A 144,179-nucleotide genomic window follows, 5' to 3' on the forward strand; every position below is an offset into this window, starting at 1 on the left:
TCCCAGCATTACCCTTTGAGTTATCTACTGCTCAAAGGGTGTTCACAAAGTGTCTAGCTGTAGTGATAGCTCATTGCAAACTGGATGACACTTTTTTTTCCTTATTTAGATGACTTACTTATCTTTGCAGAGTCTTTCCTCAGAGGTTAAGAATCCTTGACATGGGTTTCTTGTCTTTTGACCAGTCTTGGATTCCAGATAAACATTCAGAAATCCTCTTTATCCCCCTCACTCAAGACTGTCTTTCTAGGATGCCTTATAGACACTCTGCAGCAACGGGCCTTTATGGTACAGGAAAGGTGGATTTTTATCTGGAAATTTTCCTAAACTTCTCAGCTCAGTCTCAGACTTTAGCCACAGAATTTCTCAGGATCTTGGGGTTCATGACATCTATAATTCTCATGGTTCCTCTTACCAGTCTGCATGTGAGAAAGATCCAGTGATAGCTAAAAAACACATGAACACAGCATTTACATCCTCTAGCATTTCAAATTCCTTGGCTTTGTAAAAAGGATCTACACTGGTGGAGACTACAAATACAGGTCCCTCTCTTTCTCACCTATCACTAAGTCAATCTGTAGCTACAGACACCTCAGATTTTGCATGGGGACGTTTTGGTGGGGGTAAAGGATTCTTCAGACTGGCCAAAGCTCATAAATGTAAAAGAGATGTTTGTCATGATCCATACCTTAAAATCTCTTCATCATCTACCATCCCTATGATCTCTCCAAAGTGATTACTTACAACACCACAGTAATGTGGTACATCAACAAGCAAGGGAGCACAAGGTCATACCCTGTATTCAGGCTGGCTGTGATTGTATGAGAGGTAGCTCTTCAGCACTCATTCAACCCTCAAGTATCTTATATTCCATCAGATCAAAACATAGTGGCAGACAAGCTGGGCAGGACCAGGACAGGCACTCTTGAATAGAAATTGAACAAAGGGGGATTTTTCAGGTAATGGTCCGGTTGTTTAGACCATCTCAAGTAGATCTGTTTGGCTCCTTTCAAAACAGACAACTCAACATATGCTTTTTCATTCCTGCTGGTAGAAACTACAAAGACAAGCAAATACAGGTCTCCCCCCTTGGAAAAGCAGAAATTCTCATTGGCCCCATAATTCAAGAATGTCTTTCTAGGATGTCTTATAGACACTCTGCACACCATCCACCAATTCCACTGATAGCCAAGCTAATTCTGAAGATTCAGGACTGTCCAAAAATAATAGTAATGACTCCGTTTTAGGCCCAGCAACAATGATTCTCCCTTCTCATGGAAATATTCAAGAGCAATTATCACAGGCTTCCTCACAAACTGGACCTACTCACACAATCTCAAACATCTTCAACTAACTGTTTCAATGATTTAGCTCAAATCCCTTTTAGAGACCTCTTTTCAGAGGACTTGTAACAGGTACTAAAGGAGCAAGAAAACCTGCTGCTAGAAAATCTTATATTGGCAAGTAGAAGAGATTTTCTTGTTGGTGCCTAGCCAGTAACCAGGACCCTATCAGGCATTATGTGCCACTGGTGCTCAAATATTTATGTGAATCACTATCCTCAATCCTTTTGTACTCCTTTCTCATGGTGCATCTTGTGGCCATTCCAACATATCTGCCTATGGATCCTCCACTTTCTTCAATGTTTTTAGTAAAACAGTTTCTGAAAGGAGTGTTACACCTGAGACTACCACACCACTCTTTCTTGGGATCTTAATTTTGTGTTGGAAAAGATATCTATATATCCATTTGAACCTATATCTCAAATGGACACAGGTAAATGTCTCATCTCCCAGGCCTCTGCTTGTTAATGTTTTATCTCCCAAGCACCTGTTTGCATTTATCAAGGATATCAGACCTTGTCAGAGATTTCGGATGCATGGTTAGGCTTAAAAAGTTCCTTGTGGTTGTTAACCTAGTAAACACCTATGAACCTGCACATCAAGCAGATTTAAGGTTCATTACCTGGAAAACTTGTTTTCTCATTGCTCTGACATCTGCAAAAAGAGTATCTGAGTTGTAAGCTGTCATACCCTATCTGGTCTTCTATAGCGATAGGGTGTCATTAAGAAAAAAATCCTTCATTCATGCCCAAAGTTGCTTGTGAGTTTAGTCAGTGTTCTATCCTGACCCTCAGAATAAGGGAGAGAGGATTATACATACTCTGGACAAGCATAGGCAGCTCAGTTACTATCTTGAAAAAAATACAAGTCCTTTAGAAAAGCGGGTCAGCTTTTAATTTCTTATGTTGGAACTAAGAAGTGACAACCCATGTCAAAACAGATTATTCCCAGATGGTTGTCCTCAGCTGTTACCTTCTTTTTTTTTATACCCACCATGGTAAACAAGTTCCAGGCAGTATCAATACCATACCTTTACAAGGCACTATAAACTGGATTGTTTTTGCAGGACTGGCTTTGCTAGGACCATTTTCCAGTGGCTCCTGGATCTATAGCCTTACTCCTTCATAGATTCATAGGTTCATAGGATGTTATTAGACTAGTGGCCCTATAGCATTTACAAGCCTAGCCATTTTATTCCCAAGTATCACCATTTGTTCTTTTTTGGTAGTTCACAGAACAAATTTATGAGCACAGCAGGTCTGTGTTCAACACCAGCTACCTCTGTCCATGAGGGACATGGGTGCCACCATAGGGTTGAATTTGCAGTCTCCCATCCAATTATCTAGGTTGTGTTTGAATAGATTCAGTGAGGAGCTCTGTTTTATGTAAACAGGAAGTCTATTTCAGAGAAGCGGCATTCCCTGGGAGATATAGCTGTCTCTCCAGCATGTTCTGTTAACGTCACATGCTACATTGAGATCCCTTAGAGCAAGTAACCCTTGTGCCATTTGACTTGTGGATGTGCAGCATTTCCATTAGTGCAGGGTTGGAGATTGCCCTATAGGCCAGGCAAAAGTCACCTCTCAGCAGCCTATAATTTGATGAAAGAGGGAAATTAAGTAAAGTGATAGGGCTTTCAGCCTGTTCATGTAGGTCATGGTTTGGAGTCCCTGTATTTTCTTAGTGAGAAACCTCTGAGGTCTCTTCAGCTGCTGCATATGTCTGGTGAGGTGCATGCAAAAGGGTGCATTATACTCTATTACTGGTCTGATGAGGGTTGAGTACAGTAGAATTATAACATCCCTTGACCTGGTTGCTATGCCCTTGCTTATGAGGTGTGCTATGTATAATGATTTCCTTACCACTGTGAAAACTTGGTGGTCAAAGTTCATGTTGCTGTTGACCTGTGTTTCCAAGTCTTACACCATTGGGTTGGAACTCAGAGGGGTTCTGTCAATGTTGTAATTTATACAGAATTCTGTTTTGCCAAAGGAAATAATAACATTTTTTTTGGCATTTAGTTTTAGACCATGGCTTTGGCACCAATCATTTGTGCTAGCCCTTCTTGTAATACATTGACATCACTGGAAGACTCAGTGACTGCTCCCAGTTTGCAATCATCAGCAAACTTGGTGAGCCGAAGGCTGTCTGCTTTGGCCTGAACTTCTGAGAAATAGATGCCAAACAGTAAGGGGCCCAGCACAGACCCCTGTGATACTCCACTGGTGACAGGTCTACTGGTAGAGGTGGAGTCACCAATTCTGACAGAGTGTGTTTTGTCAGTGAGCCAATTGGCTACCCATCTAGTAAAGTAAGGGTTAATCCCTATCTGGGAGAATTTCCCAATGATGCCAGAGTGGGGAATTGTGTTGAAAACCTTGGCAAGGTCAAAAGTGTGCACTGTCTTACCTTTGTCCATGGCTTTGTTGACATTCTCAAAGAAGTCCAGCAGGTTTAATAAACATGACCTACCCTTAAAAAAGACAAACTGGGTTGGGTCCAGCTTTTGGAGGTAGTCTATGTCCTTTTTGATAAGGTCCATGATAATTCTTTCCATGGCCTTGCAGATGAGGCTGGTTAGACTTATGGGTCTGTAGTTCCCAGGGTCAGTTGATGCCCCCCCCCCCCTTTGTGCAGGAGGATTACTGTTGCTGTTTGCCATTCTGCAGAAACATAGCCAGTTTTCTCAAGCTATGATTAAAGAGAATGCCAAACGGGTCCACTAGGTCTTGTTTTAGATTGTTTAGTAAACAACTTGGGATATTATCTGGTCCTACTGAGGCCGTGTTTTGGCCTTGGCAAATGCAGAGATGAACTGTTCTCTAGAGATACTAGGCAGAGGGCTGGTGTCAGATATGCTTTGGGATATGGTAGGTGGGGATAGGGGGTGAAGTTTGCACTGAATCTGTCAACTAGCAGGTTGATGATATCTTCTGGTGTAGTATGAGTGATCCCATCTACAACAAGTTTGGCACATAGCTGGGTATTCCCTTTTAGACTTTAGATGTAGTTAAAGAATGCCTTATGATTATCCTTGGTTTAGGGATGCAATTTTTCATAATTTTCTTTAGAAGACTTTCCAAGATTTCTGATTTTCTTGTTTAGGCTTAGGGGGGAACTCTTCCTGTGCAGAGTGATAACCCTCTTGGTTTTGGACAACAGTTTCTTCCTCTTTTTATAAAACCTGTTTATACTTGAAGTCCACCACAGTCGCTTGTTTTTATGGGATTACTTGGTTTTGATCCGGTCAGGTACAGCAGAGTTTATGCATACACTTCTGCACAGTGATCACTGATGTCTGTGATTGCAGGTGGGTATGAAGCTTTCTATACCATTGCTTAGTAGGCTGTAGTTAGCTTCGGTAAAGTTTTTTTAGAATTTTTGTTCCTGTGAAGGTGTCTGTTTCAGTAGTTATTTCAAACAAGACTAATTTGTGGTCTGACCTAACCCGAGAGGGCATCGCGCATGGGGAAGTACAGTGACTCCCCCCCCAGTGTTGGTGATTACTATGTCTAGAACATTAGATCCCCTAGTGGGGGTGTAGACTATCTTTTCCAGAGTATTTATGTTAACAAAGTCCAGGAACCTCTGGATGAACATGCTTTTGCTTGTGTATGGCCCCCAGTCTAAGGAAGGATAGTTGAAATCTCTCATAACTAAGATGTTGGGCTGTATGACATGGAATTCCAGTAAATCGAGTGAGGCGGTGTGCTTATCCTGGTTCATGGTGGGGGATCTATAGCTAGCAATGATGTGGTATGGTACTTTCCCAATAGTTAATTGGACATGGAGTAGTTCGAGAGAGTCATGCTGTTTGACCAGTACTGAAGTGTATTTCATTTTAATGAAGATGGATACACCTTCAACTTTGGTTCCTTCATTCTCATTTTGAGGTCTGAATGTGAGGAAGGTATTGTAGCCTCACACAGCTGGGGTGCTTTCAGTGACCCTGAGCCATGTCTCAGTAACTGCAGGGACATTAGCATCCTCTAAGTTGAGGAGTGCTTCCAGGGAGTGTAGTTTCATGTTTAAACTCCTAACATTAAGCAGCATGACCCTGAGTTTGCTCAATTAGATTTTGTTACATTGGAAAATTTCTTGTTTTGACATTGCTTAAAAAAGGCACTATGGAGGAGGCAAGGGTCCTTTGCCAGTATCCTAAAGCCTAGGGGAGACAGGTGCAGACCATCTCTAGCAAAGCAGCAAGATCTGTCTATCATATCCTTCCAGACTGAAAGATACTGGATCCCCCCTGGATGGACACCCGAAGCTGAGCCAGTTGTTGAAGTCAATCATTTTTTGTTTATATTGTGGCATCATCCTAGATGAGTGTAGAATACCGCTTAGGGCTAGGGACATACCTGTCTGGGACACATAATCAGAGTTCCATCATGTCTCTCTTCATATATTCCAGAGAGGTATGTCTGAAGTCATTCAGTCCAATATGGACTATGACAGAGTCATAACGGTACTTGTTGTTTAGTGACTTGAATTCATGTGCGATTTGTTTGATCCTGGCACCTGATAGGCAGCTGACCATGACCTTCTCCTTGTCCAGTCTGGTGAGTTGTACATTTGTGTGTCTCACTATAGCATCATCTCTGATCAAGGCATTTGATGTGTTTTGCCTTAGGAGGAGCTTATTTGTTGAGAAACAGGTGTGTGTGTTGATATGTGTAGTGGTTATTTTTTGCTTAGTGGTGAGTGTGGCTGGTGTGCATTTAGGAAGTCTCTGTTCTTTTGGTAGACTTTTAGTGGGTAACTCCGCATATCTGAGTTTTTGTGTTATGACCTTATTTTGCATACGAGATGAAGAGTGAGTTTTGACAACCTGTTTGATGTCTAATTTGTTTTTACATGGCAGAATTGACTCCAATTCCATAGTGTATTTGCATCTCTCACATAGTTTGCTTTAGGAGTAAATGGTTGTCAGTGTAGATGAGGCATTTGCTACATTGCCTCAAGATGCCCATATCGATCAAGCTGGCATGAGAAATTATGGGAAACTGCCCATCCATTGTGGCAGGATTTTTCTGAATGTGGTAGTTGGGAAGGAAGTAGGCTAGCTTGACTTAGTTACAAACAGCAAAAATGTAGCAGTAATTCAATTAAATACAGTTAACAAAGTGCAGTGCTGGCTTAAAATGCACTTCTTTTTCTTTTTTTTTTTTTCAATGGATGCATTGGATTTCAGTGCAGATGCACTCCAGACTTTGGGCTAAAGTCTCCAAACATTGAAGAGATTTGGTAATCTGAACACAAATGTGAGTCTTATATGCAGACAAATTTAAACAGTTTTGACACAACTAACAATAGGAAAGCCCCAAAATGAGCATTTCTCCAGCAGTCCCCAACACAGATGAGTCCTGAGCTACACACTTCTGGCACAAGGGTGCAGGGAGGCTCTCTTAATGTAAGATGGCTGGTTTAAGAGCACAGTGATATCAAAAATTCTAGATTAAGCCAGTCTGAATCTAGTCTACCTTATGTAAGGCAAATAACACAATTTCTAGATGAGAAGGAGTAAGGAAAAGTCACTGAAAGGTCAAAGTGAGAGTGTTTAGTAGTAGACTATCAGATGACCTGCAGTGGTGCCACCCTCTGCACAAACTGGCAGCTCTTCAAGCAGCTGTGAACAATGGGACACTATGGATAGCATTTCCTATAGAAGATTTTAAACCAGAGAGGTTTGCTTATATGCAAGCATGGGAACCCTCAGGTCAATCAGATAAAAACACAATAAGCTATTGACCAGTAGTTCCCAGCTTGGATGAGTTGAATTTAGCTGTGAAGACCAAAAAAGTATAGAATGCATGGTAACAATTCACCACAATCCATTGTCAAACATTATATACCATTTCCTTATGTTTCCCTATGACAAAACATTAAATGCTACAGTCTAATAAAATATTTAGAACAACCCCCTCCATTCCCCAATATATATATATATATATATATATATATATATATATATATATATATATATAGTTATTATTGAGAAATGGTTTGGTGGTTATTTCTTGTTTGCTTGGTTTGCTCAGCATAAGTATGTTACTTTGTAACTTTTATGTAAGAATATGGAAAACAGCAATAGTTACTCCTACTCCAAAACTATCCGATCTAACTACTGCTTTGCTATACCATCCTATCTCAATACTTCCCACTATAGGTAAAATACTAGAAGAGGATATCTACAATCAAATTACTGCTTATTTACATCAATACCATCTTTTATCCAGGAAGCAACTATTTGGATGCAGCACCATAACAACTCTGTACTGCCTCACAGATGACATCTTATACAATGTAGGAAAAGGCAACATAAGAGGAGTTATATTTATTGACCTCTAAAAAGCATTTGATATAATTAACCATAACATACTGTTTGACAAATTAATTGAAACCAGCATTAGTAATGATGCAAAACCTTGGTTTGTAGACATCCTCACCAGTAGAGCTTTTAAGGTGAAAGTAAGCACTACCACCTCTGAAACAGCTCATCTTATGAAAGTAATCCCCCAGGGCTCCACTTTAGCCCCACTGCTATTTTCCATATTTATGAACAACTTCATATCTGATCATCCTCAGATATCTCTAATTCTTTTTGCAGATGACATGGACATATTCACGTCAAACAATTCCTACTCTAGTCTACAAACTGTGCTGCAAGATGACCTCCAAACCCTTAACCAGTTGCTAATAGGTCAAAAATGTATACTCAATTCCTCAAAAACAAAATCAATGCTATTTGGAACCAACACAAATAGCCAAAGCACCCAGCTTTCTTAATATTAAAGATGTTATAATACCAACTTTAGAAACTACCACATCCTTAATATAACTTGGCATTTGGCTAGACCAATCTCTTAACTTTCAAGTACACATTTAAAATACGTTCAGAATTATCAACACACTACTCTTCTGGGCAAATGAGATGTTGCCTCTTCTGTCTAAGCCAGCCAAAGCTGCCATATACAAAGGTTTACTCTTATCTCAACTCAAATATAAACTTCTCATTACAGCTGCAGCCTCAAAGAAAAATGCCACCACCTTACAAACCACCTCCTATAAAATTTGCCTTTCAAAACGTGATTAACAAGAATTGCTACATATTTGAAGAAGTACAAACATTAAAATGTTATCTCCTTCTAAATCCAAAGTTTGTTTATAGGGAAGTTAAGAACTTAAAACAAAGGTTGTGCTATAAAGATCTTAGAATGAGAGAGAAAACAGTGCCGAGGGGCACCTTCCTGTATCATACCTGTACTTGTGTGCTTATAAACAGAAATTCCTTCCTTCTTCATCCTGTTACAAAAACTGAATATAGATTTAATAGTTATGCAGACTGTAGCACCACTAATGTTGTGTATATTGCTACCTGTATGAATGTGACCCATTCCATATAGATAGGATACTTAAGGATTACTAGATATGTTGGCTGTAAAAATATTAGTGAAGACAATTGCTTTGGTGAAGCATATAATAGTGTATGATGAAGCACATTACTTTAAATATGCAGATTTACAAGTGGTTGCGAACTGTGATAAAGGTGAGGATTTGATAAGCAGAACTGTAGCACTAGCAGTAACATGTATGAATATTTTAAGGTCTTATCAGCTACAAGGGTTAAATGAAATGTCTAATTTAAAACCATTTTTAAAAATGTGACCACTGAAATAATGATGTTAAGTTGTCTATCTCACCTTCATTCTTGCTGGTTGGGATTGGAGCCGATCCTCGGCTCTGACTCAGCCATCTTCAATAGCTCGAGAGCTGTTTACTGGCTCGAGGCTACCCCATATCCCATGATGCCTGCCACTAGTTACCCAGATCTCGTTTGCCGCTTCAGACTGCAAGGTTGTCTTACTGGCTCAGGCTTGTATACTTTATTGTATTTTTCAATTTTTCTAGAAATTTTCCTTTATAGTGTACCTAATTTCTTAGTCGTACCATTCCCCTAGCTATATTCCCTAAATAGCATCTATCCCTCCTGTTTTCTTCTTGAAAACTCATTTTACTTAGAGAGCCCCCCCCCCCCCTTCCTTTTGTGGCAGCCGTTTAATTTAGAGGCTAACCCATTTTTGTCCTTTTTCTGGTTTAAAAAAACAAATAAATAAATAAATAAATAAATAAATAATAGAACGTTTTTAGGTAGTGTCTGTAGTAGTAGATTTTACTTAGTTTCAGTGTGTGTTAGCTGTATAGTTTATAGTGTTTAATTAGTTATACCTGCTAACTTGTTTTTTGCTTGTGTGTGTGTGTGTGTGTGTGTGTGTGTGTGTGTGTGTGTGTGTGTGTGTGTGTGTGTGTGTGTGTGTGTGTGTGTGTTTAACCTTAGTGTGTGTGTGTGTGTGTGTGGCAACATGTCCAAGGATACTAAAGTGTCCGGATTCAAGAAGTGTGACTCATGCTGTCAGAAGATGTCTCTGACAGATGGTCACACTTCTTGTGTCTACTGTCTGGGCGCGGTGCACCTGCAGGACTCTTGTTCAGTCTGTCATGCTTTCAGCCCAAGGGTCCTGCAGGAGCGCAAAAATAAGCTAATCCTTCGAGGTTTGCTTAAGCCACAGGATTCACCGGATAAGGCTCAGCCTGCAAAATCCTCCAAGCCACCCAAGTCTTCGGCTCCTAGTTCTGAGCTGTCATTGGGTGAAGCAGCACCATCCGCCTTGGCTCCAGCCGGAGCTGATGTGCCTCCCTCACAGTTGGCTCCAACATGAACTTCGGAGCCGTCCATGAGTCTAAAGAGATCTAGGTCTCCCTCCTTGGAGTCGATATGCTTGGCTCCACGGTCACGTCTACTCCAATCAGAGTGCAGTCATAAGTCCTCTCACTCCTCTCGGTCCTCCAGACTTTCAGATCATGATTTGGAGAGAGTGGTCAGCAGGTTGCTGAAATCGCAGGCCATAGCAAAAATGTTGTCCAGCCCCCCCTCATGAAGTGTTGGCTCCATCCACTTCTGCAGATATTCCTCCTCCAACTCCTCCCTTGAGTTCGGAGTCGGAGTTAGTTGGGGTTCGAGTCGTGGAACCGTCGGCTCCGATACCTTCTCCTTCAGTTCCGTCATCGGCTCCGATCCCATCCTTGGTCCCATCCTAGGAGGGATCTGGGTGCCGGGACTCCCTCATTGGCTCCAAGGGGGTGAGTGGCATCAGACCCTTGTCCGACCCCACTCTCCCCCTCGGAGTTTCAGCGCAGGTGAGCCCAGCTCCTACATCGGCTTCGGAGCTGTCCCCCTCGGTGCGAAGAGGGATTACAATTTCTTCGGAACCAGAGTCTTCTTTGCATCCGGGCAGGGACGCCTTCGAGGTCATGAGGAGTGTACTGGCCCCTGAGCCAGTCCCATGATCAACCCCATCAGCTCCTCCCCCTATGGTGCCTGCGTCTGCCTCTGCCCCTCCTCCTGACCCCAAGCGTGGGGAACCAGAACTCCAGGGCACCCCTTTGGGTATTTCTTCCTCTTCCAAGGCCTCCCCTGATCACTCAGAGGAGCCACTTCATAAGAGGAAGTGCAAGAGGAAGCACGTTGACTCCCCTGAGTCTGTCACACCAGATACCAACTTAGAGGATTCGGAAGGGTCCCCGAGATCCCCCTCTGAAGATGTCTCCTTTTCAGACATCCTTGAAATCCTTAAGCAGAGGGGGAACTGGATTACCATAGCCCCTTCCGAGGATGAGTCGGTATTTCTGGAGACGTTTGGTTCCTGACCCTACACCTCCTGGGTGTCTCTGCCTTTCGACCCACTTATGTCTGTGGTGGCTCGGAAGGCATGGTCAGCTCCAGATAGAGTGGAACCAACCCCCAGGAGACCTTCCAAATTTATAACTGCACCTCAGGACAAACAGTTTTTAACTAAGGGCGTACCTGTTGATGCCATGGTGATAGCAGCAGCCACAAAGAAGGAGTTGGCAGAAACTTTGTCATCTGTCCATCCTCCTAACAAGGAGTCTAGGATTATGGACAGATATGGGAAGTGAATGTTTGCTTCAGTGACCTTCCCTATGAGGTCTCTGATTTATTTGTGCCATTTCAACCGCCTTCAGAGGGATCTCCTTAAAGAGCTTGGAGATACCCTCCAAGATCCATCAGCTGAGAGGGCTCAAGCTAAGGTGGCCTCCCAGCTGGCGACTCTGAATTCAGTTGTTAACTCCTCTATGAGGCTCATTTCTTATGCAGCCAATGGTGCGAGTAGAGCTGCAGGCACAGGCATTGCCCTTAGGATGCACGCATGGATGCGGCTATGTAATTTTGTGGAACCCTTCAGAACGTCTTTCACCAATACCCCCTTTGATGGCTCCGCTCTCTTTGGATCACAGGTGAAGGACACACTAACCAGGTGTGAACAGGATGGCAAAACTCTCTCTCTGCCATGGGAGTCCATTTTTCCATTCCTTCCACACCATACCCCAAGGGTCAGAAGAGTGGAAAAATGTGGTTCCGCAAATCCCAGGGAGCCTTGCCTGACACATGTGGTGAGTTCCCCTCCAGGGGCAGAGGAGGGAATGATAACAGACGCCGCCCTCATGGCAGAGGGGGTCCGCAAGAACCAGGGCAGCAGAGAATCCTTCTCTGAGAAGCCCTTTCAGCATCCCTGAAGGGTTGCCTGGCTGCCCACCTCTGGAGGCAGTCGGGGGAAGACTTTCACTGTACCCCAAAGCCTGGCAGAATCTTACTCAAGACAAATGGGTACAGTCAATCATATCCGGAGGTTACAGAATTCCTTTTGCTCAACCCCCATTACCGTCAAACAAGTCCCTTCCAGATGTTCCAAATTTCAAAGCTGCTACAAAAAAGGGTCATCCAGGAAGTCGCAGCAGACCAGATCATATCTGGAACTTACTCAAGGTTCTTTTTGGTACCAAAAAAAAAAAAAAACAGGGGACTGAAGACCCATTCTGGATCTCAGCAGACTAAACAGGTCTGTACAAAGAACAAAGTTTCGGATGGTCATGCTACAGTCCATTCTACCCTTCCTGGGTCAGGACAATTGGATGTGCTCTATAGATCTTCAGGATGCGTACTACCACATCAAAATGCACAGGCACTCCAGAAGATTCCTTCGCTTCCGGCTGGGGGCCAGTCATTATCAGTTCAGAGCTCTGCCCTTTGGTCTCACCACAGCCCCCAGGGTGTTCACCAAATGCATGGCAGTGGTTACAGCTCACCTGAGACGTCAGGGATTCCAGGTGTTTCCATATCTAGACGACTGGCTCATCACTGCTTCCACCAGGCATCACCTCCTGCAAGCCAGGGATTACACTACCAGGCATCACCTCCTGCAAGCCAGGGATTACACTATCAAAACTTGCTCCAGGCTAGGTATCACAATAAATTTTGAAAAATCTGCATTGTTGCCTTGTCAGCATATCACTTATATAGGCGCAAATCTAAATACCAGGAACATGTTTGCGAACCTTCCACCAGACAGGGTATCACTAATTTGCCAGCAAGTACAGATTTTATTAACATGCAAAATGATTCAAGTCAGGTTCTTCCTCTGAACACTGGGTTCCATGGCATCAGCAATTCTTCTTGTCCCCCTGGCCCGCTTTCACATGAGAATCCTCCAGTGGCTTCTATTCACACAGTGGTCCTTCCAACAGCTTCCCTTGTCTCACAAGATTATGATCACAGAAGCATGCAAGAAGCACCTCGCTTGGTGGATGGTCTCCCCATCACTGTGCCAGGGCAGGCCATTTGTGCTATCCCCTCCAGTCACCACAGTGACCACGGACGCCTCCCTGATTGGGTGTGGGGGGGCATTATCAGGGCAGGACAGTCCAAGGCACCTGGCAGCCTCACGAGTACCATTTGCATATAAATGTCTTGGAAATGAGAGGCATGCTTTTAGCGTTGCAAGCCCTTCAGGACTCTCTCCCTCCCAGGACCATTGCAGTTCAAACGGACAACATGTCAGTGGTGTGGTATATCAACAAGCAGGGCGGAACCAAGTCCTATCCTCTATGTCGAGAAGCACTCAGAGTCTGGCAGTGGGCGATCTTTTCCCAATGTTTTCTGATCACAATGCACATCCCTGGGAGTTCCAACATCATCACAGACGGGCTCAGCAGAGCCATTCTCATGCCTCATGAGTGGTCTCCGAATCAGGTAATTGCTGAACAAATCTTTTGCAAATGGGGGCAGCCTTGCTGTGACCTGTTTGCCACACCTTTCAACAGCAAGTACAGCAATTTCTTCTCCCTTCTTCCACTTCCCGGCCACTCCCCCAGAGACGCTATAGTCCACGATTGGCCTCAGGGACTTCTTTACGTTTTCCCTCCATTTCCCTTGATACTCAAACTCATACAGAGAGCAACTGCATTGGGTTGCAAAATGATCCTCATTGCTCCTTACTGGCCTCAACAGATATGGTTCCCATTCCTGCATCATAACCTTCTCGAGCAGCCTTGGATTCTGGATCCTATTCCAGATCTGCTGATTCCTCAATCGGGCAGACTGCATCGATCCCTCCAAACACTCCAGCTCACAACTTGGTTGCTCCACTTCCAACCTTAGCCAGGCTTCCTAATATTTCCTCCTCTGTGCAGGAAATTATCTCATCGCACAAATCCACAACTAGGAAATCTTATGCTAGCAAGTGGAAACGTTTTTCTTGCTGGTCAGAGTCCACGAGATTTTGGAATTTTTAGTGGAACTCTTTCTTTCTGGTTTTGCTTCTGCTACAATCAGGGTTCAGTTAGCTGCCATTTCGAATTTTCACATTGGGTTGTCTTCTAATAACATCATGTCTCATAAGCTATGTAAAGCCTTCCTCAAAGGAACTATTCTGCTTAGGCCCCCAGTGAGGGATCCCCCACCTCCGTGGGATCTAAATTTGGTGCTAGCTTCCCTAATCTTGCCACTTTTTGAACCTGCAGCACCTTGCTCCATTAAGTTTTTATCCTGGAAGACTCTCTTTCTGGTAGCCATTACTTCTGCCAGACGTGTTTCGGAGCTTCATGCATTCGTCCTCCATACTTAGTTTTTCATAAGAATAGGGTCTCTCTAAGGACCAATCCTTCCTTCCTTCCTAAGGTCTGTTCACAAATTAATTTAAATCAGTCCATAGACCTTCCTGTGTTCTTTTCTAATCACACCAATAAGGCAGAATATAAATTGCACCAGCTGGATGTTCACAGACAGCTGCATTTTTATTTGCATAGGACAAAGGACCAACTCTTCCTTTCCTATGCTGAGGGCAGACAGGGCCTTTCAGTCTCAAAGGTAACATTATCTAGGTGGTTGTCTCATGTTATTTCATTCATTTACCAGCTGAGAAACAAAGAATTATCTATCAAACCTAAAGGCCACTCTACTAGGGCAATGGCCACCTCGGTGGCCTTCCAATCTAGGTTGCCCATGAAATCTATCTGTGCAGCTGCTACATGGCCTAACCCACATACCTTCATTTCTCATTACAAACTAGACATTGCTTCCAGAAACAGAGCTGATTTTGGTTCCACTGTTCTGAAGAGTCTGTTCCATTGAGCCACCCAGGATAGTAGGTGCTAGGGACGCTGTCCCAACCAGCAAGAATGAAGGCGAGATAGACAACTTAACATAAAGAAGTTATGTACCTACCATAACGTTCCATGTTAGTTGTCTTCTTCTCGCCTTCTTTCTTGCGTCCCACCCTCCATCCCCCTATCCTAGTGGATCGAGAGGAGCTTTCTTGTTCAGATTTCATTGGCTAAACCTTCTCTGGTTGTCCTTTTTCTGCTTCGATAGCTTCACAGTTATGCCCAAGGGGATACTGGGGCAGAATTCTTCCTTAGTTATGTCTGGAATAGCTTTTTCAAACGAGATCTGGGTAACTATCGCCAGGCATCATGGGATATGGGGTAGCCTTGAAGCAAAAAAAGCTCTTCTCTATTGAAGAGATGAGTTGAGTCGAGCCGAGAGGATCGCCCAAATCCCCAACCAGCAAGAAAGAAGGTGAGAAGAAGACAACTAACATGGAACGTTATGGTAGGTACATAACTTCTTTTTTTTATTCTTTTAAATTAGGATGTTTATATTTGACTATTACTGATTTGTTTGCCTTTAAGAGATGATTATGTTAATTAGGATTATATCACTGAATGAGGTTATTTAAATGGTTTTGTTATTTTACTGCAAGTTTTAAATCTGATAAATCATGTTGTGTAAAATCTGTTGAGCTAATTGTTCTGAAGTTTATATATTAAATCTGTGAAGTTTTTGGTATATTATTGTTCTGACTCAGATTTTCACCTTGCTTGAGCTGTGGGTGGATATGTCTTAGATAATTGTTTGCGATGTGTTCACATGTTATGAGAACTGTAGTGGATACACCGGAAGTTACATCATCTTTATTCACAAGCTATAAATTCTTCAAATAACAGATTACATTCTTTGTGTTGCAAACGATCATTTGATGCTTGAATTTACGAATACTCGAATTTTGACTGGGCCCAGTGATTCACTAATAACTCCCATTAATGATTCCTTTGATCTGAAAGTTAAAATTCCTGAGCAAAAAATACATACTTTTAAAAAGCTTCAATGGCAGCAGTTAATCTTTGAGGTACATATATAAGAAGGTAAAGATCATACCTCAAGATTTAAGAATCTTTAAAAATGCCTACCTATAGGGATGCATACCCTGAACTTCTTAAGACTTGGCAGGCACATAATTTAAAAAGTATCCAAGTAAAAAGAAAAGAAAAAGCGAACTGACCACGGCTGTTTAAAACAATAAAAGACTTATTGAAAGTAAGCGCTTTCATGATAGATAGCAAATCGTTTCATCAGACTCTAGTAAAACTACACAAACTCTGAAATTTAAAATACTGCATATCTAATCAGGAAGCTGCTCATCAATGACATCGTTAATTAAGCTCTATTGACTAAGTACAGATGCATACAATATGTTCAAGTATAAATTGTACATCACATTAAAAAACTAAACAAAACAAGATATCAATATAGAGTGTATAATACAATAAATAACTAAGCATTTATTTATACATACTTCAGTTATCAAACTTTAGCGACTCCTTTATATAACGATAAATAATTGAATATATATATATTTCTTAAAAATATAATGTTTATACAGTTGGTACTTATTACGTTTGGATAACTTAATAACATTCCATCAATGCCTCAAGGGCCTTGCTTTTAAAAATGGTTTAAGTGATACTGCACTATTAAGACTTGGAAATCTATCTGCCTTTAATAGTAATATCCATTTTTGTTCGACTCTTCCACTCTATTGTTGATGTCTCCCCCACGGATATTGGATTCAACTAATTCAAGTGCCATAAAATTAAAAACATGTTCTGAGCCATTAGACTGAACATGGTGAGCTAGAGCACTAGTTTCTTTTAATTTTGCTATGTCTCTAATATGTTCCTGTATGCGTTCTTTGAGCATCCTGGTGGTTTTCCCTACATAAAACGCATAACACTTTTTGCAGAAGCAGAAATACACTAAAAACTGGGTCCTGCAATCTGCATAGAAATCAATGTTGATATTAAAGCCAGAAACTGGGTGATGGAAAGAAGATTTACTATATAAAAAGTTACATGCTGTGCATCTCCTACATGGAAATGTACCAGTTCTTTGTGATAGCTGCCCCTTCCCATAGCTGTTAAAAGATGTCTTATAACAAAGTTGTCTTTTTAACGATTTCTTGTTCTTAAAAGAGAAGCTAGGTTTGTTATCTATAAGTCCCTCTAATTCGTCGATAGATCTCAAAATATTCCAGTTTTTCTCAAAGATCTCACAAAACCTCTTTGAGTCGCTGGAATAGATCAATGGAAATCTAACTTTGTTAGTATGTTTTTCAGTAGCTCATGTTTCGTAGTTACTATTGCTTGAAAAATAGGGATTATCTCTAGAGCTACGTCCATTGTACATTTCCTCAATACTTTTATCTATCTCTTTGCTGTTATATCCCCTCTATTTAAATTCATCCTTTAATAAGGTCTATTACTAATGCTGCATGTGAGAGTATTTTGTTTTGTTTAGCAAATATCTGTCAGTGCTTTTCCTATAAATTTTGAAATACGTTTTAAATTAAATCCAGTATCTGTTCAGTACTAAACAGCTACAGTTTCCTGTTCTTGAGTTTATGTTATGGGATTTTTTTTCTCTTTTTTAGTGAGGCACACATGCCTTTGAGACATTCTGCATTTATGAGATATTGTTAGCTACTGCTTTGATTTGTTACACTATAGCATACTAACACTTCATCCAAATCATAATCCTTGAGCATCACTAGTTGAGTTATTCTCTGTGTTGTGCACATTGTTATGTTTTGCATGGAAGGAACATACAAACTCCACACACAAACAGACTCCTCACACAGAGTGACTAGACATCAGCAATGAATCATGGACCTTGGAGCTGTGTGGCAAAGATCTTAATCACTGAGCCACCATGCTTCATTATTACATATTTCCCTTATTAATACATTAGCAGTGCATACTGATGATATTGTCATATTTCTATAAGTATACTGGAGAATAATTGTATTGGTTTGATGAACTGCTCTGTATAACACATTTTAATGTCTTCTTCTCATAGGTTCATAATTTCATAGGATGATACTAGGCTATTGGCCCGGAGGCCCTTATAAGCCTAACCAAAAATTTCACCTATGTTCCCACAAAGTCAGCACCTTTTTTTTCCTATCCAGCAGAGACACAGGTGGGATGCCAGGGGTATATTTTCTGTTTCTCATCCAGTCGTCCGGGTTCCTCTTAAAGAGGATTAGTGAGATACTCTACTTGACATGGAGAGGGAGTATATTCCACAGATGGGGGAGTCTTTGGGACTAAAAATATAAAAATAAACATGAAAAAACATTTCCTTATGTTTCCCTATGACAAAACTTTAAATGCCAGAGTCTGATAACATATTTATATATTTTACATAGACTCTAGGCCCTTCTAGATGAAAATAAGGAAACATTCTCCATTCTACACCTGAATTTTTGACATCAGACAATGGCTGCTACTGCAAAAAAAAAAAAAAAAGCGCCACCATTTTGCAAGGCACTGATCTTGGCCATAATGGACACACTACTTCACTTGCATCTCTCTCTCACTAGGATCTTCTCTTAGCCAAGCAACTCTCACACTGCATTCTTAGCTTTGTCTTCAATCTTCTCCTTCATTTTAACTAGTGATTTATCTTTCTGAAATCCTTGAAGCCATATCATTGCATGTACATCAGTCACTTCCTTCCCCATCCATTATCTTCTGTGTCTCATTGCACTGTTCCTTTCTCATCTATAATACTACCCCTACTCTGTTCCTACCCTGTAACTTTACACCTATCTGTATATCATTCTTGTTTCCTGATAAGCACCTGAAGTACACAGCAGAAGTTATTACTTCCCACTTGTTTTATTCCCCCATGGCATTTGCTTTCTGCTACAGTTCTGTCTGTGTATTCTGTTTGATCTGAATGATCCCTATACAGTCCTTCTGCATTACTGCAGCCATTTTTTCCTAACCTTCTTTTAGCTATTTCTGCAAAGCATTCAGTTGTTGACCTGAAGCTGTATGCCTTTCACATGTACCACCAGGTAGGTTGTGCAGCTTGTGGGAATCCACCAATGTACCTACTCATTTTCCTACATTGATAGTCACTTGATCAGTGTGTCTATATTTCAAGTCAGGCTAAATCAACATGTACCACATTAACCCAATTATTTATGAGGCATTTGAGAAGCTTACATCATAGGATACCATACTAAATAGTACCTCCATTGCAGTTTCACCCTGCTGTTAGGTTCTGAAAGATTTTACTGACAATTATCTATATTATGACACTATATTTGCAGATTAAATGTAGTAACTTATATGAGTTCAGCTTCATAAGCATACACATTCATTCATTCACACAGATTCATAAAACAGTCACCTAATATTCATTCATAAAGCACATGCATGCATAAAAAAGCATTCATGCATAAGCAGCTAGTCATATGTCCCAGGCATTCTCCCACTCATAAAAACACATACATCCATTCATACATTCTGAATCACACATTCTATGCTATTCATTCAGTCATCGGGGACATGAATCAAGACCAGTAGCTTAAACACATGAGTAAAATAGCTCAGTGTTGTATGCATTCAGGCCGAGTGCAACAGTAAAAAATGCATTGATTCCTCTGTAGTATCAGTGTAGTGTCAGTACTTTGTGTAAATTAAAGAAACAAAGTAACACTTGAAGCATGTCAGTTCCAAAATATGGATTAGTGTAAGCAACTTAACTATTTAGTATCTGTTATGAAATCACAGTATCAATATTTGTTTATAAGTAAACATAAACATTCAGCTATGTATTTGTTACAACACATCATTGTCTGCTTGAAACCAAAGTAACAACGTCAAGAGTTTACATTTGAAGTGTCCTTAATAAAGACACTGGCAAATTGTCTTCTGCTTTCCTGCACATGTACCAAAACCACTGTAATCTGTTCAGTTTGACCTTCTCTTCAGTTGGAACTACTTGGTCTTCTGCTGTGATTTCCTTATTTCTTCATCTGTCCCAAAGTGTGCATCCTACCATCCATTTCAGGCAACTGCTCTGCCTTCAATGCCGAAGTTTCTGTACCATACAGAATTACTGGTTGCATCACTGTTTTGAACACCTTATTTTTCAGCTTCTTTGGCATTCTTATGTCACACACTATCTCTGACACTCTGTGTCAATTGGCTGCAGCCTCTCTGATTCTAGTTTTGACCTCTTCATTCAAACCTCTTCACCTCAAACACTCCTCCCAGAAACTTGAAGCTATTAACCTGTTCCATTATTCTCCCTTCTGTCTCATTTCTCAACTTCTGATTCCACCATTTGCTGCCATTACAACATTCTTATACGTATTCAGCATCATCCAGTGTGCCTTCAGCTTTGCATTCCATTCCCCTATAATTTTCTGAAGTTCTTGCTCAGAGTCTGCTTGTAATGCCTCATCTTCTGCATATAGCAGCTTTATTGATCTGTTCCCCAACCTGTTTGCTATTGGGCTAACGACCAGTAGGACCCTTAAAATCTAGCTACATACCACAAACCATTCGGGTCTTGCATATCATGGGTGTCTATATTGAGGGCATGTTGGTATGGAGGTAATTAAGGATTTGTAGGGATGATGTTGGGATAATGATTTTCATATTGACAGCCTCTGTCCATAACGGACATGGGGGCCAGACTGGAGATAAATTTATGATTTTTTTATCTAGCTGTCAAAGTTTCTGTTTAGGACACATATCTGACTTTCAACATTTTCTGTTTATGTCACAAGCAAATTTATATCCCTGGATCTAGTGTTTCTGGTACTGTTTGCTTTACACATGTGCAACAGTTCCATCATGGTTGGGTCTGAGGAAGCCCAATAAGAATACAGAGACAGAGCCTTTAGGCAATCAGTATAGGACAGAGTAGTCATCCCCTGAAATTTACTGGTGAGAAGTCTTTGTGGACATTCTAACTGTTGCAAGTGTCTGGTTAGATAAGTGCCAAAAGAGGAATTATATTCAGTGAATATAAAATAGCCAGGTTTGCCACAGGCTCTCCTTTCAGGACATACCATTGTTCAGCTCTTAAACAGCTTAAATGGCTTGAACTTCCCCAGCTCCTCCTCTATAACCAATTGATTTTTGCCCACAAAATCCTTCAGCAACCTGCAAAACCCCCACCCTCCAAAATTTGATACTTCCACACACAAATAATAGGCAATGCAGAAATTGCCCCATGTACACAGACAACCCTCTCCTCCTACCACCCAACACTACAACTTGTGAGAGATGCTCTCATATTGCCAAACTGGAAGCAAAGCTCTCTTCACCCAAGAGTGGACTAGACAGTCAAGAGAAGAAGGTAAACACTTGCACCACACTCATCACATAGTCCCTCAAAACCTACACCACCAAAACTCACACATAGAAACACAAAACACACACCTACATTCACAGAGGCTCTTAATAAAAACCTGCCCAAGCATCAGAGACCTCCAAAGCAGAAACGCAAGCAAACTCCACCCCCCAACACAACCCAAATGACACATAGCCCACAAACTCAGTGTGCCACTCAACCACAGCCCATAAGCCATAACAACGTACCCAACACTCTAGTCATAGGTGACTCTATAGTCAGGCACACTGATGTTCCACTCACCAGGCTAAACAAGGAGAAAGTTACTGTCAGCTGCCTGTCAGGTGCCAGGATCCGCCACATAATGCACGCACTCAGGTTACTCCACAACAAGTACAAATATGACACTGTCATTGTCCATGGTGTGAATGACCTGAGATGTACCTCCCTGGACTACATGAAAAGAGACATGGAGGAGCTCTCCAATCTTGTAGCCTAGACAGGTATGACCCTGGCCCTGAGTAGCATCCTGCCATCACCCAGAATGATGCCACAGTACAAGGACAAAATGATTGACTTCAACAATTGGCTAAGCTTCTGGTGTCATTCTAAGGGGATCCAGTATTTGTCTGCCTGGGACGACATGATCGACAGACCATGATGCTTTGCCAGAGATGGCTTGCACCTGTTGCCCTTGGGATTCCGGATACTGGCTAAGGCTCTTGCCACCCCTGTAGTGCCATTTTTAGGCAAGGTTCAAATGACAAATTCACCACCATAACAGGTACAACCAAGCAAAATCTGAGGGTAATGCTACTCAATGCTAGAAGTCTAAACCTCAAAATGCACTCACTCGAGGCACTTCTTAAAATGGAGAACATCGACATCTGTGCAGTGACAGAGACCTGGTTCAAAGCTCCAGAGAGCACCCCTGCATTACCAGGCTGTAATTCATACCACACCTTTTGGCCACCTAACCCAGAATGAAGCACTAAAGGTAGAGGCGTGTCCATATTCATTAAGGATATCCACACCTCCAGGCTAGTTGAACAGCATAATGCATCCGAGATTATCCAAGTACAACTAACTCTGGGCAAGTCCGCAATCCAAATTGTAGCTTGCTACAGACTCCCCACCATGCCCCAGGATTCCTACTCCTCATTTCTTGATACACTGGAAAGTATTAGGGTACAACCTAACACCCTAATAATGGGTGATTTCAACTACCCCACCATTAACTAGGAAAACTACTTATGTACCAACTCTTTTGCTCAACGTTTTCTGGAATTCATAAATTCCAACACCTTGGATCAACTTATTCACACCCCCACCAGGGACAGGAGTATCCTAGACCTGGTCATTACCAACATGGGCAACCGGTGTTCCACACTAGAGGTCAATTCCTCGTTGGTCAGATCTGAACACAAGCTAATCACCCTAGACATCCACACCCTGCCCCCACCCCCAATTAGGGAAGCCACCGTAAAAAACTTCTCCAAAGCCAACTTCACACTTCTTAAGACAGAAGTGTTAAACTTCATGACACCCATGCAGACGGACAGTAGAGGTACGACTGCTGAATCCTACATGAATGCACTTTACAAGCACTTACACGAGTGCATGGATCATGCTATCCCTAATAGAACCAAGATGCTAGCCTCCAAAAAAAGGAAGCTGATCTGGTGGTCCTCTTCCATAAACAAACTCTACAACAGAAGAAAGAAACTGTTGCAAAAAAGAGTAAAATCCCAATGACTGGAGGAACGCCCTGGTCAACCTCAGTAAGAAGCTGAGATCCCTCATAAAATTCTCCAAAGCTAGTTATGAAAACAAAATTGCCACTGACTCTAAAGACAACCACAAAGCATTCTATAGTTATGTCAAGAATCTCAATGGCAGCACACAGATCTGCTCTGGGTTACAGCACAATGGCACTAAATATACAGAACCAACTGATATTGCCAACATCCTGGCAGATAGGTTCAGTGCTAACTTTACCCCCCTCTCACCCCCTAGAGGGCCCATCTCTATACCGGAAGAATGCAAAGTTCCTGTAATCACGGCTGCACAGGTACAAAACACACTCTCCAAAGCCAAGAACACAGCATCCATGGGACCTGACAATATCCCAGGCTGCCTTCTACATGAACTACAGAATGAACTGGCACCCTACCTAAGTACCATGTTCAGTCATAGCCTCACCTCAGGCTTTGTGCCCAGTGAATGGCGCACCATGATGGTTATCCCACTTCACAAAGGGGGAGCCACGATGGACCCCAGGAACTACCGACCCATTAGCCTAACGAGCCTGGTCTGCAAGGCCATGGAAAGTATCATCATGGAACTCATAAACAGAAACATTGGTAATCTCCAAACTCTGGAATCTACCCAGTTCGGATTTGTAAAAGGCAGATCATGTCTCCTAAATCTCATTGACTTCTTTGAAGCAGTCACCAAAGCCATAGATGAGGGTAAGGTGGTTCACACAGCTTATCTAGATATCGCCAAGGCTTTTGACACCATTCCCCACTCTGGAATTATAGATAAGCTCACTAAACTAGGTATAAATCCCTATGTCACAAGATGGGTTGCCAACTGGCTCATGGACAGAACCCACACTGTGAAAGTAGCAGACTCCAAATCTGACTTCAGACCAGTGACAAGTGGAATACCACAGGGTTCAGTCCTGGGTCCTCTCCTGTTTGGTATCTACTTCTCTGAAGTACAGGCTAACACAGAAGGTCTTAGGCTAACACAGAAGGTCTTTGGCTAACAAAGTTTGCAGATGACTGCAAACTAGGAGCCATAATCAAAACTCCTAATGATGTGGACATACTACAAAAGGGCCTCACTGAGACAGATGCCTGGTGTCAAAGCCATGGCCTGAAACTCAATGCCAAAAAGTGTATTGTCATCCCCTTTGGTAAAAACTCTGTACCCATGAACTACCACATAGCAGGTAGTCTACTTAACGCCGAAAATGTGATGAGACCTTGGGACACAGGTGGACAATAGTCTCTCCTTTGATAATCACATTGCCACAGTGGTCAGGAAATCCTTCTATGTGGCTCACCTCATCACAAAAGGTTACTCATCCAGAAAAAAAGAGGTCATTGTTCCCCTCTACTCATCACTCATTAGACCCATTATAGAGTACAACGCTCCTTTTGGTATGTACCTCACAAGACATCTACAACAACTGGAAAGGCCACAGAAATACCTCACAAAGAGGATTACTGGTCTCAAACAGATGCCCTACGCAGACCGTCTCAAAAAACTCCAGCTTTACTCCATCGCATATCGCCTACTCAGAGGCGATCTCTGCCTAACATACAAAACTATGTCAAACCCAGATCTGCTGGACATGCGCCACTTAAAGAAATCCCAATCCCTCCAAGCTACACGCTCTAGGGACCTAAACCTAGTCACCACGATAAACAGAACATGCTGGAGGGATAGATTCCTGTCCCAGAGACTTCCCATACTCTGGAACAGACTACCTATCTATGTAAAACAGAGGTCCTCATTAGCACTCTTCAAGAAAACTCTTGATGATTGGATGGGAGATAGGAAATTCACCCTGGGGGTCACTTCTGTGGCTCTGCTCAACAGGGGCACAGGAAAATAATTTTCTTGGGTAGCGAAAGCCAGGGTATATTTTTGGCTAGGCTTATAAAGGCCCTAGGGCCAATAGCCTAGTACCCTCCTATGAACCTATGAACACTCCATTCTAGTAACAGATTACTATTACAAATAACTAAAGCCAACAACACAGCTGGTGATTTTCTCTTCTCCAGCTTCATATTTAAAAAATGGAACACCCTGCCCCACAATATGGTATCCCACAAAACATTTGCTAAAAACTCATGTGGTAGATACATAGTTATGCTCCTATTCCAGCCCTGGTTAATTAACCCTCAATTTCTAAAGACTTCTAACCCATTTATATGAGTTATATTACCAAACTACTAACTTTACTCTTCTAAGACTCTGATTTCTATATCAACAAGACTACGAACTCTAAGTGTACAGTAACTATCGTACCTAGAGCCAGTACTTAACACCACAACAGGTCTTGTATCACACACACTTCAAATAAGTCTATGCAAGCTATGGGTTACCACAGACCACAAATTACACAACTTATAATTTGCATTTTTGTATATACTGTAACCTGTACGTGTATACATTTTATGTTTTATATTGTTGTGTTTAATTTCACATTCTATATTTTTCTTATAATTGTAATTGGAAACTTATTTGTATCTGATACTTGTATCTTGTATGAGGAGCTTTTCTCCCTGGGCCTCCACTGAAAAAGGACCTGTGTCCAGTCAGACTTTCCCAGTTAACAAATGCAAAATAAATAATAATAATAATAATGATAATAAATAATGATGGGTTTGATAAGGGCCTAGTAGAGTGGTACTATAACTTCCTTGGACCTGAATGCCATACCAGTATGTATAAGTTGGGTAACATAGAATGATTTTCTTATTATCCTCGCTACATGTTGGTCAAATGCCAGATTTCTGCCTACATATGTTCCCAGATATGTTATTACTGGGTCGATTCCTAGAGCATTTTATTGATGGAGTAAATAACTTGGGTTGGCAGTTTCCCAAAGGGCATTATAATGCATTTTTGGCATTGAGTTTTACGCCATGGCTGTGGTTCCAGTTATTTAGCTGTGTTAAACCTACTTGCAAGAACTTAGTGTCTTGGGGAAATGTACTGTATACTAGCTCCCAATTTACAGTCCTCTGCAAACTTGGTGATCCAGAAGCCTTGAATGTTAGCCTTCACTTCAAGCAGGAACAGGACCAGCACAGAACCCTGGGGTACTCCACTGGTGACCTGTCTCTTAGTAGAGGTGGCCTCACTGATCCTGACATCTTGAGTCCAGTATGTGAGCCAGCCAGCAATCCAATGAGTTATATAAGGATTTACTCCTAACTCAGAATGCTTGTCATCAATGCCTGAGTTGGGTATTGTATCGAATGCCATATCAAGATCAGGTTATGCGGTGTGCACTGTTTCACCCTTGTCCATTACCTTGATGACCCTCTCAAAGAAATCTACCAGGTTACGTAGGCATGGCCTTTCCTTAAAGAAGTCCTTGTTTAGCATTTCCATGATAATTCATTCCAAAGCTTTGAATATTAGGCTTGTTAGACTGATGGGTCTGTAGTTCCTTGGGTTGGTTGATGGTCTGACCTTGTGGAGGGGAATGACTGTTGCAGTCCTCCATTCATTTGGAAAGTAAACTGTTTCAAGGCTGTATTTGAAAATTATCTAAATCGGTCCTGGTAGGTTATGTTTCAGACTGCTCAGGAGGCAACCCAGGATGTTGTCGAGACCCATGGAGGTGGTGTTCTTAGCTTTAGCAAGTGCTGCCAGTACCTGGTCCCTGCTGATAGCTGGGGGAAGTATGCTGGAGTGAATTTCACCTGGTGAAGCTGGGGGGGGGGGGGGTGAGGTGAAATTTGAGATGACTGCATCAGCCAGTAGATTTGCTATGTCACCCTAATCGATGAAGGTGGTACCGTTCACCACCAGTTCAGCACACTGCTGTATGTTACCTCTAGGGTTCCAGACATAGCTGAAGAAGGCCTTCTGATTTTCCTTAGCCTGTGAGGCTGTCCAGATCTCATCACCAGTATGAACAGCGATGGGCTCAGAGCTGAACTCTGATACCCACACCCACTAGGAAACCCCTCCATGAGTCCAAACACTGTTATCGGGTCCTTGTACTTAGCCTGCACTGTCTATCTATGTTTCTGGGACTATTGCAAGACTGTCCAAATCAGCTTTCTTGGGACCTTGTGATATGCTTTCTACAAGTCTTGGAATGCCCAGCTGTACTCTTCTTCATCTCTAGCCATTTGTCAACTATATGTCTCACTGCAAACATTGGGCTGGTTGTGTTGCATCCTGATCTGAATCAAAATGACTTATCTCCCATCTTACTTTTTTCTGCCCTGCATATTTGTTTACCAGCCACCTCATCCAGTGCTGTCATGCAGTGTAATAGGAGTATGACATTTCTGTACTGCCCAGAATAGTGAATGTGTCCTTTGTTCTTGTACACTGGCACTAAAATGCTTATTCTCCTATCACCTGGGGGGATCACTACATAATCTCGAAATGCTGGAATATCGAATTCCAAAATCTTGAGACTATATAGCTGAAACCCCTAAATACTGAAAGACCAGAAGCGCGAAATTCAAAATCCCGATGTTCGGAGATACTGAATTCTGGTGTTGTAGTTTGTTGATTGATAGGTGGAAGTTTAGGTAAGTATCTATGTGTAAGTGTGTTGGTTAGGGGCTTTAGTGTGTGTCAGCGTGTGTTGTGACTGTGATGTGTGTGTGTGTGTGTGTGTGTGTGTGAGGGACTGTAAAATGTGTGGGTGCGAGTTTCCCTTGTGTGTCTGTGCAATCTCGAAGGTAGTATATTTAAGTGGGGGTGTGTGTGCAGGGGGGCTTGCCCCCCTGCTTATCTGTAGTGTAGGATGATATGTTTGATTGTGGGGGGAAGTTGTGTATATGTGTATGTGTGTGATGTATGTGTGTTGTATGTTCAGGATTTTGAATTTTGCGCTTCTGGTCTTTCGGCATTTAGGGGTTTCGGTTATATAGTCTCGAGATTTTGAAATTCGATATTTCAAAATTTCGAGATTATTTATTGAACCCTACCTGGTATATACTTTAATTGCTGTACTGCTGTGAGCATCCTCTTGAACCATTTCTTCCCTAACTCACCCAACATCTTGATATCTGCTGTGATCTTATATGTGCCTGCTGTTTTCCCTGATTTTATTTTCCTTAGTACTTTTCTTACTTCTTCTAGAGTTTATTTTCCTCTTTCATTTTAGATTGTGTCTGTGGCAGTACAGCTTCTGTTTTTTGTTTTTTTTTTTTCATTCAGAAACTGATGATGATTATGACGACTGTCACACTGCATTCTTCAGTGCCTACCTTTACTGTGTAGAGCAGTTAATACCACATATAGGTGGGAATGAGACATATCATATCACGATAAAGAAAAATATCACCCCCTGCAAAAATAAACCTTGTACACATAAAATTCTGAATATACAGAATGATTATTGTCTTAATTTCTACTTGCTAGCTGCCTCATACTTTCTTCATTTAGTGACCATATATCTTTAACTACTATGACTGAAATGTAGGCCAATGGTTGGGATTGAAAAATACTTGTTTCCAGATTAAGGTGGTAAGTGACTGCAGCTACAAAGAAATAGGAAAGATACACTATTTGTATTATAAGTAATGAGCACATGACTTAATTTACTGATAATCCATTTTTCAGAATAGGAATATATAATCAGCAAGGAGTGTGGCATTTCAGTGCTAAGCCTCTGTCTACATATATAGTTCAGATGCATGTCATCTTGCAGATGGAAATTTCAGTAAGAGGTGATACTGCAAAGCTAAGTCACTGGAATCCAGTTTTAGCCAACCTCAAAGGATATTTTTGCAAGGGACAGCTCCCTGCACACCCCATGTGAGGGTACATCCCCAAACCTGCAAACTTGTATATGTCAACTTAGAGGTCATACAACAATGGAGTAAAGTGCAAACTCTTATTGCTGAGGATAGTTTTCAGCAAAATTATTTTCTAGTATAGGCACATGCTGAAAGTGCCTTCTTGTACCTGTCTGGTTGTCTACAATCCAGCTGTCTGGGAAATGTGTTTTTGATTAGGCATTTTGTTAGTAGTTTCAGTGAAATTTGCACTCAAAAATATAATTACTGTGATTACCTGAGAATGGTTTTATTAAATTATGATATTATGATTCCTCAAGTCTAGCTTGTCAGATGACTGCAGCTTTTTTTCTTGAGATTATGCAGTCTCCAAATTGGCTATCTAATAATGGAGGACATGCAAGAGGTTTCCCTCTGCATGGGAGTTTATAGAGACTGGTTATTAATGTTTTGCCAGTGTGTAAGCTCTGTCTTCTTTTTTTCTGTTTTTTATTTTTTTATTTATTTATTTTGCTGCATGTCTGTTGAATATCAGAAAACTCTCATATCGGTATCAAGTCCATTTATTTCCTTGCCACTGGAGAGTGCCCAGCATTGAAGTAAGAGTCAACTGGCTGGGACTGCCATCCACATAGCCACTGATGTGTTTTGTTCTCCAGCCTGCATCCAGAGATGTAAGCTGTGAGGGTACTTATTTTTTAGACTGTGTCCCCACAAATGCTGATGTGACACTCTCACCGTTGTGAGGGTCTACAGTGCCCTGCTACTGCATGTGTGTTTGTTCCCACCTCCAGATTCAATGATGGCAACCATTACCAGCTGGTAGCATCAAATCCATGTCCTCATGTCATGGCTATATCCTTGGCACTTGCAATCCCTTTGCTTGCATGGTAATGAGCAGCCAACTGTACCCACTGCTTCCTCCCTGGAATGAACAAGCTTTGCACTGGTTGTTCACTCCCCTCCTCCACCACTTGGCTCCCCCAATGCTTGAGACTCTATTGGAACTCAAATTGTCCTTGCCATGATTAGAGCTTAATCCTTCTACATCATGGAGCCAGGACATACTCTTTATTTTTTGACCTGAATAATCTATATCCCTTATAGAAAGTTGATTTTGAAATTTCTGCATAATTCTGTGTGCAGACTTGAAGCTGCTAACCCATGAGGAGTCTGAAAGCTGAAATGCTGGGTGAGAAGCATTTATCACTAATTAAATAATTGTGTCTATTCCTAAATTTCTTTATTACCATTCTTTAAGTTACAGTATAGAATAGATTATTGCAGGCGTGGGGTAACCATTATGTTACATTTGTTTGATAGCAGAAGGACACAGTAAGTCTATGTAGATTACCCTTTTAAATGCTTTAACATTATGCCTTCTTCCACCCGTACCTTCCCCCTTCTCCTTCCTCCATATGCCCAATGACTTCTTGAGTGCATGAATTCACTCTCCACTAGCTATTATAGATACCATACATATCACTCTAATTCACTTAAAAGTTAATAGAACAACAGGTTTTGCTTAAATGTGCATTTTCAGAAATATAAAAAGTATGAAACTCTAATGTCTGACATCATTGACTGACTATTATCTTCAGTGATTTCCCAGACAGGCAAAAATATGAAGGAAAATCAGGATAGGACATTCTGAAATATCAGAGGCAGTCTGCAAGGTCACGAGCATTTGTTAGGTACACTTTCTCATGGTCCATTTCATGGGTCTGTAGTCGTCACTGTGACAGTAATTTCAGAGATGCAAAGACTATTTAGTCCCAACACTCTGTTGCCTGAGCCTCCTCCTGTATTCTTGTTCAGAATGACCTCTTCCCATCTTTCTGACTTCACCTTATGCACCAGTGTCATGCCTCCAATCTCTTCTGTTTTCAAGTGAGAAGAAATATGGAATTATAGCTCCTGATATCTATGGTCACATCCCTTCCCCTCCATCCCATGGATTTTCATGTTATTTTCTTTTGAATTTCTTCCAAAAACGTAATATCCTTTTTGACGTCTAGAACTGCTAATAGTATTTAAAGTATGGCCTGCCCAAGGCCCTGAAAAATGGACACATTACTTTTGAAACAGAAACATATTCTACTTATCTATATTATTTATTTATTTATTTAACATTTGTTTACCGGGAAAGTCCAACTGGGTCAGGAACCCATTTTCAGTGGAGGCCTGGGGAGAAAAGCTCCAAATGATTACAAGAAAGTTACGACACTGTACATGAACAATACAGTAGAAAGTATAAAAGCACACATTAAATAAGTAATAAATACTAAATTAGTACAAAGAGGTAGATATACTAATAAAACATGTACTAGATAGAATACTAAATAAAAGTAATGTGGTAGATTACAACTTTTTTTTTCTCTTTTTTTTTTTCATCAGATTGGATTAAGGTAAGGAGTGAGGGTCAGGCAGAGGGTCAGAATATTAGAAGCAAGCATATGCTTAGAAGAACTGTGGAATATGATGGGAATAGTTAAGGCTGTAGAAATACATAAAGTTTCTTAGTTTGATATGTTAATGGTTAGTGGATGAAATTCATGGTCTAGTCATCTCCTGATGTAGTAAGGGAAACCCCCTAGAGAGTGGATTGTAACATACGTGTATTAATTTGCCATATATGCAGTATTTTGTGAGGAAACTGGCCATTTCAGCAAAACTGTTAAATGACTTGATAAATCTCAGGCAAGTAAGAATGCACCTTTCTTACAAGAGGAGTATGCATTTTCTGTCCTTAGCTCTGCAACATGGGACCTTCTCCCTTCCACTGTGATAGAACCACTTAACTGCCCACCTCAAGCCTGCTATGCCATCATAAAACTAGAGCAAAATGCAGCTGCTCCCCCTTAACTAATTCATTATCTTAGTACCAACATCATCAACTCCTTTGTAGCATAATTCTGTAATCAGATTTGCAAGTAAGAATGCACCTTTCTTACAAGAGGAGTATTAATTTTCTATCCTTAGCTCTGCAACATGGGACCTTCTCCCTTCCACTGTGATAGAACCACTTAACTGCCCACCTCAAGCCTGCTATGCCATCATAAAACTAGAGCTAAATGCAGCTGCTCCCCCTTAAGTAATTCATTATCTTAGTACCAACATCATCAACTCCTTTGTAGCATAATTTTGTAATCAGATTTGCAAGTAAGAATGCACCTTTCTTACAAGAGGAGTATGCATTTTCTATCATTAGCTCTGCAACATGGGACCTTCTCCCTTCCACTGTGATAGAACCACTTAACTGCCCACCTCAAGCCTGCTATGCCATCATAAAACTAGAGCTAAATGCAGCTGCTCCCCCTTAAGTAATTCATTATCTTAGTACCAACATCATCAACTCCTTTGTAGCATAATTTTGTAATCAGATTTGCAAGTAAGAATGCACCTTTCTTACAAGAGGAGTATGCATTTTCTATCATTAGCTCTGCAACATGGGACCTTCTCCCTTCCACTGTGATAGAACCACTTAACTGCCCACCTCAAGCCTGCTATGCCATCATAAAACTAGAGCTAAATGCAACTGCTCCCCCTTAACTAATTCATTATCTTAGTACCAACATCTTCAACTCCTTTGTAGCATAATTTTGTAATCAATAAAATCTTATAAAATGTTATTCTCCAAATAAGGATGTTGCTTCCTTGTTATGTACATTTTGTAGCATGCTATCTAAAAATTAATTCTCCACAGTTTGGTTTGCTTTGTATTTTGTACTTTGCATTTTATAAATTTGTTTATTTATCCAAATTGTTTTACTGTTCATTATTTCCCTTAATCTGCACTATTGCTGACTGTTTATTTGTCTAATGTCCAGGCTATGGCTGAAACAAGGTCTGTGTAGCATCAGTCCGACCATTTGATTCCCAAACATTATTTATCTCTAGGGTGGGTCATTAATTGGTCCAAGAGGAAGGTTCATTTCATTTCTCAATACATGAAACTATAATAGAAGATGAAGGGTCTAGTGAGTGCATAGAAGTGTTGATGGCAGCTTCTCATAGCTGCCCTCCTCCCATACCCTTGTCCAGTTCTTTCCCCGCTCTAGCCCAAGAAACTCTGAACCTTTCTGATTTCCTGCACTATTATTTTGTCAAGTATTACTCGAAACAGTTAAAAAAAAAAAAACAATGCTTTAAGTTTGCTCTAATGCCTAATGGCTGGTGAAATGGAATTTCACAGCTTCTCTACACGAATAGAGTACAGAAAGTCATCAAGATATTTGTTTAATTTGACAAGTTCTAAGAGGTTTTGACTCCGAGATTTTAGGTTTCTGCTAGGCATGCATTTTTGAAATAGATTAAAGATAGGCGGACACTTCTTAGGTTCATACAGATTTTTTTAAAACTGGTAAAATGTTAAAACATATTTTAGCACTAGCCAATTAATCTTAATGAAATGCTTTACAGTGATGAGTTTTGTCATGGATAGTAACAGTGTATTTTGCAGTTATACTGAATGTTTTCTGTAGCTTGTTTGGAATATTATTAAGGATAGAGGAGACATGAGGTAATGTAGGTAGTAATGAAGTCTGGGCTGTATTTAGTTGTGTGGTTTCTTTTGGGTATGGTTTTGATTGGTATAACATACCCAATGTTTTGTGTTTTAGAGGTTACATAGTCAGCGCGTTTCTTGGTTTGTTATTTTGTGAAGTAATTGAAATTTCACTGGAGTCAAATATAAGTAGTTTAGTTTTACTGAGATTTAATAAAACAATTGATTCTTTAATCAATGCAGTAGGCTTTGAATGTTAAAGCTGTATGGACTGCAACTGACTGAGGGAGTTAGAAGTATAGACAATAGTGGAATTGTCTGGATACTGTACTAAAGTGGTATCACAAATCTTGACATGCATGTCATTTACAAAGATATTGAACAGAATTATTCCAGTATTAACCCTTGTGGAGCATCTATATTCTTAGTAGAAAGTAAAAACTGCCTGGGGTTATTTTACTGCTTGTTGATGATTAGATAGATATCTTTTGAACCACTCTAATGTGTTGTGTGCCAGCTAAACTTTATAAAAGGAGAATGTGAGAGACAGTATCAAAGGTCTTAAATAAGTCCAACAGAATAGCAGAGGTGGAAAGACTCTTGTTTTTGCTATGATATAGTATCTGATGTTGTTAATATTCATTCATTCCTTACTGATGGGTGTCGGTTCCGTCCTCAGAACCAAGTCAGCCTTGTAACAAACTCGTGCCAGCCAAAAAACTCTCGAGCTAAACTTTTACCCACAATGCCCTTCTCCCTGTTACCTCAGATCTCATTTGCCATGTAGCCCGTAAAGCCGTGTCAAGCCAGCTCTCAGCTAAGTACTTAGTTTTGTTGCTTATAAAAGTGTTTTCTTATATTGTTCACCTTATTTTCAGTCTAAACTCACTTCTCTAATCTCTTGTTAGTCTTTTAACAACTTTTGCATATCTTTCCAGTTTCTTTTTTCTTAAATACCTTACGGTAATCTCAAGTACCATTGTTGGTACGGCCCTTTCCCTCTACCCTCTGTGATAATCCCTCAATACCATGCTAGTATTCCTTTCCCTTTCTTTATTCTTTTCCAAATTAAAAAAAAAAAAAAAAAAAAAAAACTCTCCTCCTTACTTTCCTTGATATTGTTGGTTTTTGTACTGCAGTATAATGTCTGAAAAAAAGGAGCTTCAGGGTTCAAGCAGTGCGACAAGTGTAGTCGCAAAATGCCTAATAGTGATTCTCATGTCTCATGAGTATATTGTTTGGGAGTTCCCCATATTTCGGTACATTCTCCTTGTACCATTTGTCAGGGTTCAGTTCCTATAAACTCAATGAAAGAAAAAGCAAACTGATTCTGAAGGGCCTCCCTAAGACGCCTTTCTCAGAGGCTATCTCTGTGTCAGACGGCTCAACTTCTTATAGAAAAGAGCACAAAGAACATAAAAAGAGACTGCATTTGGTTCTTTCTTCTCCCTCCGATGATAAGAAGGAGGAACCAAGACCAAAAATGACTCTTTCAGCTCCCGAGTCAAAACCAGCTTCTTCGGCAACATCTCTGGTACTGTTAACAAGCATTTTGTCATTGCCACCTATTTTGTCGGTATCGAAAACATCTATGGCACTGGCCCTGCCTAAACTACAGATTTTGACTTCCACACCAACCACGGCACCAAGCTTACCTACAATTTCAGTTCTAAGTTTGGACAGTCCTCCTACACGTGTCTTTAAACTCGAGACATTGGTGCCAATAGATCATATTGCACGGACCTGGTACTCCTCTTCGGTGGATCCTTTTGTTGGGCAGCAACTTAGCCCTTTCTTAGAACAGCCAAAGTCCCCATTGGGGATATCCACTTGATCAACCAGGTGCCTCTCAGATTTGGATGTGGTGCATCCTGTGGACCAGCTGCTGATGGCCAGAGGAACTGCATTACCTTCTAAGACCCCATCCCCCTTTGGACTTGGGAGTCCAACTTATTCTCCTCCTTTGACCTCTTTGCAGACTTCAAAGTACTAGGCACTGATGCCTTTATCAGTTCCCACACCTTTGGTGCCACTAGTGCATCTTACTGTGGCTCCAGAGTCAACCCTTTGGCCTTTGACTCACTTGGAGTCAGGCCTTCCTCAGGTTCAGGACTGGACTGTGGGCTACTCAACACCTGGTACGGCTCCACGTTTTTCTATGGTGCCATTGACCATGGTTCCAGGAGCACTGGTGGTACCAAGTCCCCTGAGGCTCCATCCTTGTGAGCGAGCTCGTCAGAGTGAGATGTGACCCTGGTTCTGAGGTTGTCCTTCTCGGTTCCGGGCTCCCATCCCTCTTTGGGTGGGCCAGCTTTCCAAGAGATGGAGAGGGTCCTTGCCTCTGCAAGCAAGCCATGGATGTCAGAATCCCAGATATGTCCTTCCTCTGAGCCATAGCTGACACAAGCCACTGCTTTGGGACTTGAGCACAAGAGCCTCAGGATACCCTACCACAGGGTGCTCCTTCTTCGGAGTCCTCTTCAGAAGCCCCCACTTGAAGAGGTACCATGCAAGAGGAAGCATGTGGACTCACCAGTGGAGTATCTCACTGAGGACACAGACTACAATGAAGGGGAGGGGTCCCCATGGTCACCTCTGATGATGTCTCATTTAGAGACATCCTGGAAATACTAAACCAGAGGGGTGACTGGAAGCCCACCAATCCCTCCTCCGAGGAGTCCGTGTTCCTGCAGGCTTTTCATGCTCGACCTTCTACTTCCTGAGTGACCCCACCTGCAGATGAGCAGGTTCAGCTCATCATGCAGCACACTTGGAAGAGTCCTGACACCACTGAACCAATCCCATGGAGGCCGGACAAAATTTTATCTCCACTTGAGCAGCACCCTCACTGGTCCAAGGTTCTAACAGTAGACACGATGGTGGTGGCGGCTGCCATGAAAAAGGAACTGGCTGAGGAGAGCAAGCCTCTCCAACCACCCAAACAGGGAGTCTTGGTTAGTGGACAGGGTAGGGAAGCAAGTTTTTGTGTCATTGACCTTTGCAGTTAGGTCTTTGAATTATCTGGCACACTTCACCAGGCTTCAGAGAGACTTAGTCGCCGAACTCTCTGAAACCTTAGCAGGAGCTGTTTCTGACGTGGTCCGTGACAAGGTTGCCTCGCAGTTAGCTACCCTGGAATCCATATCCAACTCCTCCATGCATCTGATTTCTTATGCCACTGAAGGAACAGCCAGAGCAGCGGGTTCAGGCATTGTCATGTGACATCATGCCTGAATGCACGTTTGTGACTTTGCAAACCCTTTTAAGTCTTCCTTTCTGAAAGCTCCAGTTGAAACCTCCTCCCTTTTTGGCCCAAAAGTGAAAGACACATTGGCTAGGTGTGAGAAGGATAGTAAGACCCTGTCTGCCATGGGCGTATGTTTTTCCACTCATCAGCATCAATAATCTAGGAACCAGAGGAGCAGAAAGATGTGGCACAAGAAATTGCAGGGTCCTTTCCATGACACACATGGCGAGTATGTTCCCCGGGGCAGAGGGGGTAACTCATCCAGAAGGCACCCATACAGGGACAGAGGGGGTCCACGTAACCAGGGCTCCAGAGATTCTTTCTCTGGTCAACCCTATCAGCAGGAGTGGCTTGATTGCTTTTCTCTGGAAGCAGTCGGGGGACATTTTTCTTGCACCTTTCTGCCTGGCTAACAATAACAACAGATCTATGAGTGCAATGGATCATAATCAGAGGATACCATGTCCCTTTCATTCTTTACCTAAGGTCACCAAGTCAAATTCCTGACATTCCAACCAGTCAAAGGGAAACAGAAGCACTAGAAATTCAAAAGCTGCTTCAAAAAAGAGTCATCCAAAAAGTCCCACCAGACCAGATATGATCTGGATTCTACTCAAGATTCTTTTTAGTGCTAAAGAAAACAGGGGACTGGAGACCAATTCTGAATATCAGCATTCTAAACAAATTTGTCAAACAAGAAAAATTCCAGATGGTCATGGTTCAGTCTATCCACCCTTTCTTGGAGAAAAATGACTGGATGTGCTCAGTAGATCTTTAGGATGCGTATTACCACATAAAAATGGACAAGCGCTCCAGAAGAGTTCTTCACTTCCGGCTAGGGGACAATCATTTTCAATTCTGCATGCTGTCCTTTGGACTGTCTACAGCCCCAAATGTGTTCACCAAGTGCATGGCAGTAGTAACAGCTTACTTGAGACTTCAAGGATTCCGGGTGTTTCCGTATCTAGACGATTGGCTCCTCACCGCCCCCACCAAGCATCTACTGGAGATAGCACTAAACTACACACTTGGACTAGCAGAATCCCTGGAAATCTCAATAAACTGAGGAAAGTGCAACCTGATCCCCTCTCAATCCTTAGAATTTATCAGGGCAATCTTCAACACAAATGTTTGCCTAGTGTCACTTCCGGACTACAGGCTACACAGGATAAAATCCCAAATAGGGGTGATACTCTGTCAAAATCTAGTCCCAGCTTGAACAGTACTTCAACTCCTGGGTTCCATGGCACCGTCAATTACCATAGTGCCCTTGGCAAGACTATACATGAGAATTCTCCAATGGCTCCTTCTAACTCAATGGTATCTCTTACAACATTCCTTGTCTTTTCAAATAAGGACCAGGGCCACAATGACTACGGACGCTTCCTTGATAGGATGGGGGTGGCTTTTCCAGGGAAAAGATGGTCCAAGGCACTTGGCCAGACATAGAGGCCCAACTGCATATCAGTGTCCTAGAACTGAGGGCAGTGCTTCTAGTGTTACAAGCATTTCAATCCATCCTTCCATCAAAGACAATTGCTATTCAGTCAGACAACACGTCAGTAGTCCGGTACATCAACAAACAAGGGGGAACCTGGTCCTACACATTGTGTCAAGAAGCTAGGAGAATTTGGCAATGGACAATAGCTTCCAACCACTTTCTAGTTGCAATGCATAGTCCCAGGAGCTTCAAAGTGATTGTGGACAAGCTGAGCAGATGCATCCTACTGTCTCACAAGTGGTCACTCAATCCTATCATTGTGGTGAAGATCTTTAGCTGCTGGGGCTAGCCTTGCTGCGACCTATTCGCATCTCCAGCAAACCACAAATGCAGCAGCTATTTCACCATAATTCCCCCACAGGGGCAGTCCCCGAGGGATGCTCTGATTCACAATTGGCCCACGGGTCTTCTGTATGCTTTCCCTCCCTTCCCCCTGCTTTCCCAGTTTCTAAAGAAAGCCCTTCATCTGAGAAGCAGAGTAATCCTCATTGCTCCTTATTGGCCTTGACAAATTTGGTTCTGTTTCCTGTAGCCTCACCTAGTATACCAACCATGGATCAAACTCCAGAATTGATCTCACACCCACAAAGGCTGACTCCCCCAAACATTCCCAGTTTCAAGCAGACAGCTTGGTTTCTACACTTCCGGTAATTGCCAGGCAGAATAACCTTACCTCCCCAGTGCATGATATCCTTCTGGCTTCACATAAACCATCCACCAGGAAAATTTATCTCAGCAAGTGGAAGAGGTTCTTTATTTGGTTCCAACAAAGACAAGTAGACCCTTATTCAACCCTGGCTAGTGTGATTTTGGATTATTTATCAAGTCTTCTGCATTCAGGAGCAGCAGCCTCAACCATTTGAGTACACTTAGCTGCTGTCTCAAACTTCCATAATGGGTTTCAAGACTCATCACTAATCTCCCATCGTCTCTGCAAAACTTTCTTAAAAGGTATCTTGCATATTAGTCCATCCTTCAGGGAGTCCATCAAACCTTGGAATTAAACATTAGTACTACAATCCCTGACACGTTCACCCTTTGAACCTGCTTCCATTTGTGACCTTAAAATCCTCTCCTGGAAATCTCTATTTTTGATAGCTGTCACATCAGCCAGATCCATTTCATAGGTTCATAGGTTCATACTAGGCTATCTGCCCTAGGGCATTTATAAGCCTAGCCAGAGTGTGTTTGGCTTTCGCCACCCATTTTAAATTAATTTTGCTATGCCCTTTTTCGAGGTTAGTATACTGTGCCTCTGTCTAACAGTGACACAGAAGTGATACCCAGGGTAAACCTATGATCTCCCATCCACTCATCAATATTCCTCTTGAAGAGAGTCAATGAGGAACTCTGCCTAACCTGGACTGGGATTTTATTCCAGAGTGAAGGGAGCCTCTGGGTTATGAATCTGTTCCTCCAGCATGTCCTATTTATTTCAGTGCTGAGGTTCAAGTCTCTCGAGCATGTAGCTCGATGGGATTTGGATTTTCTGAGGTGCAGCATGTCCATTAATTCCGGGTTGGACATGGCTTTATACATCAGGCACAGATCGCCTCTGAGCAGGTGGTATGCCACTGAGTAGAGCTGGAGTTTCTTTAACCGGGCAGCATATGGCATCTGTTTGAGCCCTTTGATCCTCTTGGTGAGGTACTTTTGGGGTCTTTCCAGTTGCTGCAGGTGTCTGGTAAGGTACATCCCAAAAGGGGCATTGTACTCAATTATGGGCCTGATGAGGGATGAGTAAAGAGGCACGATGACCTCCCCTAATCTAGATGTGAATCCCTTCATGATTAGGTGTGCTATATAAAATGTTTTTCTAACCACTTTGGCCACGTGGTTGTCAAATGAGAGATTGCTATTAGCTTGGGTCCCCAGGTCCCTAATTACTTCTTCTGTACTACCACCTATGTGGTAATTTGTGGGCACTTTGTTTTTGCCAAAGGGGATGACTATACACTTTTTGGCATTTAGCTTGAGGCCATGGCTCTGGCACCAGTTGTCTGTTTCTATGAGGCCCTTTTGGAGGATGCTTGTGTCGGCTGGAGAGTCGATTATGGTGCCCAGTTTGCAGTCATCTGCGAACTTGGTCAGCCACAGTCCTTCCGTGTTGGCCTGTACCTCTGAGAAATATATACCGAACAAGGGAGGTCCCAGGACTGAGCCTTCTGGGATGCCACTTGTAACTGGTTTGTAGTCTGACATGGCTCCAGCAATTTTAACCATGGGGGTTCTGTCCTTGAGCCAGTTTGCAACCCATCTAGTAACATAGGGGTTTATATTTAAGCTGGTGAGCTTATCTATAATGCCTGAGTGGGGTATTGTATCGAAGGCTTTTGTGAGGTCCAGGTTGACTGTGTGGACCACCTTCCCTCACAATGGCCTTGGTGACTGTTTCAAAGAAATCAACCAGGTTTAAGAGGCAGGATCTGCCCTTAACAAAGCCAAACTGGGTAGGATCCAGTGTCTGTAGGTCCCCAATATCTTTATTTATGAGGTCCATGATGATCCTTTCCATAGCTTTGCAGACCAAGCTAGTCAGGCTTATGGGGCAATAGTTTCCAGGATCTGTTGAGGCACCACCTTTGTGGAGAGGGACCACTGTTGCTGTACGCCACTTTTTGGGTACATATCCTGTAGTAAGGCTGAGACTGAACAGTAGTTTTATGTTTGGGTTTAGCTCTTCTTGGAGTTCATGTAGGACACAGCCCAGGACACCGTCTGGTCCCATTGATGCTGTGTTTTTTGCTTTGGAGAGGGCGACTCTTACCTGAGCATCTGAGATGTCAGGGGGGCAGCACTCTGCTGGGATAGATATTTGCCCTTTTGGTGGTGGGGGGGAGAAGTTTGCACTGAACCTGTCAGCTAGGATGTTGGCAATGTCTGTGGGTTCGGTGTATTGTTTGTCATTTTGGACTAATTCTGAGCATATCTGGGAATTCCCACCCAGGTTCCTAACATAACTAAAGAAAGCCTTGTGATTATCCTTAGTGTCCTGTGCAATTTTTCTCTTGAAGCTGGCCTTAGACGATTTTATGAGTGCCTATAGTTTTTTGCTAATACTGATCAGAGATGCCTTCCCTTTTTGGGATTTTGCTCTGTCATGTAGTAGCTTCCTCCTTCTAGTGTATAGTTTGTTTATGGCTGGGGTCCACCAGACAGGACGTCTGCCTTTGGTGGATTGGGTCTTGGTTTTATTTGGGATTGCATGATCCATGCATTCCTGAAGGTGTTCATAGAATGCATTTATAAAGGATTCTGCGGTCTGGGCCATATTTTCCACAGGCCCGGGGGCTTTGAAGGATTCCACCTCAGTTTTGAGGAGTGTAAAATTTGCTTTAGAGAAGTTTTTCACTGTGGTTTTCTGGGCAGGGGGTGGGGTCGGGATGTGAATATCCAGTGAGATTAGTTTATGGTCTGATCTTACCAGTGAGGGATACACTTCTGGTCTGGAGCATAGAGTCCCCATGTTGGTGATGATCAGGTCCAGTATGTTTTCCCCTCTTGTGGGAGTGATAACAAGTTGTTCCATAGCATTTGAGTTTATAAATTCTAGGAACCTTTGGGCTAGGTTGTTGGAGCTAGAGTAATGCTCCCAGTCTATGTTTGGGTAGTTGAAGTCGCCCAATATAATGGTGTTTGGAGAGACCTTCATATTTTCCAGTGTTCTCAGGAAGGCTGAGTGGGATTCCTGGGTTTGGGAGGGTGGTCTGTAGCAGGCTATAAACTGGAAGGCAGTTTAACCCACTGTTAGTTGCACATGGATAGTCTCTGATGCTTCGTGCTGTGCCACCAACCTGGAGGTGTGGGTATCTTTGATGAATATTGATACTTCCCCTCCTTTTGTGGTTTGGTCCAAGTTTTGGGGCCGAAAAGCATGGTATGTGGTATAACCTGGTAGTGCTGGGGTGCTGTCGGGAGCCTTGAACCAGGTTTCTATTACTGCACAGATATCGATGTTCTCCATGCTGAGGAGAGTTTCGAGTGCATGCATCTTGAGGTTTAGACTACCGGCGTTGAGTAGCATTACTCTTAGTTTCTTATCCCTTGTGATACCTATGGAGGTGGGTTTGTCTTTTGAGCCTTGCCTAAAAAAGGCACTATGGGGGTAGCAAGAGCCTTTGCCAATATCCAAAAGCCCTGGAGTGATAGGTTCAAGCCATCCCTAGCGAAGCATCGTGGCTTGTCGAGCATGTCATCCCAGGCTGACAGGCATTGGATCCCCTTTGAATGACACCGATACTTAAGCCAATTGTTGAAATTGATCATCTTGTCTTCATATTGTGGCATAATTCTTGGTGAGGGTAAGATGCTACTCAAGGTCAGGGTCATACCGGCCTGGGCTACATGCTCAGAGAGCTCCTCTATGTCTCTTTTCATGTAGTCCAGGGAGGTACATCTCAGGTCATTCACACCAGCATGGACAATGACTGAGTCATATTTGTACTTGCCTTGGAGTGACCTGAGTGCTTGTGTTATGTAGTGGATCCTAGCACCCGACAGGCAGCAGTCCGTGACCTTCTCCTTGTTCAGCCTGGTGAGCGGGACGTCAGTGTGCCTGATGATAGAGTAACCTATTACAAGTGTATCAGGTGTGTTGTTTAGCCTTAAGGGCTGTGACTGTTCGGCACACTGGCTTTGTGAGCTATGTGTTGCATGTGTTTTGTTTTGGGGTAGCGGTTGCTTGGGTGTCTGCTTTGGAGGTCTCTGCTGCTTAGGCAGATTTTTATTTAGAGCCTCTGAGTATGTTTTTGTGTGTTTATGTGTTTGGTTTGCTGTCGTGGTAGGTCTATGTGAGACTGGAATTGTAGTGAGTGTGGTTTCCTTCTCCTCCTGACTGGTTACGCCAGTACTGAGTTGAGAGAGCTTAGCCTCCAGTTTGGCTATATGGTTGCATCTCTCACATGTATTGGAATTTGTTGGGAGGAGGAGAGGGTTGTCTGTGCACATGAGGCAGTTGTAATATTGCCTCAAGATTCCCAGATTCATCAGATGGACCGGAGAGGAGCACTTCAGACTTTGTGTATTAAATGCCCTTACATGATATTTCACAAAAACATAGTATCAGTTCAGACCAATCCTTCTTTTCTCCTCAAAGTTATCTCAGACTTGACAATTAACCAAGCAACTGACCTCCCAGTCTTTTCCCCCAACTATTCAAAGGAGAGTACTGTCTTCATTTGCTGGATGTTCATAGACAGTTACATTTTTCCCTGGACAGAACAAAGTCAATACATAAATCAGACCAGCTATTCGTGTCCTATTCAGCCCTGAAATTGGGAAACCGTATTTCAAAAGTAACCTTGTCGAAATGGCTGAGAAACTGTATATCCTTGATTTACCAACAAAATAAAATTTCTCTACCAGGCAAAGTCAGAGCACATTCTACCAGGTCGGTAGCAACTTGTGTTGCTTTTCATCAAAAAGCTTCATTGAATGATATTTGAGCAGCTGCAACTTGGGCAACCCATCATACCTTTATCACTCATTACAAATTGGATTTGGCCTCTAGGGGAAGATCGTCTTTTGGTTCAATGGTGCTCAGGAACATCCATCCATAAGGGCCTCCCAGCAGTAAAGGAATGAATAAAGATTAACAACATCAGATAAAGAAGTTATGTTCTTACCATAACGTTCCATCTGTGTTGTTCATCTTCATTCATTCATTACATCCCACCCTCCTTCCCCCTCCAGAAGCTCTTGGGGGATTGAATTGGGTCCTACTCCTGCTTTAGGGTTTCTGCTCAGAGACAGCCGCTGCTTTATTTATAATGGGCAAATTTGATCTGAGGTAACAGGGAGAAAGGCATTGTGGGTAAAAGTTTAGCTTGAGAGTTTTTTGGCTGGCATGAGCTTGTTACAAGGCCGACTTGGTTCTGAGGACAGAACCGGCACCCATCAGTAATGAATGAATGAAGATGAACAACACAGATGGAATGTTATGGTAAGAACATAACTTCTTTATTTAAGAAGGATAAAAGAACAGTTTCAGTGCTGAATTCAGATAAAAACGTGTAGGTGATACATTATTTATAAGGTGATGTAACAGCTGCCTTTATATGTATTTTTCAATTATTTTAGAAATGGGGATTGCATGGCAATATGTCTAAAGTTTTAAGGAGATTGTTTGATCTGATGTTGTCAATTTTCATTTTATCCTTGACATATGAATTTAGTTCTGAGCCTCAGAACTGACTTGGCCACTACCACAGCTATTGAAAGCCAAAAACTCTCAAGTTTAACCCTTACCTACAACGATCCTCTCCTATTTACCTCAGATCTTGTTTGCCGCTCTTCATGGCAGATGCATTCACCATTGCTCTTGAGCTAAGTGCTGCTTTATTGATATATTTAACATTTTTGAAAGTGTTTTTCTACTTCTTTACTTGCTTATTAGTTGTTAACACACCCACTACTTTCTAACCATTTTAAAAATTGTCCCCTCCTTTCCTCTTTCTGTATACCTTGGTGTATTCTGAACTATCATTGTTGATAGTTTTTTTTCCTGCTGTTTTCTCTTTCTGTTTTAAAAAAAATCTATTTCTTTCTACAGTGAGTGCTACTGTTTGCGAGGCCTTTCTACTTCTGTGTGTGTGCGCGCGCGCGCGCGTGTGTGTGTGTGTGTGTGTGTGTGTGTGTGTGTGTGTGTGTGTGTGTGTGTGTGTGTGTGTGTGTGTGTGTGTGTGTGTGTGTGTGTGTGTGTGTGTGTGTGTGCGTGTGTGTCTGTGGATTGTATAGCTAGCCTGTTGATGCCAGTTGTTAACAAACTGAAATCATCATTATGTCAGATAAACCTAAGGTCTCTGGATTCAAAAGATGCCAGAAATGTGGGCACAAAATACTGATGTCAGATGCTCATTTGCTGTGTGTCTACTGCCTGTGCCCTGTTCACCTTCAAGAAGACTGCTCGAAATGTCATAGTTTCAGTCACAGGGTGCTACAGGAAAGATGTAACAAACATATTTTGAAGAGTATGCTTCCATCAGCCTTCAGTGAGGCCTTATCTGTTGCTGAGAAAGCCAAGAGTAACACAGATTTGTCTTCCTCTTCTTCCTCATCTTCTTCTTCTAAAGCTTTAGAGAAACCAAAAACGAGAAGCCTATCAGTGCCTTCTACTCCATCAGTACCATCTTCAAAAAGGGTTAAGTTTTTGGTTCCTTTGGAGCACTTGGAACCAACCAACTCCACTATTAAAACTTTGGTCCTAAAGGGACCTATGAAACCAAGTTTATCAGAGCAGACAAAGTCTTCGGCACGTAATGTTTCAGTGCAGGAGCATTTGAAATATTTAACACCAGAACTATTAGCGGAGACATCTCCTTCATTGCCAACTACTTTGGCATCAAGTAAACAACTTGAGGAGCCATCCTAGTATGGATCTTCCAAGAACATCATATTCATCCTCTATAGACCCCTTTGCAGGAAGGCTGCCTTCTGCTTTTCCAGACAGGCCAAAATTGCCCTCCTCCCTTTCTATCCATATTACCATTTTTTTGTCTTGGCCTAAAGTAAATTAGGTAATGATTAGAGAAATGTTGAGATGTCTTATTGGTGGTGTTGAACTGATGATGGGTTGACAGTAAGACAGACTAGAGTAACATGTCGTGAGTAGTAAGAGTAACTCTGGATACTATAAACATAGTTTTTGTATTGCTGTAAGGTATAGGGTAATATAATTATTAATGGAAACTTCAGAAATATATTTTGTCCTAAAATTTCAGGATGTATGCCATATTTTGTGCTTCTTTGCAGGACACAACTGCCCAAATAGGAACTGTCCTACAAAAAGAGGGACAGGTGGTAAGCCTGTCTAGAATAGTCAGAGTGTCTTAATATAGGTGCACAAAATCAGGTTCTTGAAATATAGAAGGTGTCATTCTAAACAGAGAGGACGGTGGGGGGGCAAAGGTAGCCGTTTGTAAGGACTAACTACCCCCTGGATCCCAGAAAGTAATTTTTCACAAGTAGGGTTTTATTCCCATGGACTGATGGAATGGGTGTCAGAGAGAGAGAGAGACAATATAAAGCGGTTTTCTAGAGGGAATGGGACAATTGAAAAAGGGAAAGGGGAAAGGTAGAGAGGGGGTAGAATGTTAAATGCAGTTAAAAGGACAGACTAGATAGTCTTATTGACTTCTGCTGCTGTCAAACAAATGTAGTTTCTAGGATTATGATATCTGCATGATGATATTTCATATGATGTGGTATGTAACATTACATCACATTTGCACAACCAGAAAAGAAGACAACTTACTGACTTGGTGACTTGCATGCAGATATTAGTATGCATAGCTTTCATCTCCAAAGCTCCCTCCAATATCACCCGTCTGTTCACCTTGTAGCATTCACCTAGATTCCAAGTAAGTCTATGTGTTAAACCACTCTGTTTAAAAAACATGCTACTCTGAAGACTGTCAGATATCCAGATGAGTAATGTTCATACTCACTTTGTAGTATGTTCTTCCTTTTTTCACCAGTGCCATTCTTGTTCAGGATGGTCCCTTTAGAAACCCTTCACATGATATTGCTTCTGACTATAATGTTCCCATTGTCATATTTATTTGCTTGCCTGAATATTGTCTGCACTTCTAGTCTATGGTTGTAAGCTATCCCTATATCACATATATATCTGTCTAACATCTAACCTGTAGACTACATTTAGGAACATTTAAGTCAAATTTTGCTAATGAATTCCATAAACGCTCAGTAATTAATTAATTAATTAATTAAACAATTGTGTTAGGCATCTAATATGATCTATGCTTTATTATTGGAAGTTACTATGCCATGCTAGCATTTTGTCTGCACCAAGTTGTTTTTAGGTATAATAGTATGGTCTGTTTGCATAGCTGCACCTTGTTCACTAATGTTATTCATGTAATTGTGTTGTGTGTAGACAGCTCATACTGGTGTCTAATTATTTGTATATAATTGTGCTGTTACTGGTGGATAGAATCATATTAGACAACCTCGACAGAGTGCTGCTCACTATATTTTTATCTGTGACTGCATAACTGTCTTGAGGTTTTTCTAACAGATGTTTTTCCAATTGGCTCAGTATCTACATATACTAGTAGTTGCTTCAAGACATTTTCCTGCATATACAGTAGCTATTTGCTCAGTTTGTTTTTTGTAATCTTTCTAATATATCTTTACCATCTCAAAGTGCTTACTCCTCTCTGTACTCTTTTTTTCTAGACCTAACACCACTCTTAAGTATTCAACTGTGGTACCACCTTTATCATTCTTATAAGAAAAGTGCAGTCCGGGTCTGAACTGTCTGCAAACAGCTAAAGTTAACTTTGAGTATGTGTCTACCTGTTGAGCCAATATTCATTTTCCCCTGGAGAGCGCTCTGCTTTGGCTTGTAAGCAGCCCCCTGCCCCCCCCCCCCCCATACACACACACTCATCTTCACTTTCTCTCTTATTCCCTTCTATTAGCAAATAGTATCCATAACTGATCAATACTGTGTGTTTGTTAATTTAAACTGAGACCACAGTAGCCTACTGATACAAGGTTATCCTGTTTTTCCACCTGAGAAATGGTTAAGAAAAGACTTACAGCTTTAGAGCAGTCCTTGGTCAATTCTGATTGTTTCTTAAACACAAACTTGTCTTTGCTTTGGCTCATTAGCAGCAATACAAAGAACTGCCTGCTCACACCCTTGTTCTCCCCTTCCCTGTTTATTACCTTAAGACAATCCCAAAGTTAATAAATATTACCTGTGGCAGGCACTATTTTTAAAACTACAACCACCCTTGTCACTATCATATGTTCATTTTCAGTTAACTCTGTTACCTGATTGTTTCCAGCCCCCTCATAAGAGCACTAACAGGGTCTCTACCCGCTTCGCTCCCCACCCTGCCCTCTATTCCCTCCTGCCCCCAGTGGTCCCACCTTTATTACACTCACAAACCCCTCCCATCATTCTAGTAGCCAACCACAGCGCTAACTCAACACTACCTCCTCCATCTTCCCACTGCTATCACACCTCCTCAACTAACATGTACAAGCATACCTTACCTATGCTCACTGCATGCACTCTCCTTGAATATCTTACATCCTACCAAAGCTCCATCATTCCCCCACTCAACCACTACCACTGTTCTACTACTCACACCACCACTCATGTCTCACCCTCACTCAGCTCCCCTCCCACCAACTCAAGAAACATCCTTATGCACCCCCCACATATTCTACCAACTATATTACTCAAGCATAAAGCATCCCTACAACTTAACACAGTAACCCTCCCACCATACCTATTACCCAAAGAGCACAAGCATAAAGGTTCCCTTATAAACAAACACATTCAAAAACTGAGAAAACTAATAACCTCATGCATATCTAAACTAGCCCTAAGTGGAGATATCCACCCCAACCCTGGCCCTACCATCTCCAACCCCAATCCTCATAATCAGACTAGAAACCACAACTTCTCCCATATTACAGCCAATAGAAAGCCAAGTGACTTCCTTCTACTAAGCCTAAATATTAGAAGTATATCCAACAAAGTCCATGAACTCCATGCCACCATAGACTTGTACTCCCCAGATATAGTCATCCTGACAGAAACCTGGCTAAAACCTCACATTACCAGTGAGCAAATACTCCCTACAGGTTATGGCATACTAAGAGTAGACCGGCTAAACAAGAAAGGAGGCAGTGTAGCTATAATATTTAAACAGCATCTAAACATCCAGATCTTAAAATCATCAGCTCCACAAATAGGCAATGAAGAAATAATATATACCAACCTCAAAATAAACCAAAACAAAACCATCAACATAACTGGATGCTACTTCCCACCTGGCCAAAACATCCCTCCACCAGAAAACCTCCTCAGCTGGTCTACCCACCATCTCCCCCAATAAGCTATCATTTTAGGTGATTTCAATATTGACTGACAATCCTGTTCTGGCAACCATCCAACCCATCATATAAGCCTTCATGGCTTCACCCAACTAGTCCAGTCACCAACCAGGATAAATAAAAACTCCAGTAAGCACACTACACTGGACTGGATACTAGTCAGTAAGAGCCCCCAGTCATATATAACAGGCTGCTTATCAGATAGCCTCAGTGATTACTCCCCAACATTCCAACTCAAAAAATACCTATACCAAGCTAAACCTGTCATCTACCGTCAAATACGTAAAAAACTAATCTTTAACCCACTTACATTCATCTCCTCCCTCAAAGAATGTGACTGGCATCCTCTAAAGTACCTCAGTCTTGATGACGCAGTTGAATTTTTAATACTACCTTCCGGAGCATCCTTAATTACCATGCCCCCATAAGACTTTCCAGAATCAAAGCACAACCCTCCCCATGGCTACAGAAAACCACTAAGTCAGAAATGAAAAACATGGATAAAGCCTGGGAGCACTGGCGCAAAACCAAAACCCCCTCAACTAGACAGAAATTCCTAGAACTACACAATAGAGTCAAAAAGCTAATAAAACAGGACACATTCCAATACTACCAGTCTGCCCTAGACTCCTCCCAACACAGCCCCAAACAATTCTGGTCCTCCATAAACTCCATCCTCCACCCAGGTAAAGTCAGTACCCCTCCTCCTAACATCCCTCACTCCTCAGAAAATATTGCTACCTCATTCAACACACACTTCACACAAACCATACTATCACTAGCTAAACAACACAACCCCCCTCCCCTCCAACCCACACCTTCAACTAGTAATCTCCCCACTGCCTTCTCTTTTTATCCTGTACCTACCTCCAACATAAAAAAAAACTCTTAACTAAACTTAAGCCCACCAGATTAGCAGCAGACAACCTCCCAAGTGAATACCTACAAATCGCAGCTGATGCTCTGGCCTACCCAGTATCTATCATGATTAACCAATCTCTGTCAGAAGGTTACGTTCCCACACTGTGGAAAGTATCACATATAATTCCCCTCCACAAAGACGGACCCTCCACGGAACTAACCAATTACCGCCCCATAGCTATTCTCTCTCCACTCTCCAAAATACTAGAGAGATGCATACACTATCAGGTCTCAGACTACATCCTTACTAACAACCTCCTTTCCAATACTCAGCATGGCTCCTGACCAATCCATAGCACCACCACTGCCTTACTCTCCTTTACTAACACTATCCTTCAGCATAAAAACAATGGCTATCTCTCCTCTGCTACTTTCCTAGACCTATCTTAAGCATTTGACATGGTCCCACACAAACAACTTATCTCTGTCCTCAATAACCTATCCTTCTCACAATCAGTCACCAACTGGTTTCAGAGTTACCTGTCTGACCGCCAACAATCCGTTGTATGGCAGAATGACATATCTCCCCAACTACCTGTCTCCATATGGGTTCCCCAAGGATCCATCCTTGGACCCCTACTCTTCTCTGTTTTCACCAATAATCTAGCCTCTGCCACCAAACATGGCACACTCATACAATAAGCAGATGACTCAACCATCATCTGCTCAGCCCAGTCCCTACCCAAACTGCAAAAAGTCACACAGGAAGCCTTTTCCTCTGTTGAAACTTGGTTATCCGATGCCCAGTTAATACTCAACCCAAACAAAACTAAACTACTCATCTTCCAACCCACCAAACATACTCAAAACAACTCACTTTAACATCACAGCAAAAGACAACACCACTATATACCCAACTGAACACACCAAATTGCTAGGAGTGGAAATAGACAATAAACTAAAATTTGACATTCACATATCCATGGCCATAAAAAAAGTCCACAAAAAACTAGGAGCACTATACATAAATAAGCAACTTCTCACCAAAGCAACAAAGATTTCAATAGCAAATTCCCACTTTATCTCCACCCTACTTTATGCCTCTCCAATATATACCAACCTAAGGCAATGCGATCTAAACAAGCTAGAGACCTGCTATAACAAAATCACCAAATTCGACACAGGGGCATCCTACCATAGTCTCCATTGTCTCTCACTTGCTGAACTGGGCTGGCTTAAACTCCCTCACCTCCTTCAATGGTATCAACTCTCACTCTCCCACAAACTAGTAAACCATCCACTAAATGTCCCATCCCTCCAGAATCTACTCCAACCCTATCGCACCACCAGACCACTAAGATCCAGCAACAAAAAATCACTTGCAGATCACTAAAGCCAATAACTCTGCTGGTGAAGCACTATTCTCTTGCACCATAGCCAAATTATGGAACTCCCTCCCACCCACAATTACCTCCATACCATCATGCACCCACTTCAAAACTTTACTAAAAGTGCACTCACCCACCCCATCCAACCACTACCTTTCTTTTCACTCCACTAACTACCTTGATTATAGCAAGCTCAGATGCTCATAAGCCAGTACTTATTATACAGCAGGAACTTCTTCTTGTAACATTTATTAATGTGTGTTATGTACTTCACAGATAAAGATTCTAGTTGTCTACTGATGTACTATGTTCTTCATCTGTAAATATGTTGTAAGTAATTGCTATGTAAATTGTTAATCACTATGTAATCCAATGTAACTACTGTCTATTTATTTTAACTGTGGAGCTTTTCTCTCTGGGCCTCTGCTGAAAATGGACCTACGTCTAGTCGGACACTCCCGGTCAACAAATATAAATAAATAAATAAATAAATAAATAAATAAATAAATAATCTGTGACTATTTAGACAATGTTATGATTCTGACCTGTATGCTTCCAAAGGAAAATCTCTTTACAATAGTCATCAGCATTCTGCAGTGTGCACCCACGGTCTCTGTACTATGTTCATGTGTGTCCAAATTATATGTGATGTCAAAAATATGAACCTATTCCAGCTCTGTCATCAGCCATGTGTACACACACACACACACACACACACACACACACACACACACACACTGTGACTCAGCTTTATTGTTCATGAATATATGTAGCAGTTTGCCTTTTTTTGTCTTCAGTATGCATTTAATGACACCTTCCTCTAAATGTGATGAACAGATATAAACCCATCTGTAGTCTGTCTATCAAAACACCTACTGACATGTTCTCCTTTGTGACATTATCCAAGAATGTGACCATTTCCTCTGTTCCCTGAACCATCACCTGCAAAAACAGGGTATTGAATAGTGACATAACCATCTCTGTACTCCATTAGCTAGTTTGTGTATCCTTGATGCTGTGGCTTTTCTTTCAGTCATATGTGTCTTGCACTTCAAACATGCAATACAAAAATAGTACAGTCTTTTACAGAACATAAACATATCCCAAGTTTATGTGTGACCAGGGTGGATACACATCAAAGGAATGTAGTCTGTGTAGACCATGTCTACCACTACTACCCATGTAGTTAACCAGTAACACAGTCATAAAATTATGTCAACTAGTCACAGTCTAGCCCTCTTGTCCATGATCACAAGGAAAATCTGCTATCACAAACAATAATATTGTCAACCTGACTGTCTGCGCTAATGCTGTTAAGATGCTGTGCATGCAGTACATGCATCATTTTGCAATACTGACTCACAGTACATTTAATAACACATCATCCATTCTACAACCACTTCATGGAGGGATGATAAATCTACACTTATGTATTGATCAAACACCTGAGCACATATAACATCATTAACCATGCATGCATGTGAAATATGAAGAACACAGAGCTGTATAATGCAATAAGAGCAGACTGTAAAACATATCTCCTGTAAAGCACATTGACATCCTCCAGTACGCCTGAAGCATACTTAATACTGGGATCACTGAGCACATATCCATGCACTGCCCTGACAATCCCTTCTGCACTCAGTACATAGTGGTAAGACAAAAGTGAACATCAGTGAGTGTATGTCTGCCCATGCAGTTTCATGACATGACCTGGTCTACTTAGCACACACCTACTAGATACAAATGCATGATGTGATGGATGGTGCTGCTGTTAATGGTGCATCTACAGATTATGTGGGAATTTTCTGACAGAATGTGGATGTTAAACATTAGAAGACTTTACTGGAAAGGCTCACCCAGATTCTGCTACAGTTTGCTGTGAAGGAAAATTTAGTTTGATTTTTATTTGTTGGGTTTTGTATTACTTTATTGCCTTTTTTCATTTTGTATGCTGTGATTTGTTTTCTTTACACTGTGTTTTACTTGTATTCTGCTTTTAACTGCATACTAAAACTTGAAAAGAGACCACAGCTTTGTCTGTTGTGAGTCAGCCAGAAATTAGAAGAGGTCAATTAAGGAGTCACACATAAGTTACAACAGGTCAGCTAAGGTTAATCATCTGTGAACTGAGGGGGTGGAGCTACGAATTAAACCTTCTATTTAAGGGGTAAAATAAAGCATTACAGAGCTTTACTTTAAAGGCCCACCCAAATTATGTTACAGTTTGCTGTGAGGGAAAGCTTAGCTTGCTTTTTATATGTTGTGTTTTTATTACTTTATTGCCTTTTTTATTTTGTATACTGTGATTTGATTTCTTTACACTATGTTTTACTTGTATTCTGCTTATAACTGCATACTAAAACTTGAAAAGTGACCACAGCTCTGTCTCTTGTGAGTCAGACAGAAACTAGAAGAGGTAAATTAAGGAGTCAAACATCAGTTACAAAACATCAGCTAAGGTTAATCATCTGTGAACTGAGAGGGTGGAGCCAGGAAGTAAACCTTCTATTTAAGGGGTAAAATAAAAAATTCAGAGCTTTACTGGAAAGACTCACCAGATCCCACTACATTTTGCTGTTAGGGAAAGGTTAGTTTGCTTTTCATTTGTTGTGTTTTGTATTACTTTATTGTCTTTTTCTATTTTGTATAGAGTGTTTTACTTGTATTCTGCTTTTAACTGCATACTAAAACTTGAAAAGAGACCACAGCTCTGTGTCTTGTGAATCAGACAGAAATTAGAAGAGGTCAATTAAGGAATCACACATAAGTTACAACAGATCAGCTAAAGTTAATAATCTGTGAGCTGAGGTGGTGGAGCTAAGAACTAAACTTTGTATTTAAGGGGTAAAATAAAACATTTCAGAGCTTTACTGGAAAGACTCACCCAGATTCTGCTACAGTTTGATGTGATGGAAAGCTTAGTTTGCTTTTTATTTGTTGTTTTTTGTATTACTTTATTGCCTTTTTCTATTTTGTATCCTGTGATTTGTTTTCTTTACACTATATTTTACTTGTATTCTGCTTATAACTGCATACTAAAACTTGAAAAGTGACCACATCTCTGTCTCTTGTGAGTCAGACAGAAACTAGAAGAAGTCAATAAAGGAGTCAAACATAAGTTACAAAAGGTCAGCTAAGGTTAATCATCTGTGAACTGAGGGTGTGGAGCTAGGACCTAAACCTTCTATTTAAGGGGTAAAATAAAACATATCAGTGCTTTACTGGAAAGGGTCACCCAGATTCTGCTACAGTTTGCTGTGAGGGAAAGCTTAGTTTGCTTTTTATTTGTTGTGTTTTGTATTACTTTGTTGCCTTTATCTATTTTGAATACTGTGATTTGTTTTCTTTACACTGTGTTTTACTTCTATTCTGCTTTCCCTGCATACTAAAACTTGAAAACAGACCACTGCTCTGTCTCTTGTGAGTCAAAAAGAAATTAGATGAGGTCAATTAAAGAGTCAAACATAAGATGCAACAGGTAACCTAAGGTTAATCATCTGTGAACTGAGGGGGTGGAGCTAGGAATTAAACCTTCTATTTAAAGGGAAAAATAAAACATTTCAGAGCTTTATAGGAAAGGCCCACTCAAATTCTGCTACAGTTTGCTTTGAGGAAAAGTTTAGTTTGCTTTTTATTTGTGTTTTGTATAACTTTATTGCCTTTTTCTATTTTGCATACTGTGATTTGTTTTCTTTACACTGTGTTTTACTTGTATTTTGCTTTTAACTGCATACTAAAACTTGAAAAGAGACCAAAGCTCTGTCTCTTTGGAGTCAGACAGAAATTAAAAGAGGTCAAGTTAAGGAGTCACACATAAGATACAACAGGTCAGCTAAGGTTAATCATCTGTGAATGAAGGGGGTGCAGCTAGGAACTCAACCTTCTATTTAAGGGGTAAAATAAAACATTTCAGAGCTTTACTGGAAAGGCTCACCCAGATTCTACTATGGCTTGCTGTGAGGGAAAGGTCAGTTTGGTTTTTACTTGGTGTTTTGTATTACTTTATTGCCTTTTTCTATTTTGTATCCTGTGATTTGTTTTCTTTACACAGTGTTTTACTTGTATTTTACTTTTAATTGCATGCTAAAACTTGAAAAGATACCATAGCTCTGTCTCCTGTGAGTCAGACAGAAATTAGAAAAGGTCAGTTAAGGAGTCAAACATAAGATGTTATGTGATCCTATCTCGCCTACATTCAGTACTGATGGGCTCGGAGCCGATCCCTCGGCTCCGACTCGGCACGCTATGCTATAGAGTGAAGCCTCTTATTGGCTGAGCTATTTCTTATCCCAAGATGCACCACCACTAATCCCCCAGATCTCGTTTGCCGCTTACAAGCTAGGACGTGGTCTCAAACTTGGCTGGGCTAAGTACTGTTTTATTCAAAGTTTCCTGTCAGGAATTTTGCTATTTTCACCCCAAAAGCTGTTTTAACAGCTATTGTTGTTGTACGAGTGTGTTTGAAAACTTTTGTCGAGGAAAATTGTGTTTTTGGTTAAGGGAAGGTTTCCCGTTTAAGTTAGAGGGGCCTTCCCCTATTCTTATCTAGCATCTTTGTTTTTTCCAGGAGGTCAAGTACCTGCTTAAGTTAGAGGGTCTTGACCCTCCTTTTCAGTGATTGTTGTACTGATTTTGTGTATTTTTCTGACATTGTGTTTTGTCTTAAAAAAAAAAAAAAAAAAAACTTAGTTTCACTTTTCTTTGTGGTAAAATCTTTCACAAACAGCTACTTTAACTTGTTTTCTTAGTGTTAGTCAGCATGTCTAAGGAACATAGACCCTCTGGGTTTAAAAAGTGCGCGAGGTGTGGTTACAAAATGTCGATAACTGATGACCACTCCTCGTGCGCATATTGTTTGGGCGCCAAGCACCTACAAGAGTCCTGTAGCGTGTGTCACGCTTTTCTTCTAGAGTCCTCCAAGAGAGGAAGAATAAATTAATATTAAAAGTGCTGATTAAACCCTCCTTCGAGGAGGCCTTATCTTCCTCTTCCTCTCCTACCAAGAAGAAAAAAGCGTCGGCTCCGACCAGTCTGTTGGAACCGACTGCCAAAAAACCTAGGCAGGCTTCTCCATCGGCTCCATGGACTTCGGAGCCGAGGGGGGAACGGTCTGCCTCGATGCCTCCAGTCTCGACCCCTCTGGTTTCGGAGCCGAGGACTGGGGCATCGAGAGGCGGGTCACCTTCATCGGCTCCACTGATTTTGGAGCCGATGAGGGTTGCTGGCTCAGACACTTCCCCTTCGGTGCCAAAGCCCTCCTCGGCACCAAGGGAAATTGTTTTGAGGTCTCCCTCGGAACCAATAGTAGTCGAATCTATTCGGAGCCGGTCCCCTAGTCCTATGGAGCCGATGGAGAAGTCGGTTTGGACCCGATCGGTGTCATCTAGATCCCCCAAGATGTCTGATTCAGACATCGACAGGGTGCTCCTAAGACTCTTCCAGTCTCCGGTGTTCCAAAAGTTAGTTTTGGCTCCAGCCCATTCGGCTTCGGAGCCGATGGCCCACTCTGTTGTTATGGTTCCTCCTCCAACAGCCTCGGCACCGTTGGAGCCAGTGCTGGTGGAGCCGATGGAGGTTTTCGGGTCGGGCCCGACCCTTACTCCAACCCCGGCTCTCGAGTCGGAGTTCGGTACGCGGACTTCCTCTGTCGGCCCCGGAGGGGACACTTCGGGACATGTTTTCGGTCCCAAGCCTTCCTCTCGGTGCGTCGACTGCGGGGGTACCGTCTACCGTTGTGGCCACGGAGGTGGGACCTTCCCAGGATTCTGGTGGTCCCGCCTTCAGGGCCATGAGGAGTGCGTTAGCCAAATCTTCTTTGGCTACCTCCACGGTCTCCCCAGCACCTTCCCTGCATACTGAGACTGGGTCTTTGGCAGTCCCCCTGTCCTTAGACAGCAGAGCCCCGGGGCCTGAGGTTACCCCCACTGGGGGTTTCCCTCCTCCTGGAGGTCCCTCTGAAGCTTCTTCGGAGGAACCCCCCAGGAAAAGATCGTGCAAGAGGAAGCACATTGACTCCCCCGATGAGTCTCTCACGTCAGACACTGATCTTGATGATGCAGAGGGGTCCCCTAAGTCGTCCTCAGATGATATCTCCTTTGCAGACATCCTGGAAGCCTTTAAACAATGAGGCGGCTGGCAATCCAAACCCCCTTCTGCTGATGAGTCGGTGTTCCTTAAGGCCTTCGGGGCTCAGCCCTCCGCGTCCTGGGTGTCTCCGCCCTTTGACGAGCTCTTAGATTTGATCTGTCGAAGGGCGTGGGAACACCCAGACTCTGTGGAACCGGTGCCTGCTCATCCGAATAAGTTCCTGTCAGCACCCCCAGAAAAGGAGTTTTTGACGAAAGGTGTGGCTGTAGATACCTTGGTGGTGGCATCTGCTACCCAGCAAGATGTAGCAGAGGCTTCGACATCCCTCCATCCTCCTAATAAGGAGTCTAGGAGCATGGATCGGTACGGTAAGCGCACCTTAAGTTCAGCGGCTTTTACTTTGAGGTCCCTGAACTATCTAACGCACTTTACCAGATTTCAGAGGGATCTGATTAAGGAACTTTCAGATACCCTCTTGGGTAACCTGCCTGAGCAGCTGGCCCAGACGGTTGGCTCTCAGCTGGCTACGCTGTCGTCCATTTCAAACTCGCCCATGAGGCTCATTTCTTATGCGTCAAGGCGAGTAGAGCGGCGGGTACAGGCATTGCTCTACGGAGGCAAGCCTGGCTCTGCCTGTGTCATTTTGCGGAGGCCTTTAAGTCTTCCTTTGCCAATGCCCCCTTTGATGGGTCCTCTTTGTTTGGACCCAAAGTAAAGGACACATTGACCCGCTACGAGCAAGAAGGTAAGACTTTGACTGTCAGGGCACGATTTTCCACTCCCTTTTGGCCTTACCCCAAGGCTAAAAGAGGAGGGAAAATGTGGTTCCGTAGATCTCAGAAGTCTTACCCCTCACAGCAGGACGATCCCCCTTCTAGAGGCAGGGGAGGGGGAAATTCTTCTGGAAGACGTTGTCCCAGAGGCGGCAGAGGCCCCCGCAACACTGGAGACCGTGAGTCCTTTCGTGGCTCTTTAGCCTTTCACAGTCCCTGAGGGATTGCCCGACTGTGCAGCTCTGGAGCCAGTATCACTCAGGACCGATGGGTGCTTCGAATTATCGCCGGAGGTTACGCCATCCCTTTTTCTCACTCCCCACCTCAGTCCAAAGAAATCCCGGACCCGCCACCCAGTCAACGGGAAATTGCAGCCTCAGAAGTTTCAAAGCTGCTGCAAAAAGGAGTCATCCAACCGGTCCCCGCAGACCAGATTGGATTAGGGACTTACTCAAGATTCTTTCTGGTGCCAAAAAAGACCGGGGACTTGAGGCCCATTTTGGATCTCAGCATTCTGAACCGTTCAGTCAAAAAGTCCAAGTTCCAAATGGTCACCCTACAATCCATTCTCCCACTGCTGGAGAAAGGTGTTTGGATGTGCTCCATAGATCTCAAGGACGCTTATTACCATATCATGGTACATCAAGCGTCCAGGAGACATCTGCGCTTCAGCCTAGGAGGCAGTCATTTTCAGTTCCGCGCTGCCCTTTGGTCTCACCACAGCCCCCAGGGTGTTCACCAAATGTTTGGCGGTCATGACTGCTCACCTGAGAAGTCTAGGATTCCAGGTGTTTCCGTATCTAGACGACTGGCTCCTAACTGCCACCTCCAAGCATCTACTATTGCGGAGCCTACAAGCCATGATATCATTGGGCACTTCCCTTGGAATCACCTTCAATTGGCCAAAGTCTGTGTTGCTGCCATCTCAACGCATAAGATTCATTGGAGTAGAGATAGACTCAAACCGAATGCGGGTCTATCTACCTACAGAAAGGATACAAACCATACAGGCTCAAGTTCGAGCCTTACTTCCCAGATCCAAAGCCCCAGCCAGAATGGTCCTGCAGCTATTGGGATCTATGTCCGCCACGGTTCTTCTAGTTCCCCTAGCAAGGTTGCACATGAGAATTCTCCAGTGGCTTCTTTCAGTTCAGTGGTCCTTTCAGGATCTCCCTCTCAGTCACCTCATATGGATCACGGAAACCTGCAAATGGGACCTTCGCTGGTGGCTGGTGCCCTCCAATCTGGATCAGGGACGACCCTTCGTTCCACCTCCTCCTGTGGCCACTTTGACTACGAACGCCTCCCAGATGGGGTGGGGGGGCATTCCCTGGGCAGGTCAGTCCAAGGCAAATGGCATTCGGAAGAGACCCTACTTCATATCAACATTTTAGAAATGAGGGCGGTGCTTCTGTCCCTACAAGCCCTTCACAATTACCTCCCTCAGGGCATGATTGCCGTTCACTCCGACAACATGTCAGTTGTCTGGTACCTGAACAAGCAGGGAGGGACCAGATCCTACCCCTTTGCAGAGAGGCCATGAGAGTTTGGGAATGGGCAGTGTCGATAAACGTTTTCTAGTGGCGACTCATATCCCGGCAAGTCCAATGTGATAGCCGACAGACTGAGCAGAACTATCCTCTCTCCACACGAGTGGTCTCTGAACATTACAGTTGCAAATCAGATTTTCAGCAAATGGGGAATTCCTTGTTGCGACCTCTTCGCAACTCTGCTGAATGCGAAGTGCAAAAAGTTCTTCTCCCTCACCCCGGCTCCGGGGGAGAGCCCTATGGACGCACTAGCCCATCCGTGGCCCACCGGCTTGCTATATGCTTTTCCCCCAGTTCCTCTCCTTCCCAGAGTGATCCAAAAGGCATCTCACTTGGGGAGCAAGATGATCTTAGTTGCTCCTTACTGGCCTCGTCAGGTATGGTTCCCCTATCTTCGGAAATATGCACTGGAAGGTCCATGGTTCCTGGATCAGATCCCAGATCTATTGGTTCATCAGTCAGGACTACTCCACCAGTCCCTACACACCTTAAAATTGACAGCTTGGCTCCTCCTCTTCCAACTATAGTCAGGAATCATACCTTAGATCCGGAAGTTGTACACATTTTATCTTCGGCCCACAAGTCTGCTACTAAGAAATTGTATTCTAGCAAATGGAAGAGATTTGCTATTTGGGCTCAACTCTGGGGTCTGGATCCCATCACTATTCCTGTATCGGAAGTACTGACATTTCTAACTTCCCTTTTCAATCAAGGCTCTTCAGTCTCTACCATCAAGGTTCAATTGGTAGCTATTTCCAATTTTCACGAATCTATAAACCCACCTTTAATGAGCAACAGATTGTGTAAAACCTTCTTGAAAGGTGCTGTGCTTTTTCGACCTCCGATTTCTCATCCTGCTCCTCCATGGGATCTTGATGTAGTGTTACGTGCCTTAACTTCCTCCCCCTTCGAACCGGCAGCAACATGTGAGTTAAAATTTCTATCGTGGAAAACTGCCTTTCTGGTGGCGATTACTTCTGCCAGAAGGGTTTCAGAGCTTCAAGCTTTGTCTGTAAAACCTCCGTACTTGGTTTTTCACAAAGATAGAGTATCTCTCAGGCCAAATCCATCCTTTGTCCCTAAGGTTTGTTCCAGTTTTTGCCTACAACAGTCATTAGAACTTCCAGTCTTCTTTCCAGTATTCAAACAAAGCGAATACATATTCCACACATTAGATGTCCACAGGCAATTGCATTTTTATTTAGATAGGACCAATCAAACAAGGAAAACAGATCAATTGTTTGTATCCTTTTCGGATAATAAATTGGGCAAAGCCGTCACAAAGGTCACTATTGCCAAATGGATCAGGGACTGTATTACTCAAGCTTATTCCTCTTCTAATAAAGAGCTTACGACCTCTGTCAAAGCTCATTCTACAAGAGCTATGGCTACTTCAATAGCATTCCATTCTAAGCTTGCCATTAGTGATATTTGTGCTATGCTACGTGGTCCTCCCCGCACACTTTCATTTCTCACTACAAATTGGATGTGGCATCTAGAGGATGAGCTTCATTTAGTTCCACAGTGCTCAGGAGTGTTTTCCAGTGAGCCACCCAGGATTTAGGTGCTAGGGACACTGTCCCATCAGTACTGAATGTAGGCAAGATAGGATCACATAACATCTTTTAGTTATGTACTTACCATAACTTTAGATGTTTGGGATCCATCTCGCCTACATTTCCAATAACCCACCCTCCTTCCCCCTTCCTTGGAGATCAGAGGATATCAGAAGGTCCGAATTCTGTTGTTTCATCTTGAAACATCTGGCAATGTTATATAAACAAGTTGTGTATGTGTGCATGAATGCGGACAAACAAGATCTGGGGGATTAGTGGTGGTGCATCCTGGGATAAGAAATAGCTCAGCCAATAAGAGGCTTCTCTCTATAGCATAGCGTGCCGAGTCGGAGCCGAGGGATCGGCTCCGAGCCCATCAGTACTGAATGTAGGCGAGATGGATCCCAAACATCTAAAGTTATGGTAAGTACATAACTAAAAGTTACAACAGATCAGCTAAGGTTAATCATCTGTGAACTGAGGGGATGGAGCTAGGAACTAAACCTTCTATTTAAGGGGTAAAATAAAACATTTCAGAGCTTTACTGGAAAGGCTCACCCAGATTCTGCTACAGTTTGCTGTGAGGAAAAGGTTAGTTTGCTTTTTATTTGTTGTGTTTTGTATTACTTTATTGCCTTTTTCTATTTTGTATACTGTGATTTGTTTTCTTTACACTGTGTTTTACTTGTATTCTGCTTTTAACTGCATACTAAAACTTGAAAAGAGACCACAGCTCTGTCTCTTGTGAGTCAGACAGAAATTAGAAGAGGTCAATTAAGGAGTCACACATAAGTTACAACAGGTCAGCTAAGGTTAATCATCTGTGAACTGAGGGGGTGGAGCTAGGAACTAAACCTTCTATTTAAGGGGTAAAATAAAACATTTCAGAGCTTTACTGGAAAGGCTCACCCAGATTCTGCTACAGTTTGCTGTGAGGAAAGGTTAGTTTGCTTTTTATTTGTTGTGTTTTGTATTACTTTATTGCCTTTTTCTATTTTGTATACTGTGATTTGTTTTCTTTACACTGTGTTTTACTTGTATTCTGCTTTTAACTGCATACTAAAACTTGAAAAGAGACCACAGCTCTGTCTCTTGTGAGTCAGACAGAAATTAGAAGAGGTCAGTTAAGGAGTCACACATAAGTTACAACAGGTCAGCTAAGGTTAATCATCTGTGAACTGAGGGGTGGAGCTAGGAACTAAACCTTCTATTTAAGGGGTAAAATAAAACATTTCAGAGCTTTACTGGAAAGGCTCACCCAGATTCTGCTACAGTTTGCTGTGAGGGAAAGGTTAGTTTGCTTTTTATTTGTTGTGTTTTGTATTACTTTATTGCCTTTTTCTATTTTGTATACTGTGATTTGTTTTCTTTACACTGTGTTTTACTTGTATTCTGCTTTTAACTGCATACTAAAACTTGAAAAGAGACCACAGCTCTGTCTCTTGTGAGTCAGACAGAAATTAGAAGAGGTCAGTTAAGGAGTCACACATAAGTTACAACAGGTCAGCTAAGGTTAATCATCTGTGAACTGAGGGGTGGAGCTAGGAACTAAACCTTCTATTTAAGGGGTAAAATAAAACATTTCAGAGCTTTACTGGAAAGGCTCACCCAGATTCTGCTACAGTTTGCTGTGAGGAAAGGTTAGTTTGCTTTTTATTTGTTGTGTTTTGTATTACTTTATTGCCTTTTTCTATTTTGTATACTGTGATTTGTTTTCTTTACACTGTGTTTTACTTGTATTCTGCTTTTAACTGCATACTAAAACTTGAAAAGAGACCACAGCTCTGTCTCTTGTGAGTCAGACAGAAATTAGAAGAGGTCAGTTAAGGAGTCACACATAAGTTACAACAGGTCAGCTAAGGTTAATCATCTGTGAACTGAGGGGTGGAGCTAGGAACTAAACCTTCTATTTAAGGGGTAAAATAAAACATTTCAGAGCTTTACTGGAAAGGCTCACCCAGATTCTGCTACAGTTTGCTGTGAGGAAAGGTTAGTTTGCTTTTTATTTGTTGTGTTTTGTATTACTTTATTGCCTTTTTCTATTTTGTATACTGTGATTTGTTTTCTTTACACTGTGTTTTACTTGTATTCTGCTTTTAACTGCATACTAAAACTTGAAAAGAGACCACAGCTCTGTCTCTTGTGAGTCAGACAGAAATTAGAAGAGGTCAATTAAGGAGTCACACATAAGTTACAACAGGTCAGCTAAGGTTAATCATCTGTGAACTGAGGGGTGGAGCTAGGAACTAAACCTTCTATTTAAGGGGTAAAATAAAACATTTCAGAGCTTTACTGGAAAGGCTCACCCAGATTCTGCTACAGTTTGCTGTGAGGGAAAGGTTAGTTTGCTTTTTATTTGTTGTGTTTTGTATTACTTTATTGCCTTTTTCTATTTTGTATACTGTGATTTGTTTTCTTTACACTGTGTTTTACTTGTATTCTGCTTTTAACTGCATACTAAAACTTGAAAAGAGACCACAGCTCTGTCTCTTCTGAGTCAGACAGAAATTAGAAGAGGTCAGTTAAGGAGTCACACATAAGTTAAAGCAGGTCAGTTAAAGTTAATCATCTATGAACTTAGGGGTGGAGCAAGGAACTAAACCTTCTTTTTGAGGGGTAAAATAAAACATTTCAGAGCTGTACTGGAAAGGCTCACTCAGATTCTGCTACAGTTTGCTGTGAAGAAAGGTTAGTGTGCTTTTTATTTGTTGTGTTTTGTATTACTTTATTGCATTTTCTATTTTGTATACTGTGATTTGTTTTCTTTACACTGTGTTTTACTTGTATTCTGCTTTTAACTGCATACTAAAACTTGAAAAGAGACCACAGCTCTGTCTCTTGTGAGTCAGACAGAAATTAGAAGAGGTCAGTTAAGGAGTCACACATAAGTTACAACAGGTCAGCTAAGGTTAATCATCTGTGAACTGAGGGGGTGGAGCTAGGAACTAAACCTTCTATTTAAGGGGTAAAATAAAACATTTCAGAGCTTTACTGGAAAGGCTCACCCAGATTCTGCTACAGTTTGCTGTGAGGGAAAGGTTAGTTTGCTTTTTATTTGTTGTGTTTTGTATTACTTTATTGCCTTTTTCTATTTTGTATACTGTGATTAGTTTTCTTTACACTGTTTTTACTTGTATTCTGCTTTTAACTGCATACTGCAACTTCAAATAAGACCACAGCTCTGTCTCTTGTGAGTCAGACAGAAATTAGAAGAGGTCAGTTAAAGAGTGACACATAAGATACAACAGGTCATCTATGGTTAATTATCTGTGAACTGAGGGGTTAGAGCTAGGAATTAACCTTCTATTTACGGGTCAAAATAAAACATTTCAGAGCTTTACTGGAAAGGCTCACCCAGATTCAGCTACAGTTTGCTGTGAGGGAAAGGTTAGTTTGCTTTTTATTTGTTGTGTTTTGTATTACTTTATTGCCTTTTTCTATTTTGTATACTGTGATTTGTTTTCTTTACACTGTGTTTTACTTGTATTCTGCTTTTAACTGCATACTAAAACTTGAAAAGAGACCACAGCTCTGTCTCTTGTGAGTCAGACAGAAATTAGAAGAGGTCAGTTAAGGAGTCACACATAAGTTACAACAGGTCAGCTAAGGTTAATCATCTGTGAACTGAGGGGTGGAGCTAGGAACTAAACCTTCTATTTAAGGGGTAAAATAAAACATTTCAGAGCTTTACTGGAAAGGCTCACCCAGATTCTGCTACAGTTTGCTGTGAGGGAAAGGTTAGTTTGCTTTTTATTTGTTGTGTTTTGTATTACTTTATTGCCTTTTTCTATTTTGTATACTGTGATTTGTTTTCTTTACACTGTGTTTTACTTGTATTCTGCTTTTAACTGCATACTAAAACTTGAAAAGAGACCACAGCTCTGTCTCTTGTGAGTCAGACAGAAATTAGAAGAGGTCAGTTAAGGAGTCACACATAAGTTACAACAGGTCAGCTAAGGTTAATCATCTGTGAACTCAGGGGTGGAGCTAGGAACTAAACCTTCTATTTAAGGGGTAAAATAAAACATTTCAGAGCTTTACTGGAAATGCTCACCCAGATCCTTCAACAGTTTGCTGTGAGGAAAAGGTTAGTTTGCTTTTTATTTGTTGTTTGTATTTCTTTATTGCCTTTTTCTATTTTGTTTACTGTGATTTGTTTTCTTTACACTGCGTTTTACTTGTATTCTGCTTTTAACTGCATACTAAAACTTGAAAAGAGACCACAGCTCTGTCTCTTGTGAGTCAGACAGAAATTAGAAGAGGTCAGTTAAGGAGTCACACATAAGTTACAACAGGTCAGCTAAGGTTAATCATCTGGGAACTGAGGGGGTGGAGCTAGGAACTAAACCTTCTATTTAAGGAGTAAAATAAAACATTTCAGAGCTTTACTGGAAAGGCTCACCCAGATTCTGCTACAGTTTGCTGTGAGGGAAAGGTTAGTTTGCTTTTTATTTGTTGTGTTTTGTATTACTTTATTGCCTTTTTCTATTTTGTATACTGTGATTTGTTTTCTTTACACTGTGTTTTACTTGTATTCTGCTTTTAACTGCATACTAAAACTTGAAAAGAGACCACAGCTCTGTCTCTTGTGAGTCAGACAGAAATTAGAAGAGGTCAGTTAAGGAGTCACACATAAGTTACAACAGGTCAGCTAAGGTTAATCATCTGTGAACTGAGGGGTGGAGCTAGGAACTAAACCTTCTATTTAAGGGGTAAAATAAAACATTTCAGAGCTTTACTGGAAAGGCTCACCCAGATTCTGCTACAGTTTGCTGTGAGGGAAAGGTTAGTTTGCTTTTTATTTGTTGTGTTTTGTATTACTTTATTGCCTTTTTCTATTTTGTATACTGTGATTTGTTTTCTTTACACTGTGTTTTACTTGTATTCTGCTTTTAACTGCATACTAAAACTTGAAAAGAGACCACAGCTCTGTCTCTTGTGAGTCAGACAGAAATTAGAAGAGGTCAGTTAAGGAGTCACACATAAGTTACAAAAGGTCAGCTAAGGTTAATCATCTGTGAACTGAGGGGGGAGCTAGGAACTAAACCTTCTTTTTAAGGGGTAAAATAAAACATTTCAGAGCTTTACTGGAAAGTCTCACCCAGATTCTGCTACAGTTTGCTGTGAGGTAAGGTTAGTTTGCCTTTTATTTGATGTGTTTTGTATTACTTTATTGCCTTTTTCTATTTTGTGTACTGTGATTTGTTTTCTTTACACTGTGTTTTACTTGTATTCTGCTTTTAACTGCATACTAAAACTTGAAAAGAGACCACAGCTCTGTCTCTTGTGAGTCAGACAGAAATTAGAAGAGTTCAGTTAAGGAGTCACACATAAGTTACAACAGGTCAGCAAAGGTTAAACATCTGCGAACTGATGGGTGGAGTTAGGAACTAAAACTTCTATTTAAGGGGTAAAGTAAAACATTTCAGAGCTTTACTGGAAAGGCTCACCCAGATTCTGCTACAGTTTGCTGTGAGGGAAAGGTTAGTTTGCTTTTTATTTGTTGTGTTTTGTATTACTTTATTGCCTTTTTCTATTTTGTATACTGTGATTTGTTTTCTTTACACTGTGTTTTACTTGTATTCTGCTTTTAACTGCATACTAAAACTTGAAAAGAGACCACAGCTCTGTCTCTTGTGAGTCAGACAGAAATTAGAAGAGGTCAGTTAAGGAGTCACACATAAGTTACAACAGGTCAGCTAAGGTTAATCATCTGTGAACTGAGGGGTGGAGCTAGGAACTAAACCTTCTATTTAAGGGGTAAAATAAAACATTTCAGAGCTTTACTGGAAAGGCTCACCCAGATTCTGCTACAGTTTGCTGTGAGGGAAAGGTTAGTTTGCTTTTTATTTGTTGTGTTTTGTATTACTTTATTGCCTTTTTCTATTTTGTATACTGTGATTTGTTTTCTTTACACTGTGTTTTACTTGTATTCTGCTTTTAACTGCATACTAAAACTTGAAAAGAGACCACAGCTCTGTCTCTTGTGAGTCAGACAGAAATTAGAAGAGGTCAGTTAAGGAGTCACACATAAGTTACAACAGGTCAGCTAAGGTTAATCATCTGTGAACTGAGGGGTGGAGCTAGGAACTAAACCTTCTATTTAAGAGGTAAAATAAAACATTTCAGAGCTTTACTGGAAAGGCTCACCCAGATTCTGCTATAGTTTGCTGTGAGAAAAGGTTAGTTTGCTTTTTATTTGTTGTTTTGTATTACTTTATTGCCTTTTTCTATTTTGTATACTGTGATTTGTTTTCTTTACACTGTGTTTTACTTGTATTCTGCTTTTAACTGCATACTAAAACTTGAAAAGAGACCACAGCTCTGTCTCTTGTGAGTCAGACAGAAATTAGAAGAGGTCAGTTAAGGAGTCACACATAAGTTACAACAGGTCAGCTAAGGTTAATCATCTGTGAACTGAGGGGGTGGAGCTAGGAACTAAACCTTCTATTTAAGGGTAAAATAAAACATTTCAGAGCTTTACTGGAAAGGCTCACCCAGATTCTGCTACAGTTTGCTGTGAGGGAAAGGTTAGTTTGCTTTTTATTTGTTGTGTTTTGTATTACTTTATTGCCTTTTTCTATTTTGTATACTGTGATTTGTTTTCTTTACACTGTGTTTTACTTGTATTCTGCTTTTAACTGCATACTAAAACTTGAAAAGAGACCACAGCTCTGTCTCTTGTGAGTCAGACAGAAATTAGAAGAGGTCAGTTAAGGAGTCACACATAAGTTACAACAGGTCAGCTAAGGTTAATCATCTGTGAACTGAGGGGGTGGAGCTAGGAACTAAACCTTCTATTTAAGGGGTAAAATAAAACATTTCAGAGCTTTACTGGAAAGGCTCACCCAGATTCTGCTACAGTTTGCTGTGAGGGAAAGGTTAGTTTGCTTTTTATTTGTTGTGTTTTGTATTACTTTATTGCCTTTTTCTATTTTGTATACTGTGATTTGTTTTCTTTACACTGTGTTTTACTTGTATTCTGCTTTTAACTGCATACTAAAACTTGAAAAGAGACCACAGCTCTGTCTCTTGTGAGTCAGACAGAAATTAGAAGAGGTCAGTTAAGGAGTCACACATAAGTTACAACAGGTCAGCTAAGGTTAATCATCTGTGAACTGAGTGGGGGAGCTAGGCACTAAACCTTCTATTTGAGGGGTAAAATAAAACATTTCAGAGCTTTACTGGAAAGGCTCACCCAGATTCTGCTACAGTTTGCTGTGAGGAAAAGGTTAGTTTGCTTTTTATTTGTTGTGTTTTGTATTACTTTATTGCCTTTTTCTATTTTGTATACTGTGATTTGTTTTCTTTACACTGTGTTTTACTTGTATTCTGCTTTTAACTGCATACTAAAACTTGAAAAGAGACCACAGCTCTGTCTCTTGTGAGTCAGACAGAAATTAGAAGAGGTCAGTTAAGGAGTCACACATAAGTTACAACAGGTCAGCTAAGGTTAATCATCTGTGAACTGAGGGTGGTGGAGCTAGGAACTAAACCTTCTATTTAAGGGGTAAAATAAAACATTTCAGAGCTTTACTGGAAAGGCTCACCCAGATTCTGCTACAGTTTGCTGTGAGGGAAAGGTTAGTTTGCTTTTTATTTGTTGTTTTGTATTACTTTATTGCCTTTTTCTATTTTGTATACTGTGATTTGTTTTCTTTACACTGTGTTTTACTTGTATTCTGCTTTTAACTGCATACTAAAACTTGAAAAGAGACCACAGCTCTGTCTCTTGTGAGTCAGACAGAAATTAGAAGAGGTCAGTTAAGGAGTCACACATAAGTTACAACAGGTCAGCTAAGGTTAATCATCTGTGAACTGAGGGGTGGAGCTAGGAACTAAACCTTCTATTTAAGGGGTAAAATAAAACATTTCAGAGCTTTACTGGAAAGGCTCACCCAGATTCTGCTACAGTTTGCTGTGAGGAAAAGGTTAGTTTGCTTTTTATTTGTTGTGTTTTGTATTACTTTATTGCCTTTTTCTATTTTGTATACTGTGATTTGTTTTCTTTACACTGTGTTTTACTTGTATTCTGCTTTTAACTGCATACTAAAACTTGAAAAGAGACCACAGCTCTGTCTCTTGTGAGTCAGACAGAAATTAGAAGAGGTCAGTTAAGGAGTCACACATAAGTTACAACAGGTCAGCTAAGGTTAATCATCTGTGAACTGAGGGGTGGAGCTAGGAACTAAACCTTCTATTTAAGGGGTAAAATAAAACATTTCAGAGCTTTACTGGAAAGGCTCACCCAGATTCTGCTACAGTTTGCTGTGAGGGAAAGGTTAGTTTGCTTTTTATTTGTTGTGTTTTGTATTACTTTATTGCCTTTTTCTATTTTGTATACTGTGATTTGTTTTCTTTACACTGTGTTTTACTTGTATTCTGCTTTTAACTGCATACTAAAACTTGAAAAGAGACCACAGCTCTGTCTCTTGTGAGTCAGACAGAAATTAGAAGAGGTCAGTTAAGGAGTCACACATAAGTTACAACAGGTCAGCTAAGGTTAATCATCTGTGAACTGAGGGGTGGAGCTAGGAACTAAACCTTCTATTTAAGGGGTAAAATAAAACATTTCAGAGCTTTACTGGAAAGGCTCACCCAGATTCTGCTACAGTTTGCTGTGAGGGAAAGGTTAGTTTGCTTTTTATTTGTTGTGTTTTGTATTACTTTATTGCCTTTTTCTATTTTGTATACTGTGATTTGTTTTCTTTACACTGTGTTTTACTTGTATTCTGCTTTTAACTGCATACTAAAACTTGAAAAGAGACCACAGCTCTGTCTCTTGTGAGTCAGACAGAAATTAGAAAAGGTTAGTTAAGGAGTCACACATAAGTTACAACTGGTCAGTTAAGGTTAATCATCTGGGAACTGAGGCGGTGGAGCTAGGAAATAAACCTTCTATTTGAAGGGTAAAATAAAACATTTCAGAGCTTTACTGGAAAGGCTCACCCAGATTCTGATACAGTTTGCTGTGAGAAAAGGATAATTTTTTATCTGTTGTGTTTTGTATTACTTTATTGCCTTTTTCTATTTTGTGTACTGTGATTTATTTTCATTACACTGTGGTTTACTTGTATTCTGCTTTTAACTGTATACTAAAACTTGAAAAAAGACCACAGCTCTATCTCTTGTAAGTCAGATAGAAACTAGAAGAGGTCAGTTAAGGAGTAACACATAAGTTACAACAGGTCAGCTAAGGTTAATCATCTGTGAACTGAGGGGGTGGAGCTAGGAACTAAACCTTCTATTTAAGGGGTAAAATAAAACATTTCAGAGCTTTACTGGAAAGGCTCACCCAGATTCTGCTACAGTTTGCTGTGAGGGAAAGGTTAGTTTGCTTTTTATTTGTTGTGTTTTGTATTACTTTATTGCCTTTTTCTATTTTGTATACTGTGATTTGTTTTCTTTACACTGTGTTTTACTTGTATTCTGCTTTTAACTGCATACTAAAACTTGAAAAGAGACCACAGCTCTGTCTCTTGTGAGTCAGACAGAAATTAGAAGAGGTCAGTTAAGGAGTCACACATAAGTTACAACAGGTCAGCTAAGGTTAATCATCTGTGAACTGAGGGGTGGAGCTAGGAACTAAACCTTCTATTTAAGGGGTAAAATAAAACATTTCAGAGCTTTACTGGAAAGGCTCACCCAGATTCTGCTACAGTTTGCTGTGAGGGAAAGGTTAGTTTGCTTTTTATTTGTTGTGTTTTGTATTACTTTATTGCCTTTTTCTATTTTGTATACTGTGATTTGTTTTCTTTACACTGTGTTTTACTTGTATTCTGCTTTTAACTGCATACTAAAACTTGAAAAGAGACCACAGCTCTGTCTCTTGTGAGTCAGACAGAAATTAGAAGAGGTCAGTTAAGGAGTCACACATAAGTTACAACAGGTCAGCTAAGGTTAATCATCTGTGAACTGAGGGGGTGGAGCTAGGAACTAAACCTTCTATTTAAGGGGTAAAATAAAACATTTCAGAGCTTTACTGGAAAGGCTCACCCAGATTCTGCTACAGTTTGCTGTGAGGAAAAGGTTAGTTTGCTTTTTATTTGTTGTGTTTTGTATTACTTTATTGCCTTTTTCTATTTTGTATACTGTGATTTGTTTTCTTTACACTGTGTTTTACTTGTATTCTGCTTTTAACTGCATACTAAAACTTGAAAAGAGACCACAGCTCTGTCTCTTGTGAGTCAGACAGAAATTAGAAGAGGTCAGTTAAGGAGTCACACATAAGTTACAACAGGTCAGCTAAGGTTAATCATCTGTGAACTGAGGGGTGGAGCTAGGAACTAAACCTTCTATTTAAGGGGTAAAATAAAACATTTCAGAGCTTTACTGGAAAGGCTCACCCAGATTCTGCTACAGTTTGCTGTGAGAGAAAGGCTAGTTTGCTTTTTGTTGTGTTTTGTATTACTGTATTGCCTTTTTCTATTTTGTATACTGTGATTTATTTTCTTTACACTGTGTTTTACTTGTATTCTGCTTTTAACTGCATACTAAAACTTGAAAAGAGACCACAGCTCTGTCTCTTGTGAGCCAGACAGAAATTAGAAGAGGTCAGTTAAGGAGTCACACATAAGTTACAACAGGTCAGCTAAGGTTAATCATCTGTGAACTGAGGGGATGGAGCTACAAACTAAACCTTCTATTTAAGGGTTAAATAAAACAGTTCAGATCTTTACTGGAAAGGCGCATCCAGATTCTGCTACAGTTTGCTGTGAGGGAAAGGTTAGTTTGCTTTTTATTTGTTGTGTTTGTATTACTTTATTGCCTTTTTCTATTTTGTATACTGTGATTTGTTTTCTTTACACTGTGTTTTACTTGTATTCTGCTTTTAACTGCATACTAAAACTTGAAAAGAGACCACAGCTCTGTCTCTTGTGAGTCAGACAGAAATTAGAAGAGGTCAGTTAAGGAGTCACACATAAGTTACAACAGGTCAGCTAAGGTTAATCATCTGTGAACTGAGGGGTGGAGCTAGGAACCAAACCTTCTATTTCAGGGGTAAAATAAAACATTTCAGAGCTTTACTGGAAAGGCTCACCCAGATTCTCCTACAGTTTGCTGAATTGAAAGGTTAGTTTGCTTTTTATTGGTTGTGTTTTGTATTACTTTATTGCCTTTTTCTATTTTGTATACTGTGATTTGTTTTCTTTACACTGTGTTTTACTTGTATTCTGCTTTGAACTGCATACTAAAACTTGAAAAGAGACCACAGCTCTGTCTCTTGTGAGTCAGACAGAAATTAGAAGAGGTCAGTTAAGGAGTCACACATAAGTTACAACAGGTCAGCTAAGGTTAATCATCTGTGAACTGAGGGGGTGGAGCTAGGAACTAAACCTTCTATTTAAGGGGTAAAATAAAACATTTCAGAGCTTTACTGGAAAGGCTCACCCAGATTCTGCTACAGTTTGCTGTGAGGGAAAGGTTAGTTTGCTTTTTATTTGTTGTGTTTTGTATTACTTTATTGCCTTTTTCTATTTTGTATACTGTGATTTGTTTTCTTTACACTGTGTTTTACTTGTATTCTGCTTTTAACTGCATACTAAAACTTGAAAAGAGACCACAGCTCTGTCTCTTGTGAGTCAGACAGAAATTAGAAGAGGTCAGTTAAGGAGTCACACATAAGTTACAACAGGTCAGCTAAGGTTAATCATCTGTGAACTGAGGGGATGGAGCTAGGAACTAAACCTTCTATTTAAGGGGTAAAATAAAACATTTCAGAGCTTTACTGGAAAGGCTCACCCAGATTCTGCTACAGTTTGCTGTGAGGAAAAGGTTAGTTTGCTTTTTATTTGTTGTTTTGTATTACTTTATTGCCTTTTTCTGTTTTGTATACTGTGATTTGTTTTCTTTACACTGTGTTTTACTTGTATTCTGCTTTTAACTGCATACTAAAACTTGAAAAGAGACCACAGCTCTGTCTCTTGTGAGTCAGACAGAAATTAGAAGAGGTCAGTTAAGGAGTCACACATAAGTTACAACAGGTCAGCTAAGGTTAATCATCTGTGAACTGAGGGGTGGAGCTAGGAACTAAACCTTCTATTTAAGGGGTAAAATAAAACATTTCAGAGCTTTACTGGAAAGGCTCACCCAGATTCTGCTACAGTTTGCTGTGAGGGAAAGGTTAGTTTGCTTTTTATTTGTTGTGTTTTGTATTACTTTATTGCCTTTTTCTATTTTGTATACTGTGATTTGTTTTGTTTACACTGTGTTTTACTTGTATTCTGCTTTTAACTGCATACTAAAACTTGAAAAGAGACCACAGCTCTGTCTCTTGTGAGTCAGACAGAAATTAGAAGAGGTCAGTTAAGGAGTCACACATAAGTTACAACAGGTCAGCTAAGGTTAATCATCTGTGAACTGAGGGGTGGAGCTAGGAACTAAACCTTCTATTTAAGGGGTAAAATAAAACATTTCAGAGCTTTACTGGAAAGGCTCACCCAGATTCTGCTACAGTTTGCTGTGAGGGAAAGGTTAGTTTGCTTTTTATTTGTTGTGTTTTGTATTACTTTATTGCCTTTTTCTATTTTGTATACTGTGATTTGTTTTCTTTACACTGTGTTTTACTTGTATTCTGCTTTTAACTGCATACTAAAACTTGAAAAGAGACCACAGCTCTGTCTCTTGTGAGTCAGACAGAAATTAGAAGAGGTCAGTTAAGGAGTCACACATAAGTTACAACAGGTCAGCTAAGGTTAATCATCTGTGAACTGAGGGGTGGAGCTAGGAACTAAACCTTCTATTTAAGGGGAAAATAAAACATTTCAGAGCTTTACTGGAAAGGCTCACCCAGATTCTGCTACAGTTTGCTGTGAGGGAAAGGTTAGTTTGTTTTTTATTTGTTGTGTTTTGTATTACTTTATTGCCTTTTTCTATTTTGAATACTATGATTTGTTTTCTTCACACTGTGTTTTACTTGTATTCTGCTTTTAACTGCATACTAAAACTTGAAAAGAGACCACAGCTCTGTCTCTTGTGAGTCAGACAGAAATTAGAAGAGGTCAGTTAAGGAGTCACACATAAGTTACAGCAGTTAAGCTAATGTTAATCATCTCTGAACTGAGGGGTTGAGCTAGGCACTAAACCTTCGATTTAAGGGCTAAAATAAAACATTTCAGAGCTTTACTGGAAAGGCTCACCTAGATTCTGCTACAGTTTGCTGTGAGGGAAAGGTTAGTTTGCTTTTTATTTGTTGTGTTTTGTATTACTTTATTGCCTTTTTCTATTTTGTATACTGTGATTTGTTTTCTTTACACTGTGTTTTACTTGTATTCTGCTTTTAACTGCATACTAAAACTTGAAAAGAGACCACAGCTCTGTCTCTTGTGAGTCAGACAGAAATTAGAAGAGGTCAGTTAAGGAGTCACACATAAGTTACAACAGGTCAGCTAAGGTTAATCATCTGTGAACTGAGGGGTGGAGCTAGGAACTAAACCTTCTATTTAAGGGGTAAAATAAAACATTTCAGAGCTTTACTGGAAAGGCTCACCCAGATTCTGCTACAGTTTGCTGTGAGGGAAAGGTTAGTTTGCTTTTTATTTGTTGTGTTTTGTATTACTTTATTGCCTTTTTCTATTTTGTATACTGTGATTTGTTTTCTTTACACTGTGTTTTACTTGTATTCTGCTTTTAACTGCATACTAAAACTTGAAAAGAGACCACAGCTCTGTCTCTTGTGAGTCAGACAGAAATTAGAAGAGGTCAGTTAAGGAGTCACACATAAGTTACAACAGGTCAGCTAAGGTTAATCATCTGTGAACTGAGGGGGTGGAGCTAGGAACTAAACCTTCTATTTAAGGGGTAAAATAAAACATTTCAGAGCTTTACTGGAAAGGCTCACCCAGATTCTGCTACAGTTTGCTGTGAGGGAAAGGTTAGTTTGCTTTTTATTTGTTGTGTTTTGTATTACTTTATTGCCTTTTTCTATTTTGTATACTGTGATTTGTTTTCTTTACACTGTGTTTTACTTGTATTCTGCTTTTAACTGCATACTAAAACTTGAAAAGAGACCACAGCTCTGTCTCTTGTGAGTCAGACAGAAATTAGAAGAGGTCAGTTAAGGAGTCACACATAAGTTACAACAGGTCAGCTAAGGTTAATCATCTGTGAACTGAGGGGTGGAGCTAGGAAATAAACCTTCTATTTGAAGGGTAAAATAAAACATTTCAGAGCTTTACTGGAAAGGCTCACCCAGATTCTGCTACAGTTTGCTGTGAGGGAAAGGTTAGTTTGCTTTTTATTTGTTGTGTTTTGTATTACTTTATTGCCTTTTTCTATTTTGTATACTGTGATTTGTTTTCTTTACACTGTGTTTTACTTGTATTCTGCTTTTAACTGCATACTAAAACTTGAAAAGAGACCACAGCTCTGTCTCTTGTGAGTCAGACAGAAATTAGAAGAGGTCAGTTAAGGAGTCACACATAAGTTACAACAGGTCAGCTAAGGTTAATCATCTGTGAACTGAGGGGTGGAGCTAGGAACTAAACCTTCTATTTAAGGGGTAAAATAAAACATTTCAGAGCTTTACTGGAAAGGCTCACCCAGATTCTGCTACAGTTTGCTGTGAGGGAAAGGTTAGTTTGCTTTTTATTTGTTGTGTTTTGTATTACTTTATTGCCTTTTTCTATTTTGTATACTGTGATTTGTTTTCTTTACACTGTGTTTTACTTGTATTCTGCTTTTAACTGCATACTAAAACTTGAAAAGAGACCACAGCTCTGTCTCTTGTGAGTCAGACAGAAATTAGAAGAGGTCAGTTAAGGAGTCACACATAAGTTACAACAGGTCAGCTAAGGTTAATCATCTGTGAACTGAGGGGTGGAGCTATGAACTAAACCTTCTATTTAAGGGGTAAAATAAAACATTTCAGAGCTTTACTGGAAAGGCTCACCCAGATTCTGCTACAGTTTGCTGTGAGGGAAAGGTTAGTTTGCTTTTTATTTGTTGTGTTTTGTATTACTTTATTGCCTTTTTCTATTTTGTATACTGTGATTTGTTTTCTTTACACTGTGTTTTACTTGTATTCTGCTTTTAACTGCATACTAAAACTTGAAAAGAGACCACAGCTCTGTCTCTTGTGAGTCAGACAGAAATTAGAAGAGGTCAGTTAAGGAGTCACACATAAGTTACAACAGGTCAGCTAAGGTTAATCATCTGTGAACTGAGGGGTGGAGCTAGGAACTAAACCTTCTATTTAAGGGGTAAAATAAAACATTTCAGAGTTTTACTGGAAAGGCTCACCCAGATTCTGCTACAGCTTGCTGTGAGGAAAGGTTAGTTTGCTTTTTATTTGTTGTGTTTTGTATTACTTTATTGCCTTTTTCTATTTTGTATACTGTGATTTGTTTTCTTTACACTGTGTTTTACTTGTATTCTGCTTTTAACTGCATACTAAAACTTGAAAAGAGACCACAGCTCTGTCTCTTGTGAGTCAGACAGAAATTAGAAGAGGTCAGTTAAGGAGTCACACATAAGTTACAACAGGTCAGCTAAGGTTAATCATCTGTGAACTGAGGGGTGGAGCTAGGAACTAAACCTTCTATTTAAGGGGTAAAATAAAACATTTCAGAGCTTTACTGGAAAGGCTCACCCAGATTCTGCTACAGTTTGCTGTGAGGAAAAGGTTAGTTTGCTTTTTATTTGTTGTGTTTTGTATTACTTTATTGCCTTTTTCTATTTTGTATACTGTGGTTTGTTTTCTTTACACTGTGTTTTACTTGAAGTCTGCTTTTTACTGCATACTAAAACTTGAAAAGAGACCACAGCTCTGTCTCTTGTGAGTCAGACAGAAATTAGAAGAGGTCAGGGAGTCACTCATAAGTTACAACAGGTCAGCTAAGGTTATTCATATGTGAACTGTGGGAGTGGAGCTAGGAACTAAACCTTCTATATAAGGGGTAAAATAAATCATTTCAGAGCTTTACTGGAAAGGCTCACACAGATTCTGCTACAGTTTGCTGTGAGGAAAAGGTTAGTTTGCTTTTATTTGTTGTGTTTTGTATTACTTTATTGCCTTTTTCTATGTTGTATAATGTGATTTTTCTTTATACTATGTTTTTCTTGTATTCTGGTTTTGACTGCATACTAAAACTTGAAAAGAGACCACAGCTCTGTCTCTTGTGAGTCAGACAGAAATTAGAAGAGGTCAGTTAAGGAGTCACACATAAGTTACAACAGGTCAGCTAAGGTTAATCATCTGTGAACTGAGGGGTGGAGCTAGGAACTAAACCTTCTATTTAAGGGGTAAAATAAAACATTTCAGAGCTTTACTGGAAAGGCTCACCCAGATTCTGCTACAGTTTGCTGTGAGGAAAGGTTAGTTTGCTTTTTATTTGTTGTGTTTTGTATTACTTTATTGCCTTTTTCTATTTTGTATACTGTGATTTGTTTTCTTTACACTGTGTTTTACTTGTATTCTGCTTTTAACTGCATACTAAAACTTGAAAAGAGACCACAGCTCTGTCTCTTGTGAGTCAGACAGAAATTAGAAGAGGTCAGTTAAGGAGTCACACATAAGTTACAACAGGTCAGCTAAGGTTAATCATCTGTGAACTGAGGGGGTGGAGCTAGGAACTAAACCTTCTATTTAAGGGGTAAAATAAAACATTTCAGAGCTTTACTGGAAAGGCTCACCCAGATTCTGCTACAGCTTGCTGTTTGAGGAAAGGTTAGTTTGCTTTTTATTTGTTGTGTTTTGTATTACTTTATTGCCTTTTTCTATTTTGTATACTGTGATTTGTTTTCTTTACACTGTGTTTTACTTGTATTCTGCTTTTAACTGCATACTAAAACTTGAAAAGAGACCACAGCTCTGTCTCTTGTGAGTCAGACAGAAATTAGAAGAGGTCAGTTAAGGAGTCACACATAAGTTACAACAGGTCAGCTAAGGTTAATCATCTGTGAACTGAGGGGTGGAGCTAGGAACTAAACCTTCTATTTAAGGGGTAAAATAAAACATTTCAGAGCTTTACTGGAAAGGCTCACCCAGATTCTGCTACAGTTTGCTGTGAGGAAAAGGTTAGTTTGCTTTTTATTTGTTGTGTTTTGTATTACTTTATTGCCTTTTTCTATTTTGTATACTGTGATTTGTTTTCTTTACACTGTGTTTTACTTGTATTCTGCTTTTAACTGCATACTAAAACTTGAAAAGAGACCACAGCTCTGTCTCTTGTGAGTCAGACAGAAATTAGAAGAGGTCAGTTAAGGAGTCACACATAAGTTACAACAGGTCAGCTAAGGTTAATCATCTGTGAACTGAGGGGTGGAGCTAGGAACTAAACCTTCTATTTAAGGGGTAAAATAAAACATTTCAGAGCTTTACTGGAAAGGCTCACCCAGATTCTGCTACAGTTTGCTGTGAGGGAAAGGTTAGTTTGCTTTTTATTTGTTGTGTTTTGTATTACTTTATTGCCTTTTTCTATTTTGTATACTGTGATTTGTTTTCTTTACACTGTGTTTTACTTGTATTCTGCTTTTAACTGCATACTAAAACTTGAAAAGAGACCACAGCTCTGTCTCTTGTGAGTCAGACAGAAATTAGAAGAGGTCAGTTAAGGAGTCACACATAAGTTACAACTGGTCAGCTAAGGTTAATCATCTGTGAACTGAGGGGTGGAGCTAGGAACTAAACCTTCTATTTGAGGGGTAAAATAAAACATTTCAGAGCTTTACTGGAAAGGCTCACCAAGATTCTGCTACAGTTTGCTGTGAGGGAAAGGTTAGTTTGCTTTTTATTTGTTGTGTTTTGTATTACTTTATTGCCTTTTTCTATTTTGTATACTGTGATTTGTTTTCTTTACACTGTGTTTTACTTGTATTCTGCTTTTAACTGCATACTAAAACTTGAAAAGAGACCACAGCTCTGTCTCTTGTGAGTCAGACAGAAATTAGAAGAGGTCAGTTAAGGAGTCACACATAAGTTACAACAGGTCAGCTAAGGTTAATCATCTGTGAACTGAGGGGTGGAGCTAGGAACTAAACCTTCTATTTAAGGGGTAAAATAAAACATTTCAGAGCTTTACTGGAAAGGCTCACCCAGATTCTGCTACAGTTTGCTGTGAGGGAAAGGTTAGTTTGCTTTTTATTTGTTGTGTTTTGTATTACTTTATTGCCTTTTTCTATTTTGTATACTGTGATTTGTTTTCTTTACACTGTGTTTTACTTGTATTCTGCTTTTAACTGCATACTAAAACTTGAAAAGAGACCACAGCTCTGTCTCTTGTGAGTCAGACAGAAATTAGAAGAGGTCAGTTAAGGAGTCACACATAAGTTACAACAGGTCAGCTAAGGTTAATCATCTGTGAACTGAGGGGGTGGAGCTAGGAACTAAACCTTCTATTTGAGGGGTAAAATAAAACATTTCAGAGCTTTACTGGACAGGCTCACCCAGATTCTGCTACAGTTTGCTCTGAGGGAAAGGTTAGTTTGTTTTTTATTTGTTGTGTTTTGTATTACTTTATTGTTTTTTTCTATTTTGTATAATTTGATTTGTTTTCTTTACACTGTGTTTTACTTGTATTCTACTTTTAACTGCATAGAAAAACTTGAAAAAAGACCACAGCTCTGTCTCTTGTGAGTCAGACAGAAATTAGAAGAGTTCAATTAAGGAGTCACACATAAGTTACAACAGGTCAGCTAAGGTTAATTATCTGTGAACTGAGTGGGGTGAGCTAAGATCTAGACCTTCTATTTAAGGGGTAAAATAAAACATTTCAAAACTTTACTGAAAAGACTCACCTAGATTCTGCTACAGTTTGCTGTGAGGAAAAGGTTAGTTTGCTTTTTATTTGTTGTGTTTTGTATTACTTTATTGCCTTTTTCTATTTTGTATACTGTGATTTGTTTTCTTTACACTGTGTTTTACTTGTATTCTGCTTTTAACTGCATACTAAAACTTGAAAAAGACCACAGCTCTGTCTCTTGTGAGTCAGAAAAAAATTAGAAGAGGTCAGTTATGCAGTCACACATAAGCTACAAAAGGTCAGCTAAGATTAATCATCTGTGAACTGAGAGGGTGGAGCTAGGAACTAAACCTTTTATTTAAGGGGTAAAATAAAACATTTCAAAGCTTCACTGGAAAGGCTCACCCAGATTCTGCTACAGTTTGCTGTGAGGGAAAAGATAGTTTGTTTTTTATTTTTTGTGTTTTGTATTACTTTATTGCCTTTTTCTATTTTGTATACTGTGGTTTGTTTTCTTTACACTGTATTTTACTTGTATTCTGTTCTAAACTGCATACTATAACTTAAAAAGAGACCACAGCTCTGTCTCTTATGAGTCAGACAGAAATTAGAAGAGGTCAATTAAGGAGTCACACATAAGCTACAACAGGTCAGCTAGGGTTAATTATCTGTGAACTGAGAGGGTAGAACTAGGAACTAAACCTTCTATTTAACAGGTAAAATAAAACATTTCAGTGCTTTACTGGAAAGTCTCACCCAGATTCTGCTACAGTTTGCTGTGAGGGAAAGGTTAGTTTGCTTTTTATTTGTTGTGTTTTGTATTACTTTATTGCCTTTTTCTATTTTGTATACTGTGATTTGTTTTCTTTACACTGTGTTTTACTTGTATTCTGCTTTTAACTGCATACTAAAACTTGAAAAGAGACCACAGCTCTGTCTCTTGTGAGTCAGACAGAAATTAGAAGAGGTCAGTTAAGGAGTCACACATAAGTTACAACTGGTCAGTTAAGGTTAATCATCTGGGAACTGAGGCAGTGGAGCTAGGAAATAAACCTTCTATTTGAAGGGTAAAATAAAACATTTCAGAGCTTTACTGGAAAGGCTCACCCAGATTCTGATACAGTTTGCTGTGAGGAAAAGGTTAGTTTGCTTTTTATTTGTTGTGTTTTGTATTACTTTATTGCCTTTTTCTATTTTGTGTACTGTGATTTGTTTTCTTTACACTGTGGTTTACTTGTATTCTGCTTTTAACTGCATACTAAAACTTGAAAAGAGACCACAGCTCTGTCTCTTGTGAGTCAGACAGAAATTAGAAGAGGTCAGTTAAGGAGTCACACATAAGTTACAACAGGTCAGCTAAGGTTAATCATCTGTGAACTGAGGGGTGGAGCTAGGAACTAAACCTTCTATTTATTGGGTAAAATAAAACATTTCAGAGCTTTGCTGGAAAGGCTCACTCAGATTCTGCTACAGTTTGCTGTGAGGAAAGGTCAGTTTGCTTTTTAATTGCTGTGTTTAGTGTTACTTTATTGCCTTTTTCTATTTTGTATACTGTGATTTGTTTTCTTTACACTGTGTATTACTTGTATTCTGCTTTTAACTGCATACTAAAACTTGAAAAGAGACCACAGCTCTGTCTCTTGTGAGTCAGACAGAAATTAGAAGAGGTCAGTTAAGGAGTCACACATAAGTTACAACAGGTCAGCTAAGGTTAATCATCTGTGAACTGAGGGGTGGAGCTAGGAACTAAACCTTCTATTTAAGGGGTAAAATAAAACATTTCAGAGCTTTACTGGAAAGGCTCACCCAGATTCTGCTACAGTTTGCTGTGAGGGAAAGGTTAGTTTGCTTTTTATTTGTTGTTTTGTATTACTTTATTGCCTTTTTCTATTTTGTATACTGTGATTTGTTTTCTTTACACTGTGTTTTACTTGTATTCTGCTTTTAACTGCATACTAAAACTTGAAAAGAGACCACAGCTCTGTCTCTTGTGAGTCAGACAGAAATTAGAAGAGGTCAGTTAAGGAGTAACACATAAGTTACAACAGGTCAGCCAAGGTTAATCATCTGTGAACTGAGGGAGTGGAGCTAGAAACTAAACCTTCTATTTCAGGGATAAAATAAAACATGTCACAGCTTTACTGGAAAGGCTCACCCACATTCTTCTACTGTTTGCTGTGAGGAAATATTAGTTTGCTTTTTATTTGTTGTGTTTTCTATTACTTTATTGCCTTTTTCTATTTTGTATACTGTGATTTGTTTTCTTTACACTATGTTTTACTTTTATTCTGCTTTTAACTGCATACTAAAACTTGAAAAGAGACCACAGCTCAGTCTCTTATGAGTCAGACAGAAATGAGAAGAGGTCAATTAAGGAGTCACACATAAGTTACAACAGGTCAGCTAAGGTTAATCATCTGAGAACTGAGGGGTGGATCTAGGAACTTAACGTTCTGTTTAAGGGGTAAAATAATACATTTGAGATATTTCCTGGAAAGACTCACCCAGATTCTGCTACAGTTTGCTGTGAGGAAAAGGTTAGTTTGCTTTTTTTGTTATATTTTGTATTACTTTATTGCCTTTTTCTGTTTGGTATTCTATTATTTGTTTTCTTTACACTGTGTTTTACTTGTATTCTGCTTTTACATGCATACTAAAACTTGAAAAGAGACCACAGCTCTGTCTGTTGTGAGTCAGACATTAATTAGAAGAGGTCACTTAAGGAGTTACATATAGGTTACAACAGGTCAGCTAAGGGTAAACATCTGTGAACTGAGGGGTGGAGCTAGGAACTAAACTTTTCATTTGAGGGGTAAAATAAATCATTTCAGAGCTTTATTGGATAGGCTCACCCAGATTCTGCTACAGTTTGCTGTGAGGGAAAGGTTAGTTTGCTTTTTATTTGTTGTGTTTTGTATTACTTTATTGCCTTTTTCTATTTTGTATACTGTGATTTGTTTTCTTTACACTGTGTTTTACTTGTATTCTGCTTTTAACTGCATACTAAAACTTGAAAAGAGACCACAGCTCTGTCTCTTGTGAGTCAGACAGAAATTAGAAGAGGTCAGTTAAGGAGTCACACATAAGTTACAACAGGTCAGGTAATGTTAATCATCTATGAACTGAGGGGTGGAGCTAGAATTAAACCTACTAGTTAAGGGGTAAAATAAAACATTTCAGAGCTTTACTGGAAAGGCTCACCCAGATTCTGCTACAGTTTGCTGTGAGGGAAAGGTTAGTTTGCTTTTTATTTGTTGTGTTTTGTATTACTTTATTGCCTTTTTCTATTTTGTATACTGTGATTTGTTTTCTTTACACTGTGTTTTACTTGTATTCTGCTTTTAACTGCATACTAAAACTTGAAAAGAGACCACAGCTCTGTCTCTTGTGAGTCAGACAGAAATTAGAAGAGGTCAGTTAAGGAGTCACACATAAGTTACAACAGGTCAGCTAAGGTTAATCATCTGTGAACTGAGGGTGGAGCTAGGAACTAAACCTTCTATTTAAGGGGTAAAATAAAACATTTCAGAGCTTTACTGGAAAGGCTCACCCAGATTCTGCTACAGTTTGCTGTGAGGGAAAGGTTAGTTTGCTTTTTATTTGTTGTGTTTTGTATTACTTTATTGCCTTTTCTATTTTGTATACTGTGATTTGTTTTCTTTACACTGTGTTTTACTTGTATTCTGCTTTTAACTGCATACTAAAACTTGAAAAGAGACCACAGCTCTGTCTCTTGTGAGTCAGACAGAAATTAGAAGAGGTCAGTTAAGGAGTCACACATAAGTTACAACAGGTCAGCTAAGGTTAATCATCTGTGAACTGAGGGGTGGAGCTAGGAACTAAACCTTCTATTTAAGGGGTAAAATAAAACATTTCAGAGCTTTACTGGAAAGGCTCACCCAGATTCTGCTACAGTTTGCTGTGAGGGAAAGGTTAGTTTGCTTTTTATTTGTTGTGTTTTGTATTACTTTATTGCCTTTTTCTATTTTGTATACTGTGATTTGTTTTCTTTACACTGTGTTTTACTTGTATTCTGCTTTTAACTGCATACTAAAACTTGAAAAGAGACCACAGCTCTGTCTCTTGTGAGTCAGACAGAAATTAGAAGAGGTCAGTTAAGGAGTCACACATAAGTTACAACAGGTCAGCTAAGGTTAATCATCTGTGAACTGAGGGGTGGAGCTAAGAACTAAACCTTCTATTTAAGGGGTAAAATAAAACATTTCAGAGCTTTACTGGAAAGGCTCACCCAGATTCTGCTACAGTTTGCTGTGAGGGAAAGGTTAGTTTGCTTTTTATTTGTTGTGTTTTGTATTACTTTATTGCCTTTTTCTATTTTGTATACTGTGATTTGTTTTCTTTACACTGTGTTTTACTTGTATTCTGCTTTTAACTGCATACTAAAACTTGAAAAGAGACCACAGCTCTGTCTCTTGTGAGTCAGACAGAAATTAGAAGAGGTCAGTTAAGGAGTCACACATAAGTTACAACAGGTCAGCTAAGGTTAATCATCTGTGAACTGAGGGGGTGGAGCTAGGAACTAAACGTTCTATTTAAGTGTCAAAATAAAACATTTCAGAGCTTTAATGGAAAGGCTCACCCAGATTCTGCTACAGTTTGCTGTGAGGGAAAGGTTAGTTTGCTTTTTATTTGTTGTGTTTTGTATTACTTTATTGCCTTTTTCTATTTTGTATACTGTGATTTGTTTTCTTTACACTGTGTTTTACTTGTATTCTGCTTTTAACTGCATACTAAAACTTGAAAAGAGACCACAGCTCTGTCTCTTGTGAGTCAGACAGAAATTAGAAGAGGTCAGTTAAGGAGTCACACATAAGTTACAACAGGTCAGCTAAGGTTAATCATCTGTGAACTGAGGGGGTGGAGCTAGGAACTAAACCTTCTATTTAAGGGGTAAAATAAAACATTTCAGAGCATTACTGGAAAGGCTCACCAAGATACTGCTACAGTTTGCTGTGAGGGAAAGTTAGTTTGCTTTTAATTTGTTGTGTTTTGTATTACTTTATTGCCTTTTTCTATTTTTTATACTGTGATTTGTTTTCTTTACACTGTGTTTTACTTGTATTCTGCTTTTAACTGCATACTAAAACTTGAAAAGAGACCACAGCTCTGTCTCTTGTGAGTCAGACAGAAATTAGAAGAGGTCAGTTAAGGAGTCACACATAAGTTACAACAGGTCAGCTAAGGTTAATCATTTGTGAACTGAGGGAGTGGAGCTAGGAACTAAACCTTCTATTTAAGGGGTAAAATAAAACATTTCAGAGCTTTACTGGAAAGGCTCACCCAGATTCTGCTACAGTTTGCTGTGAGGGAAAGGTTAGTTTGCTTTTTATTTGTTGTGTTTTGTATTACTTTATTGCCTTTTTCTATTTTGTATACTGTGATTTGTTTTCTTTACACTGTGTTTTACTTGTATTCTGCTTTTAACTGCATACTAAAACTTGAAAAGAGACCACAGCTCTGTCTCTTGTGAGTCAGACAGAAATTAGAAGAGGTCAGTTAAGGAGTCACACATAAGTTACAACAGGTCAGCTAAGGTTAATCATCTGTGAACTGAGGGGTGGAGCTAGGAACTAAACCTTCTATTTAAGGGGTAAAATAAAACATTTCAGAGCTTTACTGGAAAGGCTCACCCAGATTCTGCTACAGTTTGCTGTGAGGGAAAGGTTAGTTTACTTTTTATTTGTTGTGTTTTGTATTACTTTATTGCCTTTTTCTATTTTGTATACTGTGATTTGTTTTCTTTACACTGTGTTTTACTTGTATTCTGCTTTTAACTGCATACTAAAACTTGAAAAGAGACCACATCTCTGTCTCTTGTGAGTCAGACAGAAATTAGAAGAGGTCAGTTAAGGAGTCACACATAAGTTACAACAGGTCAGCTAAGGTTAATCATCTGTGAACTGAGGGGTGGAGCTAGGAGCTAAACCTTCTATTTAAGGGGTAAAATAAAACATTTCAGAGCATTACTGGAAAGGCTCACCAAGATACTGCTACAGTTTGCTGTGAGGGAAAGTTAGTTTGCTTTTTATTTGTTGTGTTTTGTATTACTTTATTGCTTTTTTCTATTTTGTATACTGTGATTTGTTTTCTTTACACTGTGTTTTACTTGTATTCTGCTTTTAACTGCATACTAAAACTTGAAAAGAGACCACAGCTCTGTCTCTTGTGAGTCAGACAGAAATTAGAAGAGGTCAATTAAGGAGTCACACATAAGTTACAACAGGTCAGCTAAGGTTAATCATCTGTGAACTGAGGGGGTGGAGCTAGGAACTAAACCTTCTATTTAAGGGTAAAATAAAACATTTCAGAGCTTTACTGGAAAGGCTCACCCAGATTCTGCTACAGTTTGCTGTGAGGGAAAGGTTAGTTTGCTTTTTATTTGTTGTGTTTTGTATTACTTTATTGCCTTTTTCTATTTTGTATACTGTGATTTGTTTTCTTTACACTGTGTTTTACTTGTATTCTGCTTTTAACTGCATACTAAAACTTGAAAAGAGACCACAGCTCTGTCTCTTGTGAGTCAGACAGAAATTAGAAGAGGTCAGTTAAGGAGTCACACATAAGTTACAACAGGTCAGCTAAGGTTAATTATCTGTGAACTGAGGGGTGGAGCTAGGAATTAACCTTCTATTTACGGGTCAAAATAAAACATTTCAGAGCTTTACTGGAAAGGCTCACCCAGATTCAGCTACAGCTTGCTGTATGTGGAAAGGTTAGTTTGCTTTTTATTTGTTGTGTTTTGTATTACTTTATTGCCTTTTTCTATTTTGTATACTGTGATTTGTTTTCTTTATACTGTGTTTTACTTGTATTCTGCTTTTAACTGCATACTAAAACTTGAAAAGAGACCACAGCTCTGTCTCTTGTGAGTCAGACAGAAATTAGAAGAGGTCAGTTAAGGAGTCACACATAAGTTACAACAGGTCAGCTAAAGTTAATCATCTGTGAACTGAGGGGTGGAGCTAGGAACTAAACCTTCTATTTAAGGGGTAAAATAAAACATTTCAGAGCTTTACTGGAAAGGCTCACCCAGATTCTGCTACAGTTTGCTGTGAGGGAAAGGTTAGTTTGCTTTTATTTGTTGTGTTTTGTATTACTTTATTGCCTTTTTCTATTTTGTATACTGTGATTTGTTTTCTTTACACTGTGTTTTACTTGTATTCTGCTTTTAACTGCATACTAAAACTTGAAAAGAGACCACAGCTCTGTCTCTTGTGAGTCAGACAGAAATTAGAAGAGGTCAGTTAAGGAGTCACACATAAGTTACAACAGGTCAGCTAAGGTTAATCATCTGTGAACTGAGGGGGTGGAGCTAGGAACTAAACCTTCTATTTAAGGGGTAAAATAAAACATTTCAGAGCTTTACTGGAAAGGCTCACCCAGATTCTGCTACAGTTTGCTGTGAGGGAAAGGTTAGTTTGCTTTTTATTTGTTGTGTTTTGTATTACTTTATTGCCTTTTTCTATTTTGTATACTGTGATTTGTTTTCTTTACACTGTGTTTTACTTGTATTCTGCTTTTAACTGCATACTAAAACTTGAAAAGAGACCACAGCTCTGTCTCTTGTGAGTCAGACAGAAATTAGAAGAGGTCAGTTAAGGAGTCACACATAAGTTACAACAGGTCAGCTAAGGTTAATCATCTGTGAACTGAGGGGTGGAGCTAGGAACTAAACCTTCTATTTAAGGGGTAAAATAAAACATTTCAGAGCTTTACTGGAAAGGCTCACCCAGATTCTGCTACAGTTTGCTGTGAGGAAAAGGTTAGTTTGCTTTTTATTTGTTGTGTTTTGTATTACTTTATTGCCTTTTTCTATTTTGTATACTGTGATTTGTTTTCTTTACACTGTGTTTTACTTGTATTCTGCTTTTAACTGCATACTAAAACTTGAAAAGAGACCACAGCTCTGTCTCTTGTGAGTCAGACAGAAATTAGAAGAGGTCAGTTAAGGAGTCACACATAAGTTACAACAGGTCAGCTAAGGTTAATCATCTGTGAACTGAGGGGGTGGAGCTAGGAACTAAACCTTCTATTTAAAGGGTAAAATAAAACATTTCAGAGCTTTACTGGAAAGGCTCACCCAGATTCTGCTACAGTTTGCTGTGAGGGAAAGGTTAGTTTGTTTTTATTTGTTGTGTTTTGTATTACTTTATTGCCTTTTTCTATTTTGTATACTGTGATTTGTTTTCTTTACACTGTGTTTTACTTGTATTCTGCTTTTAACTGCATACTAAAACTTGAAAAGAGACCACAGCTCTGTCTCTTGTGAGTCAGACAGAAATTAGAAGAGGTCAGTTAAGGAGTCACACATAAGTTACAACAGGTCAGCTAAGGTTAATCATCTGTGAACTGAGGGGGTGGAGCTAGGAACTAAACCTTCTATTTAAGGGGTAAAATAAAACATTTCAGAGCTTTACTGGAAAGGCTCACCCAGATTCTGCTACAGTTTGCTGTGAGGGAAAGGTTAGTTTGCTTTTTATTTGTTGTGTTTTGTATTACTTTATTGCCTTTTTCTATTTTGTATACTGTGATTTGTTTTCTTTACACTGTGTTTTACTTGTATTCTGCTTTTAACTGCATACTAAAACTTGAAAAGAGACCACAGCTCTGTCTCTTGTGAGTCAGACAGAAATTAGAAGAGGTCAGTTAAGGAGTCACACATAAGTTACAACAGGTCAGCTAAGGTTAATCATCTGTGAAATGAGGGTGGGGCTAGGAACTAAACCTTCTATTTAAGGGGTAAAATAAAACATTTCAGAGCTTTACTGGAAAGGCTCACCCAGATTCTGCTACAGTTTGCTGTGAGGGAAAGGTTAGTTTGCTTTTTATTTGTTGTGTTTTGTATTACTTTATTGCCTTTTTCTATTTTGTATACTGTGATTTGTTTTCTTTACACTGTGTTTTACTTGTATTCTGCTTTTAACTGCATACTAAAACTTGAAAAGAGACCACAGCTCTGTCTCTTGTGAGTCAGACAGAAATTAGAAGAGGTCAATTAAGGAGTCACACATAAGTGACAACAGGTCAGCTAAGGTTAATCATCTGTGAACTGAGGGGTTGTAGCTAGGAACTAAACCTTCTATTTAAGGGGTAAAATAAAACATTTCAGAGCTTTACTGGAAAGGCTCACCCAGATTCTGCTACAGTTTGCTGTGAGGGAAAGGTTAGTTTGCTTTTTATTTGTTGTGTTTTGTATTACTTTATTGCCTTTTTCTATTTTGTATACTGTGATTTGTTTTCTTTACACTGTGTTTTACTTGTATTCTGCTTTTAACTGCATACTAAAACTTGAAAAGAGACCACAGCTCTGTCTCTTGTGAGTCAGACAGAAATTAGAAGAGGTCAATTAAGGAGTCACACATAAGTTACAACAGGTCAGCTAAGGTTAATCATCTGTGAACTGAGGGGGTGGAGCTAGGAACTAAACCTTCTATTTAAGGGGTAAAATAAAACATTTCAGAGCTTTACTGGAAAGGCTCACCCAGATTCTGCTACAGTTTGCTGTGAGGGAAAGGTTAGTTTGCTTTTTATTTGTTGTGTTTTGTATTACTTTATTGCCTTTTTCTATTTTGTATACTGTGATTTGTTTTCTTTACATGTGTTTTAGTTGTATTCTGCTTTTAACTGCATACTAAAACTTGAAAAGAGACCACAGCTCTGTCTCTTGTGAGTCAGACAGAAATTAGAAGAGGTCAATTAAGGAGTCAGACATAATTTACAACAGGTCAGCTAAGGTTAATCATCTGTGAACTGAGTGATGGAGTTAGGAACTAAACCTTCTATTTAAGGGGTAAAGTAAAACATTTCAGAGCTTTACTGGAAAGGCTCACCCAGATTCTGCTACAGTTTGCTGTGAGGGAAAGGTTAGTTTGCTTTTTATTTGTTGTGTTTTGTATTACTTTATTGCCTTTTTCTATTTTGTATACTGTGATTTGTTTTCTTTACACTGTGTTTTACTTGTATTCTGCTTTTAACTGCATACTAAAACTTGAAAAGAGACCACAGCTCTGTCTCTTGTGAGTCAGACAGAAATTAGAAGAGGTCAGTTAAGGAGTCACACATAAGTTACAACAGGTCAGCTAAGGTTAATCATCTGTGAACTGAGGGGTGGAGCTAGGAACTAAACCTTCTATTTAAGGGGTAAAATAAAACATTTCAGAGCTTTACTGGAAAGGGTCACCCAGATTCTGCTACAGTTTGCTGTGAGGGAAAGGTTAGTTTGCTTTTTGTTGTGTTTTGTATTACTTTATTGCCTTTTTCTATTTTGTATACTGTGATTTGTTTTCTTTACACTGTGTTTTACTTGTATTCTGCTTTTAACTACATACTAAAACTTGAAAAGACCACAGCTCTGTCTCTTGTGAGTCAGACAGAAATTAGAAGAGGTCAGTTAAGGAGTCACACATAAGTTACAACAGGTCAGCTAAGGTTAATCATCTGTGAACTGAGGGGTGGAGCTAGGAACTAAACCTTCTATTTAAGGGGTAAAATAAAACATTTCAGAGCTTTACTGGAAAGGCTCACCCAGATTCTGCTACAGTTTGCTGTGAGGAAAAGGTTAGTTTGCTTTTTATTTGTTGTGTTTTGTATTACTTTATTGCCTTTTTCTATTTTGTATACTGTGATTTGTTTTCTTTACACTGTGTTTTACTTGTATTCTGCTTTTAACTGCATACTAAAACTTGAAAAGAGACCACAGCTCTGTCTCTTGTGAGTCAGACAGAAATTAGAAGAGGTCAGTTAAGGAGTCACACATAAGTTACAACAGGTCAGCTAAGGTTAATCATCTGTGAACTGAGGGGGTGGAGCTAGGAACTAAACCTTCTATTTAAGGGGTAAAATAAAACATTTCAGAGCTTTACTGGAAAGGCTCACCCAGATTCTGCTACAGTTTGCTGTGAGGGAAAGGTTAGTTTGCTTTTTATTTGTTGTGTTTTGTATTACTTTATTGCCTTTTTCTATTTTGTATACTGTGATTTGTTTTCTTTACACTGTGTTTTACTTGTATTCTGCTTTTAACTGCATACTAAAACTTGAAAAGAGACCACAGCTCTGTCTCTTGTGAGTCAGACAGAAATTAGAAGAGGTCAGTTAAGGAGTCACACATAAGTTACAACAGGTCAGCTAAGGTTAATCATCTGTGAACTGAGGGGTGGAGCTAGGAACTAAACCTTCTATTTAAGAGGTAAAATAAAACATTTCAGAGCTTTACTGGAAAGGCTCACCCAGATTCTACTTCAGTCTGCTTTGAGGGAAAGGTTAGTTTGCTTCTTATTTGTTGTATTTTGTATTATTTTATTGCCTTTTTCTATTTTGTATACTGTGATTTGCTTCCTTTACACTGTGTTTTACTTGTAATCTGCTTTTAACTGCATACTAAAACTTGAAAAGAGACCACAGCTCTATCTCTTGTGAGCCGACAGAAATTAGAAGAGGTAATTTAAGGAGTCACACATAAGTTACAATAGGTCAGCTATGGTTAATCATCTGTGAACTGAGGGGGTGGAGCTAGGAACTAAACCTTCTATTTAAGGGGTAAAATAAATCATGTCAGAGCTTTACTGGAAAGGCTCACCCAGATTCTTCTACAGTTTGCTGTGAGGAAAAGTTTACCTTGCTTTTTATTTGTTGTTTTTTGTATTACTTTATTGTCTTTTTCTATTTTGTATTCTATGATTTGTTTTCATTACAATGTGTTTTACTTGTATTCTGCTTTTAACTGCATACTAAAACTTGAAAAGAGATCACAGCTCTGTCTATTATGAGTCAGACATTAATTAGAAGAGGTCAGTTAAGGAGTAACACATAAGTTACAACAGGTCAGCCAAGGTTAATCATCTGTGAACTGAGGGAGTGGAGCTAGAAACTAAACCTTCTATTTAAGGGGTAAAATAAAACATTTCAGAGCTTTACTGGAAAGGCTCACCCAGATTCTGCTACAGTTTGCTGTGAGGGAAAGGTTAGTTTGCTTTTTATTTGTTGTGTTTTCTATTACTTTATTGCCTTTTTCTATTTTGTATACTGTGATTTGTTTTCTTTACACTATGTTTTACTTTTATTCTGCTTTTAACTGCATACTAAAACTTGAAAAGAGACCACAGCTCTGTCTCTTGTGAGTCAGACAGAAATTAGAAGAGGTCAGTTAAGGAGTCACACATAAGTTACAACAGGTCAGCTAAGGTTAATCATCTGTGAACTGAGGGGTGGAGCTAGGAACTAAGCCTTCTTTTTTAAGGGGTAAAATAAAACATTTCAGAGCTTTACTGGAAAGGCTCACCCAGATTCTGCTACAGTTTGCTGTGACAGAAAGGTTAGTTTGCTTTTATTTGTTGTGTTTTGTATTACTTTATTGCCTTTTTCTATTTTGTATACTGTGATTTGTTTTCTTTACACTGTGTTTTACTTGTATTCTGCTTTTAACTGCATACTAAAACTTGAAAAGAGACCACAGCTCTGTCTCTTGTGAGTCAGACAGAAATTAGAAGAGGTCAATTAAGGAGTCACACATAAGTTACAACAGGTCAGCAAAGGTTAATCATCTGTGAACTGAGGGGGTGGGGCTAGGAAATAAACCTTCTATTTAAGGGGTAAAATAAAACATTTCAGAGCTTTACTGGAAAGGCTCACCCATATTCTGCTACAGTTTGTTGTGAGGGAAAGGTTAGTTTGCTCTTTATTTGTTGTGTTTTTGTATTACTGTATTGCTTTTTTCTATTTTGTATACTGTGATTTGGTTTCTTTACATTGTGTTTTACTTGTATTCAATTTTAACTGTACCTGCAGTGGTGGTGCTGCGGTAGCATTGTCGCCTCACAGTAAGACGCTGTCTGGTTCGATTCTCAGCTAGAGCGCCTTCTGCGTGGAGAAATGCTTGAATGGGTGTAACTTCTTTGAAGGTTGTGCATCAGGGCTGGTAACTTGGCATGTAAAAATCAACTACCAGTCATTAGCGGACCGGAGTTCTGCTGTGGCGACCCCTAACCGGGAAAAGCCAAAAGACACAAACAAACAAATTAAACATGAAAAGAGACCACAGCTCTGTCTCTTGTTAGTCAGACAGAAATGAGAAGAGGTCAATTAAGGAGACACACATAAGTTATAACAGGTAGCTAAGGTTAATCATCTGTGAACTGAAAGGGTAGAACTAGGAACCAAACCTTCTACTTAACTCATTAACCCCGAGAACCGTTCCCTGGCGCCTCTGTGCTTAACACCGAGTGCGCTATGACACGATAGTAATTTCTTCATGTTAACCCCGAGTGCCTTCCTGCAGCGCAAGTAAGTTTACAGCCCCTAATTTCAAGCTATTGGTAAAATATATGTTGAGAAAGTAACTGAAGGTTGTCAGTTACCTTCTCAACTTAGGATTTATAGTGGAGGTACCTGATGGTCCTATTGGACTTTTTGTTAAATTGCTTTGAATGCTCCCTGTCTTTTCTCCAGATTACAGCAAAGCCAGCTCTGTGCATTCCTCAATCAAGCGGTGGCAGCCAATCGGATTCTTACAATCCGAGCCACCGCTGCATAACTGATGCTGTGGTCATTTTTTTTTCTTTTACAGGATTGTTCTGCTGTTAAAACTAGTGCCAGTAGTGCACTAAGTTCCAGGATTGTATTTGCGTTAGGTCTAAGGTCTGTAATAAACAGAGTTCTTTTGGATTTAATTACGCTGGACTGGTTTTTATCAGCAACATAGAATATAGCTGCTTCACTGATAACCAACAGAAACCGTATATACTTTGTTTTTCCTTGGTGTCTGGATGATTGGGGTTTGGTGAGCTTCTGCATCTACTGTTCTTGGTTTATACAAACTGCTTCGTGATTTGTTTTTGAACCATCTTTATGCTTTGCTTTGCCACTAAACTATTAGCTCTACAGCATATACAGTCACTTGCAACTGCAGTATGCCCCGAGTACAAGTACTATGTAGAAATATTGCACTGCTTCAAACAAACTGTTGAACTGATGTTGATCTACTTGTCCGATTTTAAACAAAGGAAGGTTAATGGTGGAACCGCGTTTTCCTTTTTGGTAGTTAGTGATTGTTCTGCCTGGGCTGTTTGGGGAGAGAAAAATGGGAGTAGTGCTTTACGAGGAAATGTCCCACGTGTCTTGTATAACTGTTTTAATGTGTGCGTAGACGCCGCCACACCTGTAAGCACTGATGGTTCATTGATGTTTACTAGGTTAACTACCTCAAGGGGCTTTTTAAGCCCGGCCAGGCATACCAAATCTGTCAAGTTTTGATGGGTTTAAGTTTGTTAGCTTTGCTCTGTGTAAGTATGTATGGTACAGTCCATGAAAATATTGTTTATGGAGTGTGAGGGGTGACAAATATAACGATGCACTGGATAGTGTTTTTAAATACCACGATTTTCTTTTTTAATTTTTGTTGGGCGAATTCTGTCTTAGTGCAGTCTGTGTAAATATTTGCTTCATGTATTCGTGGGTGTAACTTCTACATGTATCTTAATCGGATTTAAGAATTGGTACTTTAATTGATTTGTTACCTTATTTGGGTGTCAGTGTGAGCTGTAGGCTTTAGTACAAAGTTGCACAGTATTACTTTATAAGTTTACTTTGTATTTGCAAGACTGTTGCATTCCCATGCTTGATACTTCTGTCACATCCTTTCATTCTGTGCCATCGTGTTTCGGTGATACGAAGGAAAAAGCGTTACAAGTGGCAAATATATAAGGTGGTAGCCTTGATGCATTTGGCTTGTGACCTCGAAGTACAAGTTAAAGGTTATCAAGTTCTGTGTGTATATTGTAACTTTGATATTGTGTTCATGTATGTATAACTGGGGGTGCAGTGCTGTTTCACATTTTCCTTAAGACTCAGGCTAGGAATACAGTTGGCATACGGTCCCATTATTTTGGTTGGCAATGTAAGCTGTGTACTTAAATAAATTTGTTTCTAGTTTATTTTGTATTTACAAGATTGTTGTATTACTATGCTGGATATTTCCCACCACATCTTCCTACTGTCATTCTGTAGCAACATGTGCTTCTATTGATGAGGCGAGAAAGGGTTTTAATGAAAGAGTATTTTATTGGAAATTTAAGATGAAGCAGTTAAATATAACCATGAGCATAAAGGGCTTCTTGCACCCTGGTGAAGGGATTGAGTAGAAAGGTAACCTGCAGTGTTTACCCAGGTGGGGGTTTCTATATCATTGTTTTGTGTACTGTTTTTTGTAATATTTTCAGTGATAGTTGTATAATGTCGAACAATTGTATATCTTATGTGGTGTACTTTAAAAATCCTGTGTAAATTTACTTATGTGCACCCCCCCCCACACACACACACACAAGTCTTGTTTTGGTTCTCATCTTGGTTGTCATCCCTATGCAGAGGTCAGTAAAATATCAGAGCAGTATAAGACATTTGCTCAAACTCTTGTTTTGTTTGCTGGACCATGTGTAGGGGTGAACTGCCATCCCCTGACCACTTGCTATATTCAAAGAAAGGCTCATACTATTACATAAGTGTGGGGAGGGGGGATTAGAAACTGGACTGGCTCCTGTACAGTTGTTAATTTTAATTCTAATTGTGAAAATTTCTGTTTTTAAGAGAATGTGATTTCAGGCATATAACTCCAATGTTTCTATGTGCAGCAACACAAGTCTGTATTATAATTTTTTACTCTTTCATAACTTAAATTTTCATATTTTTGGATGCCTTTGGTATGTTTCCACTGTAATCTTTCCAGGATAGTTTTAAGGTTTTCAAATTGTATAGTCTGGCTTGGGTCTGCAGCTTGCCAATAACTATTAGTTGGAAAATTCATAAAGGAAGTCTGGGGGGGTGAATCTAGCAGTTTGTTTTGCTTTGAACTTGTGGAAAGTCTTCATTTCCTCCCAGAATGTTTCTGGTGAGGACTTGGAGTGTTTTTCATCTATTAGGTGCACTTAGGCACAAGCTGCTTACTCAGCTTACAAAAATCTTAGGCAAGTGAAATAATAGTATGATGTAAATGAGGAATGCCTGAAATCTGTGTGACAAAATTATGTGAATGAGGTATTTGCCTGTTTGTGATTCCTAGCTGCTTTATTATGTCCCAACTGCTTCTCCACTGTTTGTCTTCACTGTGTTCCATGGTAAATCCAATTCTCAGTAAGATATAACTGCTGTACTACTTTGACGTAATTACTCTGGTCTTTGTCCTAACATATGGTAATAGCTCTATTACACCTGTCCAAGGAATATGATGCATATTGCAACAGATAATGTGATGCAATTTCCCACGTGCACATTCAGTGTTCGTTTATGAATTTTTCATTTTGGTGCTTGTACATACCAGGAAATGTTACTAAACGGTTGTTTTGGGGAAATCTTTCATTCTGGTGCCTGTGCATACATTATATTGAAGGGCTCGGGTGGGTGAATGCTTCATTTTGGTGGTACAACAAAACTTACAGATGTTTCATTTGGGGAAGCGTTTAATTTTGGACATTGTGCATACATCAACATTCTACTGAAGGGGTTTCTTGGGTGAACTGGTGGTTGCACATACTAGGAAATGTTACTGAAGGCTTGTTTGTGGAAATGTTTCATTTCAGGTGCATGTATACCTGGACATAATTATGAGGATGTTGCTTGGGGAAATAATTATTTGTGTATCAGGGATGTGCTTGTGCATACATGGTCTCACTGCTGAAGTGACTGCTGGGCCAATTTGTGCCATTTTGATGCCTGTGCATACAGAAAGCAAACAACTGGAGGGGTTACTGGGGACATAGAGAAAGTCAGTCTGCAAATTACATTGGGTTACATCACTTCTGCTTGTATTATTTTATTTGTGATTATACTGCCTGAATGAAATAAAGGTTATCACTCGCTTGCAAAGTTATTTACCAAGTGACTACTGACAGGATGGAGCTACCATATTTTTTGTTTATTTCTCCTGGCTTTGTCAGTCATGTGTGGAATTTAGATGGGAGGAAGGCCTCAGTAATACCTAAGTGTTATACTATTTGACTGACTCAGATATTCTCCTTACTGATGATAATGAGTCTGTGTTATATAACAGCTGCACAAGGTAATATAATGAATGCCTACTCGACAGGTTATGGGCAGCAGTTATCACCTGTGTCTCAGCATGCATACCTTTGCAGTAATGAAAAGAAGGTCATTATCACATAGCAATAGGTGCAGTTAGTCATTATCACTTTTTTGGGGAAAGTCTCAGCTGCTGTCAGTGTTATTCACATAAGTAGAAGTCATTATCACTTTAATGAATGCACAAGTCAGGTTGTATTTTTTTTCTGCTTTGCAACCCCCATATTCTTCATTGACTGCCTACCCTCCTAAACCCCTGATTTTTTCTTGCTGTATATATGTATTATATGTATATATATATATATATATATATATATATATATATATATATATATATATATATATATATCTATATCTATAGGTGTGTGTGTGCGTATATGGATATACATGTATGTACATTGGTCACACACACACACACACACACACACACACACACACACACACACACACACATATATATATATATATATATATATATATATATATATATATATATATATACACACACACAATTGTGGTGGTTGTGCGTATCTCAACATTTTCCTGAAGGGGTCACTTGGGTGAATGTTTCATTTAGGGACATGTGTATAACATGTAGTAATGAAGATGTTGGTAGGGGAAATAATTCATTTGTGTACCAGGGAAGTGCTTGTGCATACATGGTCAGACTGCTGAAGATTGTAATACAGATACAGTGTGACAAGTATAGGTTATCTATAGCTCAGGTTTCAGCAATGGTTATTATAATTTTTGTTTATGTATCCAGCTTTCAAGAATAATTTATTATCTGTTAACAATATGCACGTACTGCATTTAGGAAAATTGATGGGTCTTATTGTAACCAGAGTGATGGTCAGATGCGATAACTGGAATTATAAGGGCTCAATAACATCCAAGTTACTATTTTGACTGAATTATAACGGCATTGTCATTTTGTGTGGTCTGATATAATTCCTCGACAGATATGGAAAACAGCAAACAGTCAACGGGCAGCTCACAAGGCCAGATGTTTACAGAATTGGTTCATGCATGGCTTGATGCACAGGGTCGGCGTTCACCTAACTGCGGAGGGCATTGCATTGTTCTTGACTGACCTCCACAATGGTGTGAGGAGAGATATGCAGGATTGGTAACATGCAGCGTGTGGGAAGAATGGAAAACACCCATGACCAAGTAGGACCAGTATGGTAAGTAAAACTCTCTTATGAAATGTGTTCTGTAAAATATATTATTCTGAGTTTGTGCACATATGAAAGTTTGTTTTGGACTTAGGTTATGGAAATTATGATTTTTTTCATATTTTGGTAAATAACTTTGCAAGGAGAGTCTGAATGTGCTAAGTAATACCTCATTTTGAAGACAGTACTGATAGTTCCAACATGGTAAAAGAATGGTGCCTGAATGTTGTACTCATAGGCAGATATCAAAGTTTGTTTCGGACTTAGGTTATGGAAATTATGATTTTTATTCATATTTTGGTAAGTAACTTTGCAGGGGAGCATCTGAATGTGTTAAGTAATACCTCATTTTGAAAAGATTATTTATAGTTCTAACATGGTAAAAGAATGGTGCCTGTATGTTGTACTCATAGGCAGATATCAAAGTTTGTTTGGAATTAGGTTATGGAAATTATGATTTTTTTTTCATATTTTGGTAAATAACTTTGCAAGGGAGCATCTGAATATGCCAAGTAATATCTCATTTTGAAGAAGGTATTGCTGGTTCCAACATGGTAAAATAATTGTGCCTGTATGTTTGACACATGTGCAGATATGAAAGTTTGTTTCGGACTTAGGTTATGGAAATTATGATTTTTTTTTCATATTTTGGTAAATAACTTTGCAAGGGAGCATGTCAGTGTGCCAAGTAATACCTCATTTTGAAGACAGTGTTACTCCTTACAACATGGTAAAAGAACTATGTCTGTGCACTCTACACATGTACAGATATCACAGTTTGTTTAGTCTTGTACGATTATGAAAATTATACATTTGCAATACTTTTCATTATTATGCCCATATCTTTGCAAGGGAGCATGATGATCACACAAATGATGCATCATTTTGAAGCTGACATTCAGATGCACAACTTCTACACTGATATGTAGGCTCTGTCTGTTACAGGTGATGAGATATTATGCTTTGTTTATTTATCAGTTATGAAAAATAATATATTAATCATATTTATGTGTATATCTCAAGAAAGGAACATCACACAGTAATGGTTAAGGTATCATTTTAAAGCTGACATTCATATTAACAAATTACATTCAAATTGTATGGGTCTGCATGGTACATTGACCAAGATATTGTGCTTTGTTTTTCCAAAAAGGTAAAAAATATGCACAATATCAGCATCCCTTGCCAAATATTTAATAATGACTTTGATATACACTATCAACATTTACCCTGTTGGAAAGGTCAGTGTCTGCTGAACAACTTTCGCGTTCACATTTTTAGTGTAGCTCTTATAGTTAAAGAGTTATGAACATTTGTTTTCTGTATGGTTTTACAAATGGATTTTCTGAAAATGAGCTCAGGCTGCACTGTTGTTTCTATGGTGGAATTAAGCAGGCAGCTTTTCCTGAGCTGCTCCGGAGTGAATGAGTTAAGGGGTAAAATAAAACATTTCACAACTTAACTGGAAAGGCTCACCCAGATTCTGCTTCAGTTTGCTGTGACGGAAAGGTTAGTTTGCTTTTTATTTGTTGTTTTTTGTATTACTTTATTGCCTTTTTCTGGTTTGTATACTGTGACTTGTTTTCTTTATTATGTGTTTTACTTGTATTCCGCTTTTAACTGCATACTAAAACTTGAAAAGAGATGACAGCTCTGTCTTTTGTGAGTCAGACAAAAATTAGAAGAGGTCAATTAAGGAATCACACATAAGTTACAACAGTTCAGCTAAGGGTAATCATCTGTAATTTGAGGGAGGTGGTACTAGGGACTAAACCTATTTAAGGGGTAAAATAAAACATTTCAGAGCTCTACTGGAAAGGCTCACCCACATTTTGCTATGGTTTTCTGTGAGGGAAAGGTTAGTTTGCTTTTTGTTTATTGTGTTTTGTATTACTTTATTGCCTTTTTCTATTTTGTATACTGTGATTAGTTTTATTTACACTGTGTTTTACTTTTTTTCTGCTTTTAACTGCATACTAAAACTTGAAAAGAGACCACAGCTCTGTCTCTTGTGAGTCAGACAAAAATTAGAAGAGTTCAATTAAGGAGTCACACATAAGTTACAACAGGTCAGCTAAGGTTAATCATCTGTGAACTCAGGAGGTAGAACTAGGAACTAAACCTTCTATTTAAGGGGTAAAATAAAACATTTTGGAGCTTTACTGGAAAGACTCACCCAGATTCTGCTACAGTTTGCTATGAGGGAAAGCTTACTTTCCTTTTTATTTGTTGTGTTTTGTATTACTTTTTTGCCTTTTTCTATTTTGTATACTATGATTTGTTTTCTTTACACTGTGTTTTATTTGTATTCTGCTTTTAACTGCATACTAAAGCTTGAAAAAAGGCAACAGCTCTGTCTCTTGTGAGTCAGACAGAAATGGGAAGAGGTCAATTAAGGAGTCACACATGAGTGACAACAGGTCAGCTAAGGTTAATCATCTGTGAACTTAGAGCTGGAGCAAGGAACTAAAATATATATTTAAAGGGGGAAATAAAACATTTCAAACCTTTACTGGTAAGGCTTACCCAGATTTGGCTACAGTTTGCTGTGAGGAAAAGGTTAGTTTGCTTTTTATTTGTTGTGTTTTATATTACTTTATTGTCATTTTCTATTGTGTATACTGTGAATTGTTTTCTTTTTACTGTTTTACTTTTCTGCTTTTAACTGCATAACAAAATGTGAAAAGACACCACAGGTCTGTCTCTTGTGAATCAGACAGAATGTAGAAGAGATCAATTAAGGAGTCACACATGAGTGACAACAGGTCAGCTAAGGTTAATCACCTGTGAACTGAGGAGGTGGAGCTGGGAACTAAGGCTTCGATTTAATGGGTAAAATAAAACATTTTGGTGCTTTACTGGAAAGGCTCACCAGATTCTGCTACAGTTTGCTGTGAAGGAAAGCTTAGTTTACTCTTTGTTGTGTTTTGTATTACTTTATTGCCTTTTTCTATTTTGTATACTATGATGCGTTTTCTTTACACCGTGTTTTACTTGTATTCTGCTTTTAACTGCATACTAAAACTTGAAAAGGGACCATAGCTCTGACTCTTAGGAGCCAAAAAAAAATTAGAAGAGGTCAGTTAAAGAGTCATGAATAAGTTACAACAGGTCAGCGAAGGTTAATCATCTGTGAAGTGAGTGGGTTGACCTAGGAACTAAACCTTTTATTTAAGGGGTAATATAAAACATTTCAGAGCTTTACTTGAAAGGCTCACCCAGATTCTGCTACAGTTTGCTGTGAGGGAAAGGTTAGTTTGCTTTTATTTGTTGTATTTTGTATTAGTTTATTGCTTTTTTCTATTTTGTATACTGTGACTTGTTTTCTTTACACTGTTTTTTATTTGTATTCTGCTTTTTACTGCATACTGAAGCTTGAAAAATGACCACAGCTCTGTCACTTGTGAGTCAGACAGAAAAGAGAAGAGGTCAGTAAAGGAGTCACACATAAGTTACAAGAGGTCAGCTAAGGTTAATCATCTGTGAACTGAAGGGGTGGAGCTAAGAACTAAACCTTCTATTTAAGGGGTAAAATAAAACATTTCAGATCTTTACTGGAAAAGCTCACCCGGATTCTGCAACAGTTTGCTATGAAGGAAAGGTTAGTTTGCTTTTTATTTTTTATTTTTTGTTTTTTTATTACTTTATTGCCTTTTCTGTTTTGTATACTGTGATTTGTTTTCTTTAAACTGTGTTTTACTTGTATTCTTCTTTTAACTGCATACTAAAACTTGAAAAGAGACCACAACTCTGTCCCTTGTGAGTCAGACAGAAATTAGAAGAGGTCAGTTAAGAAGTCACACATAAGTTACAACAGGTCAGCTAAGGTTAATCATCTGTGAAATGAGGGGGTAGAACTAGGAACTAAACCTTCCATTTAAGGGGTAAAATAAAACATTTTGGAGCTTTACTGGAAAGGCTTGCCCAGATTCCACTACAGTTTGCTACGAGGGAAAGCTTACTTTCCTTTTTATTTGTAGTGTTTTGTATTACTTTTTTGCCTTTTTCTATTTTGCATGCTATGATTTGTTTTCTTTTAACTGTGTTTTATTTGTATTCTGCTTTTAACTGCATACTAAAGCTTGAAAAAAACAACATCTCTGTCTCTTGTGAGTCAGACAGAAATGAGAAGAGGTAAATTAAGGAGTCACACATGAGTGACAACAGGTCAGCTAAGGTTAATCATCTGTGAACTTAGGGGGTGGAGCAAGGAACTAAACCTTATATTTAAAGGGGAAAATAAAACATTTCAAAGCTTTACTGGTAAGGCTTACCCAGATTCCGCTACAGTTTGCTGTGAGGAAAAGATTAGTTTGCTTTTTATTTGTTGTGTTTTGTATTTCTTTATTGCCCTTTTCCATTTGTTTACTGTGATTTGTTTTCTTTACACTATTTTACTTTTCTGCTTTTAACTGCATAACAAAATGTGAAAAGAGACCCCAGGTCTGTCTCTTGTGAATCAGACAGAACATAGAAGAGATCAATTGAGGAGTCACACATGAGTGACAACAGGTCAGCTAAGGTTAATCTTCTGTGAACTGAGGGGGTGGAGCTTGGAAATAAAGCTTCAATTTAATGGGTAAAATAAAACATTTCAGAGCTTTACTGGCAAGACTCACCAGATTCTGCTGCAGTTTGCAGTGAGCGAAAGATTACTTTGCTTTTTATTTGTTGTGTTTTGTATTACGTTATTGGCTTTTTCTATTTTGGATACTGTGATTTGTTTTCTTTACATTGTGTTTTACTTGTATTCATCTTTTAACTGCATATTAAAACTTGAATAGAGACTACAGCTCTGTCTCTTGTGAGTCCTACAGATATTAGGAGAGGTCAGTTAGGGAGCCAAACATAAATTACAACATGTTAGCTAAGGTTAACCATCTTTGAAGTGAAGGGGTGGAGCTAGGACTAAACCTTCTATTTAAGGGGTACAAAAAACATTTCAAAGCTTTACTTTAAAGGCTCACCCAGATTTTACTACAGCTTGCTGTGAGGGAAAGGTTAGTTTGCTTTTTATTTGTTCTGTTTTGTGTTACTTTATTGCCTTTTCTATTTTGTATCTGGTGATTTTTTTTCTTTACACTTTGTTTTACTTGTATTCAGTTTATAACTGCATACTAAATCTTGAAAATAGACCAAAGCTCTGTCTCTGTGTGTCAGACAGAAATTAGAAGAGGTGATTTAAGGAGAGAACCATATGTTACAACAGGTCAGCTAAGGTTATTCATCTGTAACCTGAGAGAACTAGGAACTAAACCTTCTGTTTAAGGGGTAAAATAAAACATTTCAGAGCTCTACTGGAAAGGCTCACCCAGATTCCGCTGCAGTTTTCTGTGAGGGAAAGATTAGTTTTCTTTTTATTTCTTGTGTTTTGTATTACTTTATTGCCTTTTTTATTTTGTATACTGTGATTTGTTTTCTTTACACTGTGTTTTATTTGTATTCTGCTTTTAACTGCATACTAAAGCTTGAGAAAAGACCATGGCTCTGTGTCTTGTGAGTCAGACAGAAATGAGAAGAGGTCAATTAAGGAGTCACACATAAGTTACAATGGTTTAGCTAAGGGTAATCATCTGTGAATGAGGTGGGTGGAGCTAGGAACTAAACCTTCTATTTAAGGGGTACAATAAGACATTTCAGAGCTTTAATGGAAAGGCTCACCCAAATTCTGCTACAGTTTGCTATGAGGGTAAGGTTAGTTTGCTTTTTATTTGTTGTTGTTTGTATTACTTTATTGGCTTTTTCTGTTTTGCATACTCGGATTTGTTTTCTTTACACTTTGTTTTACTTGTATTCTTCTTTTAACTGCATACTAAAACTTAAAAAGAGACCATAGCTCTGTCTCTTGTGAGACAGACAGAAATTAGAAGAGTTCAGTTAAGGAGTGACAGATAAGATACAAAAGGTCAGCTAAGGTTAATTATCTATGAACTGAGGAGTTAGAGCTAGGAATCAAACCTTCTATTTAAGGGGGAAAATAAAACATTTCAGAGCTTTACTAGAAAGGCTCACCCAGATTCTGCTGCAGTTTGCAGTGAGCGAAAGATTAGTTTGCTTTTTATTTGTTGTGTTTTGTATTACTTTATTGGCTTTTTCAATTTTGGATACTGTAATTTGTTTTCTTTACATTGTTTTACTTGTATTCTTCTTTTAACTGCATAGTAAAACTTGAATAGAGACTCCAGCTTTGTCTCTTGTGAGTCATACAGAAATTAGGAGAGGTCATTTAGGGAATCACACATAAATTACAACAGGTTAGTTAAGTTTAACCATCTGTGAACTGAAGGGGTGGAGCTTGGAACTAAACCTTCTAATTAAGGGGTAAAATAAAACATTTCAGAGCTGTACTAGAGAGGCTCACCCAGATTCCGCTACAGTTTGCTGTGAGGGAAAGGATAGGTTGCTTTTTACTAGTTGTCTTTTGTATTACTTTATTGCCTTTTTCTATTTTGTGTATTGTGATTTGTTTTCTGTACACTGTGTTTTACTTGTATTCTGCTTTTAACTGCATACTAATCCTACAAAAGAGACCACAGCTCTGTCTCTTATGAGTCAGACAGAAATTAGAAGAAGTCAATTAAGGATTCACACATACGTTACAACAGGTCAGGTAATGTTAATCATCTTTGAACTGAGGGTGTGGAGCTAGGAACTAAACCTTCTATTTAAGGGGTAAAATAAAACATTTCAGAGCTTTATCGGAATGGTTCACCCAGATTCTACTACAGTTTGCTGTGATGGAAAGGTCAGTTTCCTTTTTATTTCATATTTATTTGTATTACTTTATTGCCTTCTTGTATTTTGTATACTGTGATTTGTTTCCTTTACACTGTGTTTTAGTTGTATTCTGCTTTTAACTGCATATTAAACTTGAAAAGAGACCACAGCTCTGTCTCTTGTGAGTCAGACAGAAATTAAAAGAGTTCAGTTAAGGAGTCACACATAAGTTACAACAGGTAGCTAAGGTTAATCATCTGTGAACTGAGGGGATAAAGCTAGAAACTAAACCTTTTATTTAAGGCGTAAAATAAAACATTTCAGAGCTTTACTGGAAAGGCTCACCCAGATTATGCTACAGTTTGCTGTGAGGGAAAGGTTAGTTTGCTTTTTATTTGTTGTGTTTTGTACTACTTTATTGCCTTTTTCTGTTTTGTATACTGTGATTAATTTTCTATACAATGTGCTTTACTTGTATTCTGCTTTTAACTGCATACAAAAATTTGAAAAGAGACCACAGCTCTGTGTCTTGTGAGTCAGACAGAAATTAGAAGACGTCAGTTAAGGAGTCACACATAAGTTACAACTGGTCAGCTAAGGTTAATCATCTGTGAATGAGGGGGTGGAGCTAGAAGCTAAACCTTCTTTTTTAAGGGTAAAATAAGACATTTCAGAGCTTTAACGGAAAGGCTCACCCAAATTCTGCTACAGTTTGCTATGAGGGAAAGGTTAGTTTGCTTTTTATTTGTTGTGGTTTGTAATACTTTATTGGCTTTTTCTGTTTTGTATACTCAGATTTGTTTTCTTTACACTTTTTTGCTTGTATTCTTTTTTTAACTGCATACTAAAACTTGAAAAGAGACCATAGCTCTGTCTCTTGTGAGTCAGACAGAAATTAGAAGAGGTCAGTTAAAGAGTGACAGATAAGATACAACAGGTAAGCTAAGCTTAATCATCTATGAACTGAGGAGGTGGAGCTAGGAATCAAACCTTCTATTTAAGGGGGAAAATAAAACATTTCATAGCTTTACTGGAAAGGCTCTCCCAGATTCTGCTGCAGTTTGCAGTGAGTGAATGATTAGTTTGCTTTTTATTTATTGTGTTTTGTATTACTTTATTGCCTTTTTCTATTTTGTGTACTGTGATTTGTTTTCTGTACACTTTGTTTTACTTGTATTCTGCTTTTTACTGCATACTAAAACTTGAAAAGGGACCAGAGCTCTGACTCTTAGAAGCCAGAAAAAAATTAGAAGAGGTCAGTTAAGAAGTCATGAATGTTACAACAGGTCAGTGAAGGTTAATCATCTGTGAATTGAGTGGGTTGACCTAGGAACTAAGCATTTTATTTATGGGGTAAAATAAAACATTTCAGAGCTTTACTGGAAAGGCTCACCCAGATTCTACTGCAGTTTGCTGTGAGGGAAAGCTTAGTTTGCTTTTTATTTGTTGTGTTTTGTATTCATTTATTGGCTTTTTCTATTTTGGATACTGTGATTTATTTTCTTTACATTGTGTTTTTCTTGTATTCAGCTTTTAACTGCATATTAAAACTTGAATAGAGACTACAGCTCTGTCTCTTGTGAGTCATACAGAAATTAGCAGAGGTCAATTAGAGAGTCACACATACATTGCAAAAGGGTAGCTAAGGTTAACCATCTGTGAACGGAGGGGGTGGAGCAAGGAACTAAACATTCTATTTAAGGGATTAAATAAAAAAAATTAGAGCTTTACTAGAAAGGCTCACCCAGATTCTGCTACAGTTTGCTGTGAGGGAAAGAATAGGCTGCTTTTTACTAGTTGTCTTTTGTATTACTTTATTGCCTTTTTCTACTTTTTGTATTGTGATTTGTTTTCTGTACACTGTGTTTTACTTCTATTCTGCTTTTAACTGCACACTAAACCTTAAAAAGAGACGACAGCTCTGTCTCTTGTGAGCCAGACAGAAATTAGAAGAGGTCAGTTAAGGAGTCACACATAAGTTACAACAGGTCAGCTAAAGGTAATCATCTGTGAACTGAGGGGTGGAGCTAGGAACTAAACATTCTATTTAAGGGTAAAATAAACATTTCAGAGCTTTACTAGAAAGGCTCATCCAGATTCTGCTACAGTTTTGCTTTGAGGAAAAGGTTGGTTTGCTTTTTATTTGTTGTGTTTTGTGTTGCTTTATTGCCATTTTCTATTTTCTATACTGTGATTTTTTCTTTACACTGTGTTTTACTTTTCTGCTTTTAACTGTCTACCAAAATGTGAAAAGAGACCACAGCTCTGTCTCTTGTGAATCAGACAGAAATTAGAAGAGGTCAATTAAGGAGTCACACATAAGTGACAACAGTTCAGCTAAGGATAATCATATGTGAACTGAGTAGGTTGAGCTTGGAACTAAACCTTCAATTTAAGGGGTAAAATAAAACATTTTGGACCTTTACTGGAAAGGCTCTCCCAGATTCTGTTACAGTTTTCTGTGAGGGAAAGGTTAGTTTACTTTTTATTTATTGTGTTTTGTATTACTTTATTGCCTTTTGCTATTTTGTATACTGTGATGTGTTTTTATTACACTTTGTTTTACTTGTATTCTGCTTTTAACTGCATACCAAAACTTGAAGAGACCACAGCTCTGTCTCTTAGGAGTCAGACAAAAATTAGGAGAGGTCAGTTAAGGAGTCACACATAAGTTACAACAGGTCAGCTAAGGTTAATCATCTTTAAACTGATGGGATGGAGCTGGGAACTAAACATTCTATTTACAGGGTAATATAAAAAATTTCAGAGCTTTACTGGAAAGGGTCAGACAGATTCTGCTACAATTTGCTGTGAGGGAAATAATAGGTTGCTTTTTACTAGTCGACTTTTGTATTACTTTATTGCCTTTTTCTTCTTTTTGTATTGTAATTTGCTTTATGTACACTGTGTTTTACTTGTATTCTGCTTTTAACTGCACACTAAACCTTCAAAAGAGACGACAGCTCTGTCTCTTGTGAGCCAGACAGTAATGAGAAGAGGTCAATTAAGGAGTCACACTTAAGTTACAATAAGTCAGCTAAAGGTAATCATCTGTGAACTGAGGGGTGGAGCTAGGAACTAAACATTCTATTTAAGGGGTAAAATAAAACATTTCAGAGCTTTACTGGAAAGGCTCATCCAGATTCTGCTACAGTTTGCTGTGAGGAAAAGGTTAGCTTGCTTTTTATTTGTTGTGTTTTGTGCTGCTTTATTGCCCTATTCTATTTTCTATACTGTGATTTTTTTCTTTACACTGTGTTTTACTTTTCTGCTTTTGACTGTCTACCAAAACATGAAAAGTGACCACAGCTCTGTCTCTTGTGAATCAGACAGAAATTAGAAGAGGTCAGTTAAGGAGTCACACATAAGTTACAACAGGTCAGCTAAGGTTAATCATCTTTAAACTGATGGGGTGGAGCTGTGAACTAAACATTCTATTTACGGGGTAATATAAAACATTTCAGAGCTTTACTGGAAAGGCTCGACCAGATTCTGCTACAATTTGCTGTGAGGGAAATAATAGGTTGCTTTTTACTAGTCGTCTTTTGTATTACTTTATTGCCTTTTTCTACTTTTTGTATTATGATTTGCTTTATGTACACTGTGTTTTACTTGTATTCTGCTTTTAACTGCATGCTAAACCTTCAAAAGAGATGACAGCTCTGTCTCTTGTGAGCCAGACAGAAATTAGAAGAGGTCAATTAAGGAGTCACACACAAGTTACAATAGGTCAGCTAAGGATAATCATCTGTGAACTGAGTAGGTTGAGCTAGGAACTAAACCTTCAATTTAAGGGGTAAATAAAACATTTTGGACCTTTACTGAAAAGGCTCTCCCAGATTCTGTTACAGTTTTCTGTGAGGGAAAGTTCAGTTTACTTTTTATTTATTGTGTTTTGTATTACTTTATTGCGTTTTGCTATTTTGTATACTGTGATGTGTTTTCATTACACTGTGTTTTACTTGTATTCTGCTTTTACCTGCATACCAAAACTTGAATAGAGACCACAGCTCTGCCTCTTAGGAGTCAGACAAAAATGAGGAGAGGTCAATTAAGGAGTCACACATAAATTACAACAGGTCAGCTAAGGTTAATCATCTTTAAACTGAGGGGGTGGAACTAGGAACTAAACATTCTATCTAAGGGGGAAAATAAAGCATTTCAGAGTGCTACTGGAAAGGCTCACCCAGATTCTGCTACAGTTTTCTGTGAGTGAAAGGTTAGTTTTATTTTTATTTGTTGTGTTTTGTATTACTTTGTTGCCTTTTTCTATTTTGGATACTGTGATTACTTTTCTTTACACTGTGTTTTACTTGCATTCTGGTGTTAACTGCATGCTAAAACTTGAAAAGAGACCACAGCGCTGTCTCTTGTGAGTCAGACAGAAATTACAAGAGGTTAATTATGGAGTCACACATAAGTTACAACAGGTCAGGTAAGTTTAATCATCTATGAACTGAGGGGTGGAACTAGGAACAAAACCTTCTATTTAAGGGGTAAAATAAAATATTTCAGAGCTTTATTGAAAAGGCTCACCAAGGTTGGAAAAGGTTAGTTTGCTTTTTAGTTGCTGTGGTTTGTATTGCTTTATTGCCCTTTTCTAATTTGTATACTGTGATTTTTCTTTACACTGTGTTTTACTTTTCTGCCTTTAACTGCATAACAAAACATGAAAAAAGACCACAGCTCTGTCTCTTGTGAATCAGACAGAAATTAGAAGAGGTCAATTAAGGAGTCACACATGAGTGACAACAGTTCAGCTAAGCTTAATCATCTGTGAACCGAGGGGGTGGAGCTAGGAACTAAACCTTCAATTTAATGTATAAAATAAAACATTTTGGAGCTTTACTGGAGAGGCTCACCCAGATTCTGTTACACTTTGCTGTAAGGGAAAGGTTTGTTTACTTTTTATTTATTGTGTTTTGTATTATGTTATTGCCTTTTGCTTTTTTGTATAATCAGATGTGTTTTGTTTACATTGTTTTACTTGTATTCTGCTTTTAACTGCATACTAAAACTTGAGGAGAGGTCATTTAAGGACTCACACATAAGTTACAAGAGGTCAGCTAAGATTAATAATCTGTGAACTGAGGGGGTGGAGCTAGGAACTAAAGCTTCTATTTACGGGATATAATAAAACATTTCAGAGCTTTACTGGAAAGGCTCACCCAGATTCTGCTACAATTTGCTTTTCTGGAAATGATAGGTTGCTTTTTATTTGTTGTGTTTTGTATTACTTTATTGCCTTTTTCTATTTTGTGTACTGTGATTTGTTTTCTGTACACTGTGTTTTACTTGTATTCTGCTTTTAACTGCATACTAATCCTACAAAACAGACCACAGCTCTGTCTCTTGTGAGTCAGACAGAAATTAGAAGAAGTCAATTAAGGATTCACACATATGTTACAACAGATCAGCTAAGGTTAATCATCTTTGAACTGAGGGTGTAGAGCTAGGAACTAAACCTTCTATTTAAGGGGTAAAAAAAATATTTCAGAGCTTTACTGGAAAGGTTCACCCAGATTCTACTACAGTTTGCTGTGATGGACAGGTTAGTTTCCTTTTTATTTCATGTGTATTTGTATTACTTTATTGCCTTTTTGTATTTTGTATACTGTGATTTGTTTTCTTTACACTGTGTTTTACTTGTATTCTGCTTTTAACTGCATATTAAACTTGAAAAGAGACCACAGCTCTGTCTCTTGTGAGTCAGATAGAAATTAAAAGAGTTCAATTAAGGAATCGCACATAAGTTACAACAGGTAGCTAAGGTTAATCATCTGTGAACTGAGGGGATAAAGATAGAAACAAAACATTTTATTTAAGGGGTAAAATGAAACATTTCAGAGCTTTACTGGAAAGGCTCACCCAGATTCAGCTACAGTTTGCTGTGAGAGAAAGGTTAGTTTGCTTTTTATTTGTTGTGTTTTGTACTAATTTATTGCCTTTTTCTGTTTTGTATAATGTGATTAGTTTTCTATACACTGTGCTTTACTTGTATTCTGCTTTTAACTGCATACAAAAATTTGAAAAGAGACCACAGCTCTGCCTCTTGTGAGTCAGATAGAAATTAGAAGACGTCAATTAAGGAGTCACACATAAGTTACAACAGGTCAGCTAAGGTTAATCATCTATGAACTGAGGGGTGGTGCTAGGAACTAAACCTTCTGATTAAGGGGTAAAATAAAACATTTCAGAGCTTTACTGGAAAGGCTCACCCAGATTCTATTGCAGTTTGCTGTGAGGGAAAGCTTAGTTTGCTTTTTATTTCTTGTGTTTTGTCTTACTTTATTGCCTTTTTCTATTTTGTATACTGTGATTTTTTTTCTTTACACTGTGTATTATTTGTATTCTGCTTTTAACTGCATACTAAAGCTTGAAAAAAGACCACAGCTCCGTGTCTAGTGAGTCAGACAGAAATGAGAAGAGGTCAACTAAGGAGTCACACATAAGTTACAGCTGGTCAGCTAAGGTTAGTCATCTGTGAATGAGGGGGTGGAGCTAGGAACTAAACCTTCTTTTTAAGGGGTAAAATAAGACATTTCAGAGCTTTAAAGGAAAGGTTCACCCAAATTCTGCTACAGTTTGCTATGAGGGAAAGCTTAGTTTGCTTTTTATTTGTTGTGGTTTGTAATACTTTATTGGCTTTTTCTGTTTTGTATACTCAGATTTGTTTTCTTTACACTTTTTTACTTGTATTCTTCTTTTAACTGCATACTAAAACTTGAAAAAAGACCAAAGCTTGTCTCTTGTGAGTCAAACAGAAATTAGAAGAGGTCAGTTAAGGAGTGACAGATAAGATACAACAGATAAGCTAAGGTTAATCATCTATGAACTGAGGAGGTGGAGCTAGAAATCAAACCTTCTATTTAAGGGGGAAAATAAAACATTTCAGAGCTTTACTGGAAAGGCTCTCCCAGATACTGCTGCAGTTTGCAGTGAGCGAATGATTAGTTTTCTTTTTATTTGTTGTGTTTTGTATTAATTTATTGGCTTTTTCTATTTTGGATACTGTGATTTGTTTTCTTTACATTGTGTTTTTCTTGTATTCGGCTTTCAACTGCATATTAAAACTTGAATAGAGACTACAGCTCTGTCTCTTGTTAGTCATACAGAAATTAGCAGAGGTCAATTAGAGAGTCACACATACATTACAAAAGGTTAGCTAAGGTTAAACATCTGTGAACTGAGGGGGTGGAGCAAGGAACTAAGCCTTCTATTTAAGGGGTTAAATAAAACATTTTAGAGCTTTACTAGAAACGCTCACCCAGATTCTGCTACAGTTTGCTGTGAGGGAAAGAATAGGCTGCTTTTTATTAGTTGTCTTTTGCATTACTTTAATGCCTTTTTCTATTTTGTGTATTGTGATTTGTTTTCTCTACACTGTGTTTTACTTGTATTCTGCATTTAACTGCATACTAAACCTTCAAAAGAGATGACAGCTCTGTCTCTTGTGAGCCAGACAGAAATTAGAAGAGGTCAATTAAGGAGTCACACATAAGTTACAACAGGTCAGCTAAGGGTAATCATCTGTGAACTGAGGGGTGGAGCTAGGAACTAAACCTCCTATTCAAGGGGTGCAATAAAACATCTCAGAACTTTACTAGAAAGGTTCACCCAGATTCTGCTACTGTTTGCTGTGAGGAAAAGGTTAGCTTCCTTTTTATTTCTTGTGTTTTTGTATTACTTTATTGCCTTTTTCTATTTTGTATACTGTTATTTGTTTTCTTTACACTATGTTTTACTTGTATTCTGCTTTTAATTGCATATTAATCTTGAAAAAGACCATAGCTCTATCTCTTATGAGTCAGACAGAAATTAAAAGAGGACAATTAAGGAATCACACATAAGTTACAACAGGTAGCTAAGGTTAATCATCTGTGAACTCAATGGGTAGAGCAAGGAACTAAATATTTTATTTAAGGGGAACAATAAAGCATTTCAGAGCTCTACTGGAAAGGCTCACCCAGATTCTGCTACAGTTTTCTGTGAGGGAAAGTTTAGTTTTATTTTTATTTGTTGTGTTTTTTATTACTTTGTTGCCTTTTTCTATTTTGTATACTGTGATTAGTTTTCTTTACAATGTGTTTTACTTGTATTCTGCTATTAACTGCATAATAAAACTTGAAAAGAGACCACAGCTCTGTCTCTTGTGAGTCACACAGAAATTAGAAGAGGTCAATTAAGGAGTCTCACATAAGTTACAACAGGTAGCTAAGGTTAATAATCTCTGAACTGAGGGGGTTCTGGAGATGACAGTGGTGCTATATGAGTTGCAAGCACTTCACAGTCCCCTTCTCACTGGAACAATTGTGATTCAGACAACATGTCTGTCATGTGGTATATAAACAAACAAGGGGGAACCAAGTCTTACCCACTTTGCAGAGAGGCCGTAAGAGTTTGCAAATGGGCGATGGATACTCACGCTTCCTGAGAGGAACGCATATCCCGGGGAAATCCAACATAATAGTGGATAAACTCAGCCAAACGGTTCTGATGCCTCACGAGTGGTCCCTGAATCTAATGGTTGTGAAAGAGATCTTTCACAAATGGGGCCAGCCTTGCTGAGATCTATTTGCCACTCACCTGAATACCAAATGCAGCAGCTACTTTGCCCTCCTTCCCCATCCGGGAATGTTACCCAGGGATGTTCTAGTTCACGACTGGCCCTCGGGACTTCTCTGTGCCTTTCCTCCATTTCCACTCATGCCCAAAATAATACAGAAAGCAAGACAGTTGAGGAGTTCCTTGATCCTCATTGCTCCTTACTTGGCTCAACAAGTTTGGTTTCCTTTCCTCTGACCCTACCTTTTAGAGGAACCATGGATTCTGGATCCTTCTCCAGATCTCCTGATTCATCAATTGGGACAGTTCCACCCCTCCATCCACACCTTCAAATTGACAGCATGGCTGCTCCAATTCCACTTAGAGCCAGGTGAATTCCCTTCTCCCCAGTGGTTGAACACATCCTAATTTCATGCCATAAACCCTCCACTTAGAAACTATATTTTAGCAAATGGAAAAAGTTTTCCCTTTGTGGTACGAACCGGGGCTTAGATCCATATACAGCTCCTTTAGAATTCATTTTATCCTTCCTTATAAAAATTTTTCATGAAGGAGGGGCAGCCGCCACAATTAGAGTTCAATTAGCTGCCATTTCCAATTTCCATTTTGGTTTCATGGGAAATCCAACTATGCAACACTCCCTCTGTAAAACCTTCTTAAAAGGAGTTCTTCTTCTTAGGCCCCGAATAAAACAACTTTTTGAACCCTGGGGCTTAAATTTAGTCCGCTCATCTTTGATGTCTGCACCCTTTGAACCATCCTCATCTTCAGACTTAAAATATATCATGGAAAAACCAGTTCTTGGTAGCTATAACATCGACTTGGAGAGTCTCGGAACTTCAAACTCTGACTATTCAATCTCCTTACATTATCTTTCACAAGGATAGAGTCTCTCTTAGGACAGACCCTTCCTTTCTCCCTAAGGTATGCCCAGAACACAACCTAAATACTACCATTGAGCTACCTGTGTTTTTTCCAAACCACTCTAATAAATCAGAATATAGACTTCACCAACTAGATGTCCACAGGATGCTCAGATTATATATAGACAGGACCAAAGAATTCAGGAAATCTGATCAACTTTTTGTTTCCTTTTCTGACAAATGGAAAGGCTTACCTGTTTCAAAAATTACTCTTTCAAAATGGCTTTCGGATTGCATATCCTTTGCTTAGCAACAAGCTGGTAGACAATTACCATTAAAAGCTAAAGGTCACTCTACTAGGGCTGTAGCTACTTCATGCACCTTTAGATCTAGGCTCTCAGTTGATACTATTTGTGCAGCAGCTACTTGGGCAAGACCGCATACGTTTTTCACTCATTACAAATTGGATTTGACCTCCTAGTACAGGTCATCCTTTGGGTCCACTGTGCTGAAGAGTCTCTTCGCTTGAGCCATCCGGGATAAACGTGCTAGGGACGCTGTCCCATCCAGCAAGAATTGCAGCAAGATAGAACTACATAACATAAAGAAGTTATGTACTTACCATAACGTTCCATGTTTGTAGTCCATCTTGTCTAAATTCTTGTGTCCCTCCCTCCAACCCCCTTCCCATTTCTGGGGGATCTAGTGGACCTCTTTTTGGGGCTGCCTGACTTTGCTTTTTATTGTCCACCTGGAATGGATTATGTTTCTAATCCCTTCCTATATTTTTACAGGTTCTTTCTTATTATTATTACCTGATAGTTATTTATTACTTTCTTGCAAACTAGATCTGGGGAATTGCCGTGAGGCACCATGGGATAGGGGCTAACCTTGAGCTAGTAAAAAGCTCTTGAGCTTTAGTATAAGCAAAGCTGTAGCCGAATATCGGTTACAAACCCATCCAGCAAGAATATAGGTGAGATGGAATACAAACATGGAATGTTATGGTAAGTACATAACTTCTTTTTACAACAGGTCAGCTAAGTTTAATCATCTATGAACTGAGGGAGTGGAGCTAGGAACTTAACATTCTATTTAAGGGGAAAATACATTTCAGAGCTTTACTAGAAAGGCTCTCCCAGATTCTGCTACAGTTTGGTGCGAAGGAAAAGGCTAGTTAGCTTTTTATTTGTTCTGTTTTGAATTACTTTATTGACTTTTTCTATTTTGTATACCATGATTTTGTTTTCTTTGCACTGTGCTTTACTTGTATTCTGCTTCTAACTGCATACTAAAATGTGAAAAGATACCACAGCTCTGTCTCTTGTGAAACAGACATAAATTAGAAGAGTTCAGTTAATGAGTCACACATAAGTGACAACTGGTAAGCTAATGTTAATCATCTGTGAACTAAGGGGGTGGAGCTAGGAACTAAACCTTCAATTTAAGGGGTAAAATAAAACATTTCAGAGCTTTAATGGAAAGACTCACCCAGATTCTGCTATCATTTGCTGTGAGGGAAAGTTTAGTTTGATTTTTATTTGTTGTGTTTTGTATTACTTTATTGCCTTTTTCTATTTTGTATACTGTGATTTGTTTTATTTACACTGTGTTTTACTTGTTTTCTGCTTTTAACTGCATATTAAAACTTGAAAAGAGATCACAGCCCCATCTCTTGTAAGTCAGACAGAAATTAAAAGAGGTCAATTAAGGAGTCAAATATAAGCTACAACAGGTCAACTAAAGTTAATCATCTGTGAAATGAGGTGGCGCAGCTAAGAACTAAACCTTCTATTTAAGGGATAAAATAAAACATTTCAGTGCTTTACTGGAAATGCTAACCCATATTCTTCTACAGTTTGCTGTGAGGGAAAGGATAGGTTGATTTTTATTTGTTGTGTTTTGTATTACTTTATTGCATTTTTCTATTTTGTGTACTGTGATTTGTCTTCTGTACACTGTGTTTTACTTGTATTCTGCTTTTAACTACATACTAAACCTTCAAAAGAGACCACAGCTCTGTCTCTTGTGAGTCAGACAGAAATTAGAAGAGGTCAATTAAGGAGCCTCACATAAGTTACAACAGGTAGCTAAGGTTAATAATCTCTGAACTAAGGGGGTAGAGCAAGGAAAGTACAGTTGTGTACACCTACCATAAATGTAGATGTTTGAGTGTCTTCACTGTTGCAGTCATAACTGTAGGGTGTTCCTGCCGGCAGGCAGCCCGAGGTCGGCCAAAATTCCAAAGTCTGGGTCTGGCATTGGCTGTACCAGCAAATACCCTGACGTCAGAACGCAGAGGTATAAAGCTGACAGCCGACGCCATCTTCTTCAGCCTTTCTTGCCCTGGCTATCAGAAGTCCCCCAAAGTAACCAAAAGGTGTCCAAAAAGGAAACAAATACACCACAAAAGAAGAGGAAGATAGAATAAGCAGAAAATAAGAGGGGATTGGTGGGAGGGAAACATCGACTGCAACAGTGAAGACACTCGAACATCTACATTTATTGTAGGTGTACACAACTGTACTATGTTCTTCATGTTTCACTGTTGCAGCCATAACTGTAGGGTGGAATCCCAAAGCTGTGATGAGGGAGGAGGTTATGTAGAAGAAGGGGCAGCCAGAAGACCCTGCAAGACAGCAGAGGCAAAACCTGCCCTAGACTTAGAATACAAAGGGAGATTATAGTGCTTAGAAAAAGTATGCACTGAACTCCAAGTGGCAGCTTCCAAAATGTCCTTGGTAGGAACTCCTCTGAGAAAAGCTGCTGAAGTGGCAGCTGCTCTAGTAGAATGACTTCTAATAGTACCTGGAATTTGCTTCCCAAAGAGAGAGTAACAAAACCTTATCCCATGAGCAATCCATTTGGAAATAGTTTGTTTAGAGATTGCCTTGTCTAGAGAACTGGAGGCATAAGAGATAAGCAACTGATCAGATTTTCTGAAATCTTCAGTTCTATCCAGGTAAAACCGTAGTTGTCTGTGTATGTCCAATGAATGCAAAATCATTTCCCCCTTGTTTTGAGGATTTGGAAAGAAAGTAGGAAGGTGAATAGTCTGATTTAAAGCCACTTTAGAAATCACCTTAGGCATAAATGTAGGATTGGTCCTCAAGGCAACTCTGTCTTGGTGGAAAATAAGGTATGGTTCCACAGCCATGAGAGCTTGCAACTCTGAAACCCATCTGGCAGAAGTCAAAGCTAGTAAAATAGCTGTCTTCTAGGATAAGAACTTGATATCTGAAGCAGCCGCAGGCTCAAAGGGGGATAAAGTTAGTTTTTCCAAAACATAATTAAGATCCCAAGCAGGAACAGGAGGAGTTCTGGGAGGTCTTAAGTTCTTAGCCCCTCTCAAGAATTGTCTCACCAGCTGGTGAGAGAAGATGGGGGGATCAGTGTTGTAATGAGCCGAGATAGCAGAAGCATGAATTTTAATGGAAGAAAAGGAGAGGCCTTTAAGCAGGAGGTCTGAGAGATAAAGTAAAATGGAAGAAATGTCAGGCAAAAGAGGATCAGAACCTCAATCCCGCATCCAAATACAAAATCTTTTCCATTTAGAAGCATAGGATTTTCTAGTGCTAGGGCACCTAGCTTCTAAGAGAACATCCAAAACTTGTTTGAGAAAAGCAGAAGGAATCAAAGGCCCTTGTAGAGCCAAGCTGCCAGGCAAAGAGTATTGATTTGAGAGTGTAACATCTGACCCTGATGCTGGGACAGAAGAGAAGGAAACAGAGGCAGAATCCATGGAGGTTCCAAGAACAGGTGTCTTAAAGTTGGATACCAAAACTGCCGAGGCCAATTTGGAGCTATCAAAATGAAAATCTTGGGTTTGTCCTGTTTTATTTTCAGTAACACCCGAGGCAGAAGAGGAAGAGGAGGGAAGGCATATCCCGAAAGATTCCTCCAGCTGAAAGACAGGGTATCCACTTTCCAAGCTGCTTTGTGGAAGGACCTGGTGCAAAAGACAGGCAGCTGATGATTGAGATGAGATGCAAACAGATCTATCTGAGGGCAACCCCAAACTGCCGTAATCCTGCTGAATATGTTGGGGTCCAGCATCCATTCATGAGGATCCAAAAGATTTCTGCTTAGGCTGTCTGCTAAGAGATTCTGTTTTCCTGGAATGAATTGAGCTTGAAGATGCAGATTCAGATTTAGAGCTGTGTCCCATAAACTCATGGCTAGTCTGCAAAGGGGGTAAGAGTGACAGCCCCCCTGCTTGTTTATGTACCACATGACTGTGGCATTGTCTGTGTGAATCAGAAGATGGCCTGGTTGCAAAAGACTCTGGAAGGCTAGAAGAGCATTTTGAACTGCCAACATTTCCTTCAAGTTGATGTGCCAGGGAAGATGCTTCTTTGTCCAATAGCCCTGCTGGCAATTGTTTAGGTAATGAGCTCCCCAAGCATAATCCGAGGCATCTGTGGTTATGATCTGAACAGGATGAGGTAGACAAAAGGGATTCCCTTCATTTAAAGCACAAGCCCTGGACCACCAGAGGAACTCCTTTTGGAGTCAGGGAATCAGAGGTATCATTGTTTCCAGGCTGCAGTAATGCTGAGACCATACACTCTTTAGGTACCATTGAAGTTTTCTCATATGAAGCCTTGCATTTGGGATCAACAGGATGCAAGAAGCCATGTAGCCCAGTGTCTGCAGGAATTTCCTTGCAGTGAGCTGAGTCAAAGTAGCCAAGGTCTTGAAAATTGATGCCAGCTGTACTTGCTTTTCTGGAGTAAGGAAGGCCCTTTGTAGGCTTGTGTTTAGAGGAGCTCCCAAAAAGATCATTTGCTGAGAGGGGATCAAATGTGACTTTTTTGTGTTCACTGAAAATCCCAGAAGTAGGAGAAGATGCTGAACAAACTGCAGATGTTGAAGTAAAAGATCCTTGCTGTCTGCCTGAATAAGGCAGTCATCCAGATAGGGGTAAATTTGAATCCCTTGGAGTCTGCAATAAGCTACTACTGGAGCCAGACACTTGGTAAAGACTCTGGGCGCAGTAGATAAGCCAAAGGGCAGTACAGAGAATTGAAAGTGTCTCGAACCTGCCTTGAATCTGAGGTATTTTCTGCATTCCTGTCTGATGGGAATGTGTAAATAGGCTTCCTTCAGGTCCAATGTCACCATCCAAGCATCTTGGGAGAGCATGGGAAGAAGTTGTTGCAGAGTAAGCATCTTGAATTTTGGAATCTCCAGAAAGGTATTTAATACTGAGAGGTCCAGAATAGGTCTCCATGAGTTTTGTTTCCTTGGGACCAGGAACAGTCTGGAGTAAAAACCTTTTCCCATCTCTGGAAGTGGAACAGGCTCTATGGCTCTCATGGCCAATAAAGCGTCCACTTGATTTAAAGCCTCTGACCATTGATGTTTTGGCAGATCCGGCCAACCCGAAGACCTTGGCAGAGTATGAAAGTGGAATTTGTAGCCTCTTAAAATCACGCCTAAAACCCATTAGTCCTGGGTAATATGAGTCCAATTTTGGTAGAAAAGAGAAAGTTTTCCTCCGAGAGGGACTTCCAGGCAAGGAGGACATGTAGCCCAATGGAGAGAGTCATTGGGTCTGCTTCTTTTGTGATTGAGGTCTGTCTTCTCCCCTTCTGGGTGAAGAAGCAGTCCATTGTCTTGACCTCTAAGAGGCCTGAGCCTGCGCCCAACCTCTGGAGCATCTATATCTTCCCCTTTGAGGCCTGTCAGACGTGGGAAAGGACCAATTTTTGGAGGGCCAATTTCTAGAAAATCTAGGAGGCTGAACTTGTAAAAAATCTTTGACAGTCTGCATAGATTTTGCTTTTTCTTCCATCTTTTTAATAACCTCCTCAGCCTTGGATCCAAATAAAACATCATGCTGAACAGGGGCATCTAACAGTTTAGCCTTAACCTGCTCAGGTAAATTCTGCTCACGAAGCCAAGCATGTCTCCTGATGACAGTACCAGAGGCTGCAGCCCTGCAAGAAGCTTCCAAGGCATCAAAACCACAATGTAAACTATGTTTGCTAACTTGTTCAGTTGCATGCAATACATCCTGTAATTCCTTGTCCTCTGCACATGCAGGAAAGGTAGAGAGCCTTTGCTTTAAAACAGACAAAAGAAATTCCTGATACTTGAACATGTGAAACTGGCAATTTAAAGCTCTAATAGAAAGAGTAGCAGAAGTGTAAACCTTTTTGCCCCACCTGTCCAAGGCACAAGAATCCTTTTCAGAGGGAATAGGATTTTTAGATGAAGCAGCCTTAGCAGCCCTAGAACCCTGAGAAATGGTTTCAGGATCAGCAGAAGGGTTCTTAAATAAGAATTGATGGGAGTCAGGGACTCTGTAAAATCTATCAGGCTTAGAAGGAGCAGGCGGCAAGGAATCAGGATTCAAGTTAGCTTCAGAAAAAGCATCATCCACAATATCAAGTACAGGAGGAATAGCCAAAGGCCTGTGTTGAGGGAGAAGGAGAAATTCCCTAAGTCTCTTCTTGGAAGCAGAATAATCCTGACCTTCCCAATGAAAATGCTCCCTCATCTCATGTAAGGTTTCCCCAAAAGAGAAATCTTCAGGGGGAGAAGCAGAGGGAATAGAGTCCTCTGCATCAGAATCCTCATAAGGAGGAAAAGAATAATCCTGGTCAGAGGAAGAGACAGAAGACACAGAAGCCTGATCAGATGAATCATAAGGAATATCCTGTCTAGGCCTTTTTTCTGGAGGAGGGTGAGAACCCCTAATCATTGTCAGTAAATCTTCAGCCATCCGTAGTAATTGCTTCTGGGACTTGGGAGCTGTATCCAAGGAAGCTTGAGCAGAAACCCTTGGTTTAACAGGAGTCTTTGACTTTGCCTTTGTCTTTGTAGAAATAGTGATGTGAGAAGGCCTGAAAACCCCCTCAGAAGCCGGTACCTGCACAGCGGTTCCAGACCCATCTGAAGGAGCGACGTCCGAAGGTCCTGCAGCAGATAAAATACTAGGCCTAGAAGGCTCCCCATGGGAGTCCATGTCGGCCATCGGTTCCGAAGTGGCAGACGACAGGGGCTGCAAAAGCACCTCACTGATGACTGCCGAACCCGAAGCTGGCTCTGGCTGCAAAGTATCTTGTTTGGACCTCGGGGGCCTATCCTTGTCTTTGCTTTTCTTTTGAATTCCGGTTGTCAGTAAAGTATCCAACGACATCCTATAATTGAATCGTCTACTAAAATAATTCAAGGCCCAATCATACCTACGCTTGATAGTGCGAGAATTAAACCTGGCACAGGACCAACAGCAAGAAACGTCGTGGTCAGGGCCTAAGCAAGGTAGACAGTAAGAGTGGAAATCTTTATGAGGTATTTGTTTTCCACACGATATACAATTATTAAGTTTTTCTGACATCGGAGGAGCAAGAAAAAAGTTTCCCCAACGGGTACTTAGCTTGAGAAGAGAAGTAGAAAACTTCGGACCGACGACAATCAAAGCACGTTGTTCTGAATGCACCAACCAACGACTTGCGAGCTGCTTTCCACCGCACGGCAAGAAAGACTGGAGAAGATGGCGTCGGCTGTCAGCTTTATACCTCTGAGTTCTGACGTCAGGGTACTTGCTGGTACAGCCAACGCCGGACCCAGACTTTGGAATTCTGGCCGACCTCAGGCTGCCTGCCGGCAGTAACACCCTACAGTTATGACTGCAACAGTGAAACACGAAGAACATCTAAGCCTTCTATTTAAGTGGTTAAATAAAACATTTTAGAGCTTTACTAGAAATGCTCACCCAGATTCTGCTACAGTTTGCTGTGAGGGAAAGAATAGGCTGCTTTTAATTAGTTGTCTTTTGCATTACTTTATTGCCTTTTTCTATTTTGTGTATTGTGATTTGTTTTCTGTACACTGTGTTTTACTTGTATTCTGCATTTAACTGCATACTAAACCTTCAAAAGAGATGACAGCTCTGTCTCTTGTGAGCCAGACAGAAATTAGAAGAGGTCAATTAAGGAGTCACACATAAGTTACAACAGGTCAGCTAAGGGTAATCATCTGTGAACTGAGGGGTGGAGCTAGGAACTAAACCTCCTATTCAAGGGGTGCAATAAAACATCTCAGAAATTTACTAGAAAGGTTCACCCAGATTCTGCCACTGTTTGCTGTGAGGAAAAGGTTAGCTTCCTGTTTATTTCTTGTGTTTTTGTATTACTTTATTGCCTTTTTCTATTTTGTATACTGTTACTTGTTTTCTTTACACTATGTTTTACTTGTATTCTGCTTTTAATTGCATATTAATCTTGAAAAAGACCATAGCTCTATCTCTTATGAGTCAGACAGAAATTAAAAGAGGACAATTAAGGAATCGCACATAAGTTACAACAGGTAGCTAAGTTTAATCATCTGTGAACTGAGAGGGGAGAGCTAGGAGCTAAATATGTTATTTAAGGGGCACAATAAAGCATTTCACAGCTCTATTGGAAAGGCTCACCCAGATTCTGCTACAGTTTTCTGTGAGGGAAAGTTTAGTTTTATTTTTATTTGTTGTGTTTTTTATTACTTTGTTGCCTTTTTCTATTTTGTATACTGTGATTAGTTTTCTTTACAATGTGTTTTACTTGTATTCTGCTATTAACTGCATAATAAAACTTGAAGAGAGACCACAGCTCTGTCTCTTGTGAGTCACACAGAAATTAGAAGAGGTCATTTAAGGAGTCTCACATAAGTTACAACAGGTAGCTAAGGTTAATAATCTCTGAACTGAGGGGGTTCTGGAGATGAGAGCGGTGCTATATGATTTGCAAGCACTTCACAGCTCCCTTGCCACTGGAACGATTGTGATTCAGACAACATGTCTGTCATGTGGTATATAAACAAACAAGGGGGAACCAAGTCTTATCCACTTTGCAGAGAGGCCGTAAGAGTTTGCAAATGGGCGATGGATACTCAACGCTTCCTGAGAGCAACGCATATCCCGGGGAAATCCAACATAATAGCGGACAAACTCAGCCGAACAGTTCTGATGCCTCACGAGTGGTCCCTGAATCTAATGGTTGTGAAAGAGATCTTTCACAAATGGGGCCAGCCTTGCTGAGATCTATTTGCCACTCACCTGAATACCAAATGCAGCAGCTACTTTGCCCTCATTCCCCATCCCGGAATGTTACCCAGGGATGTTCTAGTTCACGACTGGCCCTCAGGACTTCTCTATGCCTTTCCTCCATTTCCACTCATGCCCAAAATAATACAGAAAGCAAGACAGATGAGGAGTTCCTTGATCCTCATTGCTCCTTACTTGGCTCAACAAGTTTGGTTTCCTTTCCTGTGACCCTACCTTTTAGAGGAACCATGGATTCTGGATCCTTCTCCAGATCTCCTGATTCATAAATTGGGACAGTTCCACCCCTCCATCCACACCCTCAAATTGACAGCATGGCTGCTCCAATTCCACTTATAGCCCGGTGAATTCCCTTATCCCCAGTGGTCGAACACATTCTAATTTCATCCCATAAACCCTCCACTTAGAAACTATATTTTAGCAAATGGAAAAGGTTTTCCCTTTGTGGTACAAACCGGGGCTTAGATCCATATACAGCTCCTTTAGAATTCATTTTATCCTTCCTAACAAACATTTTTCATGAAGGAGGGGCAGCCGCTACAATTAGAGTTCAATTAGCTGCCATTTCCAATTTCCATTTTGGTTTCATGGGAAATCCAATTATGCAACACTCCCTCTGTAAAACCTTCTTAAAAGGAGTTCTTCTTCTTCTTAGGCCCCCAATAAAACAACTTTTCAAACCCTGGCACTTAAATTTAGTCCATTCATCTTTGATGTCTGCACCCTTTGATCCATCCTCATCTTCAGACTTAAAATATATCATGGAAAAACCTGTTCTTGGTAGCTATAACATCGACTAGGAGAGTCTCGGAACTTCAAACTCTGACTATTCAATCTCCTTACATTATCTTTCACAAGGATAGAGTCTCTCTTAGGACAGACCCTTCCTTTCTCCCTAAGGTATGCCCAGAACACAACCTAAATACTACCATTGAGCTACCTGTGTTTTTTCCAAACCACTCTAATAAATCAGAGTATAGACTTCACCAACTAGATGTCCACAGGATGCTCAGATTATATATAGACAGGACCAAAGAATTCAGGAAATCTGATCAACTTTTTGTTTCCTTTTCTGACAAATGGAAAGGCTTACCTGTTTCAAAAATTACTCTTTCAAAATGGCTTTCGGATTGCATATCCTTTGCTTAGCAACAAGCTGGTAGACAATTACCATTAAAAGCTAAAGGTCACTCTACTAGGGCTGTAGCTACTTCATGCGCCTTTAGATCTAGGTTCTCAATTGATACTATTTGTGCAGCAGCTACTTGGGCAAGACCGCATACGTTTTTCACTCATTACAAATTGGATTTGGCCTCCTAGTACAGGTCATCCTTTGGGTCCACTGTGCTGAAGAGTCTCTTCGCTTGAGCCATCTGGGATAAACGTGCTAGGGACACTGTCCCATCCAGCAAGAATTGCAGCAAGATAGAACTACATAACATAAAGAAGTTATGTACTTACCATAACGTTCCATGTTTGTAGTCCATCTTGTCTAAATTCTTGTGTCCCTCCCTCCAACCCCCTTCCCGTTTCTGGGGGATCTAGTGGACCTCTTTTTGGGGCTGCCTGACTTTGCTTTTTATTGTCCACCTGGAATGGATTATGTTTCTAATCCCTTCCTATATTTTTACAGGTTCTTTCTTATTATTATTACCTGATAGTTATTTATTACTTTCTTGCAGACTAGATCTGGGGAATTGCCGTGAGGCACCATGGGATAGGGGCTAGCCTTGAGCTAGTAAAAAGCTCTTGAGCTTTAGTATAAGCAAAGCTGTAGCCGAATATCGGTTACAAACCCATCCAGCAAGAATATAGGCGAGATGGAATACAAACATGGAATGTTATGGTAAGTACATAACTTCTTTTTACAACAGGTCAGCTAAGTTTAATCATCTATGAACTGAGGGAGTGGAGCTAGGAACTTAACATTCTATTTAAGGGGAAAATACATTTCAGAGCTTTACAAGAAAGGTTCTCCCAGATTCTGCTACAGTTTGGTGCGAAGGAAAAGGCTAGTTAGCTTTTTATTTGTTCTGTTTTGAATTACTTTATTGACTTTTTCTATTTTGTATACCGTGATTTTGTTTTCTTTGCACTGTGCTTTACTTGTATTCTGCTTCTAACTGCATGCTAAAATGTGAAAAGATACTACAGCTCTGTCTCTTGTGAAACAGACATAAATTAGAAGAGTTCAGTTAATGAGTCACACATAAGTGACAACTGGTAAGCTAATGTTAATCATCTGTGAACTAAGGGGGTGGAGCTAGGAACTAAACCTTCAATTTAAGGGGTAAAATAAAACATTTCAGAGCTTTACTGGAAAGACTCACCCAGATTCTGCTATCATTTGCTGTGAGGGAAAGTTTAGTTTGATTTTTATTTGTTGTGTTTTGTATTACTTTATTGCCTTTTTCTATTTTGTATACTGTGATTTGTTTTATTTACACTGTGTTTTACTTGTTTTCTGCTTTTAACTGCATAGTAAAACTTGAAAAGAGACCACAGCCCCGTCTCTTGTAAGTCAGACAGAAATTAAAAGAGGTCAATTAAGGAGTCAAATATAAGCTACAACAGGTCAACTAAAGTTAATCATCTGTGAAATGAGGTGGTGCAGCTAAGAACTAAACCTTCTATTTAAGGGATAAAATAAAACATTTCAGTGCTTTACTGGAAATGCTAACCCATATTCTTCTACAGTTTGCTGTGAGGGAAAGGATAGATTGATTTTTATTTGTTGTGTTTTGTATTACTTTATTGCATTTTTCTATTTTGTGTACTGTGATTTGTCTTCTGTACACTGTGTTTTACTTGTATTCTGCTTTTAACTACATACTAAACCTTCAAAAGAGACCACAGCTCTGCCTCTTGTGAGTCAGACAGAAATTAGAAGAGGTCAATTAAGGAGCCTCACATAAGTTACAACAGGTAGCTAAGGTTAATAATCTCTGAACTAAGGGGGTAGAGCAAGGAACTAAGCCTTCTATTTAAGGGGTTAAATAAACATTTTAGAGCTTTACTAGAAACGCTCACCCAGATTCTGCTACAGTTTGCTGTGAGGGAAAGAATAGGCTGCTTTTTATTAGTTGTCTTTTGCATTACTTTATTGCCTTTTTCTATTTTGTGTATTGTGATTTTTTTTCTGTACACTGTGTTTTACTTGTATTCTGCATTTAACTGTATACTTAACCTTCAAAAGAGATGACAGCTCTGTCTCTTGTGAGCCAGACAGAAATTAGAATAGGTCAATTAAGGAGTCACACATAAGTTACAACAGGTCAGCTAAGGGTAATCATCTGTGAACTGAGGGGTGGAGCTAGGAACTAAACCTCCTATTCAACGGGTGCAATAAAACATCTCAGAAATTTGCTAGAAAGCTTCACCCATATTCTGCTACTGTTTGCTGTGAGGAAATGGTTAGCTTCCTTTTTATTTCTTGTGTTTTTTTATTACTTTATTGCCTTTTTCTATTTTGTATACTGTTATTTGTTTTCTTTACACTATGTTTTAGTTGTATTCTGCTTTTAATTGCATATTAATCTTGAAAAAGACCATAGCTCTATCTCTTATGAGTCAGACAGAAATTAAAAGAGGACAATTAAGGAATCGTACATAAGTTACAACATGTAGCTAAGGTTAATCATCTGTGAACTAAGAGGGTAGAGCTAGGAACTAAATATTTTATTTAAGGGGAACAATAAAGCATTTCAGAGCTCTACTGGAAAGGCTCACCCAGATTCTGCTACAGTTTTCTGTGAGGGAAAGTTTAGTTTTATTTTTATTTGTTGTGTTTTTTATTACATTTTTGCCTTTTTCTATTTTGTGTACTGTGATTAGTTTTCTTTACAATGTGTTTTACTTGTATTCTGCTATTAACTGCATAATAAAACTTGAAGAGAGACCACAGCTCTGTCTCTTGTGAGTCACACAGAAATTAGAAGAGGTCAATTAAGGAGTCTCACATAAGTTACAACAGGTAGCTAAGGTTAATAATCTCTGAACTCAGGGGGTTCTGGAGATGAGAGTGGTGCTATATGAGTTGCAAGCACTTCACAGCTCCCTTCCCACTGGAACGATTGTGATTCAGACAACATGTCTGTCATGTGGTATATAAACAAACAAGGGAGAACCAAGTTGTACCCACTTTGCAGAGAGGCCGTAAGAGTTTGCAAATGGGCGATGGATACTCAACGCTTCCTGAGAGGAACGCATATCCCGGGGAAATCCAACATAATAGTGGACAAACTCAGCCGAACAGTTCTGATGCCTCACGAGTGGTCCCTGAATCTAATGGTTGTGAAAGAGATCTTTCACAAATGGGGCCAGCCTTGCTGAGATCTATTTGCCACTCACCTGAATACCAAATGCAGCAGCTACTTTGCCCTCATTCCCCATCCGGGAATGTTACCCAGGGATGTTCTAATTCACAACTGGCCCTCGGGACTTCTCTATGCCTTTCCTCCATTTCCACTCATGCCCAAAATAATACAGAAAGCAAGACAGTTGAGGAGTTCCTTGATCCTCATTGCTCCTTACTTGGCTCAACAAGTTTGGTTTCTTTTCCTGTGACCCTACCTTTTAGAGGAACCATGGATTCTGGATCCTTCTCCAGATCTCCTGATTCATCAAACGGGACAGTTCCACCCCTCCATCCACACCCTCAAATTGACAGCATGGCTGCTCCAATTCCACTTATAGCCAGGTGAATTCCCTTATCCCCAGTGGTCGAACACATCCTAATTTCATCCCATAAACCCTCCACTTAGAAACTATATTTTAGCAAATGGAAAAGGTTTTCCCTTTGTGGTACGAACTGGGGCTTAGATCCATATATAGCTCCTTTAGAATTAATTTTATCCTTCCTAACAAAAATTTTTCATGAAGGAGGGGCAGCCGCTACAATTAGAGTTCAATTAGCTGCCATTTCCAATTTCCATTTTGGTTTCATGGGAAATCCAATTATGCAACACTCCCTCTGTAAAACCTTCTTAAAAGGAGTTCTTCTTCTTAGGTCCCCAATGAAACAACTTTTCAAACCCTGGGGCTTAAATTTAGTCCGCTCATCTTTGATGTCTGCACCCTTTGATCCATCCTCATCTTCAGACTTAAAATATATCATGGAAAAACCTGTTCTTGGTAGCTATAACATCGACTAGGAGAGTCTCGGAACTTCAAACTCTGACTATTCAATCTCCTTACATTATCTTTCACAAGGATAGAGTCTCTCTTAGGACAGACCCTTCCTTTCTCCCTAAGGTATGCCCAGAACACAACCTAAATACTACCATTGAGCTACCCTGTGTTTTTTCCAAACCACTCTAATAAATCAGAGTATAGACTTCACCAACTAGATGTCCACAGGATGCTCAGATTATATATAGACAGGACCAAAGAATTCAGGAAATCTGATCAACTTTTTGTTTCCTTTTCTGACAAATGGAAAGGCTTACCTGTTTCAAAAATTACTCTTTCAAAATGGCTTTCGGATTGCATATCCTTTGCTTAGCAACAAGCTGGTAGACAATTACCATTAAAAGCTAAAGGTCACTCTACTAGGGCTGTAGCTACTTCATGTGCCTTTAGATCTAGGTTCTCAATTGATACTATTTGTGCAGCAGCTACTTGGGCAAGACCGCATACGTTTTTCACTCATTACAAATTGGATTTGGCCTCCTAGTACAGATCATCCTTTGGGTCCACTGTGCTGAAGAGTCTCTTTGAATGAGCCATCCGGGATAAACGTGCTAGGGTCGCTGTCCCATCCAGCAAGAATTGCAGCAAGATAGAACTACATAACATAAAGAAGTTATGTACTTACCATAACGTTCCATGTTTGTAGTCCATCTTGTCTAAATTCTTGTGTCCCTCCCCCCAACCCCCTTCCCGTTTCTGGGGGATCTAGTGGACCTCTTTTTAGGGCTGCCTGACTTTGCTTTTTTTGTCCACCTGGAATGGATTATGTTTCTAATCCCTTCCTATATTTTTACAGGTTCTTTCTTATTATTATTACCTGATAGTTATTTATTACTTTCTTGCAGACTAGATCTGGGGAATTGCCGTGAGGCACCATGGGATAGGAGCTAGCCTTGAGCTAGTAAAACTCTTGAGCTTTAGTATAAGCAAAGTTGTAGCCGAATATCGGTTACAAACCCATCCAGCAAGAATATAGGCGAGATGGAATACAAACATGGAATGTTATGGTAAGTACATAACTTCTTTTTACAACAGGTCAGCTAAGGTTAATCATCTATGAACTGAGGGAGTGGAGCTAGGAACTTAACATTCTATTTAAGGGGAAAATACATTTCAGAGCTTTACTAGAAAGGCTCTCCCAGATTCTGCTACAGTTTGGTGTGAAGGAAAAGTCTAGTTAGCTTTTTATTTGTTCTGTTTTGTATTACTTTATTGACTTTTTCTATTTTGTATACTGTGATTTGTTTTCTTTACACTGTGTTTTACTTGTATTCTGCTTTTAACTGCATACTAAAATGTGAAAAGATACCACAGCTCTGTCTCTTGTGAAACAGACATAAATTAGAAGAGTTCAGTTAATGAGTCACACATAAGTGACAACTGGTAAGCTAATGTTAATCATCTGTGAACTAAGGGGGTGGAGCTAGGAACTAAACCTTCAATTTAAGGGGTAAAATAAAACATTTCAGAGCTTTACTGGAAAGACTCACCCAGATTCTGCTATCATTTGCTGTGAGGGAAAGTTTAGTTTGATTTTTATTTGTTGTGTTTTGTATTACTTTATTGCCTTTTTCTATTTTGTATACTGTAATTTGTTTTCTTTACACTGTGTTTTACTTGTTTTCTGCTTTTAACTGCATAGTAAAACTTGAAAAGAGACCACAGCCCCGTCTCTTCTGAGTCAGACAGGCATTAGAAGAGGTCAATTAAGGAGTGAAATATAAGCTACAACAGGTCTGCTAAAGTTAATCTGTGAACTGAGTGGGTGGAGCTAAGAACTAAACCTGCTATTTCAGGGATAAAATAAAACATTTCAGTGCTTTACTGGAAAGCCTCACCCAGATTCCTCTACAGTTTGCTGTGAGGGAAAGGATAAGTTGCATTTTATTTGTTGTGTTTTGTATTACTTTATTGCCTTTTTCTATTTTGTGTACTGTGATTTGTTTTCTTTACACTGTGTTTTACTTGTATTCTGCTTTTAACTGCATACTAAAACTTCAAAAGAGACCACAGCTCTGTCCCTTGTGAGTCAGACAGAAATTAGAACAGGTCAATTAAGGTGCCGCACATAAGTTACAACAGGTAGCTAAGGTTAATCATCTGTGAACTGAGGGGTAGAGCTAGGAACTAAACCTTCTATTTAAGGGGTAAAATAAAACATTTCAGAGCTTTACTGGAAAGGCTCACCCAGATTCTGCTACAGTTACCATGAGGGAAAGGTTTGCTTGCATTTTCTTTGTAATGTTTTGCATTACTTTATTGCCTTTTTCTGTTTTGTATACTGTGATTTGTTTTCTTTACATGTGTTTTACTTGTATTCTGCTTTTAACTGCATACTAAAACTTGAAAAGAGACCACAGCTCTGTCTCTTGTGAGTCAGACAGAAATTAGAAGAGGTCAATTAAGGAGTTACACATAGGTTACAACAGGTCAGCTAAGGGAAAAACATCTGTGAACTGAGGGGTGGAGCTAGGAACTAAACTTTTCATTTGAGGGGTAAAATAAATCATTTCAGAGCTTTACTGGAAAGGCTCACCCAGATTCTGCTACAGTTTGCTGTGAGGAAAAGGTTAGTTTTTTTTATTTGTTTAGTATTACTTTATTGCCTTTTTCTGTTTTGTATACTGTGATTTGTTTTCTTTACCCTGTGTTTTACTTGTATTCTTCTTTTAACTGCATATTAAACTTGAAAAGAGACCACAGCTCTGTCTCTTGTGAGTCAGACAGAAATTAGAAGAGGTCAATTAAGGAGTCACACATAAGTTACAACAGGTCAGCTAAGGTTAATCATCTGTGAACTGAGGGTGGAGCTAGGAACTAAACCTTCTATTTAAGGGTAAAATAAAACATTTCAGAGCTTTACTGGAAAGGCTCACCCAGATTCTGCTACAGTTTTCTGTGAGGGAAAGGTTAGTTTGCTTTATATTTGTTGTGTTTGTATTACTTTATTGCCTTTTTCTATTTTGTATACTGTGATTTGTTTTCTTTACACTGTGTTTTACTTGTATTCTGCTTTTAACTGCATATTAAACTTGAAAAGAGACCACAGCTCTGTCTCTTGTGAGTCAGACAGAAATTAGAAGAGGTCAATTAAGGAGTCACACATAAGTTACAACAGGTCAGCTAAGGTTAATCATCTGTGAACTGATGGGGTGGAGCTAGGAACTAAACCTTCTATTTAAGGGGTAAAATAAAACATTTCAGAGCTTTACTGGAAAGGCTCACCCAGATTCTGCTACAGTTTGCTGTGAGGGAAAGGTTAGTTTGCTTTTTATTTGTTGTGTTTTGTATTACTTTATTGCCTTTTTCTATTTTGTATACTGTGATTTGTTTTCTTTACACTGTGTTTTACTTCTATTCTGCTTTTAACTGCATACTAAAACTTGAAAAGAGACCACAGCTCTGTCTCTTGTGAGTCAGACAGAAATTAGAAGAGGTCAATTAAGGAGTCACACATAAGTTACAACAGGTCAGCTAAGGTTAATCATCTGTGATCTGAGGGGTGCAGCTAGGAACTAAACCTTCTATTTAAGGGGTAAAATAAAACATTTCAGAGCTTTACTGGAAAGGCTCACCCAGATTCTGCTACAGTTTGCTGTGAGGGAAAGGTTAGTTTGCTTTTTATTTGTTGTGTTTTGTATTACTTTATTGCCTTTTTCTATTTTGTATACTGTGATTTGTTTTCTTTACACTGTGTTTTACTTGTATTCTGCTTTTAACTGCATACTAAAACTTGAAAAGAGACCACAGCTCTGTCTCTTGTGAGTCAGACAGAAATTAGAAGAGGTCAATTAAGGAGTCACACATAAGTTACAACAGGTCAACTAAGGTTAATCATCTCTGCACTGAAGGGGTGGAACTAGGAACTAAACCTTCTATTTAAGGGGTAAAATAAAACATTTCAGAGCTTTACTGGAAAGGCTCACCCAGATTCTGCTACAGTTTGCTGTGAGGGAAAGGTTAGTTTGCTTTTTATTTGTTGTGTTTTGTATTACTTTATTGCCTTTTTCTATTTTGTATACTGTGATTTGTTTTCTTTACACTGTGTTTTACTTGTATTCTGCTTTTAACTGCATACTAAAACTTGAAAAGAGACCACAGCTCTGTCTCTTGTGAGTCAGACAGAAATTAGAAGAGGTCAATTAAGGAGTCACACATAAGTTACAACAGGTCAGCTAAGGTTAATCATCTGTGAACTGAGGGGTGGAGCTAGGAACTAAACCTTCTATTTAAGGGGTAAAATAAAACATTTCAGAGCTTTACTGGAAAGGCTCACCCAGATTCTGCTACAGTTTGCTGTGAGGGAAAGGTTAGTTTGCTTTTTATTTGTTGTGTTTTGTATTACTTTATTGCCTTTTTCTATTTTGTATACTGTGATTTGTTTTCTTTACACTGTGTTTTACTTGTATTCTGCTTTTAACTGCATACTAAAACTTGAAAAGAGACCACAGCTCTGTCTCTTGTGAGTCAGACAGAAATTAGAAGAGGTCAATTAAGGAGTCACACATAAGTTACAACAGGTCAGCTAAGGTTAATCATCTGTGAACTGAGGGGGTGGAGCTAGGAACTAAACCTTCTATTTAAGGGGTAAAATAAAACATTTCAGAGCTTTACTGGAAAGGCTCACCCAGATTCTGCTACAGTTTGCTGTGAGGGAAAGGTTAGTTTGCTTTTTATTTGTTGTGTTTTGTATTACTTTATTGCCTTTTTCTATTTTGTATACTGTGATTTGTTTTCTTTACACTGTGTTTTACTTGTATTCTGCTTTTAACTGCATACTAAACTTGAAAAGAGACCACAGCTCTGTCTCTTGTGAGTCAGACAGAAATTAGAAGAGGTCAATTAAGGAGTCACACATAAGTTACAACAGGTCAGCTAAGGTTAATCATCTGTGAACTGAGGGGGTGGAGCTAGGAACTAAACCTTCTATTTAAGGGGTAAAATAAAACATTTCAGAGCTTTACTGGAAAGGCTCACCCAGATTCTGCTACAGTTTGCTGTGAGGGAAAGGTTAGTTTACTTTTATTTGTTGTGTTTTGTATTACTTTACTGCCTCTTTCTATTCTGTATACTGTGATTTGTTTTCTTTACACTGTGTTTTACTTGTATTCTGCTTTTAACTGCATACTAAAACTTGAAAAGAGACCACAGCTCTGTCTCTTGTGAGTCAGACAGAAATTAGAAGAGGTCAATTAAGGAGTCACACATAAGTTACAACAGGTCAGCTAAGGTTAATCATCTGTGAACTGAGGGGTGGAGCTAGGAACTAAACCTTCTATTTAAGGGGTAAAATAAAACATTTCAGAGCTTTACTGGAAAGGCTCACCCAGATTCTGCTACAGTTTGCTGTGAGGGAAAGGTTAGTTTGCTTTTTATTTGTTGTGTTTTGTATTACTTTATTGCCTTTTTCTATTTTGTATACTGTGATTTGTTTTCTTTACACTGTGTTTTACTTGTATTCTGCTTTTAACTGCATACTAAAACTTGAAAAGAGACCACAGCTCTGTCTCTTGTGAGTCAGACAGAAATTAGAAGAGGTCAATTAAGGAGTGAAACATAAGTTACAACAGGTCAGCTAAGGCTAATCATCTGTGAAATGAGAGGGTGGAGCTTGGAACTAAACCTTCTATTTAAGGGTTAAAATAAAACATTTCAGAGCTTTACTGGAAAGGCTCACCCAGATTCTGCTACAGTTTGCTGTGAGGGAATGGTTAGTTTGCTTTTTATTTGTTGTGTTTTGTATTACTTTATTGCCTTTTTCTATTTTGTATACTGTGATTTGTTTCCTTTACACTGTGTTTCACTTGTATTCTGCTTTTAACTGCATACTAAAACTTGAAAAGAGACCACAGCTCTGTCTCTTGTGAGTCAGACAGAAATTAGAAGAGGTCAATTAAGGAGTCACACATAAGTTACAACAGGTCAGCTAAGGTTAATCATCTGTGAACTGAGGGGGTGGAGCTAGGAACTAAACCTTCTATTTAAAGGGTAAAATAAAACATTTCAGAGCTTTACTGGAAAGGCTCACCCAGATTCTGCTACAGTTTGCTGTGAGGAAAAGGTTAGTTTGCTTTTTATTTGTTGTGTTTTGTATTACTTTATTGCCTTTTTCTATTTTGTATACTGTGATTTGTTTTCTTTACACTGTGTTTTACTTGTATTCTGCTTTTAACTGCATACTAAAACTTGAAAAGAGACCACAGCTCTGTCTCTTGTGAGTCAGACAGAAATTAGAAGAGGTCAATTAAGGAGTCACACATAAGTTACAACAGGTCAGTTAAGGTAAATCATATGTGAACTGTGGGGGTGGAGCTAGTAACTAAACCTTCTATTTAAGGGGTAAAATAAAACATTTCAGAGCTTTACTGGAAAGGCTCACCCAGATTCTGCTACAGTTTGCTGTGAGGAAAAGGTTAGTTTGCTTTTTATTTGTTGTGTTTTGTATTACTTTATTGCCTTTTTCTATTTTGTATACTGTGATTTGTTTTCTTTACACTGTGTTTTACTTGTATTCTGCTTTTAACTGCATACTAAACTTGAAAAGAGACCACAGCTCTGTCTCTTGTGAGTCAGACAGAAATTAGAAGAGGTCAATTAAGGAGTCACACATAAGTTACAACAGGTCAGCTAAGGTTAATCATCTGTGAACTGAGGGGTGGAGCTAGGAACTAAACCTTCTATTTGAAGGGTAAAATAAAACATTTCAGAGCTTTACTGGAAAGGCTCACCCAGATTCTGCTACAGTTTGCTGTGAGGGAAAGGTTAGTTTGCTTTTTATTTGTTGTGTTTTGTATTACTTTATTGCCTTTTTCTATTTTGTATACTGTGATTTGTTTTCTTTACACTGTGTTTTACTTGTATTCTGCTTTTAACTGCATACTAAAACTTGAAAAGAGACCACAGCTCTGTCTCTTGTGAGTCAGACAGAAATTAGAAGAGGTCAATTAAGGAGTCACACATAAGTTACAACAGGTCAGCTAAGGTTAATCATCTGTGAACTGAGGGGGTGGAGCTAGGAACTAAACCTTCTATTTAAGGGGTAAAATAAAACATTTCAGAGCTTTACTGGAAAGGCTCACCCAGATTCTGCTACAGTTTGCTGTGAGGGAAAGGTTAGTTTGCTTTTTATTTGTTGTGTTTTGTATTACTTTATTGCCTTTTTCTATTTTGTATACTGTGATTTGTTTTCTTTACACTGTGTTTTACTTGTATTCTGCTTTTAACTGCATACTAAAACTTGAAAAGAGACCACAGCTCTGTCTCTTGTGAGTCAGACAGAAATTAGAAGAGGTCAATTAAGGAGTCACACATAAGTTACAACAGGTCAGCTAAGGTTAATCATCTGTGAACTGAGGGGGTGGAGCTAGGAACTAAACCTTCTATTTAAGGGGTAAAATAAAACATTTCAGAGCTTTACTGGAAAGGCTCACCCAGATTCTGCTACAGTTTGCTGTGAGGGAAAGGTTAGTTTGCTTTTTATTTGTTGTGTTTTGTATTACTTTATTGCCTTTTTCTATTTTGTATACTGTGATTTGTTTTCTTTACACTGTGTTTTACTTGTATTCTGCTTTTAACTGCATACTAAAACTTGAAAAGAGACCACAGCTCTGTCTCTTGTGAGTCAGACAGAAATTAGAAGAGGTCAATTAAGGAGTCACACATAAGTTACAACAGGTCAGCTAAGGTTAATCATCTGTGAACTGAGGGGTGGAGCTAGGAACTAAACCTTCTATTTAAGGGGTAAAATAAAACATTTCAGAGCTTTACTGGAAAGGCTCACCCAGATTCTGCTACAGTTTGCTGTGAGGGAAAGGTTAGTTTGCTTTTTATTTGTTGTGTTTTGTATTACTTTATTGCCTTTTTCTATTTTGTATACTGTGATTTGTTTTCTTTACACTGTGTTTTACTTGTATTCTGCTTTTAACTGCATACTAAAACTTGAAAAGAGACCACAGCTCTGTCTCTTGTGAGTCAGACAGAAATTAGAAGAGGTCAATTAAGGAGTCACACATAAGTTACAACAGGTCAGCTAAGGTTAATCATCTGTGAACTGAGGGGGTGGAGCTAGGAACTAAACCTTCTATTTAAGGGGTAAAATAAAACATTTCAGAGCTTTACTGGAAAGGCTCACCCAGATTCTGCTACAGTTTGCTGTGAGGAAAAGGTTAGTTTGCTTTTTATTTGTTGTGTTTTGTATTACTTTATTGCCTTTTTCTATTTTGTATACTGTGATTTGTTTTCTTTACACTGTGTTTTACTTGTATTCTGCTTTTAACTGCATACTAAAACTTGAAAAGAGACCACAGCTCTGTCTCTTGTGAGTCAGACAGAAATTAGAAGAGGTCAATTAAGGAGTCACACATAAGTTACAACAGGTCAGCTAAGGTTAATCATCTGTGAACTGAGTGATGGAGCTAGGAACTAAACCTTCTATTTAAGGGGTAAAATAAAACATTTCAGAGCTTTACTGGAAAGGCTCACCCAGATTCTGCTACAGTTTGCTGTGAGGGAAAGGTTAGTTTGCTTTTTATTTGTTGTGTTTTGTATTACTTTATTGCCTTTTTCTATTTTGTATACTGTGATTTGTTTTCTTTACACTGTGTTTTACTTATATTCTACTTTTAACTGCATACTAAAACTTGAAAAGAGACCACAACTCTGTCTCTTGTGAGTCAGACAGAAATTAGAAGAGGTCAATTAAGGAGTCACACATAAATTACAACAATTCAGCTAAGGTTAATCATCTCTGAACTGAGTGGGTGAAGCTAGGAACTAAACCTTCAATTTAAAGGGTAAAAAAACATTTCAGAGCTTTACTTGAAAGGCTCGCTCAGATTTTGTTAAATTTTGCTGAGACTGAAAGGCTAGTTTGCTCTTTATTTGTTGTGTTTTGGATTAATCTGTTCCCTTTTTCTATTTTGTATACTGTGACCTGTTTTACACTGTGTTTTACTTGTATTCTGCTTTTAACTGCATACTAAAACTTGAAAAGAAACCATAGCTCTGTCTCTTGTGTGTTAGACAGAAATTAGAAGTCAATTAAGGAGTCACACATACATTACAACAGGTCAGCTAAAATTAATCATCAGTGAACTGAGGAGGTTGAGATAGGAAATAAGCCTTCTATTTAAGGGGTAAAATAAAACATTTCAGAGCTTTTACTGGAAAGGCTCACCCAGATTCTGCTACAGTTTGCTGTGAGGGAAAGGTTAGTTTGCATTTATTTGTTGTGTTTTGTATTACTTTATTGCCTTTTTCTATTTTGTATACTGTGATTTGTTTTCTTTACACTGTGTATTACTTGTATTCTGCTTTTAACTGCATACTAAAACTTGAAAAGAGACCACAGCTCTGTCTCTTGTGAGTCAGACAGAAATTAGAAGAGGTCAATTAAGGAGTCACACATAAATTACTACAGGTCAGCTAAGGTTAATCATCTGTGAACTGAGGGGTGGAGCTAGGAACTAAACCTTCTATTTAAGGGGTAAATAAAACATTTCAGAGCTTTACTGGAAAGGCTCACCCAGATTCTGCTACAGTTTGCTGTGAGGAAAAGGTTAGTTTGCTTTTTATTTGTTGTGTTTTGTATTACTTTATTGCCTTTTTCTATTTTGTATACTGCGATTTGTTTTCTTTACACTGTGTTTTACTTGTATTCTGCTTTTAACTGCATACTAAAACTTGAAAAGAGACCACAGCTCTGTCTCTTGTGAGTCAGACAGAAATTAGAAGAGGTCAATTAAGGAGTCACACATAAGTTACAACAGGTCAGCTAAGGGTAATCATCTGTGAACTGAGTGGGGGAGCTAGGCACTAAACCTTCTATTTGAGGGGTAAAATAAAACATTTCAGAGCTTTACTGAGAAGTCTCACATAGATTCTGCTACAGTTTGCTGTGAGGGAAATGTTAGTTTGCTTTTTATTTGTTGTATTTTGTAATACTTTATTGCCTTTTTCTATATTGTATACTGTGATTTGTTTTCTTTACACTGTGTTTTACTTGTATTCTGCTTTTAACTGCATACTAAAACTTGAAAAGAGACCACAGCTCTGTCTCTTGTGAGTCAGACAGAAATTAGAAGAGGTCAATTAAGGAGTCACACATAAGTTACAACAGGTCAGCTAAGGTTAATCATCTGTGAACTGAGGGGTGGAGCTAGGAACTAAACCTTCTATTTAAGGGGTAAAATAAAACATTTCAGAACTTTACTGGAAAGGCTCACCCAGATTCTGCTACAGTTTGCTGTGAGGAAAGGTTAGTTTGCTTTTTATTTGTTGTGTTTTGTGTTACTTGTTTCCTTTTTCTAGTTTGTATACTGTGATTTGTTTTCTTTACACTGTGTTTTACTTGTATTCTGCTTTTAACTGCATACTAAAACTTGAAAAGAGACCACAGCTCTGTCTCTTGTGAGTCAGACAGAAATTAGAAGAGGTCAATTAAGGAGTCACACATAAGTTACAACAGGTCAGCTAAGGTTAATCATCTATGAACTGAGGGGTGGAGCTAGGAACTAAACCTTCTATTTAAGGGGTAAAATAAAACATTTCAGAGCTTTACTGGAAAGGCTCACCCAGATTCTGCTACAGTTTGCTGTGAAGGAAAGGTTAGTTTGCTTTTTATTTGTTGTGTTTTGTATTACTTTATTGCCTTTTTCTATTTTGTATACTGTGATTTGTTTTCTTTACACTGTGTTTTACTTGTATTCTGCTTTTAACTGCATACTAAAACTTGAAAAGAGACCACAGCTCTGTCTCTTGTGAGTCAGACAGAAATTAGAAGAGGTCAATTAAGGAGTCACACATAAGTTACAACAGGTCAGCTAAGGTTAATCATCTGTGAACTGAGGGGTGGAGCTAGGAACTAAACCTTCTATTTAAGGGGTAAAATAAAACATTTCAGAGCTTTACTGGAAAGGCTCACCCAGATTCTGCTACAGTTTGCTGTGAGGAAAGTTTAGTTTTCTTTTTATTTGTTGTGTTTTGTATTACTTTATTGCCTTTTTCTATTTTGTATACTGTGATTTGTTTTCTTTACACTGTGTTTTACTTGTATTCTGCTTTTAACTGCATACTAAAACTTGAAAAGAGACCACAGCTCTGTCTCTTGTGAGTCAGACAGAAATTAGAAGAGGTCAATTAAGGAGTCACACATAAGTTACAACAGGTCAGCTAAGGTTAATCATCTGTGAACTGAGGGGTGGAGCTAGGAACTAAACCTTCTATTTAAGGGGTAAAATAAAACATTTCAGAGCTTTACTGGAAAGGCTCACCCAGATTCTGCTACAGTTTGCTGTGAGGGAAAGGTTAGTTTGCTTTTTATTTGTTGTGTTTTGTATTACTTTATTGCCTTTTTCTATTTTGTATACTGTGATTTGTTTTCTTTACACTGTGTTTTACTTGTATTCTGCTTTTAACTGCATACTAAAACTTGAAAAGAGACCACAGCTCTGTCTCTTGTGAGTCAGACAGAAATTAGAAGAGGTCAATTAAGGAGTCACACATAAGTTACAACAGGTCAGCTAAGGTTAATCATCTGTGAACTGAGGGGGTGGAGCTAGGAACTAAACCTTCTATTTAAGGGTAAAATAAAACATTTCAGAGCTTTACTGGAAAGGCTCACCCAGATTCTGCTACAGTTTGCTGTGAGGGAAAGGTTAGTTTGCTTTTTATTTGTTGTGTTTTGTATTACTTTATTGCCTTTTTCTATTTTGTATACTGTGATTTGTTTTCTTTACACTGTGTTTTACTTGTATTCTGCTTTTAACTGCATACTAAAACTTGAAAAGAGACCACAGCTCTGTCTCTTGTGAGTCAGACAGAAATTAGAAGAGGTCAATTAAGGAGTCACACATAAGTTACAATAGGTCAGCTAAGGGTAATCATCAGTGAACTGAGGGGATGGAGCTAGGAACTAAACCTTCTATATAAGGGTAAAATAAAACATTTCAGAGCTTTACTGGAAAGGCTCACCCAGATTCTGCTACAGTTTGCTGTGAGGGAAAGGTTAGTTTGCTTTTTATTTGTTGTGTTTTGTATTACTTTATTGCCTTTTTCTATTTTGTATACTGTGATTTGTTTTCTTTACACTGTGTTTTACTTGTATTCTGCCTTTAACTGCATACTAAAACTTGAAAAGAGACCACAGCTCTGTCTCTTGTGAGTCAGACAGAAATTAGAAGAGGTCAATTAAGGAGTCACACATAAGTTACAACAGGTCAGCTAAGGTTAATCATCTGTGAACTGAGGGGTGGAGCTAGGAACTAAACCTTCTATTTAAGGGGTAAAATAAAACATTTCAGAGCTTTACTGGAAAGGCTCACCCAGATTCTGCTACAGTTTGCTGTGAGGGAAAGGTTAGTTTGCTTTTTATTTGTTGTGTTTTGTATTACTTTATTGCCTTTTTCTATTTTGTATACTGTGATTTGTTTTCTTTACACTGTGTTTTACTTGTATTCTGCTTGTAACTGCATACTAAAACTTGAAAAGAGACCACAGCTCTGTCTCTTGTGAGTCAGACAGAAATTAGAAGAGGTCAATTAAGGAGTCACTTATAAGTTACAACAGGTCAGCTAAGGTTAATCATCTGTGAACTGGGTGGGTGGAGCTAGGAACTAAACCTTCTATTTAATGGGTAAAATAAAACATTTCAGAGCTTTACTGGAAAGGCTCACCCAGATTCTGCTACAGTTTGCTGTGAGGGAAAGGTTAGTTTGCTTTTTATTTGTTGTGTTTTGTATTACTTTATTGCCTTTTTCTATTTTGTATACTGTGATTTGTTTTCTTTACACTGTGTTTTACTTGTATTCTGCTTTTAACTGCATACTAAAACTTGAAAAGAGACCACAGCTCTGTCTCTTGTGAGTCAGACAGAAATTAGAAGAGGTCAATTAAGGAGTCACACATAAGTTACAACAGGTCAGCTAAGGTTAATCATCTGTGAACTGAGGGGTGGAGCTAGGAACTAAACTTTCTATTTAAGGGGTAAAATAAAACATTTCAGAGCTTTACTGGAAAGGCTCACCCAGATTCTGCTACAGTTTGCTGTGAGGGAAAGGTTAGTTTGCTTTTTATTTGTTGTGTTTTGTATTACTTTATTGCCTTTTTCTATTTTGTATACTGTGATTTGTTTTCTTTACACTGTGTTTTACTTGTATTCTGCTTTTAACTGCATACTAAAACTTGAAAAGAGACCACAGCTCTGTCTCTTGTGAGTCAGACAGAAATTAGAAGAGGTCAATTAAGGAGTCACACATAAGTTACAACAGGTCAGCTAAGGTTAATCATCTGTGAACTGAGGGGGTGGAGCTAGGAACTAAACCTTCTATTTAAGGGGTAAAATAAAACATTTCAGAGCTTTACTGGAAAGGCTCACCCAGATTCTGCTACAGTTTGCTGTGAGGGAAAGGTTAGTTTGCTTTTTATTTGTTGTGTTTTGTATTACTTTATTGCCTTTTTCTATTTTGTATACTGTGATTTGTTTTCTTTACACTGTGTTTTACTTGTATTCTGCTTTTAACTGCATACTAAAACTTGAAAAGAGACCACAGCTCTGTCTCTTGTGAGTCAGACAGAAATTAGAAGAGGTCAATTAAGGAGTCACACATAAGTTACAACAGGTCAGCTAAGGTTAATCATCTGTGAACTGTGGGGCTGGACCTAGGAATGAAACCTATTTAAGGAGTAAAACAAAACATTTCAGAGCTTTACTGGAAAGGCTCACCCAGATTCTGCTACAGTTTACTGTGAGAGAAAGGTTAGTTTGCTTTTTATTTGTTGTGTTTTGTATTACTTTATTGCCTTTTTCTATTTTGTATACTGTGATTTGTTTTTTTACACTGTGTTTTACTTGTATTCTGCTTTTAACTGCATACTAAAACTTGAAAAGAGACCACAGCTCTGTCTCTTGTGAGTCAGACAGAAATTAGAAGAGGTCAATTAAGGAGTCACACATAAGTTACAACTGGTCAGCTAAGGTTAATCATCTGTGAACTGAGGGGTGGAGCTAGGAAATAACCTTCTAATTGAGGGGTAAAATAAAACATTTCAGAGCTTTACTGGAAAGGCTCACCCAGATTCTGCTACAGTTTGCTGTGAGGGAAAGGTTAGTTTGCTTTTTATTTGTTGTGTTTTGTATTACTTTATTGCCTTTTTCTATTTTGTATACTGTGATTTGTTTTCTTTACACTGTGTTTTACTTGTATTCTGCTTTTAACTGCATACTAAAACTTGAAAAGAGACCACAGCTCTGTCTCTTGTGAGTCAGACAGAAATTAGAAGAGGTCAATTAAGGAGTCACACATAAGTTACAACAGGTCAGCTAAGGTTAATCATCTGTGAACTGAGGGGTGGAGCTAGGAACTAAACCTTCTATTTAAGGGGTAAAATAAAACATTTCAGAGCTTTACTGGAAAGGCTCACCCAGATTCTGCTACAGTTTGCTGTGAGGGAAAGGTTAGTTTGCTTTTTATTTGTTGTGTTTTGTATTACTTTATTGCCTTTTTCTATTTTGTATACTGTGATTTGTTTTCTTTACACTGTGTTTTACTTGTATTCTGCTTTTAACTGCATACTAAAACTTGAAAAGAGACCACAGCTCTGTCTCTTGTGAGTCAGACAGAAATTAGAAGAGGTCAATTAAGGAGTCACACATAAGTTACAACAGGTCAGCTAAGGTTAATCATCTGTGAACTGAGGGGTGGAGCTAGGAACTAAACCTTCTATTTAAGGGGTAAAATAAAACATTTCAGAGCTTTACTGGAAAGGCTCACCCAGATTCTGCTACAGTTTGCTGTGAGGAAAGGTTAGTTTGCTTTTTATTTGTTGTGTTTTGCATTACTTTATAGCCTTTTCCTGTTTTGTGTACTGTGATTTGTTTTCTTTACACTGTGGATTACTTGTATTCTGCTTTTAACTGCATACTAAAACTTAAAAAGAGACCACAGCTCTGTCTCTTCTGAGCCAGGCACAAATTAAAAGAGGTCAACTAAGGAGTCACACATAAGTTACAACAGGTCAGGTAAGGTTAATCATCTGTGAACCTAGGGGTGGAGCTAGGAACTAAACCTTCTATTTAAGGGGTAAAATAAAATATTTCAGAGCTTTATGGGAATGGCTCACCCAGATTCTGCTACAGTTTGCTGTGAGGGAAAGGTTAGTTTGCTTTTTATTTGTTGTGTTTTGTATTACTATATTGCCTTTCTCTATTTTGTATACTGTGATTTGTTTTCTTTACACTGTGTTTTACTTGTATTCTGCTTTTAACTGCATACTAAAACTTGAAAAGAGACCACAGCTCTGTCTCTTGTGAGTCAGACAGAAATTAGAAGAGGTCAATTAAGGAGTCACACATAAGTTACAACAGGTCAGCTAAGGTTAATCATCTGTGAACTGAGGGGGTGGAGCTAGGAACTAAACCTTCTATTTAAGGGGTAAAATAAAACATTTCAGAGCTTTACTGGAAAGGCTCACCCAGATTCTGCTACAGTTTGCTGTGAGGGAAAGGTTAGTTTGCTTTTTATTTGTTGTGTTTTGTATTACTTTATTGCCTTTTTCTATTTTGTATACTGTGATTTGTTTTCTTTACACTGTGTTTTACTTGTATTCTGCTTTTAACTGCATACTAAAACTTGAAAAGAGACCACAGCTCTGTCTCTTGTGAGTCAGACAGAAATTAGAAGAGGTCAATTAAGGAGTCACACATAAGTTACAACAGGTCAGCTAAGGTTAATCATCTGTGAACTGAGGGGTGGAGCTAGGAACTAAACCTTCTATTTAAGGGGTAAAATAAAACATTTCAGAGCT

Source organism: Protopterus annectens, chromosome 7.part0 (genome assembly GCF_019279795.1).
Source record: "Protopterus annectens isolate FY-2018-M chromosome 7.part0, PAN1.0, whole genome shotgun sequence".
Lineage (NCBI taxonomy): Eukaryota > Metazoa > Chordata > Ceratodontiformes > Protopteridae > Protopterus > Protopterus annectens.